Source organism: Melozone crissalis, unplaced genomic scaffold, assembly GCF_028551555.1.
Source record: "Melozone crissalis strain CALT ecotype California unplaced genomic scaffold, PUWL_Pcris_2 ptg000004l_1, whole genome shotgun sequence".
Taxonomy (NCBI): Eukaryota; Metazoa; Chordata; class Aves; order Passeriformes; family Passerellidae; genus Melozone; species Melozone crissalis.
Window position 1 is genome coordinate 29,449,184 of NW_026535782.1, and position 131,618 is coordinate 29,580,801.

A 131,618-nucleotide genomic window follows, 5' to 3' on the forward strand; every position below is an offset into this window, starting at 1 on the left:
GTAAGAGACCCTGAATAATTTTGCTGCAGCTTTTACTGTGTTCATTCCCAGCCATCTGCAGTCCCTGGAGCATCATGGATGTCCCCAGAGCTTTTAAACCTATTTTCCATCTGTTGCCTTCCCACCTATCAGCAGTACTAACATTCCCCAGAAGATTTTGCTGCTCTCACTGACAGTGAGATCAACATTTGGAGCCTTCTGTTGTGTGCTGGTGCTGCTGGGAGCTGGCAGGCAAGCATCAGGAATTAACAGCTTCAGAGCCCTGCAGATTAGGGTTAGACTCAGAATTAGACTGGCCAAAGCCATGTGCTCATCCTGGGAATTGAGAAGCTCACTTATAACCTTAGGAGTGCTACTGGAACCTGACACTGAATGCTCAAGAGCTGTTAATATTATTCCTCTCACCACAGGTAGCCAGGGGGAGGGCAGAGCCTTGATTCCATTTTGCTGTACTTGCTGGTCAGACCAGCTGAGGCAGCAAATCTAAAGCAATTTACTGCCCTGAGATCTGGGAATAAGGAGAAGGAGGAAGGGTAAAGGCAGATTTGCTGTGTCCTCTGGGCATAACTACCTGCAAGATGGCCAGTTATCCCCTCAGTTATCCCCCTCAGACCTGAAGCCACAAGCACAGCTGACCTCTCTGCACGGTGCAGAGGGAGGGGAGAGCAGAGGCAGATAGTGTCTTGTGCTTTGGGGGATGGGATAATACTGGAGATAGGAAGAAGCTCTCAGAGCTAGTAGAGGGAGTGACTTGGGAATAACCTGCAAAAATAGGAATAATATCTATTGATTTAGTGATCTTACCTCAGGCCTGGGACAGGGTCCTAGAATTTATTAATCTTTCAGCTGTGCATGCACTTTGGTAGTTCATGGTTTCCATATGGGCTCTCCTTTCCTTGGTGCTTCACCTTGTAAGTTCTATATCAGCCACATGGGAGGAAGACTGGAGAATGTCTCCATACATCCTTGTCACACCAGCCTCCCTGCCACAGCTATATTCACATATCCATGTTTCACAGAGAAATTACTGGTGATCCACAGAAAGCAGTATTGGGGTACTCATTCTTATTTTTCCCAAGGTATTATGGTGCATCAATAAACAGCCAAATAGTTATTTCCTAATGCTACTTTTATCTGTAAATGACTGCAGGAATTGGGATATTACATGGTTGTGTTGAAATGATGTCATGGCATCAGGAACCATATCTCCAAAGCAGAAAGATTCTTTATGAGCAAGTCAGAGGCTGAGTAAGCCTAATGATAGGAAGAAAAGATAGATAAATGGATAGGGAGGTACCCATCCACAGTTCCAGAAGCCAAAAAGGTGAGAAAGCAAGAATAGAGTAGAGCAGAACAAAACTCTTAAGACAGCAAAACTGAAAGTGGTTTGGTAGGGAGGTATTGTGAATCTTGTGCTGTAGCGATGCAGCACTGAATGTTGCCAACATAATTTGATCCACTGTCATGTTGGGTAATAATGTGACCCTTCAGTGTGATCTTCAGAGCCTCTTTTGGGTAATGTGAACATCCAGGCTAGGAGGAGCTATGACCAGCCCCTGAAGGTGAGGGTAACTCAGGTTCTCGTTGATAGATCCTGCTTCTCCTCAGCCAGGGGGTGCAAAGCACCCTGCAGCCTGAGCAAAGCACCCTGCAGCCTCTGCAGATGGCTGATTGCTGCGAGTCATTAACCACTAACATTCCAGTCTCTCACAGGAGGCACTTCAGTGGAAGGAACCCTTTCATTCAGATGGACTTAGCAAGAGCAGCTACCAGCACTAGCAAGGCATGCAGGCTCTTCTTCTGTCACCTTGCTGGCCACACAGAAGCTTCCCCATCCTGGCAGCTTCACTTGACTCCCTGGCATGAGTCAGTGCTTCTCCATATTAAATAACTTCTCTGCTGCCTTCCTGCTTTGGAGATGGAAGGTGATATTTGGCAGGGGAATGGCCTCATGTCAGATATATGCTATTTTCTTGTCTCCTAACAACAGACCATTTTTGAAAAGGTTATAAAGCACTCTGGTAGCTCAATTATTGTGAACTCCAGAAAGACTTGTTGCAGTTTGGTACCCATTTTCCCAAGAAATCTGATCTGCAGTAAGCACAGTTCTTGCCCAAGCAAAGACAGAGAGAGTAAGAGCCTTGCAGATGCTGCTTCTGGCTGATGAAGACTTTGTGGTCCTTGATAAAACAGCTGAGAGTAAAGAGCTGGCCTTTTTGGGATTTTCAGGTCTCCTTCTACAGCATCAATCCTGGCAGCAACAGGACAAGAACTGGAGTAGAGCAGAGACTGATGGGGAGGTAGAGCAGAGCGGTAAAAAGGGGCAAAGTGCCCAGAAAGAAAACTGGAGATGTTGGAAGAGGACAAATTCTAGAACTTGTATAAAACTGGATAAGGGATTTGACTGTTTCATGTACTTTGAAAAAGAGTCTGGGATGCAAGAAAAATTAGTTTCTCCCAAGCAAAAGAAACCACATTGTGAAAGCATGAAAGACCAACAATCTATTTCTAAATAAGATGGAAAAGAAATTCGCAATAATTAACTAGTAATGGAAATAAGGAAGTACAGGAGACAAGAGAGAGAAGAATCACTAGCAATAAAATAGACCTGCAAAATATTTCTTGAAACATTTGGGTACTGAGGGGGCAGAGGGAAGAGAAAAGGAAAGTAATTTAAAATTTATCCATCATATTTTATGGTGGATAAACAAAATACAGATGACATTGTTGTGAAGTTTTACAGAACAGCTTTAAAACCAGAAACAGCAACTTCACACATCTGCAGGACTTCACCACAAACATAGCTGATTCAACTGTTCTTTGTAGAAGAGTTTGCACTCCAGCTTCCTACATTAATTGTTATGCCTGTGATTTGTTTTATACTGTTGACAATTTAGAGGAACTGGTAATGTTTGGTCATCAACAAAATCATAAAAATTCTACCTTCACTTCTGAGTGTTCCTGGCACAATTAATAAAGGGAGGAAGTTTAATTAACAGCATACTGGTAACTTCATTATTTTCCTCTGTAGAGCTCCTGCAGAAAGACTGAACAGGATTAACTGCAGAAATGGAAGAGGAGAATAAAAGAAGAAGAACAAAGAGAAAAGTGAAAATTGACTCCTTAGCAAATAGCTGTCTAATTAGACACCGTCTTGCACTGTGAATTAGATCAAGAGAAATTTCATCCCTGCTGACCATCATTGACTCCACCAGAGACAGAGCAGTACTGAAGAAAGCCTTGGCATTCTCTAATGTATATTTGCTTTGTAGTAAACATGTACATTAATTGTGCCTATGTAGAAGAAAAGTGGAAGAAAAATGAGATTCTGTTTTTAGTTTTGCTACTGACTTGCCAAAAAGATACTGTTTATATGGTTAACTTCTGTGTAGGATTATTTTTCTGCTCTGCTTCTGGACATCAGGAATGAGACTTTGTTCCTTGTGCCAGGCCCAACTCCTTGGCCACACATATGTCCTTCAGGATTTAAGCAGCACATTGCCTGGGATTGAGAAAAACAGGGATGGACAGAGCTCTCCTTAAGAGAGTGAGGTTTCCCAGTCCTGTTGTGTACAGCACCTCCTTCTGCAGCCATTATGTTTCACTTGCTGTTGATAAAACCCTCTGTAAGAAACCACAAATGGACACACAGCTCCACCACCCCTCTCAAAGCAAGCAGAAACTCTGTGAGTCCTTTTCACCGCTGCTGCTGCTGTGTTTCATCTTTGCAAAACTCGATTCAGTGGAATACTGTATGGTCTCATTCACTAATGACTCTGAAGCTCTTTCATCTTTGAAGGAAAGGCTTTACAATGACAAATATTATATTGCAATCCTATATTAATCTCTGGATGTCTGGTACAGATGGAACTAGAATTTGTGTGTATTATCCAGTTCAATAAAGAGCAATGTAGTGTTCTCAGCAGATCCCTGAATGATCTTTCTAGACTTAAAAAAATTACATATCCAGGTTATGCTTTTGCAGCATCATTTTCTACTAATATTTTCTCCTTGACTGGAAACCAATACCAAATTACTCAAGTAAAGGAAGCTGGATGTGCTTAATAACACTAGTCATCCCTGTCTAGCCAATCACCCTGTAATGAAAATCTCATTTCAGATTGGAGAACTATGTGAAAATGCTTTTCTTTTTAGTTGTTTTTGTTATTGTTTTTGGTTTTATTTTTGTTTTAAAAAGTGCTTATTCATTTGGTTTTTATTATGACTGTATGTTTCCACTTGGCACTAAATGTCTTGCATCCATTATGGCATCTACCATGAACCAGTTTAAATCAACATAATCCACTGGATGATGTCCTTATACTGCTCTCTAAACAGAGAGGTCCCCTTGGTCTCTTTTCAAATCTGCTAATGCAAATTTCCTGATGAATCTCTGTAGGTTTCCAAGGAGTACCAAAAAGGTAATACCTTAGGAAAGTAAGTAAGAGGCATGCATCCCTGAAAAGAACAATTATTTCTAAACTAGCAATTGTCTGCAAGAAATAGTCAGTAAAGAAAGGCTATATCTTTCAGAAGAATATCTCCACAGGGCACAAGTTTGGGTGGGAAATAACCAGAGCAATAACCTAAGGTGACACTGATGGGTAGCTGCTACCCTCCTGGCAGAGATAAGGAGCAGTGTATGCTCATTTCCACTTACAGAGACACAAGTAAAACTGACATGCACAAGAAAGTGTAATGTAAGTACAGAAAATCAATGGAAAAATTAATTATGACCTACAAAAGAGTCTCTCTTGGTAAATTTTAACTCTTTCTGATTTTTTTTTTGTGTTTCCAGATAGACCAAGGATTTAGAGAGCAAAGGCCAAATTAGAAGACACTTCAAGCTGTAGTCTAACAGAAGGAGCTGTACTTTTCATTATTTTCTTTGCCTTGCGTTTGTGATTCTCAACTGGGGGGTGGGGGTGGGAGGAGTTATCACCTCCAATGCTCTCATTGTACTTCTGAGTTAATTTTTTGAGCCCTGCAGCCAGCAAATGTGTGCCTGCAGTGTGCCATAGGAAGCTGCTCTTCCCAAAGCAGACCACGAGAAGTGTTTCCCTTGGGCACACTCTCTCCTCTGTGTGATGAAAGAGGAAAGAGGCTAACTACATTTCACAGTGAAGGAAGCCAGAGAATGATTCCAGTAATGTAATGAAGATGTTTGAATTCTCCTGAAGGGGAGGGTACCTTTGGGTCAAAGCTGTTGCACAGGGATATATTAGTGGAAACTGTGGGAAGCTGTCAGGCAGCGAGACACTGACACTGGCAAGGAAAAGCAAATTAGAATAATGTAATTGGTCCAAGTAAAGTAGCACTTGCTGAAAGTATGGATAGTTAGACCAGCTACTGGAGTGAATTTTTACTAGTAATTTGACCCTTTCCACTCATTATGAAGTGAAACATAAGGCAGAGAAAAGCCAAGGTGCTGAATAAGACTCCTCATTATTCCAGTCAGTTCAAGCAGGGTAAGGAGCTGGAATGCATTTCAGAAGAGCCAAAGAAAAAGGGAGAAGGATCAGAGCAGATGTGCTAAGCCATTGCCTCCCTTATAAGTGCAATATGGATATATTATTATTATATGGATATAAAGGAGAAGAAATGTGGGGGAAATAGAACAGACCAGGAAGGCCTGAGATGACTCTGTGCTTTCAGGCAGGCAAGAGTGGCTGTCACTGGTTGCTGTACTTTAAGAGGGCCTTGATGCAGTGTTACTTTTTGCAGATGACCAAAGGGCATGAAAATGGCCTCTGATACCCCAGTAACTAAACAGTATGTCCTCTTTGATGTGCTACTTCTTACTGATTTGGATGCACAAAACTTCAGTGCTGGAGCCAGATCCTAAAATCCATACATGGGAGTTAGCAAAAACTTCTCTCTGTGTGGTGAGTCAGAAATGGGATGAAAACAAGGCTGTCTGCTGATAAGATGGGCTGAGGGAAACACAGCCATGAAGAAAGCATACTGCAGGGGATGTTCCCAAATACAGCTCTCTCCTAATGCCAGGATGAACTCCCTTTTTCTCTTAGGCACCTAGTCTGACTTTTGGGTGCCCTCCCTCCCCATTTTGCCTTTTATAGGGGCACAGCAGAGAGGGAAATTTGATATTTTTGTGGCAAGGAAGAGTTTGCTCATACCTTAGTGAGGAGAGAAAGGCAAATCAAATCAAGCTCTCTTTTCACTGGGCTACAGGTTCATGTTGCCTCTTGCTCTGTGGTTTCCCTGTCTTGGAAATCTTCTTTGCAGTATGCTGTCCCAGCTTTAACAGGCAGACTGTACTATCTTTTCTTTTTTCCTAACTTCTGTCAGTATCATGATAAATAACAGAAAAAGATGTTTGCTGTCAGGGTGGTCAGGCATTGGACTGGTTACCCAGGGAGGTGCTGGAGTCACAATCCCTGGTGGTGTTTTAGAGGCACCTGGATCTGGTACTGGTTGATGTGGTTCAGGGGTTACAGTGGCAGTGCTGGGTGGATGGTTGGACTTGATGAGATTAAAGGTGTTCTCCAACCTTGATGATTCTGTGTGGGAGCACCAAGGCTGAGACTTGAATCAAATTGCATACATCCTCCTCTGATGCCCCAGCTACTGAATTGGAGAAACCATTTCATTAGGCATGTCCTAAACATTTGAGAATCTGATTTCACTCTTGCAGAATTTCTGCTGACTCCAGTGCACCCACCTGTACAAAGATAAACCTCATATTTAAATATGTTTGCTTTGAAGAGTACATCTGTGGAACTCTAATACATAAGATTGATTTTTTTTTTTTTAAACTTCATATCTGGAATAGTTAAAATAGAAAATAATAATAAAAGAAAGTGTTAATAAAATAATTGAAATACCACCTGATTGGTGAATCCATCTGTATTATTGTACATTGTTATTTTAGTAACTAGCTTATGATATATGTTCTACCCTCTGCTTAGAAACACTCCTTTTCTGCACAATCATTTATTTATTTCAGCAGGACCTCTAGTAATAAAATCAGCTGGGCAATATTTCACGAAGAAGTAACTGCTTTTATAACCAGTTAGAAACTGAATTTCTGAAATAATGTCTTAGAAAAGTGACAGGGGAAAAATGAAGAGAGGACAGAAAGAAAGGCCTAATATATTTTTACTTTGAATCAATTCTGTCAACCTATAAGATTTCCATTGCCTAAGTTTTTAGGACACAAGACCTTGCCCTGACTGCCCACAACATCTCTCAGCATGACAAAGAGTAGCAGACTTGGGCTTTTAATAAAATGCACATTTAACCAGACGAGACCTTGGGAAAACTTCCCCAAATCCCAGCTATCCTGGGCTAGAGCAGCAGAAGCTTTTGTTAGAATTACACAGCCCTTTGGGACATGTAAGAAAAGCCTTGTGATGTGTAAAGAGCAGCCCCTGTGTTGATGAGGGATGGTAAATGAGTCCCTTTCCCGCAGTGGCCATCTGTAATAATGTCACTTTAGGAGGATGACACAATCTTCCCCTTGCCTTTAGCCAGCATCGTTTGGCCATGGAGGCCATACAGCATGCACTTGCATGCAGAGCCTGAAGAAAAGGTGTTCTTGAAGGTCCTTGGGTTTCATCTCTTTCAGATTCCCTCAGCAGGTCCGACTGATGGTTTTCTTTCAATTTCTCTGTGTAAGAAAGCACAGTGCCTTGGCTCTCTGATCCATTGTTCACACAGACATTGCCTGCCACAAGCAGTGCTCTGCTGATCTGCTGGGACACTTCATTCAGAGGGGAGGGATGTTTCTTCAGGCTTTGGCTGGGGGTGCCTTGCAGGCCTTTGGGTTAAAAGAGCAGAACAGTGAGAGAGATGAGCGACAGTGCAACTTCAGAGTGATTCAGAGAGCTCAGTCTTGCACACGAAAGAGTGAAGTTAACCCCCTGTTGAGAAAAATCCACCTGTTACATCTTTGGCAGCCACTTTTCTGAGCTCTTCCACTATACTTCCCTGATGGGAGCAGAATTTCCTGAGAGCAAGGGTATTTTTCATAAAATCAAAGCTGAAAAGTTTGTTTTCTGCAACAATAGTGTAGTCTATTTATTATGCTACAGGCTATTCTCAGTCACGTTTATACCAGGGCTGCTTTTCAGCACCCCTTTCTGACACCTGAAGGTATAAAAACCCAAGAGAAGGTCATACAAAACTGTCACAATATTGCAGGCCATTGTCCATAATTATGTGTGATTTAAAAATATTGGCCTATCCTTCACACTTTTTTTGAATGGAAAATCCTCCTTCCCTACTGGTCAAAGAAAAGCCCAATTTAATTTTGTCTTTATAGTTCATGTGATCAATTCTTGTTTCTTAATAGGTGAAAAGCAATTCTGGTCTTGTAGAAACAGTTTATCAGCATTCATATATCCAGAAAGAACTGGTGAAAGCAACACCTGTTGAAAGAGAGACAGAGAAGAGAGATTTTCAGGAAGGCTCTTTTTAACACAGAAAAACAGACAATATTTGATGTGACTGGCAGGCAAGGTTTTGTGTCACCAAGCCACCACCATTATGGAAATGAATTGGCAGCTTTTCTTCATTGGTGTTAAATTGATACAATGGTACCTAGTAACATTAATTCAAACAAAATGTTAAAAACAAATGAAAAAAATGGGGGACACTCTTTTGGAGGTGGATATAATATTGTTCTTTTATACACATCTATAATGGTAAATTGTCATAAAAGATTTTTGTGGAAACTGCATTTATTTTTTTTCAGACCAGGCATTAAGCATCTGTTGCCCTAATTGCACTAAAATATAGTTCCTCATCATAAAATGAGATTTCTCCTGCACACAGCTTGTAATTTTTACTGCCTTCTACAACTCCAGCACTTACTGAGTATTTATATTCTTGATTATTCTATTCAGAAATTAACAATCTCATCGTTAATAAACAAACCTTTTTTTTCCCCACTGGGCATCTGTTGCTAAAAGAAGAGCTAATCTTGATATGTTAGGTGAAGACACATGAATGGGACCAACATGCAGAAAGCTCAGAAATATCCAGACACGTTTAACACTGGCAGCCACTAACGAGACTGTCAAGTGCCTGTCGAATTTCAGATGTTTTCCTTGCGAGGCTTGGTGGGGCCCATGAGCACTGCCAACAGATTGTTAAAATAACCCCAGGAACACACCCTTTCTAGGTCAGAACCAACTGTGAAGCTGAGTGCACTGTAATTATAGTGCACTTAATGAGTTACAGCTTGAGCTAATCACACCCCACTGAACTAAAAAGCTGTAATTACACAGGGAGATAATGTGAGCTTGGCAGGATCTCCTATGGCAGCCTATGGCTTGGAGGGAAGGAAGCTTCACAGCCTGTTTGCTGGTCATTACAAGCTGGGGCTCAGCTGGGCAAATTTGTAATTCAAGAGGTAAAATCAAGTTTGTGGTCAACTGAGAGCAAGCCTTAGTAGTATTTACCCAGCTAATACAAAAATGCTTCCATTGAAGGTTTAATGATTTGGAATTAATAATTTTTGTCAAATCAACCAACATATTACCAGCTTTATGACAGCATTGTGCTGTTTGAAGGAAGCTATTATAATTTACTGATATAACTAAAAAAAGAACTGGGGCCTCTGTATTTTTCTAGTGTTCCATCTGTTCCTTTTATGTTCCACCTATGAAAGAGGTGTCTGGATGAGTTATTAAATGTAGGGCTTCACATTTCCTTCTTGATTTCTTGATTTTCTGAAGGTCTCAATTTTACTTTATATTTCTGGAAAGGTACAAAATACTATTTAGGCAGATTGAACTTGGTGCTACTAAATATTCATTTATTGGTTAGATCCTTATGAGTGGATGGGTTTGGTTCTGTTTGTGATGCATATGGACTGGGCTACGAGTAGAACATTTGACATAGGACAAGGACCTTCTTGGCACCATGGAAGTCCCCCAGAGAACAGTTCACAGAAATAACTATACTAATCTTCAACAAAATGCCAGAGTGTTGTATTTGAGAACCTCATGGTGACCTCCTCTTCATAGAAGAGCAAAGCTGTGATAAATATAAGTAAGAGTGGAGGTATTTAATTTATATTTACCGAATATCAGTGGTCTGATCTAGCTGAAGCTGTTCCTGTTCATTGCAGGGAGCTTTGACTAGATGAGCTTTAAAGGTCCCCCCAACGCAAACTATTCAGTGATTCCATGAAATAGGAAGAGACTGGAGAAGGAAAAGTCATTAATGAAATATTGGGTGGCTAACATAGCAGAGAAGCCATACTGCATGGAGTGAATCCAGCCTCTTGCTGGAACATTTCCAAAGACAGCCAGGGAGACAGTGGTCCCAATAGTAATGGCTTTTAGTCTTGATCCACTCTTAATTGATGAATAACTGAATTTAGACTTTGTATTCATTCACACATGCAAATTGTTCTGCTCCAACAGTATCTGCTCCAACAGTATCTGCTCCAAATCCTCCTGTCTACCACAAGCATCACTGTTGCTGCTAAACACAATCTGATAACTCAGTCAAATAAAATGCAGCTTTAAACTTAATGCCTGTAGGCACTTCTTTTCACCAGGAGATGTTGCCATGTCACATTTTACCTCTCCCCTTTGGCCACTAGATAAGTGCAAGAGAAGTTGCTCTAATTTTCAGGAAAATGTTCTGTACAGAAGAGGACCAGATGTTCACTCGTGCCAAAAAGCAGATGATAAGGGAGGAACATTATCCTGCAGGAACAGTGGGATGAAAAGGGCTCATTTGGCTTCTAAGTGGAAACCTGCATAACCTGCTCCCTGCTTGGGCCCCATGAGCTTCCAGCAGGAGGAAAGGAGGGTATCAAAGGGAGCAGCTGTGGTGGGACATCGCAGGATAAAAGCCACCTGGGCAGAGAAGTGACTGTGTGGCATACACAGTGGAGAGAGTCTGCCTGAAGCCAAGTGTGGAAGCAAGGAGAGTCTGGGAAGGTCTCTCAGGAGGGGTTTCTGCCAGGGTGGATTTCAGTGAAATGGCCTTATTCTGTGTTTGTTGTACCTTCTCCAGGTTTTTTTTCTTTTCTTTTTTTTTTTTTTTTTTTTTTTTTCTTTTTGGTGTAGTTTCTTTTGGTTTTGGTTTGGTTTGGGTTGGGTTTTTTTGTCTGCGAAGAGATGAAATAGAGATTTGCAGATGAGGTAGGAAGTCCTGCATATACCTGGCAGGTGTCACCAGGAGATGGCACCTTCCAATGCAGAAGGTAATGCTCCTTTCTGTACTATTGCAACTTGTACGTCAGGTTCTCTTGTGAAGGGGAGGGTTTGGGACTGGAGTGCTACATCATTCAGCCTCAGGAGTATGCAGGAGAGAACCATGTTCAAATCCTTGTGCTAGGTGCTGAGTTATTCTTCAGGATCAGTGAACTTTCTTGTCAGCACCCAGGCCCAAGAGGAAAAAGGGGGCTATGTGAAGCTATCCAAAGACTGGCTGTTATCAGCTGGTGAAAAGCACTTTTTGAGTTAACAGGTTTGCTGTAGGCACAAGGGAGTGAAGTCTCTTCAAGCCCTTCCAAGGCCCTCAGTCCTTGCATGATCAGCGTCTGCGTGTTTCTAGTGAAATGTATACCAGAAGAGAGAGTGCCATGGTGACTATTGAGGTTTTCATGATGCCCACAAGAAAATGAGTGCCCATGAGCTCACATCCTTAGCAGAAGCAATTGGTTAGGACTTTGGTTCATTTTATTAAAGTTTTACTTGTTTATATGTATGAAGGCAAAAGTGAAAATCTAGAGAATGAGAAGTACCATATCAATATTCAACATAATTAGATATTTCTATTTTACATATTGTATTTATAAACCCTATGTTTGTATTTTGGCATTATGGCATTGCATAAATGTAAATATTAAGCTAGTTCCAAAACTTAGACAGGTATTTTTTTATGCTATAAAGAAGGTTGCAAAGTGGAGTTTTCTTTTTTAAAATCTCCACTACAAATATCTGGCTTCATTTTTATATTCTGACTTTTGCTAGCAAAAACAATCAATGTGTGGACAATGGTGGCTCTGCCCTTCCCCAGGAGCAGTCTCTCATTAGCCTAAACTATAGCAGTTCCCTGGAGCCTCAAAGTGCTGCAGCAGCATTGCTGAGACAGGGCGTGCAGGATTAAGCCACCTCCACCCACTGCATCCCTGGAGACTTCCCTGGTTTTGTAGAGACCACTGCGTGTAAGATGACTTTCAAACCATCACTGTAACACAGAAAGGCCATGGTCACTCAAGGTTTTGAAAGGCTTGATTTTGAGGCTGGGGGTCAAGGTGGTCAGGCGCTGGAAAAGGGATCCTCAGAGATTAAAGCCTCTCCTTCCTTGGAGATGTTTAACTAACTCTTGATGGGATTCTGAACTATCTGTTCTAGCCATGCCTTCTTTGAGCAGGAAAATGGACAAGGTGACCTCCAGAGGGCCCTTCTAGCTTGAATAATTCAATGACTCTATGATCTTGGCAGCAAATCCCTCTCTACTGGGTCAAACATAGGAATTTACATTATTTGTAGATAGCTAATAAAAGATGCTTTTATTGCCTTACTTGTTGGAAATACATTTGGTTTCTTGTTACAGTAACTCGCAACAGGGTCTGTACTTGTTTGACCCCACTGAGGAGGTAATAGAGGTCTCTGAGGCATGCTATCCATATATATTGTTGAATTTAAACTCTGTGCTGCAGGATGGTGCTAGCTTTTCCAATTTTCTCCTTTACCAGGGCATGTAAATGTTTATGTCCTAAGCTTTGTAACATAATAAGGAAAATAACAAATGAGTTTCTTTAGGAAATTCTCAGCATTTTAATAACAGCATTCAGGCTGGAAATGTTTTAGTGCATACAGTGAAAGTTATTTGGAGCCCAAGGCCATTATGAGAATCAATGACACAGGTTTGAAAGCATGAAAGACTTGCATATTGTTTAGATCATTTTCAGGATTCTATTTCCAATTCCCTTTAATGCATGGAAGAGTAAGATATTTGTGGTGTATCACTTCAGTGGGGTTACATCTATCTATAGATAATGCCATCTATCTTTCACTGTCATCTGGGGGATATTTCAAGCCAAGACCCCAATTAAGTGTGCAGTATTCATGAGCTATGCCTGTGTTATTTACAGGATTGCACTTCATAATAAACACAATTCTGTATTGCATGGTTAATGACAATCAACATAGTTACTGAAACCTGGGTAGAAAATTTCTTCTGAGTTATAATGAAGCATTTTACAAAAAAAAAAAAAAAAAAAAAAAAATTCCAAGACTTGAGATAACAGCTTTAATGGAACATCACTCTTTTATTTTTTCCTCTCCCCCCACTTTTTTCTCCAAACTCCAATACTTTTAAGGCAATTCACCTTAAATGTGCAATTTAAAAGACCATAATCAGCAAAGTGGAAGACTGGAAGGCTAGAATTTATTAAGATGCTATCTTTAATGCACTCATATGTCTCTGGTTCATCTTTGGTAAAAGCATTATCTAAACATAGAGAAGTCTGTGTATGTAAGTGTGCATGTATATACACAATCACCCAGACTTATACATGCAACAGCAAGACCAAATCCCTGTGTTCTATACTTCAAGGGAGAAAAAAAGTAAACTACTCAGTCATGCTATTACTAGAGGCCCTTCTGTATCAACCCAGGGGGCATTTGATAGCTGCAGCCTGGGTTTCTGACAGGAAAGGGAAGACTAAAGGGAAATTACTGGCTATTGCATTCAATTTCATGGTGTGAACTCATCAATACAAAGAGCACTGCCTTTCCTTGGTCATGTTGTGCAGCCAAAGGATGGCAGCAGCAGCACAATCCCCTCAGCCAGCACCTCCCTCACATATGGAGATGTCACCACCTGCAGCTGGACCCTGCAGCTGCCCTGAGCTCACACAGCTTCTCTCTCTGCTTTTGTGTCTCGTGTCAGTTTTACCCATCCAATTTTTCCAGAACTATTAATGGGTTTTAACCTCTATTGCTAGGTTATTTCCCAAACTGTATACCAACATGTTTAATTTTAGCTACCAAGATCCTAAGTTTATTAAAATTTTTCAATCCTTGTTTCAATTTGCAAAACAGATGGTCTTTCCTGAAATCTATTTCTCTTCCTTTCCTCCTCCTAAAAACGTTAATATTCATGCTCCCCAATTATTCCTTGTTGCAAGGCAGCAACCCTTAATCTCTGAGACTTCCTGTACTAGTATTAAGCACTAAACCATTGTCAAAGATAAAAGTTCTAGGCACCTCTTAAAAATTATTTTATGGAAACTGGGGCTAGATTCTCCTTTTTGCTTTAGTCAGCATAGGGCTTACTTGAGAATAATTCTTTTATATGTTTTCAGGATATATTATGAATGACAAGCTAAAAATCTTTCATCTCCTGTTTGCACATAGTGCAGCTTGTCAATAAGCAATTTGGATTTTGCCTGGTTCTTGCAATGAAAGGCTGAGACTTCTTGTTTAAGCGAAAAATATTTACCCTGTACAAATAATGCATTACAAAAATTAATTACATATGGATTCTGAGCATACTCATTTTGATTACATTGATTTTCTTCCACAGCCTAAGGATTATTTTTTATCTTATCTAGATATTATACATCTCCTATGATTTCTTTTTTATTGAGTCACCGCTGAACAAAGTTACCTTTTGATTTTTTATTTGTGTGTGTTTTGTTTGGTTATTGTATTGCATTTGCATGGCAAGTGCTCTGGTAGCAGGGGAGCACAGAGGCTCAGAGAAACTGATTTTAGTTACATCCCCCTCCCCTCAGGCCACACTGTGACCTGAGGAGCTACAGGGGTGACATCAGAGGGAAGCTGCCAGAAGCTTCCCCATGTCCAACACAGCCAATGCCAGCTGGCTCCAAGATGGACCCACTGCTGTCCATGGCCAAACCAATCAGTGATGGAAGTGATGCCTCTGTGATAACGCATTTAAGTAAAGAAAAGTTATTGCAGAGAAGTAAACACAACCAGAGAAGAGAGGAGTGAGACTGTGGGAAGAAGTGTCTGCAGATACCAATGTCAGTGAGGAAGGAGAGGGAGGAGGTGCTCCAAGCACCAGGGCTGGGACTCCCCTGCAGCCTGTGGTGGAGTCAGGCTGTCCTTCTGCAGCTGATGGGGCTCCATGGGGAAGCAGAGACCCACACTGGGGCAGGTGGATGCTCAAGAGAATGTTGTGATCCTGTGGGAAACCCGTGCTGGAACAGGCTCCTGGCAGGGCCAGAGCCATAGGAAGAGGAGCCCACAGTGGAATAGGTTGGATGGAAGGATTGTGACCCTGTGCGAGACCCACACTGGAGTAGCTGCTCCTGAAGGACTGCACCATGAAAAGGAGCCGTGCTGGATCAGCTAATGAACTGTAGCCTGTGGGAAGGACTCATGTTGGAGAAGCTTGTTGAGGATTCTGGAGCTGGAGAAGGACTCCTTTCCTGGAGGAGGAAGCAGTGGCAGAAACAACATGTGATAAACTGACTGTAGCCTCCATTTCCATGTCCTTGCACCACTGAGCAGGAGGAGGTAGAGAATCAGGAATTAAATTTAGCCCAGAAAGGAGGGACAGGTGGAGAAAAGCTGTTTTTAAGATTTATTTTACTTCTCATTATCTTACTCTGATTTTGATGGGTAATAAATTCAGCTAATATCCCTAAATGGAATATATTTTCCCTGTAGTCAGTAAGTGATCTCTTGCCATCCTTCTCTCAACTCATGAGCCTCTTCTCATATTTTCTCTTCCCTGTGCAACTGAGAAGAGGAGTGATAGAGTGGCTTTGATGGATACCAGTCCTTTCAGCCAGGTCAAACCACTACCCTTATACTTTGTAAGCATTTTCATTCCACCTTTGCTTGAACATAAGCAGCGGAAGCAAAGTTAATGAACTTTCCTAATTTCCTTGTCAGATGACTCAGGATGCTCATTGTGACACATGCAAAAGAAGAAAAGCATATTCCACTTTGGGTAGGATTTAATGGTGACAGTCTATGAAGAGAGACAGAGAAAAAAACACACCACACACATAAAGAAAAAAGTAAGATTTCAGTTTGGAGAAAGAGGTGTCCAATATATATATGAACAGGTTTCAGAATAGTTAGCATAGTGACAATACTCAAAGCATGTTTTCTTACACAGTTGCTCAAAATGAATGTGCAAGCAAAAAAAGGGTATGAGTTCTAGGAAAAAAAATACACAATGCATGCTTTAGGTGTTGGAAAAAACAAGTGGCATCCCTGTGCCTTTTGCCTGGGATTGAATGTTTGTTGTTTCTCAGCAGAGCCAAGTGAGTGAGCACTTCAGGAAGGGAGCTGAGCTCTGTTTGGGAGCTGATTCCAAGTCAGCACTGCTACATCATGCTCCATTGTGCTTTATACACTCAAGGGACACATCTGAGGAAATAGCTGAGGGATTCCCTGAGGGAATCTCTGGCTGAAAGCAAGTGATAAAAAAGATTATGCTCTTCCAAGGGGGAAAATCATGAAGGAAGGTACAGTGCCTACATGAAACAAAAATCTCTGAATCCCTCTGTGGGATAAAACAAATATTACTTTTAGCAGCTCTCATGGGTGATACTTGTTAATTAGTGCCAGACACAAACATCTTAACATCACTGTATCCCAGTTCAGTGAAGAATAGGAAAAGAAATAGGCTGAAAAATGTTCACTCTGAGGGTAAAACATGCAGCTGACTCATTTGCTTAGTAGCTAGTCAATGCTAAAAAGGTTTTTGAGCAACCAAGATGAACATGGATGGTTAGGCAAGGGCCTGTCAGGAAAATGCTGGGCTGGGTGGCCAGGAGGTTGGTGACATGTAGGTTGATGACCTGAAAATTCTTTGCTAGAATCAAGTTACATTGAACCTTAAGAAAAGGGAAAAAAAAGAGAAAGCTTGTTAGGAAGTCTCAACCACCTGTACTGGGCAAACAAAAGTCACCAAAATTAGGAGCATGAAAGTCAAACTGGATGGCTCTCCCAGTTCATGAGGAAAAAGAAATTCAAGCAAGATACACCTTTTCCGGTCTAATTAAGCATCTTATTAATTAGAGAAAAATTATGGGAGTGATGACACCAGTCCTGTAGATAAAGAAGAGTACAGACTTGGACACTGCTTTATTAGCTGCTGCTTTGCAGCAGGAGGTGCTAGATTTTTAAAATCTCAGTAAGAAAGGCATTCAGATTCTGGCAAGCACTGTTGTTTATTAGCATCAGTGCTATAGAGAAAGAGAGGTAGCACAGATAATCTTATGTCCTTCCAGATGCTGCCGATGCTGTGCGGCGCAGATTCAGAGAGGCCTCCAGATCCCATCTGTGTAGAAGTTTACACCACCTTTTATATTTTGTTAATTCCTGCTCTTTCAGGATTTTCTTAAAGCAAAACTGTATCCATTGTTTGTGCTGTCAGATAGAAAGGATGTTTCCAGAAGAACTTGTTGCTGCAGTTTCAGACAAAGGCGAGGACACCCAAATGGTGTAATTTCTGGTACCAAGCTGCTTGCAGGCCCCTCCATTACCAGCAAGCACCCAGGTTTACCCTGCAGCAAAGGCACCTGTGCAGCACAGCACAGGTCAGAAAACCAAGCTGTAGCAAGGCACACCTGCTCAGATGAGATTCTATGTGGATCACTCATGCCTCAATGTATAGTGATCATCTGGTCATGAACAGTGCTTGCTACATCTGCTTTCTGTAAATCAATAGTCAGGTTTAGTGTGGAGGATTTTATTAAGAGTTGGTTAGCTGAGAAAGGCCATACTGACATAATGCCACTGGTTAAGCTGAAAGAGGGAGATCAGCAGTCTCTGATTCAGTGACTGCTGACAGGCAAGAATGCCGGATGGCCTTGCTGCAACATGAGGAAAGGGAGGTGAGATTAGTCCTGAATATCTGCAGAATGTAACAGAAGAATAAGCACAAGAATGTAAAAGTAGGTGTAGTTGCTGATATGTAACTAACCAATCCTGAGCTCAACTTTTGCAATATGTATGAAGCTTATTAAGAACTATATTTAACCCGCCGTATTCGATCAATAAATTGGACTTGGATGAACCAATTGGTGTCTGGGTCTCCTTCCTCCGACATTTAGCATTTCTGTTACCATATCTTTGTATAATGAGGCAAATTTTATGAGCAAATCATATAAGTTTTACCACAAATAAGAAGGAATGCAATTGCATATTGAATAGAAAAGATAAATGCGTTAGTCAAATCTTACAGTTCACTTGGGAGAATGATATATTTGGCACGTGTGAAGGAAGAACTTTAACTGAACCATAAAGATTAGAGAGGTTAAACCTTTCAAACATGGTTGCTGGCAGGTTTGGATGCTTTTCTCTGGAGACCTTTTGATAAAAAGCCCTGTATATTGGTCTACTTGTGCCACGACAGCCATAAATATGTCAAGTGCAATGCTAGCTAATTAGAAAGCACTTATTCGAGTTCTCCAGAGTGTATTAGGATGGAAAGTTTCGCTCTCAGTCTACAACTTACTCCTTTCTTATTCAGTCCTGTTTTCCTGTTGTATTGCTAAGATTCATTGCTTAGATGAGATGTATTCTCATCTCCATTCAGTGACAAGGCAGTATATCTAGCAGACTTCTTAATGTAAATTCCTTTCTGTGGTCCTACTGAGTACAAGTCATTGTCCGAGGAGAGTCAGTCACAAAAGCCCCTGAGGAAGCGTGGCATCAGCTCTTTTTGTCCATCCAAGAGTGATTGCCCCTTTCTCCCCCTTCCCCAAACCAAACACACACGATGGAACTGGGCTACCTCCCGCTGGGGCTATGGGATGTATTAGACTTGCAAATGGTACAAAGTTCCTGCTGGTGCTTAAAGCTGCTCCCCAATGGGATAACATGGTACTGACTCCCCTATGGCTACATTAACACTACTCAGTAAATTTACTTGGTGAATTTGGTAAAGCAAACAACCTAATGAGACCAGGTACATTTATTTAATGACAAGCAAGTTAGTTGGAGATAGGATGGTAAAATCATTCAGAACTGAACAAACAAAATTAATTATATTGTATCTTTTCATTACTGATATTTTTCAGATAAAAATGTTCTTATAATTAAACCTCCGTCTTCTACAGCATTATCCTTTTCTGTGGTTCAGTTACTTGAGTAATACTTCAACTTTGGTTCTGTCTGCAAATTAATTCTAAGATAGACTTGCTTGAGCTTTCCAAGTGAAAATATTGGCTCTATTGAAGAGGACTGGCATTTCACTGCAGGTGCAGTTGGAAAATGGATTGTTTGTGCACTGATCTTATTTCTCTTTATCTATAATTATGACAAATAACTTCATCAATCTTGGCTTTGTTTGAACATCACCAGTTAGAGAAGCAGAAAGTAGCCTAGACTGGACCAGAGTGTTTGAGTCCTAAACTTTTGTATTTTCAAATTTAGGGAAATGGAAAGGGACTCTGGCCCTTTTAATTACTGTTCAATGTTATCTTGCTAGAATTTGACTGGAGTTGGAGCTAGATCTGTTGGAGGAGGGATATTGCCAGTAGGAGAAGAGAGAAGCCTTTGAGACGGATGATCTTCAGACTGCCTTTTGGGTGACTGTGAGGATGGGCTGCTTGATGCCTATGAGTCCTCAACTGTCTGGGTATAAAAGTGAAAGTGAACACAGAGATTAAGTCTGTTATTTCAGTTTTGCACATTGAAGGCCTCACAGTGGAGAATCTGCAGAGGAGAGGGTAAGCTCCTTCTGGGCTGGGTCAGGTGTAGGGACAGCACGGTAGTCTCTGCATTGATTGTGTGACTGAGTCAGGTTTTTGGGGCTGATGCACAAATCTCCCAGTCACTTGCTAGGCTTCTGGGAGAAGCAACCCTCAGGTCTGACTTTGAGCAGGTAAGCAGAGGATGAATGAGAGAAAGTGCTATCTCATATATGCCACAAAATTTGAGCTTCTTATTCCTGATATCCTCTGTTGTAGGGGATATTTGGCAATGCTACCACCAGGTATTGGCACAGAGAAAGGTCTGTGATCCACTTTCTCTGACATGCATTAGGATTGGCCACAAGAGCTAGGTCAGGGCCACAGTCTGATAAATCTCTCAGGCTGCTGGCTGCAATATCTTGCTCACATTCCTAGGGCCAAAGTACTTGTCAGTTTTGGTGTTTATTTGAGGTTTAAATTTTTCCTTCATGTCAGATGGCAGAGCCTCAGCACCTTTTGTTTCCTATAGGGCATAGTGCTGGGTCCGTCTGCTAGAAATTCTCCAGGGATGTTTCACTAATGGCAGTGCTGTGCCTCTCTTATGTTCTCTTTAAAGTGATGCCATGGTGTAGTTTTTTAAAGCTTTTTGCCTTTTGCACTACTGGTCTTGCATGGTCTCAGAGGTTTTTTTGTGGTGTGAGGTTTAGATGAGGGAGAAGGTACACTGAGGATCTGTCTGATCCTAATGTTGATGCCATGACAGTGTGATTGCAGGGAGTTAACTCAGTGGTGCAGAGGCTCTTCCCCAGTCCCACCTGCTGCCTCACCCACAGCGAGCTCACAGATATTGTGTCCCCCTTTCTGTTTAATTTTCCTATTTATCTGCTGCTCTTCAATTCTCTCTTCTTTACACATATGCTGCTCTTGTCTGGTTAGAAGGCTACCTAGCAGTCTCAACAGAACCCTTCTGAAATAATTCAATATGGTTAATAATAGCAGCCTTGGAAATTGTACTATTGTCACAATTCTCACCCATATCTTTAAATTCCTGAATTAGCTTTGGAGCCACAAAGTGTTGGAGTTGGGGGTGAATGCTTCATATAGCTAGGAAGCTGTGACTATATGTTTTCAGAAGAAACATGGCATTGTTTCAAACATAAATCACTTGGAGGCAGCAGCCACTTAAATTGGGTCAGAACTAGTGAATCAATGCAAGCAGAGAGGATGTTAGTGAAAGTAATGTGACTTTTATCTTCAAACCCTCATGAACCACTGAGCCCAGAAAACAATATGCTATACATCTTTGGAAGGCTGGACTGGATGATTAGCCTTCTAGTGGCATACTGTATTGATTTTTGCTCTTAAAGATGTCCTGAGTCATCAATAGTCAATGAATTTTCAAAACAGGCAAATGCATAGACCTTTTTCTGGACACAACAGGATGTTTTCTGCATCTCAAGCATCTTGAACCACTTACCAGATATCATCCAGCCCTGGTGAAATAAGGACTACCCAGCAGGAGTAAATTGATCTTTAAATAAAAAGGTTTTGTTCCTATAGTGTGGGAGAGTAAGAAATGCAGACTTAGGTACACATATATCTAAGGAATTGCCTGCATGGGACTTTCTTTTCAAGGGGTTACATATGGAGTGTAAAGCTGCTCTTAAACATGCACTTCTCAGGCAATACCACACCATGAATACAGTCTTCAGTTTTAACAGCAGCTGCTTGGTTAAAAAGGATATTCTGTTGCCTGATTTTCTAATTCTGTATGCATCGTTTTTGGAAATATCCTTTATCTGCAAAGCCCTGGGGAAGAAAGTATATTCTTTTCCATTTTTGAGTGCTTGGGATTTGAGACACTAGAAACAGGTCAAAGCTTTGATGCTACCCTTGACATTTCAAAGTCAGCTAAGCTAAAAGTCAAACACTGCTTAATCACAAGGAAAAAAAAATTATGGCTAGTATTGCACTTCAGATGCATGAGACCCCATGGCCTTTTCCCTTGCTCCAGCCTGCAGGCTGTATACATTCTGTAGCAGATTTAGTACAAGTGAAAAATTACAAAGCGCTGCCTTTATAATTAACAAACACCACATGGAAAAGAAAACTTTGTTTCAAGAGAATATGGGTGAGAAGTCCCCTATTCTTTACCTAGCCACCCTTTTCCTCTTTAGTGTCCTTCTTTCTCTACCATTTGCTGCCCGTTGTAATGGTTTGTCTGCAATTCTCTCTATTTCCTCCAAAGCTCTACAGACTTATATAATTTCCTTTCTACTCAAGGGTCTTCTCCTGGTTTCTTATGTGCCCCACCCCCCCCCCCCCCCCCCATCCCTCCTTAATTCCTTAATTTGCACCTTGTCTGTTCCTCTTTTTATTTCTCCACCTATTTATTGAGATTGCTGCCAGGTTAAGGCAAGGCTACTGGCAGAGGGCAGGACCACACAGGGGAACTCTTTAAGGAACAAACAACTTAGGATGTCATTAGGCTTCAGCATCTGCACTGTGTCCTTGCAGAAAGCATTGAGGTCCATCAGTGCCTAATGCAATAAGCACAATCACAGAGTGGCACTTGTCACTGGAGCAAAAGGGAAGAGCAGACGCTGATCTCAGAGCATTGATTAATGGGAGTCTTAAATAATTCAATTTGTATTAATGTTATCATATTGTCTGTCAGTGTTTGCAAAGATACCCACTGATCCTTTCACTTAAGAGGAGACCTCTGCAAATACTGAGCCTGATTCAGAGCTATCTGCTGAAATTTTGCACCAGCAGAACTTCAGTGCTCTCATTGGAGGTTGGGCAAGTTTAGTGATGTGAGACCAGGAGCAGTAAACCTAGCCTGTACATTTTCTGAGCTTTCTCCAAAGTCTTCAGTTGCGTTTTCAGAGTCTCTGCATTTCTGTTCAAATTCAATTATTCATGTTTGACAGAACCTGCTCTGGCACTATTGTGCTTTTAAAAACTGAAAACTCCTCCAAGGTATAGTACAGAAAAAAACCCCAAACCCAAGCTATTGTCCTTGAAGGAAACCCTGCAAGACTGCTGATTCTGTTATTTCAAGCAGACTGATAGCTTTTTGTCCTATTGTGTCCGCTCATAGTTGCTGAATATATCCTAAAACATCTCAATTACTCTCTATTTTACAGACATTTTTATTAGATCTATAATCTCATGCCTCATATCCTCAGAGGGTCCTCAGTGCTCTGCCATTGCTAAACAATTATCAGGGGGATGTATTTTCTCCCTGCTGGATTATAAGCTTTTCTTTCAGAGGCTAGATATTATTGCACATTTTATGTCAGGACAGCAGAGGCTCGTTGTTTCTTCTTAATTGTTCCCACTAGAAGTCAAAAGCATAAATATAGAAAGAAGAGCTAGAGTGATAATTCAGGCAAGAAAGAGTGAGCAATTTTTGATGTCCAACATTCTCATAAAAATTCATTTCATGTTCCTGCTGACCTCTTTCTTGTTGATTCATGGCAGATAAACAGAATACATATCTCTTTTCTCCTCTGTCATAATGCATCAGAGAGGCCAGGTTCCTCTCTTAGCCAGCCTCTTTACTGCAGAATAACAGGCTACAGGGTGGCAGATAATTTTGCAAACTTTCATATTTTTGATGTTCATTCTGCCCATGCCTTTTACTTCATCCTCTTCATATCCTGGAAAACTTCACCCATCATAGGTAGTCTTAACTTCACAAAAATCACCACTGAAAAAGTATGTTAATGCTGTCCCCAGAACATGATATATCAGATGTCTGTTGTGTTTGCACTTTCCACAGCAAAACTACACAGAAATATATTCTTGTCTTTCAGCTAAGGGTGCCAAATTCATTAATCAGCTTTCTAATTAATATTAAGTCTAAACCTCCATTGTCTTTCCTCTAGCCATCACAGTAGCAATGTCATAGATAAATAAGACTTCTTAGAAGCATTGCACATAACCTGTTTCATTCATATATGGGCACTTCCAAATAGAAATTTTAAGGAATATATATCTTATTGAATTGAAAGGACAGCATGTGAAGGAATCAGGCTAGACTTCTCAGTATCTGTGTTTGGGAGATTTCCTACCAGCTGGCTGCTATGAAGTTGCCAAGACTACAGACTGCTGACATGCTTTAGGATCAAAGGAGAAGGTGGGGAACCCAGAAGTCAACAACACTTTGAGAAATGAAATGGCAAGACAATCACAGTAGACTTTCTTAACATAATTCATTCCAGTGTGTCCTTACGGAAGCAAGTAAGAGTGTAGTATTTGATTTTTCACTAAAAGGCCAATTACTACAATGATTTTACTGATTTTGCTGAAAAAAATATAAGGTTTATGTCTGCAAAAGTCTCACAATTTGAGGCTACTGCTGCCAAGTTTTTTATTTATTCTTCCTTCATTCTGAACACCTTCTTTGCCATGCATTTGACAAGCACTTGAAATACCACTACAAAACAAATTCACAGATTTAAACACAGATTCAAGCCATCATCCTTTTGCATAAATGTATTATCTTCAGAAACACCTACATTACTTTGGAGCCAAAGCAATTTTTAAAAATATCACTCAGAGGAGTGATAGGGTAAAATTATATCGCTCTCCAGTGGAGTGCCAAAGGCCATAGCCTCTGTTGGGGGGTCACTCATGAATTCTCCCATCCTAACAAAGGTAGGTTGATGTCTGAACAGTGTTATAGCTTTCACAGGCAGGATGTAGGGTCTCTCTCACCACCACAGAACTGGCTTTTATCTGCTTTGGGTGCATGAGAGAAGTTGGACCAGGTTCCTCATTAACCACCTATCTCACTAGTAAAATTCTGAGATGCTTCATTCTTGCCAAGCAGCAAATTTGAGAAGAAGATAAATACTCATGGTTAATATTAAAATATTCAATTTTTCAAATTCACCCTTGGGTTTTTTCTCACCCAATTTCTTGCAAAGTTACCTACTGCCTCCTCCCCCATTCTGGCAGCAGCCTATGTGTAGGAAAACCCATGTCTTGGTAAGAAAGGAGCTCATTACCATAGATTTGAAGTGCTCAAGCCTGACAAGATATAGCTTTCAGGTTTAGAATGACCACAACTCCAATGTTGTGGATCTTCCTATGCTGCTTCTTTAAAAGAATAATACAGGTACATGTGGCTCCTTCTGGTATGTTTTGCATTTCCAATCTGCCTTCCATTTGAATCTATCCATGTCTTAGGATAGGAACTGAACATTTGTGAAGGGCAAACTAAGAGGGCTGGCTGAGTTTCCAGCCTAACAGCACAGTGCCTTACACAACTTAGCTTGTCATGAGTTGTGCTTCTGTGGGGCAACTGCATTACAGTGTTTGAAGTCTCTTCATTTTCTTCTTTAAGTTCAAGATCGCTTTTGATTTGTTGTCTATGTCTTGTAAAACTAACGTAAAAATGTTTGGGACTTGGTTCTGATGTGCATCTTTGGCCACTTGCACAGCTGGCTCTGCATGATCCCGACCCTGACCTGGGTTCACATGAGCTGGCTCTGCTAATTCTGGAGCTGGGAGCCTCAGGGTGTTACCCAGCTGGCATCTGCAGAAATGCTGCTGCGTTACTCCTTGTGCAGCTCCATCAGCACAGGGCTCCATGCTGCAGCAGGGGGATGCTCCAGCTCAGGTGAGCCCATGCCAGGGCTCCCTGTGCCCTGCTCCATCCAGCAGAGCTCTGCCTGTCCCTCTGTGACACAGTAATACACAGAGAGGTTTTTAGGCAGTTTAGCTGAGTTTGAGTCTCTGTATTTGATTTTAATATTCTGCGAGTGGTAGAACCAACCTTGTGATGATGGACAATTGTCTGCAGAAAGTGCAGGTTTAGATTGTGTATTTATATGTTCTTATCTGCTTTAGTACACTACCTTGGGCAGAAACACTAGGAAAATATTTGCCATACAATTGTGAGGGAAAATGGGGTCAGAAGAGAGGATTTTATAGATCTACCCAGTACATGAGGACCCTAATGGTACCACCAGCCCTGACTGTCCCTGCCCACACTCCTGGGGCTCCCCCACACTGCCCACCCCATGTCAGCCCCCCAGGGCCATCAGTCCCTGCTCCAGATGCAGCGGCATGAGCCTGCAGCTTCCTACAACTCTGTCCATCCTGTCCCAGTGACTGATGCTGGTGCCCCCTGCTGTCCCTCGACCAGCCCAGTGGGAACCCAGGCAGCAGCAGCCCTGCTCCTTTGCCTGAAGATGTAGGACATGACACTGGGAAAAATTTCTGAGTTAAAAACTGGGAATGCCAGAGACGGGCTATCAAGCAAAATGAAGATATTCATAAGAAACAAGGCATATGGCTCCTAGGTCTATTACATGTCATTTCACCTTCCCAGAATTACCCCTTCTCCCTGTGAGACAGGCAGGGACTGGGTTAGTGTTACACAGGGGAGCTCACATCTACACAACTGCCAGAGCATTCTCAGCTGCAATACACTGACCTGCAACTTTGCAGATGAAATTATTTTTGTTGTCAGCCCCCTCCTGCTCTATTAAAATTCAGTTTTATGGTGTAACTTCCCCTATGGACATGTTTTATTATTTGTTTCCGAGACATGACAGAAACATTTATGTGCTTCTAGCAACTGCTGAAACCTAAGAGAAAGAGCTTATAAATTAGCAGCAGCATGCTTTAGTATAATAAACTCCTTACTTCTTTTTCTACAATATATGACCATTTGTAGCAGTTTCAAAGCCCAGATATATACTCATCTATTAAATACCATTCTATATGCCAAACCTTTTATTTCCACTGTATTAAAACATGAGTAAGCCTTTTTTCTTTTTCTTTTTCCTTTTTTTTTTTTTTTTTAAGGACCACTAAAAGCACCAGCAGTAAATGAAACCCAAGATGACCAAGGTCCTGCAAGTTCAGAAGTGTTGCCACTTCCCATTACCATCAAGATGTGCAGTTAGAGTGCTAGGAAACCTCTTAAGTGATGATTCTCTCAAGAGCAGGGGATGAGAGTCTTAAACTTTGCAGCAATTCAAGGGAAGTCTGTCTCATCAAGCTGCAAGAATCATCGATGCTATTTTGACTGTGTTACCTCAGCATCTCAAGGGAGATAATACAGTCATTGCATTGAAAATGTCTTGGCATCTAGAGACTTTTTTCCAGAGAAGAATCATGAAAGAGGGTTAAATCATCTGCCTCTTTCTGGAATTATCTACATTGCCCATGGTTTTTGATGTTTTTGACTTTCATTTGCAAGCTCAGAACGGCAGACTTGGAATCGTGCATCTGTAGATTTCCATCCTCTCCTAACCCAGATCTTTGCACAGCAGATTAGAGCTGCGTAGCACGGCTGTCAGCTTTAATGTGACAGCTCAGTTCGCCTGCATTCATTCCAAAAACAGTGCCACTGGTTCACTCCCTACAGCTTCAAGGTTTGATTATACCTCCTCTACGTTTTGATGTCTTTTATGATTCCCAAGCATACCATCTAAACACACAACTTTCTGAACACTAGGCTTGTTTTTTTATAATCACACAGCACGATGTTTAATATGGTGTATTGAATATTAGGGATGTTTAAATTCGCATTTCAGATTAGCCATTTGCATCCAAACCTTATGTTTGATGCATTTTACTTACTTTATTATTTAAAAGACTGGTTGTGGGGATTATTTCTTCATTTGGTCATACCTTCAGTATTCTGGCAGTCCTTATATGAATCTAATGAAAGAATTTTCCCCCACTGTATCAATGAGTCAGTGGAAGAGGTTGCTGCTATGTATCCTTTCTTAGTCAAGGGCAGAAAACTGTTACCACTCTTTTCCATTAAAACTCAGTCAAATTTATATTGGCCCCTATGCTTACAGTACTTGCCTCTGTGCAACTGTTATTAATTTACCTTAAATTCAGCAAAAACCTAAATAAGATGGTAATTCATGCAATATTTTCCATCACAATTTTGGAAGTTTTTCATAAGTGCTGTTGGCTTATTTTGTCTGTCCTTAATTCCAATAATATAATAAATCTAAAATATCTGCATAGCATGCTTTAAGGACTTCAATAAGCAAATTAATTGTTCTCTACAAAAAAACCTCAAAACAAAACCAACCACAGAGAATTTAAACATCTCCCATGAAAAGCAAATAGCCACCCCTGAGGTAATCAGACAGTTGGACTAGATGATTACTGTGGGGTCTCTTCCAACTGAGCACTTCTCATCTCTTGCTCTTCTCTATTATCAGAAACTTTCATCATCCTTTTATTTAATTTATCATTATCAAAAATAATTTAATTTTATTTTTCATTACTTTTGATAAAGTTTCCCTCTTTTATATTGTTCCTGTTTAGGAATACTATTCCTTTACTATATTAGTAAAGGAATAGTATTCCTATTAGGTATAGTATTAGGAATACTATACCTAATAGGAATACTATTCCTATACTAAAGGAATAGTATACCTATTAGGTATAGTATTAGGAATACTATACCTAATAGGTATACTATTCCTTTTTTCGACTCTTTCATGTGCAATGAATGAGCAGGTCTATCCCTGGCAATACACCTCCCTTGACAATGGGCTCTACACATTCGCTGCCACGACCATGATGACAACAATTCCTCAAGAGGATTGTAAAACAGTAGTATTCTAGGACCATGCTATTTATAGAAGTGTCTTATTAATTTATGTTTGGACTTCACCTTGGTCACTGAAAATTATTTTAATTCAGCTAGAAAATTCTCATTTGTAAAGGGGAAGGGTGTTAGTCTACCATGTTCCTCAGAGCTTGCTTTATATCTGAGCAGGAAAAATATTTGCTTCATTTGATATAAAGTGCCAAAAAGAATTCGTTTATTGGCTTTCAACCAAAGATTGTAAATGAAACACTTCACTGTTATTCTTCTCTTATTTTATCATTCAGCCCACTTCAACCTAAATTCCTGAGGATGCGGTACTTCCATAAAACCATTGCTGAGTATTCTCAATGGTTTTTATTGCTTCATTCTCAATGGTATCTTTTTAAAGTAGTGGAATTACTATTAATTTTATTTTATTGGTTTGTCACTGGTTTTCATTTTGGCAGTGAGTTTCTGCCTCAGCAACTGCCTGTGTTTCAAAAATTCATTCTTTGGATATATTCTGCACCTTCTCCAAAGGCAGCTAGAATAATCAGCCCAATGCAAAAGATATAAAGACAGGTCTGGGAGAGGACAAAGGATGAAGAAAATGAAAGTAGAAAAGGAAAAAAGTTCAAAAAGTGTAATCCAGTCTTCAATTTAAGTCTGTCCATTTTCCTTCACAAATATGGAGCTTAATTCAGTGTCAGCTGCATCACACTAGTCCTGGGTTTCCCCAAAACACGAGCACAGGCAGATGTGTTAGCAGAACAAACTGGTACATGTGGCATGTTACTGAGTGTGCCAAGAACAGGCTCTGGGGGGAAACCCACAGGAGACTAACAGACTCAGGTAACTGAAAAATTATTTTAGTGCACCTATTAGATCTACCTAGTCTAAGTAATGAGAACACAAAGTAATAGCCACTTTGACTGTAATGAACAAAGAGAGGAGAGATGGTCCTTTGACATAAAAGACAGCAGCAAAGTCATCCATGAGTATGATATGGTATCAAGATCAGATATTTAAAACACAGTGAGTGGGAAATAGAAGCACATCATCTTAAAGGGGGAAAAAAAAGTGAATAAAAAGTCAAGTTAGATAACCCCACTCATTTTCTGCACTTTTAAATCAATGCAGAATTTGTCAGCAGTGGAATTGCATCAGCAAAGATAATCACCTAGGGAAATAATATGATTGCTTTATGTCACTCACGGGTTATACATATTTCATGCTAATAAGATTATTTTGGCAGAAAAGAAATATACAATAAAATGCAAAACCACCAAAAATGGAGAGCAAGGGTGCTATGCTTAGCAGCAAATTATATTTAGTCCTCACCTCTCTGTGTTCAAATACTAAGTAATGATTCTACATAAAAACTTGAAAGCAACAGAAAGTGACAGAAAGAATCTCTCCAGAAAGAGATATTGGATTCACAGGCTGATGTGCTTACTGTTTTGAAAGCACAAGATTAATTTAGACATTTAGGATTCAACAAATACAACTTATTTAGGTTTTTTTTTTTTTTAGTAGATGTCTAGCATCTTGGAGATTGTCCCTGTTTTCTCTATGTGCTCATGTCATCAGCATTATATTTCAATAACTCTATGGGGAAATCTCCCTGGATATAATTTAATACAGGGATTTGAGGTCCAATTATGCAGTGGGAAACTACATGCAGAAAAGGCTCCCTTTAAATGAAATGGGTGACAATTTCCTCACTGGAAGGGCATTTCCAGCTTCCAGTAGTCAAATGGAAAGTTTGCTCCCTTAAGGAAAGTGAGGGGGAAATAGTACAAATATATTATTTTTCTGATGTTATATATCAAACATTGCCACTGGGCCTTTTTTAAGACTAGCGACCTCCTGGACTGTTTCCAAGGGAGCAAGAGGCTATGTAGCAAAAGAGAAGACTTCCTTGGCAGAGTCACCCTGTTCCATAAAAGCACCTATCATTTGCAGACCAGTAGACAATACTATAGCTTCTTATCCCACCAAAAGAAGCTTGCCCCCAATGAATACACTCAGGAGGAGTAGAGAAGAAGGTGACTTTCCCTTTTAGGACCTCTGTCCATGCTGTGTACGCTACAGACTACAGGGTGGAGCCAGACATTGGATGATAGTTCAGCTGGGATTTTTCCAACATTTCCCCGCCCCCCCCCCCCCCCCCCCCCCCCCCCGTTTCAGGAGGATTGCTTCATGGTATCTAAAACTGCCTGGCATGATGTACATTGTTATTTGGCAAACAGTAAAGCATCTGACTTTCTTCTCTCAGCACAACAATGTAAATCAAGATGACCACCACTGGAATTCAGAAACACACTGATATAAACTGGTGTAAGAGCGTTGCAGGCTCTCTTTGGTGATGCTCAGGAGCAAACTGCCAAACGCAGCCACTCTGACTGATCCTCTGCACTGGCTGTGCAGAGAAGAACCTGACCACGCTCAGCAGTGAGGGAAATCACATCCCCCACTGCAGTCTTGTACAGCAGCACTGGCTGACATGTGGCAGCACATTACACGGCCACACGGCTGCTGTCCCCAGCCATCCCGGCTGACAGATGCTGTCACTGCTGAGTAAGAACACTTGATCCCCTCATGAGTCCTCTCCTGAACTGCCATGGCTTCCTGCCCAGGATGCTGAAATCTCACATTACCCTAGAAGAGAGGCTGAAGCCTGCAGTAGTTCAGGATTGGACCTACAGCGAGATCTGATGGATCTGCCTTCCAGGACAGTCACCCCTTGTCACTGTCATATTTTCTGGAAAAATCCCTTCGCCAGGATTTCTTCTCCATTTTTCTCTGAGAAGCCTCAGAGAAAAATGAAAACAATAATTATCTGATTGCTTCTCCTGTATTTTGCTGCTTTGGAATGTGGTTGGAGATTGTTTCCCAACATGTGAAATGTTTTTACTTAATGACCAATCACAATCAGGCTGCGTCAGACTCTGAGGAGTCAGTCACGAGTTTTTCATTAGTAGCTTGTTAAGCTTTCTGTAAGTACCCTTTCTCTGTTCTTTAGTATCGTTTTAGTATAGCGTTCTTTAATGTAATATAATATCATAAAATAACAAATTAGCCTTCTGAGAACATGGAGTCAGATTCATGTTTCCTTGCTGCCCCAGGAGACCCTGAAAATACCACAACCCCTCTCAAGAGGGCGGGGCAGCCAGTCGGGACCAGTCACACAGGTTTCATTCACATCCATACTGCTGTCAGAGCCCTGAGATACTGTAACAGAAGCAGTGCCTGCAGCTACAGGAGGCACTGTATTGAAGAATTTCACTGTCTGATTTCTGTTTTCAATCATGCATATTTAATATTCTCTTAATGCACTTGCTTTGAGAGCATTTTCAGCCGGATTATATTTTTAAAGACAAATTCTGTGGAGCTGTCATGCAAACTCACAGGCTTTCAGTCACCCAAACTGGTCCAAACTGTGAGAAGTGGATGTTCTCCATGTAGGAGTGAATGCAGAGAGAAATCATAGACTTGGATAAACCCATGCAGAATGACACGTTTTATATATTCATTTTGGTATACACATTTAGATAGGTGGGTGTCATTTCCAATACATAAAGCACAAGGCTCAAACAGTAATGGGATAAGAAAATGAAGCATAGATAGAGAATAATAAAGATAATTACTCATAGCCCCTCTGCAAATATACTCAGAGAACAGGACCATGACATGGCTTCTCCAGATATTTTAGCCCTTGATAGTGAGGCTAGTTTTTTGGGTCGCAATGCAAGTGACAATTGTGCAAGAGAAAATTTCAGAGGCACCTCTGAAGGTTGGCAAATCCATCTGATGATTTATTAATTAGAATAGGATTAATCAAAACTATGTATGAAAATGAAGGACATGCACAACTGTTTTAAAGATACACATTTTTGTAGGGTTAGGTATGGTGCTTTTGACTTGCTACCTATTTTTGTACTAAGACATTCCAATATTTTTACTTTAAGTTTTGACCTGCCATGAGAATAAACATTTCGCTTTAATAGCAATATTTCCTTGCAAAGTTAAACATTGTTTACACACACTTTTAGTTGTTTTAAGTGTTGATGGCATAATACAAAGCTATTACTAAGAAATGTGTGTTAAAAGTCTTTCATTTCACTGTCACATTTCACAGTCTAGTAGAATATTGAAGCTAAAAAGGCTGCACAGTCATGACTAGCACTGAATAATGTGTACAGATGTGTGTTCCATAAATATGTTTTGTCTCTGCCAAAGGGTTTTCTTCCTAATAACTTGTTAAAGAAGATAAAATTCATGTCACAGAATAGAGACTCATAAGACTTTGTGCTATTTACTTCCCAGTTTGACTGTTGTTTGGCTTACCTGAAAATTAAAAGGTCTCAAGACCTTATGCCTCTTTTCACAGTGATTAACATAAAGCAAAACAAATGCAAGAAAATCTGTGTCTGTGGTACTGGTGAACTGTTTTCCTTTTGTGAGAATATGACCTAAAATAATTTCTAGTGTGTGTGGGGTTTAACCAATGTTACAGACTTGACCCTACTGCATGCCTAGTTAAGTAGAGCTGGATAAAACCTCTTGGGTCAATAGGGAGAGCACTTCACACATCAGCTATGGAGCATTCAATGCAATCACACGGAAGAGCATTTCCTGCCATTGATCAACAACAATTCCTGGCATTTACAAGGCATCTTTAATCAGAGAGATAAAATTGCTCTTCAATGGTAATAAATTCCCAGACTACCCCCCCGAATGAGATGACAAAGTTTTTGATTTACAAGTGAGCAAAGTAAATTATAGAGAAGTGAAATATTTTCTTAAGGTCAGATAGTAATTTTTTGGCAGAGTCCAGAAAAATATCTAACCTTACAGCCTTTTAGATTCATGGGAAATAGGAGTAAACTTTGTTACTGTAGCAGATTGTTGGGTTTGTATCTGCCATTTGCTTCCTCTGCACAGACCATAACCTCTCTGTAATGACAATGCAAAACAATGAAGAATCACATTTCCATGTAATTATGTTAGATTGTATGTAAATTAGGAAAGGACATGGAATGCTTCAAGTGTGGAAAACTTTTTAAACTCCTGAACCACTGCTAGCTTTTGAACGAGGAGCTCCAATGCAGAGGCACAGCAGCACAATATTCTAGTTCTGCTGTTACTTGGCAGTAAAAGGGACACTTGCTCTGAAGAAAAATATAATAGGCTGCACATGAACTGTACTCACAGATCAGGCCCCAGTTCAAGCAGCAAAAATTCTCTGTACGGAAATATCTGGGAACAGAATTGGTTTGCAAATGTATAGATCTGTGAAGAACAGGGTATAAATACCTAGAGAGACGTCAGAGTGTTTACAATCCAGTTCAGAGCTATGGGACAAAACATAACTTCTTCAGAGTTCGAAGGAAAAATAATCTGAATAGTAAAAATACTACAAAGATTTTTAGTTATTTTATCACCTTTGCTTTTATTATAAATAGGAGTGATGAACTGTCATGATTAATAGGATTTCTATTTCTGGAGGTTGTAGGGGGTTGAAAACCCTCTTCCTCATGCAAATCAAATTGCAAATTATATCTAAGCCCTAGTACATTTAATAATATAGACAGTTAAAAAAAGATCCTCTCCTGTATACTCAGTGTCTTGTTCTGCTCTTTTAGCACTTCAGCCCTTATGGTTTCAAATATGTGCTTTGAGACCCGTTTCACACCCCCGCTTTCTAAATCTTATGTCATTCTTCTTCACAATTTTGATTTTAAATACATTTAAAAAAAAGACATTTATGGTTTAACATTTTAATAATGCTGCAGTCAGATTTTATTAGTGCTTCTCTGTTACATTTTGCATGAGATAGGAAAGAGTAATGAAGAGAATATCATTGTAGGGTTTTAGGCTTATGAGCTTAATGTATTATGATACAACCAAATGTATTATCCAAAGGTCCCTTTCTCACAATGGCAAATGAGAGCACCATAGATATAGCAATATAGAACAGTAGTCAAACCAGCAATAACGATCTTTAATTGCAAAACCATTTTTGATTAAAATGTAATTTATTTTTTAAAAAAAGAAAAAAAAGTGCTTTAGGATTCCTGCTCTTGGCTGTATGCACACTATTCAGCCTGTGACAGTAGAAATGACCAGCTAAACAGAGCTATTTTGTCACTTGTCCCCAAATCTGCAGCCATCTGGTCGGGATGTGAGAAACCACTGGCCCAGTAGGGCACGAATGGTTGCAAGGAATTGCTTCCTCAGGGAGTCCTGCAGGGGGTTTCAAACATTCCTGCAGCTGGGAGCAAAAACCCTAACTAAAACCTTCTTGCTTTCTTCCCATGCTCTCTTTGCTACTCCAGCAGGCATGAAGGTAACCCCCAGAGAAAAATGGACAGACACTGCTTAGTATGGAACCAAATCTCCATTAAAGGCAGAAGGTGAAGGGCTCTCTTCTGGCTCGCATTCCAACTTGTAATGAACCCCACTCCCCAATAGGGGTATCTCCGCAAACCTGCGCTATACTAGGTATGGATTCCAGAACTGGGACCTCTGTGTATATATGTACACCATACCCGACACATGCTGTATGTGTATATACGTACACCATACACAACATACACTGTGTGTATATATGTACATCATACATCCATACATGACACGCGCTGTGTGTGTATATATGTACGCCACACACGACACACAGTCTGTATAATTATATATATATATATATATATATTTGTACATCCGTAGCTAACCCGCACCCTCAGGCCGCCTCACTCCGCTCCGTCCCTCCCGCCCGGGCCGCCAGAGGAAGCGGCGGCGCGCGGGGGCGCGGCGGGCACGCGCACTACCCGGCATGCAGCGGGCGCGGGGCTGGCAGGAAGATGGCGGCGCCGCTGGAGGAGTACGAGAAGGAGGCGGGCTGCGTCCCCATCCTGCACCCGGAGGTGCGAGCGGCCCGCCCGCACGGAGAGGGCCGCGGAAGCGGGGCTCGGGGCGCGGTCGGGACGGCGTCCCGCCGTGGGGCGGGGGGGAGCGGGGCTTGGCGGCGGGCGGGGTGCACGGAGGGCGGGAGGTGCGGCGCCGCCGCCCCCCGCCGCCGGCCTGGGTGTGCGCGGTGGTGGCGGTGGCGGGCCGGGCCGGGCCGGGCGAGGAGGCGGGTGCGGATGGCGGGGAGCGGTGCAGAGTCTCTCGCCGGCAGTCCCGGCCGCCCCCGAGACGGGGGAGCAGCGGCGGGGGCAGAGGCGCCCCGGGTGGTGCCGCCGCACCGGCCCCGAGCGGCTGCGCTCGGAGCCCGGCCCGGCCCGGCTGCCCGGGGGAAAGCGTCTCGCAGGAATTACTGTTCCCTTGGGTTTGATGGCACCGGTCTGCAGCTCAGCCGCAGGTCGGGGCTGGCCCCATCCAGCCCAGCGCTCCCTGTGTGGCGTGGGCTTATCTAGAGAGCGAGCAGTCTGGTTTTTTCCAGTGTGTTGACGGTGGGAGGAATGTTTACAGGTAACATGTAGAGGTCGTTTTATGCCGTTTTCTTTTATCCTTCTTTTGTGCCGCCCACCTTTGTCAGCAGCATGTGTGTATTCTTGAGGACTAGCATGATTGTTTTGAAAGGTATTTTAAATAGTTTAGGAAAGCTTTTACATTTGGACTTGTCACCTGATACGTTGAGGACTGTAAGGATTGATTTTTCAGCCTACAAAGCAGATAAGTGCATATGTCAGGCTCCAGTTTTTGCTAAACAGATGGTATCTTTATCTTAAACAGTATCTTAAAAGACTGTTAGTTTATTTGATGACTGAAGAGGCTATCTAGGCCTCTGTACATGGTACCTTACCTGCTCTACCTCTCTAAACTATGCTCATGACTTTCGAATAGACCAGCCTGTTCTGAAAGGTAATTAACTATCAATAAACCCCAAGTGAACGTCTCGAGTTTTTTGTTGTTGGTTGGGGTTTTTTTTATGGTTTTGGTTTGTTTGTTTGTTTTTTTGGGGATTTATTTTAAGGGATGTGTGTAGACTGCTGCTACACGTTTTTGCAGCCTAACTGGAGTCAGATTAAATGCAGTATCCTTGGTAGCAGTGTCTGATGATTTTCAGAAGTGACACAACTTTTCAGTAGTGATCCAGACTGCAGGATGTTGATGTTCTTTGAAAGAAAGTGTTCTTAACTTGTGGAAACTTGCAATAGGCAATCTAAGATTGGAAAGTGGAATAAAAAGCATTTACAGCTTGTCAGAAATTCATTGTATTTTAAAGATTGAAGACTAGTGTTTGTTAACTTGGAGTACTTACTGTATAGCAAACGAAAATATCTCAATTTAAATTTGTAGTCTAGCTAGTTCATCTGGTAGAATTTTATGCTGTTCCTTTGATGCATAAAGTTGAATGTCTGCACAAAAGATGGGAATGGAAGTTAATGTATATTGTGTGTTGTAATTTGAACTGGAATCTTTTAATATGCAATCAACATCACTAGTTTGGAGGGAGTTTTATTCGATCTTTCCAGAAATGCTGAGTGTCTGACTAGATCTTACTCACAAGATAGTGTCTACATGGATTTCAGTGAGTGTTTCTTTATTCCCTGAAGTCTTTGTACAGATAAACTTTAAAAGAGAAGGATGTTTTTCATGTTGGTGGTGAGACATCAGTGTGTGGCTGTTCACAGAGCCTCCAGAGATGCTCTTATGAAAACTTACGACTGGTGTGCCATAGCACAGCTGTACTGCACAGACCTGCCCACTGAGCAATGCTCTGCATCTGTGTTCACTCGTTTCTGAAGGTCAGGGGCCCTAATACATGGTGATTTCCACTTTTTAAGAAAATAGCACCATGTCCTTATGTAAGTAGTGACGTTAGAGCATATAATCAGTTTCAACATTTGTGTACATTTAAAACCGATGCTTTTTATAGGACTGTCAAAATCTTAACCTTTTTTTTTTTTTTTTGCTTTATGCTGTTGTTTATTTTTGGTATCTTTTTCAGGTATTTTTGTATACCTTTTTTTAATGAGGCTTTTGCTTCTTACTGTCTTTTTGTATTGACTAATTTGGATCACTTTCAAATTGTTTGAAGTTTTTGCAGGTTTTTTTGTTTGTTTTGAAGGGATGTGTTTGTTTTCATCTGGGCTCTAAGGCTTTGCATTTTGCCATGAAATACTATGAATACAATATTAGTGTTGTAGGAAAGAGCTTTGAAGGAATAGTGAAAATTACTTAACTACTGTCATGCTGGGAGATCTGTTTGTTTATTTATTTATTTGTGAAAGACTCAGTTTAAAGTGATTCAGTAATTTTGGTAAGAAGAGGTAGAAATGAATGGAAATGTGCATGGTTTAGGAAATTTATGGTGGGAATGCTTTTGAGGGGTTTGTGTGGTACCATGCTGAGTTCTTGGGCCTCCCTTGCTCCCTCCCTCATGAATGCAAGCTGAACCGAAGTAACAGACTCTTCTTTCCAATGATATTTATTCTGCTTTATGGCAAGTTCAGTTTAGTGTGACAGGGTAGATCCCATCTTTCTAGCTGTAAGATTGCCAGTGGGACAACAAAGCTTCTGAAGATAATTTTAGTGGTGAAGTACAACAAATAATATTGATTGCAAATGTGATACTTGTAGGAGGATCTTAGTATGTGATAAATGCTTGGATAACTGCTGGCTAACTGATCCATCTTGGTAATAGCTGTTGGGATTATTCCTGAATTTCATTGTTCCTAAAAGTCTTGAAGGAGTTAGTCTACTAGACTCGGATTTTTTTCTTTAATGATTTGGATGCCGTATCAAAATTGTCAGTAATAAATTTTGCAGACAAACAAGATGGATGGGTGCGAAGCAGGGAGGATGGAACTGTAGAAAACCATCTAGAATTCATGTGAAATTATGCTAAAATATTAGCAAGGCACACCTTAGAGCAGCTATATTCAAAGTAGTGCACTGAAGGTAAGAAGCACATGCATGGGATTGTATCCCAAAAGTTATTGACTGATAGGATACAAATATGAACAAGCAGTTCAGCAGAAGTTCTCAGTATAATGCTTTGTTTAAAAATGTATAAGAACAAGGAGATGATTTTTGGCTGAACATGTGGCAATGCTCATGATGAAGTTTTGTCTTTAAAAAATATTAAATAGTGAAGAGTACGGGAAAGAATTAAAAATTACGTTAATAATGCTTTACAGGAGGTAAAAGGCCTGCAAAAGTCCATTCACATTATCTGAAAAAGTGAGTGGTATCTTTTTTTCCCCTTTGTGAATATTTTCTTACTGAAATCCAGTGTTTTATTCAGTTCATGCTTAACAAGATCCAGTGACTGGAAAGTGAAGTTGAATGGGGTCAAATTGAAAAGCACAAGTGGTAAATGTGGAGGGTGAGTAATCATTGTAGTGAAGGAAGGAGGGCAGTAGTGGATTATCCAGCTGTTGATGCTTTCAGCTGGAGTTCAGGAATCTTTCTATAGACCAGATGCAAGTTTTTTAATTCCACAAATGGCTAACTGAGTGGTGTGTCAAATATATGAATGTAGAGGAGTGTAGACTGTGTTGGAGTGACTCTGATTCATATCCATGAATTCTTAGGATTTCTCAGCAAGGTTGGGAAGTACATGGTTGACCAAAGGGAGCCCCATGGGTGTAGGTCTCAGATGGCCATGGTGTGGTTGACATAGTTTCTGGTGACAGAATAGCAAGCTCTGCTTCCTTTTATACACTCTAGCCCTGCTATGGGAATGTTGTTCATGCTGATTATGTTTGTTGTCCTCTGATTAAATTATTTTAATAGGCCAAGAGACCTAACTTTAAATTCCTTGGATCTTCTAAATAAGAGTGAATTGCTAACTCTTCTGTGGTAGGTGATGATAGGTTTGGATGTTTTATTCTGAAATTCAAGGGGCGGGGAGGGAGAAGAATCTTAGAAAATGGATTTTGCTTGTAATGCTCCTTTGTATTTGAAAAACATTCTAGATGTGTGTCTAGTATGGCCCTAACTGCCAAAGATATTGCAGCTGTTGAGAGCTGCGTCTCTTCCTAAATGGTAAGAGCTATTACTGGGAAGGAAGATCTGGTTTGCTATGTCAGTGTAGTGTATTCACCACTATCAGGTGGTGGTGGATATATTTGAGAAAGATGGAAGTTATTGTTTATTACAGATGCTTCTTGGCATTTAAAAAAATCTTGTCCAAGAACAATCTTCCTGCAAAGTTGAAAAGCAATTTTAACAGTTATAGCCTCTGTTTGACAGGAATTTTTCCAGATGGAAGCCATCATTCTTATCTTTGTTTCTCTCCTTATGGTTCAGTTTGTAACTACCAAGGAAGTTAGAAGCATATATACTATATTCCTTCTTGGTGATTTGAAGAAAACAAGTAAACCTACTGTAAGTTTTGCTCTATTTTTTTCTGCTCAAAATTTCAGTGAAAGGCCTGACTTTACCATCCAGCTCTATTCTCTGTGGAATTCTGTCGGTATTGTTGGGGTTGTCCTGGAGTGCAGATTGTTCTTAATTGTCCTGTACAGATCCAGAACTTACTGTGTTGTTTAGTCAGCTTCACTCCAGAGACTAGTCCTGCATTTGTGAGCTCATTTAAAGATCGGGTATCACTTATTATACTGCTTAGAAAGGACAACAGATCTGTGAAGTCTCAGACAAATTAGCATGCTTTATACTGAAGGTTGAGCCTTGCTTGGTGTATCTTGGGTAGCTCCAGAGGCTGAGTATGGAGAGGACTGCAGATCTAATCCAACCTTATATCACAGGCTGAAGGTTTTTAACTAATTCTTTTTATTGCCAGAGTGCTAATTATAAAGTAAAAAAGAAAATAAAATCCTATGTTAATAGGTCATATTGCATAAATGGGAAAGTTGCCCTCAAATTTAATTAGTCTGTTGAAGACTTAAACATGTGTCTAGCCTGAATTTAATTTATTCCTGTTCATTACATCTTGCAAGATACCTATCCAAATATAGGTCTGTCTGTATCTATTTAATATGCTGATGATTATCAGATCCCTACACTGCTGTTATGGTCTGCAGTCCTCCTGACCCTTTTGAGTCTCTCGTGTTCATTTGTCCTTTCAGTGTTTTGATGGCTTTGCTGTCAGTGCAGTAGCTGTTGCAGGAACTTGGAAGCAGTGCACTATGTTTGCTCTGGCAGCAAACACCCTCTGGATGACCCATCCCTGGAAGTCTTCAAGGCCAGGCTGGGTGGGGTCTGAGCTCTTGAGGCAGGTGTCTTTGCTCACAGCAGAGGGGTTGAGCTGGATGGGCTTCAAGGTTCCTTCCAGCCAAGGCCATCCCGTGATTCCTGCTCATCATTCCCCATTGACAGACTTGTACTGGTCTTGTTGGGAACTGTGTCACACTGGAAACTTGTACTCAGATAATGACCAGCCCTTTGAGGTAGTTTTTAGGATAGGTCCTTATTTTAGATAGGACTTGGCTTTTGTTGATATTTAAAAAATCCTAATTTTGTCCTGTCCCAACATCCCCTAAGTTGTATCAGAAAGAGAGTATTACTTGTTCCCCACACACTCCCCACCCTCCTCTCCCCGTAAGAATTATCTCTAACTGTTGTTTACTTCTGGATTGCAGTGATGAAATAAGGTGGGTCAAGGTACAGTCTCTGAAGGATGCTTAGTATTTTCACATTGACACTTTTCTGGGGGTTTAAATATTGGAGCTACTGAAATAACCAGAATGAGGGTTTTTTGGAGCATATTCCTGAACAAGGAGAGTAGGTATAATGGTCACAAAAGAAATAATAAGAATAAAGCTTGCTCACCTGTAGCTTTTATACATGCAAGATAGACCACGTTAACTTTCATTGTATTCTAATTTCTTAATCAAAATGTCAGACATTACTAACCCAAACATTTTGGACATTAACTGTGTTTGACCATTGCTACTAATTTATCAGAATCAAGTGACAGGTTTAGTTTCCTGTGAAGCCATGGTACTAGTCTTTGTAGTCTGCTGTATCAGTAGTTGCTCTTCTGTCAGTTTTATATCAAAACCTAGAAAAGGCAGCAATAACTTAAAATGGTAACTGTTTATAACCCATGTCATTTTGTATCCAGACTGCAGGAGTTTCTTCTGGCATAATGAATAGCAATATTCACATCTTTTGGACTGTATGGTTGACCCAAACAACCTGTAATTTACAGAAGTTTTATAGTTATTGTTCTATAGAAAGCATTTTATTGGGGCAATTTAAATTTTCTTTTTGTTCTGCACTTACTGAACATTTTCAAATTTTGTGGGTTTGTGTTTTTATTGGATTACTTTGTAATCTTGGCAACTTTTGTTAAATTCTTTTATTGCTAGGATGGTGCTTGCCCTTCTAGGGATAGGGAGGTATTGTATCCTTTTTCTAGCATTTTGTTTTTTCATATTTTTCTAATTTGTCATCATCATTGCCAATACTTCACTTACAATTCTTAAAAGATTTTTTTTACAGTTGTCTTGTTACAGTGGCCTTTTTAAATAGTGCAGTTTTTCACCACTCTGGTCTTTTTCTCAATGGTAAAATTGTGGCTTCTTGGGCATTGGGTAAAGCACTTAAACTAGTTTTCAACTATTTAAAATTTTTGGTCTATGTATCTTCTGATTTCGGCAGTAATTGATTTTAAAGTTAAAAATTTGTTTTGAGATGGGCCCTCTTAATGCAGAAGAGAGAAATGTCTAGTTTGATCCAAATTTGTGTTTGGATTCAGTTTGCTTTTACTCATTAAGCACAGGCCTTATTTCTCTCAGATTTCACAGAAGATTAATCTTTCAACAGTGCTTGTTTCACTGTGTTTGCCTGTTTGCTTAGGGAAGTAATAAGACTTTATGAATGTGGAAGAAAATTTACAGAATTAAGGAGGAAAATGTTTGTTTGCTGGAAAACTGAACAATGTTGCCATTGGTACTGACACGTTTAGGTAGGAGCAGCCTCAGTAACTGATATTTCAGCATGCACACTGTCCTCTGTGGCTTTTCAAAGACAGCATGAGATAAAGATTTTACTTTTATGGTATCTTTGTAGTTGAGATAAACACTGGGGTATATTACAAATGAGACTGTGAAGCAAAGTAGAAAGATTTTTGTGAAGTCAAAGGGAGTCTGGCTGAATTGAAGCTTTGGGCCTGTCACATCTGGTATGTAGTGTATCATTAGACTACAGTTGTGCAATTTGGAGATCTAGTAATTTCTTCCTACACTTGCAGGATGCCCTGAGGTATGTAGAAGTGTTTCCTTGATTCTCTCTATGAGGTAGGAGGTTCCAAAAGTGGAGGGTAGTGGGAATGCCTTGGTCAGAGCTTGGAAAGCTGCTCAAGATCAGGAGAAGATGACTGAAGAAGGAGGGAGTGCAGTAGCAAGAGAGGGAGGACATCAGAGCATACTCTGAGAACACTTGCCTTGCTGGCTCTGAAGGATGTGATTTTTGTGGTTGAGTTTAAGCTGATCTCAAGCCATGGTGGAGCACATACACAGCTCCTCCCCCTTCTTGGGGTGAGCTCTTGCAACTGTGTGGCCAGTAGGTGACTTGAGGTGGCACTTGCTTAGTGAGTCTGTGGCCTGATGTGACACCTTTGCTGTGCTGTTGTGAGAATGGGTAAGAGGTAATGGAGAAGGTGCAGCCAGGGCCAGGAGTGTGATCACCTGCCTGATTGCAGATCACTTTTAGCTTGTCTTAAGCTGATTGTGATTTAGGTGCTTCCAGCTGCACTCATCTGCCAGTGATGCTTCTCTGGTCCCAGGATGAGTCAGTTCAGAGAAGTAAATCAGTGAAAAATGCATCCAGTAAAAAAACTGCTGTGAATAACACTCTGCCACTTCACTAAGCCTACTCATGGAAGGGTCAAGTGCACTAAAGCACTGACAGAAGGTAGATGGTGAGCTGTCAGTCCTGGTTTGGAAAGTGAGGAGTTGGAGAGAACAGGACCCTTCTGCATGTTAGACCATGGATTCACTGAGCTGTCTCATTTGCTGCAGAAGATTGTCTGTTAGCATGACTTGAAACACCTTTCATGCAGTTCCTAGTTGCGGTGGGTTAAGCAGCCTCTATTTATTATAAGTGAGAATGGGAGTTTGCTCCACTGGCTGTTGATGAGAGGTTCCATGGACTGCTAAAAAGTTGAGATGGGAATGGTGAATTGAAATTTTTTGTAAGGGTTGAGCACAACTTGTACTAACTTTTTTTTTCTGTATCTGCCACAGAGAAAAAGGCATCTGTGGCTAGGCTGACAGCTCGTTCTGTTGTGTGCACGTGCTGGTGATCTAATTCTAGATGGGAAAAAACATTTACCTTTGAAAAATACTTTTTAGAATATCCTTTTCTGTGAATTTGAAAAGGAGGACTTTTTTCTCCAAGTAACTGAGTATCAGTGTTGGGCTAGACACATCTTGGGTGCATTTTTGAAGTTTAGCACTTTAAAAGAGTGAAATATGTAAATGGTTTTACACTAATTTCATGACTGACTCTTAAAGCTTGCTCTTTCAGAGATTGTTTGTTTAGATCTGTAAGCTTCTGTGAGACCTAGAGCTGTGTAAATCACTTGGAAAAAGCATAGTTTCATTTTTGCCAAAGTCCTGAGATTTTTGGCTAAGAACATAATGCAACACTCCTTGAAAAGAAAGCCAAAAAGATAAATGTACATGTTAATGTAAGTTGCTGACTAAACAAAAGCTTTATAGTGAGCTTTACACCATAGCATTTTAAGTTTTGAAGCTCTTTAACCATTACAAATGCTAATAAATGTAACTCTTTTAAATAGTGCTTGCTTTGTGTGCAAATACAAAGCCTCTTGAAAAGCTTACTTGTGAAGCTATGGCTTCCTAAAGTATAACACCGTTCAATTTAGGAGAAATTCTGATTCCTCCTCTAATTCTAATATTTTCGAGGAAAATATTAGAAAACAGTTGACTGTTTATGGGTGCTTGGTTTGAAGAAACAAAACTTATCATTATAACTGTGCTTTAAATCACATGAGCTGTGACCTCTGCATAGAGTGGTTGGATTAAGGGCTCTGGTTGAGCATCTCTAACTCGTTATGTAAAAAATGAGATCTGTGTTGGAGAGTGTGCAGGATTATGGTCTCTGTGTGATGCCTGACTTGCATGTGGGTGGAAATCTGTAGCAGCAAAAGGACTGCTTTATGGTGTTTGAGGTGAGGCTTTTCTCAATCTATTTTTCCACTTTTTAAAGAAACACTGTCTTCTTAAACTGTATATTGATTAAAAAAAATTGAGTATTAGGCAAAGATGTATTTCCATTGTTTATGTATTCTATAATTAGCTTCTCTAGGGATTTTCATAAATGCATCTTTTCTTTTAGTCAAGAAACTGTGCAGTTAGACCAAAATTATAGGAAGTAAGCTGAACAGACTTCGCAAAATGCTGTAAAATGTGCAAAGTAATGGAAAAAAGTAACAGAAATACCACTGATTATTTTATCATGTCATACTCATTTTGTGTAATTCAGTGCTATAATAGGGGCAGGGAGAATCCTAATGTTACTGGTTAAGGATCAAAGTAAGGCAAGTTTGATGGTATGTATTTGCAAGCCAAACACTGAACTATTTTTTAAAATGCATAATTTGATCAGTTAATAATACAAGTGTATGGCATTTTTTTCCCATGGAGAACGTAGTCTGGTTTAGGTGGAAGTTTTCTAGTATGGATTAGCTAAATTGAAGGTGTGTATGAATCATCCTGGTCCAGACAATCTAACAGCTCATAGCTATTCTGGTTCCTCAAAGTTATGAACCAACATAGCCCTAGAGAAATCTTAACTTTCTGGGCTAGGTGTTTGTGTGAATATGAGAAGGATCAGACTGTTCTCACTGGATGGCAGTCAACAGTTAGATGAACTGTTGCATCAGTAAATGTTGGGAGAAACTGGTTTTGAGAGAAGAAAAAGCTACTCTTCTTAAGCCTGTGATTGTGTTTCATTGTGATTTCTATAATACTAACAAATTTTAGCCTCTGTTTCTGGAACTTTGAGTTGTAGAGTTAGCTAAAGGGGTAGGGGAAGGAAGAGGATCTTTAGAAGAGGATCTTTCATTAAAAATACTAAAATACCAGCAGTGTCTCTTTTTTGTTATTTGTGTTTGATCAATTTGCTTGGGGTTTTTTTGGGAGCATTTTTCTATTAATGTTAGTTCATGAGTGATTAGTCTTGGTATATATAAATGAATGTGGGTGTTTATAATATGCAAATAACTATATATAAATTTGTCTGTATAGGTTCTTGCACCTTTTTAAAAGCAGGAGGAAAACTGGGAGAGAAAACTATAAACCACTATACTGTAGTAAATGAAGTACAGGGAAATTGAACACACAAATATGGGGGAACGTACTTACCTCCAGAAGTCCCTGCGAAATGTAACACACATACATGAGGGTTATTATTCAGCTTCCCTGAAACAGTTGCAGTCACTTCCAATTTGATTATGATTCTCTGACTACAGCCAGATATGAAAATAGTGTAGTCATCAATTAAAGAAGAAATTTATTTTGTTTCTATTAAGGAACAGATGCAATAGTATGCAATATTTTATGGAAGGTAATACTTCTATTTCTAAGTTTATATTTTGAAACCTGTTAGTATTTTCTCTTTTAGTCTCAATGATCTTGGTCCCCATTCAGAATTTGAGTGTCTGATTTTGATCATGGTATCTCTTCCTTGCAGCAACATTGCATAACGTTAAAGGAGAAGCAGTGCTAGCCATCTGTTAGTGCTCCCAGAGCCATGTGTGGCAGCTGCAAGCAGCAGTTCTTTCCTCCCTCCCTTATGTCCAAGCAGGCACATTGACCTGATCATATCCGCCTGCTGTGTGTAATTGGGAATTATGAAATTGCCATCTCAGAGTAATTCAGTCTTGGTCATCTTATTCTTTCATGCATAACTTCTTATTTTTTTCTGTAAATACTACTCTCAAAATCCTTCTTAAGCTTGTTTCACTTAGGCTTTTTTATTGGAAACAATTAAGAACTTGGAGTATTGAGGGGAAATTAGTGTAACTTTACTTATGAATTTGGTTAGGAGGAGGACTGATTGGGAATGCTGAAATTAGCAGAGCTTCCAAGAATAAACACTTTCCCTCCTCCTCTCCCTTGTGCTTCATACTTTTGTCTTTGGAGTTATATTTCATATTTTGCATTATCTTCTCTTTCCCCATCTTACTGGTCTTGTTTTCCAGACGAGATTTTTTTTTCTGTTGTTTGTCTTTTTTTTGTTGTTGTTTTTAAAGCATTATTCTCTTTTGAGTTTGTTTTTTTTTTTACATTGTGTTACTTGTGCATCTGTGCAAGCAGTCTGCACATTTTGTGACTAATGAATAATGACAAAATTGTCACAGATGCACATGAGTGATTAGGGCCTTGTCAAAGGATAGCCACTGATGTGGGAAGCTCATCTAGAAGTGATCCTTGGTAGGAATGGAAGAACCAAATATCATTCTTACAGGTGAGCAAAATTTGTCTTTCTTGCAACCTTCCACACCAGACAACTCTAGCAATTTCTAAGCAGAAGAATTTTTTCAACTTGTCAGCCCAACTTTTTTGGTTATTTAAAAACTGAAGTAAGGTGTCCATGATTACTTAGTCAAATTAACAATTAGCAGGTGCAGAAATGTTCCTGCTACCTTCTGTTGGCTTGCTTTCCCTCTGTCAGTGGCTCTGTGTTTCCACAGGACAGATTCAGCTTGCTGTCCTACTAAAAGGTTGAGGCTTTTTTCTGTTTCATGTTGATCCCCCCTGCCCCTTCCCTGTCATGAGAGAAATGGGCGTGGTGTGACCACAGCTCCAAGTACCAAAGTTGGCTTGAGTTAGGCAGCAGGAGCATGGAACCAAGAGCAAAGGTGGGCAGAGGAATGACCTTTCTCTTTTAGCAAAGGTAACAATTTTGGCTGAGTCCTGCTTGAAAATGGCTCCTTGAAACAGGATGGAACAACCAGAAATCTAGTGTTTGCAATTTGCCTATTTTAAATCATTGACATCAGGTCTCTGCTCTACTGCCTTCTTACAGGTTTTCATGACTCAGCTGGGGAAGAGCCATTGTCACAAAAGATCAAAATAGCAAAAAACAAGTGCACTTGGATTTCAATCAGCTTTCTGTCTTTTAACTGGCTCTTGAGGTTTTTTTAATGGTGGATCATCACTGAAAAATTAAATTTTCCTGGAATAAATATTTTCATCAAAAAAGGGAAAATATTTTAACACTTAGGAAATGTTGTTGAAGCCATTTGTGAATGCAGTTTATACTCTAGGCTCAAAATGTTATGTTGCTACTTTATTATCAATCTGTTATATCATATGTTTAAAAAAGTCTTAGTAGTTTCAAGAATTTAAAGTGTATTCCTAAAATTTGTGTGAGGGTATATGAATTTAGGGGAGATTCATTCTTTTAAGTGGGGACTTAAAAGTCTATACTGATCATTTTTCAGTTTTTTATGCTAATTTCTGTTCCTCTAATAGTGGGAGGCAGGTAATCTAGATCATGGTAGAATTTAAAAGTTGAGCGTTCTCTTCTGTCCAGCAAGTTGGAGGAAGCAATCTCTATTTTGTGTGTTGTTATTATTTTTTAACTCTGCAAAGAGATACTGTGTAAATGTCTTAGGTGTGATTTCTTTCTAGTTTAGCTGCTGGTGCAAAATGCACCAACATTTGCTGGGCAAACTCCCCCAGTGTAGCAGCACTGCAGTTGGTCCTGCTGGGGCTGAGCAGGCTGTGTGATGCCTGGGCAGCTTTGCTCAGGCAGCCTGCCATCCAGGTAGAGAGGTGCGTGGCTGTGTTATGGCAGCATCTGCTGAAAACATTGTCTGTGGTAGCAATGCATGTAAAAAGAGATTGTGTTTAATATCGACAGGTTTTTTGAATGGCAGTCTTTGAAATTGCTGTGCTAAACGTTGTGAAATGGGGAATGTGGCCCCTTGAGCTGATAGCTGGTTTGCATTCACTCACTGTAGGTCTTCTAAAGGTCTCCTACTTCAGGCTGTCAGTTGTTCTCCTAGTTTTGGTAACTTGCCCAGTTAGTGGCATAAGCCTATGTTGCATTCTCTTAGTTTTTGGTCATCTCTTTATAAAACATTCTTTCTAGAATAATTAGGAAAAGTACTTTTCTGCATTTATATTCTGGTGTCCTAGCACTGCATGGAAATTTCAGAACCCTCAAACAATTGTTTTCAGTTCCTAACTGCTGCCTTGCTTCTACAATTTTTGCCTTGTCAGCCCAGCATAGTGTGTCACAGCATTATTTGCATTGCCTTGGTCCAAATCAGCCATCACCAGGTGAATCAAGGATTACAGTAAATTCATAAAATCCAGGTTTTCTTTTCTCCTGATTCCTGATAGCTTTTTGACTTAGGAACCCAGATGTTACTGTGCAGGTTACAGTCATAAACTAGGCACTCATAATGCCAGGTAAGAGTTACCCCCACAGAATGGCACTTGAAGTAGTCAGCATGCTACTGTGAGCCAGCATGCAACTGTCAAGTTGCATAGATAATAATGAGTAATAAATTTCAAGTCTAAGATGGGGAATCTGTGTCCAGGCTGCAGAGAATTGACTATATTGGCTGAGTGTTCAGATGTTATGTGCTTTGCTGTAATTTACTGTTAAAGATTCACTTCCAAAGTGGTCAGTGTTTGCATATTCTTCTCTAAAGTGATCCTTTTTACCACAGTTTATGCTGTAATATAGAAAACTCCAAGGTATGATTTTGGAGGAAGTGATGTTCATAAAACTTTGGGGATTTAGGAATTGTTTCAACTATTCCTAAATGTAAAATATGAACTCAGCTCTCTCGATGAATTGTCTTATCTCTGGCTTATCTAGTAGCGGGGGAAAAAAAAAGGTTTGGTTAAGCTGTTGCCTTTTTCAGATACAAAGCAAAGCTATGTTTCTGAATTGTAAGAGGATTGGTTGCAACGTAAGATTTGGATGACAGCAGATGCCCTGTTACATTTTTAGTTTGTCTCTCCTGTAGAGATGGCAACAAAGCAACCTTCCTGCTGAGCTGGCAATGCGTATTTGGTTCATCTAGGTAATTTTTCACACTAGGAAAGAAAAATCAAATGTTGCAGAATAATGTTGTGGTCAAACAAAAAGATATAATCTGCTGATCACTTAGGTACTGTGTGAAATGGAAAAATTAGTTTTTTTGAAAAAAAGTCATATCTAAGAATAAGTCTATTTTAAAAATGAAGACTTGCTGCACTAGTCATCCGTGTTAAATATGCTCTGGTTTTAAAGTTCTAAATGCTTCAAATTCTTGAAAGATTTTTTTAGTGTATAAATTTTCATAATTTTTCTAACTATAAATTAAGGTGACAAAATGTACTCAATACATTAGAAATTCTTACTTGGATTTTTTTTCCTTCTGTCTGGAATAGGCATAGTGTATGTACTGGATACAAATATGCTCAACTGAAGTGACTCAGTTTTTACATAAATATTGAGAGTTTTCATATTTGCAACTTGACTAATTTCTTGATAGTTTACTCTGAAGTTATAACTGATATCCAAAGTTTTTAGACTTCTGCCTAAGTGGTACTTCAGCATATTGAAATCTAGAAATAATTAAAATGTGGGTTTCAGACTTAATTTTTTCTAGCCTCATTAAAAGAGATAATGTATGTAATAATTTTAGAGTAGAAATAGATATTTTAAAATAGCAGCCAAGAGGAGTAACATCAGTGGGTTAGAGGGCAGTTCACTTAAAATCCCATCCATTCAGTGGAGAGTTGGGTAATGCCCCAGGAAGCAAGAAAACACTTTGGTTCACTAGCCACAACTAGGCACAGTATGAACTTGTTTCTCATTGTGCCCAACATCTCCTTTTGCAGAAATTCCTGCCCAGCTGAGAGAATATGAGAAATAGGAAGGCCTGTTCCTAGTGGCAATTGGAACTCTCCCTCGCTGTAATACATCTCTTAGTCAGTTGAGCTAACAGGGCAACATGCACCTTTAGGGAGAGGTAGTAGTGGAGATTCGTGACGTGAATCCTTGGTAAGGTTAGGTGCACTACATGTTCATTGCCTTGACTCTATTATCTTTATTTTTTAAAAAACATTTTAAATCTGTATAGTGTAATAATGAACAAGTTGATTGCTCATTTCAGTGACTAAATGGAAGTTGGAACTGTTTTAATTAAACATCTTTCATAAGGTGTTTAAAAGTTTTCTCAGATATAGATGAAGGATAAAAATTCTTCTACTGGAAGTATATGTTGGGGAAAACTGAAAGTAAACATTTTAATGAAATCAGCTGAAATGCATTTTTAGAACTTTTAGAGGACTTGCTCCTTTTTTTTTTGCTTTTTCACCTGTGTTGCAGTTTTCATGCTTTTTTATGTAGCAATCCTGATGCACAGAGGTGATTTGCTATAGCATCTGCAACACATACAAAATTGTCCAGAAGATGTATAAAATTAATTGTTCAATTTCAGCTTGCTGAGCTTTCCACGTGTCTAAAGAAAAACCATGTGTTTCTGTCCTAGTGATATATCAATAGTGTTTGAATATAGATTCTACCTAAAGGAAGCACTGAGCCTGCAAGTGTTGCCCTTCATGAACAGAATTAAGCCAGAAGGCTGTATGGTCATGGTCATGCCATTTACTTTCAAGATCCACAGCTTAAACATCCACAGCTAACCTCTGCTGTTTGAAATGCAACATTTATTTGTAGTAACAGTGTGATACTTCATCAATTTATGGCAAATAGCTTTTCTGCCAATGTTATATTGTCTTTATAAAAGCAAAGCAAAGCAAACCAAAACATAAAACCCCAAACCAAATACTACCTAAAGAAATTTGGTCATAGTTTTTGTTTGCCTTCTGTAAAAATACAAGTAGGAAAAAAGTGTAGGATTTGGCAGAACCCTGTGATTGCGAGTTAATTTTCTGTAAAGTGTTTGAAAAGTATACTGGGGGATATGGTGGCCTGCTTAACAAAATGAAGAAATGTACCACTCTTATATTTAGGTGGCTTTGTAATACATTGAATTGTGTACCGGTTTTAGTTTTGCTCATCTTGTTTTTTTTATTCTGAAACTTGCTGATTTGAGTGTTCTAAAAGCAATTTTGTCTTTTTTAGGAAATAAAACCTCAAAGCCACTACAACCATGGATACAGTGAATCTCTTGGACGGAAAAGCCACATTGATGATTACAGCACTTGGGACATTGTCAAAGCCACACAGTAAGTTTGTTTTGGAATGTTAGATTTGTCTGTGTCGGTATCAGTTAGGAACAGTAAAACAGGTTGTTTTATTTGTGTAAAGTAGAAGATAAACTTTTTTCAAACTGTATTTTTAAGTCCAGTAGTGGAAGATTTCAGAAGTAAGCTCTACAAAATTACTGTTATGACAGATTTGGGATCATTGTATAAAAAATATGGGAGGAATTGTGGTAAGTTGTAAATATAGGTGGTTGCTGGACACATTGTTGGAAAAGAGAATGGTACTGATGTTTATTTTCCATAGGTGATAAGTAAGCAGACAACATTTAAATGTAAGCATAAGGGTTTGATCGATTTATGGGTTAGAAAGAATGTGTCTCTAACTTCCATTATCTCTGATTCTACAGTCTCAGTCCTACTGTGAAACTGAGTTTAATTCTGAAGGAGGACTGTTGGAGTAAACTGAGTGCAAATTTAATTGCTCTCTTTATGCAGATGTATTATACAAATTTGTTTGTTCCACAATCCTTTAGCAGACACTAATTTACAAGACAGGAAAGTTGTTACAACACTATTTTTTAGTTTGCTACTTTTTGCCATTCAGAAACCATCACTTTTCTTAAATGAGCTGAGATAGTTCTGTAAGATTTTTATTATTGTATTGTTAAATTGAATGTTTAAGCCATTATGTATCTTGCCTTTTTCTTCTTAAAAGAAGATTTTCTTGCATTTTTTTTCTTTAAAAAAGCCCTGTCTGAGCTGAAAGCAGCTTTGCAGCTCTGCATGTGACACAGGCCCAGTTTAGGCATAGCAAGTATGTCCTTTCCTTCACTTTTTGTTTTGACCTGTAAGGAGTTTAGCTTCCTGAAACAGATGTCTGACTGCTATTGTTGCTCTAAATACTTAATAGTAGGACTGAAACCTATAATACTCACATTAGGGTATTTTTAGAAATTATAGTATTGGCACAATATCAAACTGACTGCTTCTTATAAAAGTATGAAAGTGTGTTTGAGAGCAGAAGTGGTTTCACAAGTTACCTGCTTCTATTCTTGTCTGCTCATTGCATGTTTGAAAACCTAAAATATCTTTGTCCTTCTTAACCCTCAGATTCAGACTGATCTGTGCTTTCAGCTGAGTTGTTACACTTCTTTTCTGCTCTCCTCATACAGGGACCAACAGCTCTGAGTTGACATCTCACCACAAGGACTCAGTTTCATATTGTAGCCCTAATGGTTATTATTGTAGGGAAGGGGGTCTGTCAACATGATCAAGTTGTGGTATCCAGGCAGCACTTCCTTGGCTAGAAGGAGAATTCACAGAATCACAGAATAAACTAGGTTGGAAAAGACCTTTGAAATCATCAATCCAACCTGTGACCCAACATTACCTTATCAGCTAAACCATGGCACTGAGTGCTTCATCAAGTGTTTTTTAAACACTTCCAGGTGACTCAACCACTTCCCTGTGGTGGTTCTGCACTCTTTCTGTGAAGAATTGTTTTCCAATGTGTAGCCTAAACTTCCCCTGGTGCAGCTTGAGGCTGTGTCCTCTCAGGGACACCTTTATTTAAGCATTTATTGGGTTTTTTGGGTTTTGAGGGCTATGTCATAAAGGGAAATAGCTGTGAAGTGTCAGGTAGAAAATAAACCCACCAAATATCGTAAGACTTAGAGTAAAATAAATAACGCTGTTGCTATATTAATTCAGTGTTCTTGAAAAGATACACTTTTCCTCCTAAAATTATGTAGCTATTTGCATTTTTGCATTTATAGAAGCATAACCTATCACATCCATGTAGAAAAAAGGTGTTCTTATTGTCTACCCTGTGTCCTCAGTTACTAATATTCACTGAGATTAAATTATCTGCTGACTTTCCTTACTTTTTAGTTCAGTGCTAATGTAAGAAAGATGCCACGACATTTTTTTTAAAAGGGGCCACTCATCAGTCTCCTAGAAGTCTTACCCCAAGCAGGTCAGTATGTTCAAGCAAGATGTAGCAAAATATAATAAGAATTATTTTCAGTCTCTTGGTTTGGATTGGATTTTTCCTCTCCTGGAAAAAAATAAATAAGTTATGTTATTGTTCCAACATACATGAAAATTGAGAGCATTTTTCCTTAAATCAAAGGTGATGGTGAGAAAAATGGGACAAAAACATGTAAAACTCATCTATATTTCATGTATGCTGTTTGAGTTTAGAATTCTGTTTTGACATGTTTTTATTGACACTAGATTACAGAGAAATAAAACAATGTTAGTGAAATACTGTGCTCAATTTTGTTTCTCAGCAAGGAAAAACAAGAGCTTGCAAACTCCTCACATTCTTCCATAAGTATTTGTATGTTGCTTCATATCTCACTGAACTGTTCCAGTGCTTTATTGTCTTAATCTGTAGATTGGACACAAATTAACATGCTCATACAGTACGAGCTACAAATACAATAACTTCTTATAATCACATTAAGATTTCATATAGAAAGCAGTGGTTAGGCTCATTGAAAAGAGTTTATTGGTATTTGTATTTTTTTATCCATTATGCTCCTCATAAGTTCTCACAAGGACCTGGGGCCCTAGGCATATTTTGTATCAAAAATAGTCTCTGTTTTTTATTTTGCTGAAGCTTTTGCTGGAGTAAAAATTGTAGTGCTTGGTTTTAGTACCTACTCATACAAAGAATACTTTTCACTGACTTTGTAAACGATCCAAGAGCATCTAGATAGCTTTAAAAGTTATACTGTCTAGGCCCTTCATGTTGCAGATGTTAGAATGTGTGTGTAACTTTTTGTCATCTTGTATTTGATTATAGCAAAATTGTTTAGTTCACAGAAAGTCTCCACTGTGTTTCTGAAAGCAGAAGCAGGCCACTCATCTGTATTTGAAAATCTGTTTTCAGAGGAGCAGTAAAAAAATCATCCATGCTTGTCTTTGGTTTTGTTCCACTATATTCAGAGTACTCACTGGACCTCCAGGGAAAGAATGGAATCTTTTTTAAAAAAAATACCAAAAACCAAAACTGTCACAAGTGTTTTAAAAGTGAAATTTATTGGTGATATGTTGGGTACATTTATTTCTATGGTCTAGCAGCAGTAGCCATTTGTCATCAGAGGCAGCAGTCATAACTTTTTAATACGATGTCTTGGGAAGCATCCTGTGTTAACTTGACAAAGTTGCTGCTTTGTTTTGTTTTAAATCTTTTAAGCTGAGAAACTGAGAAGTAGCTAAAGGTCTCATGTAGAGAAGCATGTGATGGGCTGTCACTAGGAGAGCAAAATCTGAGACATTAATCCTGGCATTGTGTTCTTCTGTTCCCTTGAGAGTGAATAGACACTTTCTGCTTGTAGCGAGCTTGATCAAATTCCACCTTTGTTGAAAGTAAGTTAAATGACCATTATGAACATGGGTATTAAACATTAATGGTATTAATAAGTGCTTTTGTGATATCTGGAAGACTGATTCCTTGTGCTCAAGTATTATAATTTCATTATCTCAAGATGAACTTTTCTGTTAAGTTTTATTCAATGAGATCATTCAAAATGAAGTTGTGTGCATTCTGAATTAGTGCAGTGTAAAATATAAATTATGTTGCCAAGGAAAAAAATGGTCAGATACATGCTTTTTTCGTGACTATTTCTCAGCAGTCATAGGGTAACTGATTTAAAAAAAGGTATATATGAAATAATTAAAATTGGTAAAGATTGGCCAAAGGAACAGTTACTCCTGGCTCTTTTCAGCTAGTCACAGGAGAGAGTGGACAGACTGTGACACAGGTACACATTCTTTATTCTTGGTTATTTGTGCCCATGAGGTTGATTATATTGCTGAAAGTGAAATGTACCTGACTTTCATGTGGAAGGATGGGACTTTTTAAACCACATTAGTATTATGGCCACAACTGTCTAGACAATTTAGGGCTTTGGAACAGTATTTAAGAGCTGAATTTCTTTTGTCTTTCAACACTACTGTTAATGGTCTATTAAGTAGCTCTTGAGTTAAACCTTTTCTGTTGAAAACAAAACTGTTTTACTGTTAACACAAAAACCTTGAGAATGTGTTAAAGGCTGTTTTAGTATTTACCACCATTATTCATGGGAAAGAAATTTCCAAAGAGGAAAAATATCGTTTTTCTGTTAATTGCATTTCCACTTCAAACAGCTTTGATTTGAGTTAGAATGATAGCAAGATGAGGGAGTGAGCTCCTGGTTTACCTGCTCTTTGTTGGCATGGTGATGTGCTCACTGTAGAGAGATTCCTTGCTATTATTGTGGCTAAATCTAATGTTAATCGTGCTGCAAAGCTGGTGGTGTCTATTTTCAAGAGTCTATGTATTTGTAGACAAAAGAATAGAAAATGGATTACATATTTAAAATACAAAAGGCAGTAGGGTACTGTATTTCAAGGTATTAAGGTCAGAATATCTTTAACCTGAGATGACAAATAAAATGTTACAGGTTAGTTACTGAAACGGCTTAGAGACTGTGGTAGCAAAAGGAGCTTGCACACTGGTATTTTTGTCCTGGACTAATCCCGTTTCTTTCAGAACAAGCCAAACTCAATAATATGCTTTAATTATGCTCCGTATTGATGTTTACAACATGACTCTCTAGAATTCGCTCAGATGCTGAATATTTGTTAGATTAATGTATCGGTCTCCTGTGAGGATTTCAATCTTACTCTCCATTACCCTTGAAGGGCTTAGAGCCCTTTATAACAGCATTGCGAGTGTGATTATGCTGAGTGTCTGAAATAGGTGACTTTGTCATTTTCTAACCTAACAGTGCATCATGAACCTTTGGAGAAGGCAAGGTGAAGTCAGCTGCAGCAAATTGATGGGACAAGACTGTAGGTTGTATGTGAGAGAAGAACGCTGCACTTCTGGGATGGATATGGAGAAACTGTAACTGCAGCAGATTCAGTGTTTTATTTAATTGTAGAGAGCCTGCTGTTTCCAGGAAGAGGAGCAAATGGATGTAAATGCCTAACTTTTTTCCCAGGCAGATATTGTCTGTCAAGATCCTTAAGTCCTCTTCTGACAATAAATCGAAGTGTCAAAAATTATACCTTGTGTGCTGCATCTTTACTAAACAGTTATGATTGTGTTCAAGATACTAAATGTAAATTGCTAGAAACAGACAAACTGAAGTGACTTAAATTAAAAAATTTCTGTATACTTCATTCTCAGTGTCACTTTTAGAAAGAGCTTTATTTTCCTGTAAAGGCTATTTTGGTATATTTTAGAATTTCACGTTCTGTTTTGTGCTGAAGTAGTACCATGCTCTGTGACTTGTAGATTGCCTTCTAGTGGGAAGAATGGGAAGTCTACGATGCTAACTCCAAAAGAATGAATCCATTCCTACTATTCCTTCTTGTATCTGAGGCCATGTCAGCAGTCTTTGCCTAGGGCCTCACCCCAGTGTATGGGTGAATTCTAGAAGGAGGTACTTGTAAACATCACTGGAGCATTCTATGTGAACTGGCAACAGCATTCTGCATCTACAGGCTGCAGGGTCACTTGTGACTGCTTTCCTTGGTTTTCATACATCTTAAGCCAAGTCCTTCAGAAAGTAGCATCACATTTTCTGTAAGACTGGAGTTTTGCTTTTAATTAAATAACCTGACAACCCCTCCAACCTCCTTCCCACAAAAACTGCCAAAGAATAATCACCCTTCTTCCCCCTCCCCCTAAGACTGTCAGGGGGCTTCTTGGTTATTCCTATCTTGACAATATGACCTAACAAAAACTTGAGTAGCAAAGGTTACTTTCAAGGAGGTTCATGTTTGTGTTGTGTAGTCAACTTGATAGGACACTCATCTTAAAGCCTATGTGCAGTTTGCCATAGCTGGCCAATAGTGATGTAGTGTTTAGCTGCTGTGCAGCTGAGCCCTGCTCGGCCACTTTCTTGCTTGCCTCTGCTGGGATGGAGAAATTGGCCAAAAGGGTAAAGATAAACAAAGTTTAATACATAAAGTAAAAGCTGCACATACAAGCAAAGCAAAAACGAATTAATTTGCTACTTCCCACGGGCAGGTGAGTGTTCAGCCATACCCATGTAATGGTTACTTTGGTGGGTGAGCACCTTCACTCCAGATGTCCCTCTTTTGTCCCTCAGCTTTTATTGCTGAGGACACTGCCATGCAATGCTGGATATCTCTTTGGTCAGTTGGCATTAGCTGTCCCTGCTGTGTCCTCATCCAGCTTCTTGTGCACCCGCAGCCTGCTCACTGGTGGGGCAGCATGAGCAACAGCAAAGGCCTTCACCCTGTGTAAGCAATGCTCAGCAATAGTTTAAATGTTCTTGTGTCAATCAACACTGTTTTGCTCACAAATCCAAAACACAGCACAGTACGAACCACTCTGAAGAAGAGTAACTTAATCCCACTTAAAACAGATACATGTTGGGAAAATCCTAATCCATTTGCATAAAAGCTTTATGTGATTGCCTCTTGCATTTTATAGGAAGTTAAAGTTATTGTATCCTTGTGTTCTTTGTATCTTTCCAATAAGTTAGAATATTTTATTTAAAAAATTCCTACTTGTTGTTTTGTACTGCTTATTAAAGCAGGATGAGAGTCAGCTAAACTCAGCCTTATTTTTTTAAGCTGGTGACTGTTAAAACTGATAGCAGAGCTTATGTGAATTATTTCTTACAAAATGGTTTCAATTTGTAGTTTAAGTGAAGGCAGCAGGCATTCCAGCAGGAAAGAGTGTCATAAGAGACTGACTGGAGTAGAACTGCTTTCAACAAATGGTTGCATTGCCATTCTGTATGAATCACTTTCCAGGCTGCCTTCACTGTAATATGGCAGTGTGATACTGTACTGTGGGAAGATCAGAATTTTGTCCGGTTTTGGAAGTCCTTCTTTCCCCTATCTCTTATCTTTTCTCGTGATTCCTTGTTCTTGCCTGACCTGCCTTTTGTAGTCCTAACCTATTTCAGTGGCCCTTCCAGCTGACATGGGACGTCAGGAATGGTATGTATGTGTTACAGGCACTCATTAGGCCACGCTACTGATCTAAACTAGGATTTGGTAGATGGTGTGCTTCAAGGCTGGATTGACTTAGAACCTTACCATTTTCCTAGCAGTTATGTTTGTCTGAGTACGTGTATCTTGTCTAGCTAAGTCATCGTAACCCAAACGTCTTCTTTCCACCTGCCTCAGTGCATTAAAAAAAAAGCTTTCATGTTAAAATTGTTCATGGCTGCTGCTTTTTTACTTAGTCTGGAGGACCACATTTTATCAACGTGTTGTCAGTTGGTATATACTGCATGCAGTAGTCTTTGTGCTGATCTCTTGTAATGTTTGAAAAGATAATGACAACAATTTCCGACATTTTTCATAGTTTCTCATGCAGGCTTCCTAAGAAATTGAAAACAATACAATCTAAGTGAACTGTTATGTCTAGTGCTTTTTAAATATTTTCCAACTTGTTTCTCGTCTTCAAATCTGTGATAGCTTAGAAAACATTGCTGAGTTTTGTTGGCTTAAGTAATTTGATCATTCGTTATGGGAGTACCATCCAGATTGAGGTTCCATTCAAGTACATGAAAGAAAAAGTAAGAATGGTAACTACCTTAGGAAGGTCTCTGCATCAGTTATGCAGGCTGATCAAGTGGAACAGAAGAGCCTTTTCTAAGGCTGTTTGTTCTGCAGAAAGTAGAACGTAGAAGCAGCATATGAGAAACTTAAGTCCCAACTTTTAGAGGCTGTTAAAATTCTGTTTTAGCAGAAGTGAGATATCACAAGACATTGACCTTGATTTCAAGATATTCCCACATTCTCCTCATTGAGACTTGAGCAATTCCTATGGGATGTACAGATTTTTGAAATGTAATCTTTACTTGCTTTTCTGCATTACATTTTTAACCCTGAAAATAGGTGGTAAAAGAGTGTATACATCAAGGCAAAAATTATTTAATGTTGGAGTTACTCCTCCATTGAATGCTTAAGTGATGTTTATGCTTCCTGATTTGTTTCAAATTTCAGATATGTGCAGAATTTTTTTCAAAAGGCAGTACATCACATTTAATAGTTCTCTTTAATAGAAGAATAAATTTCACATTAATGTACAGAATTTCAAGGTGCCCTAAAAAGAAAATTATACTAACTTGTATCAGAAAGATGGGTATTTGTTGTCTTGAGAGGAAAAATGAGGAGAACTTGAGCTGCTTATATTTGTGATTGGCTTGATGATCTTATCTTCTGAATTTTAGGAAGATGCTGGCAAATCAGCTGACTAGGTTTCATTTGCTCTTCAAGAGCTGGAAAGGAAGAAGAACTGAAGTGGGAGAAGCAAATGTAGTGGAGTCCCTGGGAAGTGAACAGTTACTTAAATTTAGTATACTACTGGTAGATATTTTGCCTTGCTCTGCAGTACAGTTTTCTGTAGACAAAAGTTTTGTGTAATACCTTGTTTTGATTAAAGTTATTTTTGCCAGTGGAAGCTTCTTGTTGCAAGATATTTGTAACCATTTAGAAAAGAAAGTAAAGTTTCTTCTTAATTTCTCTTCTGTTGAGGATTTTGTATTGTGACTGAAAGTATGGTGTTTGCGGAATGCATTTTAATCTAAGGTAAGCATTTTGACAAATGTTATTTTATTTTCAAGGTATGGAATTTATGAACGATGCAGAGAGTTGGTGGAAGCTGGTTATGATGTTCGACAGCCAGATAAAGAAAACGTAACGCTTCTCCACTGGGCTGCAATCAACAACAGAATAGATCTGGTGAAGTATGTATTAGACTTTAAGTTTAAAATTAATTATGTCCTTACAAATGTTGATTTGAATGTCTTTAATGTGTTTGATATGTCCTTTATTCCTTGACAATATGTCAAAGGTCTTGTCCATTAATGCACCTCTACCACTGTGACATACAGCATTGCGTTTTCTTCCCACTGTTTACTAGCGTGCATGTAACTACTGCTGTGTCTAACTGTATCTAAAATTCCCTTCTCTTGATGCAGTTCTTGCACTTCAGATTCCTCGGTCTTTAGAGGATCTTGATTTTTTTTTTTGGTATCACTCACCTTATTTTATGCTCTCCCACTCTTTTTTTGCAAGGCACTAGTTTATTTTATTTCCTCAGAATTAAACTGTTTAGTGGTTTTTCTATTTCTTCAAGCCTATCACATCTTTCCCCAAGTGTTCTCAATTTCCCCATTATGTGCAGTGGATAATTTCATTAAATATGTTGGCTATTAAGCTTGGTACTGCAGAGATAAAGTTGTTTACTCTTGTGATACTAGATCTCAGTGTCTTGTTTAGTGAGTGTTGACTGTGTAAATTCTTTCCAGTGAAGTACCTTAGCAGCTTGTCTGTCAGGAGTGAAGCTTGGAATTAGACTTCTCTTATTTTTAGTATTTCTTCATCCCATCTATTTTGAGACTTGAGATTCAGTGTACATAACAGTGAAACTCATTGATAAGAAAAGCTACAGAACCTTTTCCTATTTCTGTAGAATCAGGGGTGAGTGTCTAGAACACCATTCTGTTTTCATAATTACACTGATCTATTGATGTCTCTTCAACTCAGCTTTGTAAAAATGCAGAAAATGGCATTGTGTCTCTACAGTTACTTACTTCCTACAGTAGTTCCCCATCCCCTGGGGAACTTTCTCCAGACAAGGATTTCTTTTCTACTTTTCCTTCTTCTAATAACAGTGACTGCATGCACTTTGATTCCTCAATCACTGAATGCAAGCTGTGGTAGTTTTCAAATGCCTGCCAAAGACTTAGTGATCCTAATGTGGAGATCAGTGGAAGTATTTTCTTCTTAAGGCGACCTCTTATGAGATCTGCTTGCTTTGAGTGTAAGTAGTTTGCTTAAATAGAACTTGCATGCCTGGCATCTTCTATTGGAAGCTTAGATGACTCACTGAGAGTGGGATTGCCCAGTTCTTTCTTTCTTCAGGGACCTTCTCACCTAGCACACATTTCCTTCTGCAAGATCTGCTTAGACAAATAGACTCAGTTCTCAGTCTGGTTTTGCAGAAAAATCTTACCATTTTTGTATACTGAAACTGAAATGCAGTGATAAATTTCAACCGAGTCTCAAAACACCCTTAAAGAAACATAAAATGTTATTTCAATGCACCATCTGGCAGGAGATTGTCGCCTTGTCTTTTCCCAGTTGTCAAACTGCAAGTTCTTCCTTCTAAATAAAACCTACTAACCAGTAAGGAGTTCTGCTGGCAGTAGAACCTGAACGTATTCTGCATTTCTGCAAGGCCCAGTGTTTGAATGAAGACAATCTGTTTAGTGTTCACCTCCCCATGAGTGGCTGTCACATCAGGGAGATGAATCCAAGCTTTGACTGTGAATTTCTCTGTGCTGTCTTTTTATCTAGACAAGATTTCCTTTGGAGCTCCTTCCCAAGGGGGAATAAATAGCTCTTCAGTTAGTAGCTGATACTTCACTGTAACAAAATTTCTTTGTTTCTTTACCATATAATCTGCTTTGTGTTTTCACCTAGGTGGGACAAAGACTTTCACAAAATCTCTGGTTTGTCTCATGGAGAAATAAAAAAAACTTGCACAGAAAGATGTCAAAGTTTTGTTCTTTTAGTGTTGGAGACCAGTGGAGTGGACTGTCCTCCATCAATCAGAGCAGATCTTGTTTGTCTTTCACAATGTTGTTTTTTTTTTTTAATTTGGCAAATCTGTTAAAGTACTTAATTGTGTCTGATGACTCTAAAGTAACAGTATAAAAACTTTAGATATGTTTAGTCTGACGTGCATTTGTCAGTTTCTGTTCCTAAAGGTTCCTAAAAGGGCTGGTTTTGAAATTTCATTCTCTGAATCAATAAGCACTCTAGAAAATGAAGGTAGTTACTTAAGACTAATGTTTTTCAAGATTTTGTCTTTGTTGCCCTTCTTCTTGCCATGTCTTGAAACACTTAGCAGAGTTTGAGATGGCAGAAATTCAATGCCGAGGATTTGAAGGACAGCTCGTGTGGGTGGGAGAGCAGTGCTCATATATACCTGACAGGTATTTTCAAAGTGAAAAGTCTGTAGGCACATGCACTGGAAATGTGCAAACACAAATCTATAGCTAGGTATAGACAAAGGTTAGACAGTGGTGAATGAAAAAGTGGAAGCCTTCCAGGAAGGCCTGGATTTGGAAACAGTAATTTCTCTATAAAGCATGCATTTCCTTCTACAAAGGAAAAGTATTGTTGCTAGTTTAGTGTTCCAGATAAAACAGCAATGACAGCAGTTCACAGAAATATTGCAAATCACTGTGAATATGAATTGTTGCAGTTAAAAATAGGTAACTTCTTTTGTTATTACAGACAGCTCATCTTTTTATAAATGTTTTTGAGGGGAAAATAATGTCTATCCCATAATTTAGAAATACTTTTTAAATACTCAGATGATTTTTGTCCTTTGATTAATTATAATTGAAAAGTAAGTAAAAATCTCAGTCCTTCACTAAATGTGTAACTGAAGTGTATTCTCTGGGATCTATGACTTCAGCAGGGTTATTCCAGTGATGATATAAGCTGCAAGTCTAACGGCATATAATGTAACTATTTAGCCAAAATTCTCTAAAATTATAGTCTTCTAGCACTATAAACTTTTATCAGTAATTCAGAATTCTATTTAATGTAACAGCCCCATAATATTTAAGAATAGTTTATGAAATACTTCTCTGGTAGCACAGTTTGTACTACTGCACATACTGTACACTGTATATAGCAATTGTTCTGTTTCACCTTAGAATAAAATTAGGAAATAGCATAATGTTTAAAAAACTGTAGGAGGCATCTCTAGTTTCCCAACCCATGTCAGAAATGCAAGAAAATTGAAAGTATATGCATGACATCTAAAAAGGAAGGTTATATGAAGGCAAGAAAAGGCTCTGGTCCTCTGATCTTGAGCTGCCTATTTTGCCTAACATTACACATGCTCACCTGTGTCCTTTTAATTTAACCAAAACAATCAGTAATGTTTACTGTTTCTGTTATTCCAGGTATTATATATCAAAAGGTGCAATTGTTGATCAGCTTGGAGGAGATTTAAATTCTACCCCACTTCACTGGGCAACAAGGTATGAAAAAATCTTCGAAATTTTCTTCTCTCTTTTTTTGCTTAACATGGAGTACTGATGGTTTTATGGAACTGTTGTGTTTTATGGAAGTACTTTGTACTAGAATTAATTCAGTCTTTGATAACTGAGCTCACTGTGAATGTGATATGTTTGAATTAGAAGTGCTTTCAGCATATGTTTTTTTTCTGATACAGAGGAAGATGATTGCTACAGTAGGAGAAAAGTGAAGTATAGGCAATTTACTCTTACTTCTGAGCTCTTATTTTTGTCAAGTCATCTGAAATTCAGTGGCACTTTTGCAGATGGGTTGTAGGATGGTTTGGTGTGACATTGTCCTTGAAATGTTCTATTACATATGTGGATTTTAAAAAGTTATGTACTTAAAATCAGGGTTCTTATGTAGAAGATGGTTATGATAAAAGGCTGGAAAAATTAAAGCCAGCCTTCAAGCAGTACCTGCTCCTTTAGATAACCACCTAGAAATAGGTGGGAAAGAAACAGTGTCCATATTAATTAACAGTGTCCATTTTAAACTGTAGATGGCAAAGGAGACTTGGAAAATTAGCTTTTAGAAGATTGAATGTATCAAAATAATCTGTTTGCTAAAGGTGTGAGGACTTGCTTGTTAGCCTCTATTAAAGATTTTAGCTCCTATGTTTCTTTTTGTTACAGAACACAGTCTGTGATTCTGTGTTAATAGCACAAAATCTTGACTAAATTTCCTGGTGTTCATTCATACCTGTAATCAGTTCTGTGAAGCATTGTCTGAAGTGGCTTCTTTAAAACTGAAAAGGTCTTTTGCTCATGTCAGAAATGGTGTACTGACACTTAGGCACTGTGTCTAAAAGAAGGATATGCCTATGCTCATTAAGCTAAAAAGATGCATAAGCTTTTAAGATAGTATGGAGGAAGTGTAGACCTTCAGTTTTCCTTTTTTCCCCTACTTTTGTTTTACTACAGTTTTTAATCCCCACAAAAAGGGAGAGTATCTAGCCAGTTTGACATCTCTTAAAATAGCAGGTTTCATATGTGGTTTGTAACAAGTCATAGTAGATTAGATTTCTCAATCATAACTTGATTTTTTGGTTGACTGTCTTTTTTTGCTGTGCAGTACAGTTAAGCAAATGGCATGTGATGAGTGCACTATATGCATAGAATTTCTCATATGAATGAGTTTGCTTACTCACTTGGAGAATCAGATCATGGCAGTTGCTGTTTTTAAAGTATGAGTTAAAGTGTGGGAATTCTGATAGTGTAATTAACTGCTAAACATACTTGTTGTTTTTCATTATTCAAATTTTAATAGTTTTCCTGCATATAGTTATTCAGTTGTGTTTTTTTTGTGTTTTGTTACATTTAGACAGGGTCACTTATCCATGGTTGTACAGCTGATGAAGTATGGGGCAGATCCGTCGCTAATTGATGGAGAAGGATGTAGCTGTATTCATTTGGCTGCCCAGTTTGGACATACTTCGATTGTTGCTTACCTGATAGCAAAGGGACAGGTAAATTTTAAGTAATACCATATTTAAATAGATTCTACTAAATTTTAGAGTAGGAACACAGTTTAAACTTGTACCTGTCATTAAGGAGATGCAAAATACTTGCCTGAATAAATATAAGAATAATTCCATGTCCTTTTTGTAGACTACAGTGTTGATGTGCCACTTATTAACTAATTTCCTGCAACAGTCATCTGAGTACTTTGGCTTTAATTCACACCTGCCTAATGTAGTGTATGGAAATTCTCATTCTTTATTTCTAATGAATTTAATCTTTAAATGTAGCTATGACAATGGTAGCAAGTGTTGTAGAATTCTTCAGCGAGAATGAAACACCCCCAAACCTTCTTGCTAGCCCCTTATATTACTGCTAGATCTGTAAAGTGTGTATATAATTTGTATTCATTACTGTTCCTGTTACGTCTCATCTGTCATTCTGTCTGCTCAAAAACTTGATGGTGTTTTTGCTATGCACCCTGCACTGTAATTTGTAGATTTACTTACCCATAGGCATGTGCCTGAAGCACAGATTTGATTTACTGTGTAAACCATATAGGAAAGTCAAAGCCCTCCTCTTGTATGACAGTCCTACTAATGCTGTTCACACTTCTCTATTCTGCTTATTCTTTCAAATACCAAGTGAGATATGATCCAGTGAGTCATGTAGAATATGAAATCAGTGAGTTTGGTGTGTGTAAAACAAATACTGAATTTGCTGCAGAAAATTACTTAGACCTGTACGTGTGAAAAACCCCAAGCTACTGCTCCAGGCAGTATTCAGTTTGTATCTGTTTGGTAAAACAGTACTTAGTGTATGATGAAGAGTAAGCTAGGCAAAAGAAGAGTCTGATCCTATTCTGTACAACTGCTGTTTTGTAAGAAATAATTATTGGAGAGGAGGGTGTTTATAGAGGAGCAAGTTTTATAATTTCTTCTCAAATTATGTATAATTGCATGTTGGCTTTATGTTACTAGAAAAATCTTGCTGGTACTATACAAGTGTGAATTTGTTTAGAGCATAGCATTAATAAAGCACTAGTAGCCTTTAAAGTATTCTACTATGGTTATGAAGTCTCCCTGTGCTTGTCTTTATGTTTGTATACAGATTTGTCCTGTTTATTTCAACATAAAATGCTTCAATTGAAAAGAAGCTCTATGTCTTTACATGAGTACATACATAAAGACACAAAAAGTGCCTTAAAATTTAAAACTGTTAGTTTGAAAATAGCTCTTCTTATAAATAGTTTTTAAAACAATGATTTTTATTAAATCTCTCAAATATTTTCAGGTATGATTTTGGTATTCTTTCCATGATGTAAATTTAAATTAATTTTAACAGTAACTTTTCACAGTGCTTCAAAAAGTTCCACTTGAAAAATTATGTATTGATTTGTATGTTTAAAATCTAGTAATATCAATAGCATTATAATAACAATCCCTAAAATGATTGTTCTCTAGCTACATTAAATACAACTACAGAACCTTTAGTTCATCTGGAAGCCATGGGAGATACATGATTCTATTTTTAAATTTTTCTTCAATTAGTACTGAGGTCATTAATTTTTTCTCTTTATTTCTTTCCCCACCTTCCTGGTGGTGCTGAGATTCAGATTTGGAAACTTGAACTGCTTTTCCTTTTGTGGGCTTACCCTTTATACTGCTACTTATTTTCCTTTTGTCTTTACAGAGACCAGGTTCCCTTATATCCAAAGAGTAGGCTAGCCCTTGTTCTGAACCTAATTCTAGCAGCTGTGTGGCAAGTGACAGCTAAATAAATGTCAAAAGGAAGGTCAGTGTAGGCTGTTGTGCTGTGTTAGTTCAGATCCTCATGCCTTTGTGGATGAATGTGGTCAAAGAAAAGCCAATTTTCACAATGGAATAGAGGACTGACGGGTGGATTGAGAAATTGTTCCTAATTGCTACCTTGTCAATTTTTGAGACAGATCTGAAACCCAACTTCAGTGTTGCTGTTTCACTTTCTTCTGGGCTGTAGCAGCCAATGGTAAAATTTGCAATCTGAGGCTTGAGTGAAGGGGAAGAACTCTTGATCAGATGCACTCTGGCTTTGATTGGAAGTGAACCCATTTTCATGCCAGCAAGTACTACTCAGCCAAGAGGCAGCAGTGGCTGATAGATGTTGCATTTTCTGTAGTCATGCCTCTTAGTGAATTGTGAAAGACTGATACCTGGCTGTATCGGAATTTGAACATGTTGTTTGTGTCACTAGGTTGCCTGGGTCAAAATCAAGCGTGGTACAGGTACATGATGTAAACATAATGAGAAATCAAGTAACAGAATCTGTAGCACAGTTCAAGTTTAGGTAAGACCTTTATTTAAAAAAATGTGAGAAAGAAAAACTGAAAAAGCGGTTGAAGGCACTTAATGTGCAGTGTACAATTTGACGGCTTGATCTTGTGCTTAGAGGCATATCAGGAGCTTACATACACAAACATTGACCTGGAATAAGTTAGGATACAGATGTGGTATATGAATGGTTAAATAATGTGTTCTCATCCTGTGCATGTGTGAGGTAACTTAATCACAGATAATGAATGACTGTAAGGTTGCTTGTAGGGTAAAATTATGTAAAAAATATTCTACTTCTAAAATCACAGTTTAACTATTTCATACTCATAGTTCAACTATCACTTTCATAGTTTAACTAGCACTTACTCATCAAGTACATTCTTTTACTTTCAGAGTTACACTTTTGTATGTTAACTAATGTCTTGAGCTATATAGGGTCACCTGAGCTGTGGCTTAGAAGTGAGTGGCATGTAGGTTGAGAGATGCCAGTATGGTACCAGCAGCTGTGGTTACTTTGGTGCTGTGATCCATGAGCAGTGCTCCTAAGCATTGTCACCTCAGTTGCCACTGAGGCTCCTTCTCTCCACCAAGCTCAGGCCAACATTAAGACACTGAAGCAAGTATTTTATTTCCTAGACCAACTCAAAGCACATTAGGTAGAGAATTATAAGCCCAGTTGTGTTCTTCCTTATGATTCAAGCCTGACTGTGTTTGATGGACTAGGGTATTCAGAACAGAGCTTTTGTTTGAAGGAATGGAGTAGGTTTAGTTCTGTGTGTTGTCTTCTTTGTTGGTCTGTGCTCTGTTCTATGAGACTCTTACAAAATCTCTGCTTTAATGGGAATCTTACAAAATCTCTGCTTCTAGTCTGTAACTAGCACATCTTTTCTAAGTTAAGAAATAGTGTCAGACTTACATCAGCCTTACTGATAAATCTTCTTTTCTATATGCTTTTAAAGCCTTTTTTCCTTTCCCTGGGCAACAGTTTATGTGAAAGAGATCTTTTCCTTATTGAGAATAGGATTCTGAGCAAGGATGTGATGGGTCTTTTCTATGAAGGTCTGTGTTTTGTGAAATAAGCAGTAATGGTTCTAAAGAGGATCAGACTCCTGGTTCCTTTCTGTGTGATTTAAAGTAATTCTAAGTGGGATCTCTTGATGCTTTCTGTGCATATTTAATCACAATACTGGTTTGACCATTGCTTGTTAAATCTCCTGGTAAGCCTAATGCTGCTCTGATCTCTTCAGAATCCTTCCTTGTCAAGTCTTGCTTTCAGAAGGTAGTATTAAGCAGCAGAAGAGTTGCTGCAACTCCTTTTCATGCAGAAAGCTCTTTCTCCCCAGTATTTCTGCCTCACTAAAAGCTTTTTGTGCAATGTTGTATTAGTGTCCTAGGATTAAGTCTGGTTATCTTTGCATGTGAAAAGTTTTTTCTCCTTCAGAACCAGAGTTGTACTTTAGAAACATGGGGAAATTTTGCTCGTTGTGGTCCACAGAATTCACACTTGAACCACGTGCAAAGGGCAGCAGTATGTGCAACTTTTGATCATTGCATCACAGTTGTTTGAATCTTTGGTTCTTGCAGTGCTTGCACCATGTCCTAACAGCACAGGCACACCCTTCCCTGAGCCCTGATCTGTCACTGAGAGTTAAACAAGAAAGTAATGTTAAAGTGCCTGCTGGATGCTGCAGAATGGAAGAAGAGTCTCTTAATATGAACCAGCTGCTGAAGATTTAATTCTTTGCCTCAGCCCTCTCCTTGTCAAAAAGCAGGAGCAGGGCTTCCTTTTTAAAATGTCTCCCTCAATCTGTGCTTATAGTAGTGATCTGGAGAAATAACAAGGAATTTTTGATGAGAGATTTGTTGGAGCACATGTCTGCTATCTACAGCTATGTCATCTTTGTTACATCTGTACAGCAGTGTGCAAGTGAATCTTTGCTTTGCCTCTTGTTAAAGTTCCTTTGAACAGGGATCTGCTTCAGCCAACATAGTAGCTTAATATGAGTAGTAGCTGTAGCCTGCCTAGATAACTTACAGGTAGGGAATGCTCTGGAGCTGATGGGTTTGGGTTCTTTTAGCTGACTGTCATCTAGTGTGCAAAATGTAGTTTGGATTTGTCAAGTGGAATCATTGAAGGAATTGTACTGCTTACATCTAAACACATTCCTACTGTCACAAAGAGATGCTTTTCTGTACAAAATCTAAAGATGGAGTGCTTGTTCCTGTTGCAGTAATTTGTACAATCCTCCAAGTATCTTGTTCACACAGTGTGAGCTGTGAATCCCAGTGTGAGTTGTGCTTCTCAAGGATGAGTGAACTTGAGATTGGGCTGTGTTTCTAACTTTCTTCATGATTTCAACCACAGGGGGTTAATGGCAATGCCAGCAGTTGCATAGTCCTGGTAGGATCAAAAGGATCTAACCTATACAAGTACTGTGGGCAAACAGAGTTGGATCCTGATCTCAAACCATGTAACTCCTCTGAGCAAACAGTACGAGCAAGTAAATCAAGTAGCTGTTCTTCTCCTCCATCAACTGTGGTTTTAAAATAACCTTTATTTTAAACTAAGCAACAGAGTAACAACTCTGAAATACAAAGTAATCTGCAGGCTAGAGGTGTTTTCAAAGCAATTACTTGGAGGCGCAAAGTTGGATTTTCTAGAAAACAGCTGCCTGGGTCAGGCTAGCAGCAGTGTGAGTAGGGATACCAGGGTGCTGGGCATTTTGTAGACTCTGGAGCAGGGGAGGTTCTGGGGGTGACAGAAAACAATATCAGTCACTTTCTGGGGTTTTGTCAGAAATTTCTGTAGCAGAAGACTTCATTGAAATGCTTTCCAATCTATTTTTCCTAGTAAGAACTGAGAGAAGTGGTATAGGAAATGTTGTCATAGCTCTGTTGCCTCTAAGGAAAACTCTTCATGTCCTGTGTTACCTTAACTTGCAGTCATTTTGTTAGTGCTGGTGTGGGAAATCTGCCCAAATGTGCTTGAGAGTCTAATCTGCCTCCAAATATTTAGGAATTACCAATTGCTCTAGGCAGAAGGGGAAAGAGATTATAGATCAGTTTTATTTCTGAGGAGGTTGTTTTTATTAATGGCTGTTTATTCTTAAAATTCTCTCGCATTGTTTAACTGGATATCCACATACATAAACACCATTGGAACTCAGTGAACTATGGGAAATTGCTTTGCAAGTGGAAAAATAGGTGCAGCTAGCATTTAGTAGGATGTAGAATTCAGACAGTGGTATTTATAGTAATTTATCAAGTATCTTTTCAAATATTGGTACATTATTTTAATTTTTTTCTGCTTTTTAATGCAATAATACACCACCTGTATATATCTTCAATATTGAAGATAAATAGTAAGTTAGAAATTACTGATCTTACACAGTATGACTGTTTCATAGTTTCCAAAATAGATTGGAACAGTTATTTTTTGGCAATGGTGGCATCAATGTTTGTTTTCATTTTTTAAATACTTTTTGAGTGCTAAAAGCTTGCCAGTTTTTCTTCCAATTCAGATGATTAGTCTTAGAACACTGCTTCTCATTGAAAACATTGCATCTGCTGGACCTTAAATATGCTTACTTATCTCACCAACTTTTTTTTCTTTTATTTTTTTTTTTTAGGATGTAGATATGATGGATCAAAATGGAATGACGCCTTTAATGTGGGCAGCTTACAGAACACATAGGTAATACAATCAGTTTTGACTTAGTGTTAATCAAGTGGCATATAGTAGTGACTGGTTTAGGGAGTTTTTTGGAAGTTTTTTCCTTTTCTTTCCACAGTTGCCATTTTATATTCCTTCATTTATGGTTATTGTGAATTTATTCCACTTGGTAGTTCAGCCCCACACAGCCAGTTCTTCACTCCTGCCAGGTGGGATGAGAAGGAGAATCAGGAGGGTAAAAATGAGAAAATTCATGTGTTGCAATAAAGACAGTTCAACAGATAAAGCAAAATAAGGAATTCATTTGTTGCTTCCCTTCAGTATGCAGAAGTTCAGCCATTTCCAGGTCACCAGGGCTCTGTCACCTGTAACAGTTACTTGGCAAGGCAGATGCTGTAACTCTGAAATGTCTTCTGCTTCCTACTTCTCTTCCCCAGCTTTTATTGCTGAGCACACTGCCGTGCAATACTGGATATCTCTTTGGTCAGTTGTCCCTGCTGTGTCCTCATCCAGCATTTGTGCACCCCCAGCCTGCTCACTGGTAGGGCAGCATGAGGAACAGCAAGGGCCTTGACCCTGTGTCAGCACTGCTCAGCAATAGCTAAAACATTCCTGTGTCATCAATACTGCTTTGGTCACAAATCCAAAACACAGCACAGTAGGAGCTACTGTGGAGAAGATTAACTTGATTTTAGCCAAACCCAGTACAATGACTTTTTCAGGAGAGAGGGTACTATGAAGAAGTGCTCACTAATCCTTCCTGTGGTGATGACTGGAAAAATGGATTAAAAATAACTCTTCTCCAAAGAACAAATGTTTGAATTTCCTGTTTGGAAGGGCCTATCTCTATCTATTATTGGGAGGAACACAAACTAGTTCTTAGCAATACTTGCTATTGCCAACATTCACACCCTATTTTAGTTTCATCTTCTGGATTGTGAAGTGGAAATATAGCATCTTTTGAACTTTCATTGTTTAAGTATATAATCGTGTGCATATTTTTACAGATCTGTTAGTAGTGTTAGATTCTGGTAAACACAAAACTAGAGCTGTAGAACAAATGTTTCTTGATATCCCAGAATGAGCTGTCTTAGGGAGATCCTTTAAAGTCAACAGAATAGCGATTGTTTTTGGTGGGAAGAGATTTTGAGTCATTCATAATTGGCAGCAAAAAATGTCACTTTGCTATTATAGTGTGCCTGATCAATGATCTTCATAGAAATTGAATGCATCAACAATAAGTTGTGATGTATTTGAGTTCATCTGTAGCTCTAACAAGGATTTTCTTTTCTAGTGTGGATCCAACACGATTACTACTTACATTTAACGTCTCGGTTAATCTGGGAGACAAGTACCACAAAAACACAGCATTGCACTGGGCTGTGCTAGCAGGAAATACTACAGTCATTAGTCTTCTGTTAGAAGCTGGAGCTAATGTTGATGCTCAAAATATTAAGGTAAACATTTGGTCTGGTTTAATTGTAAGTGGTTTGAGGCAGAAATAAGAGAGACTATGATAAATCTCAAGAATAGGTGGGTATTGTTGGTATTGTTGGGATTATTGTGGGTATAGTGGGATCATGAAGATGGAGGAAAAGCAATGCCACTAATTTGTCATTTGGCAAATTTTTTCCTAAGAGTGATGCATAGCCACTCAATTTGCACCATGAAAGATGCTCAAGGAAATTATTTAACAATGATTATGTGTAAATATAGGGGAATGGGATGTGCAATTAGACTGCCTGTGAAGACTGGTGTATTTGGATGCAAAATTGGAAACCTGACCAAATATCTTCTAGTGAAATTTTGGGGTGACTGTTTGTTGGAATGAGGTGTGAGACATCTCAATCCTGTCCAGGGAGCTGACAAATGCTCTAGTCAGTCTCCCAGAGCCAGTAAGCAAATTGGAGGCCTGAAAATGCTGATAAGAGTCAAATAAGCAAATAGGCTCTTTTTATGCATGTGAACTTAGCTTGCCTGATTACCAGAATTTCTTAACTATGAATCTAGATTTTGTACTAGCAGAGCCCATCTCCAGCATATGTTAGACCAGCAAAACAGCTCTTAGAATTTCTGCCACAGACTTGGAGCTTCTCCAACCTTGGAAGGTGTGCCTTTGGAATGTGGTTTTGTCCATTACTTCCAGATACTCTGTATATCCAATTAGATGCATTTTGCTATTCAAGCTTTTTCATCTGTGGTGTCAAAGAAGAAATCACTTGTAGAAAAAGAATTCTCTACTTAGTTTCTCTTCAAATATTTGTATTTTCCACTCAAAGAGTGTTATGCTTGAAAACACATCTGTAACTTAATTTAATTTATTTGTCCTTTCGCCATTTTTCCTACTGATGGTTGGGGCCTCTTTTGCTTGGCCGCAAGTGATAGAAATATATATATATATAAAAAAAAAGTACACATCAATTATCTTGGAGAGCATGGAATAGCCTTTCTAAGGGAGCAGCCAAATTTTGCTGGCAGCTTTTTAGGTACTACATCCACTTCAGAATATCAGAAATGCTCATAATCATGAATGAAAACTCATTACAAGGAATTACTTGTATACATGTTTAAAACAAATAATCTAGCCTCTTGCATGGACTGAGGTGAAGCTACATTAATTATTCCTGGTCTGTAAGGTCAGTTGTGTGAATGATTCTAGTCTCACTTCTGGTGTTGAAAAGCTATTTTCCTATGCCACCTATGGTAAAAAATTAAGGTATTTTTATGGGAAAAAAAATCAGTATGTCATACCTTACTTGTCTTGGCAGACTGATAAGTGTGACCAGAGTTCTAAAGTCGTCACTGTACCTACATTTCTGGACTTTTATGAAATCTGTAACAAAAATTTCTGTGTTTGGCTATATGAAAAAGTATATGCTATCCTGAAGTAGTTCATGGTCTTGCCTTCTTTATTGACAGACAGCAGCAGTCAGTAGAAAAATAGGTTTTTGAACCTGCTGGATCATGATATTTTTCTAGTCATGCCAGAAGATATGTGTCTGGTTTCACTGACCACTGCCTATCTTCTGCAGTGAAATCTAGGTTTCTTGCATGCCTTCCCAGGTTTTTGGGATCTTCAGAGGATCAAAATCATTTGAGCAATGGCAGTTTTGCCATCCAGCCAGTGAGTATAATGGATGCTGATTTAGGTGGTAGTAAATATATAGGAAATAGAAACATTTGGTTGATTCTTAAAGGCCAATAGAAACTCAGTTTGGTGCCCCTCCTTTGACTGTTCAGCAAAAGTGTTCTTTGAGACAAAAACTAATTAAGTGTTTGGCTCATGTTGCCTCAGAAATAAAAGAAATTGTGAAAGGCTTCTTTCTGATGCAGTCAGTTCCAGATTCCTGCAGCACTCTTTAGTGAATTCCTTTTCTCAGATTGCCCATGGAATTGACCAAGAATGGTGATGAGACAGCTGATATTACAGAAATGCATTGGCTGAAAGCTGTTCATCTTCTTCAAATGATGACATGACTGAAATATTAGATGTGAGCTTTGACTTTATTGTTATCAGCTCTAGTCAGTCTGTGTTAGAAAGGCACGTGCTGCTGACTGCCTAAGCTTGGAACAAATTGGGACCAGTCATCTCTGCAAGGTGTTCTTTACTTTGCATGACAGTTTGTGAAGTATTTGAACAACAGCACTCCTATCCTAGAGCAAAACTTGATACAAGCAGTGAGTTAGTCCTGTTTTGTTATTTACTCTCTTTTTATTATGCTGTACAAGAAATTAATATTTTCTGTTTGGTAGTAAGATACGTATTTTGTTTTTGAGAACTAATGTTAGAGTTGGAAGCTCTATTTCAGTAATCAAAATAGAGTGGATTTTTTGTTTGGTTGATTTTTTTCTTAAGGAAATTTTCTTGCCAGACCAGTAGGCAGGTTGGGCAGATGCGAATAGGATTTCCCAGGGAGCCAGGTTATCACTGGGGACTTGGGGAAAACTTGGAAATTTTATTTAAGTATGAGCAGAAACTCCTTTTTTTAGTAGAGACATATAGACCTAAAAGAGCTCTTATGGTCTAAGAAAGATTTCCTTTTTTTTTAATCTATAAGTGAATAATTTATTGAACTTTAAATGTAGTTTCTTGATTATGCAGTGTATCTTAGGCTTGTCCATGGAAGTATGCATGTACAGTTCCCTATTGTAATGACTCTTCAGATTATTTTTTCTATGTAAATACTTTAAATATGTATTACTGAAGCCTTATTGCTTGCTGTCAATTTTAAGTATGTTACTAGATTAAGTTCCCCAATACTTTTTTTTAAAAATTTTTAAGGAAGTCAGCCATCAACTACTCCTATAAAGACAAGAGAATATCAAAATGGCCAGATGATGAGAGGCATAGTCAAAGACTTCTTTAAAGCTCCCTCAATTTTTTTATCTAGGCAGTTCCTAGGTGTCTCATGGCCCTCTAGTGGAAGGGATGCTCAGCTGGACCCCAAGACAACTTCAGGATTTACTTGGGAGATCAACTCCCAGAGGGGATTGCTTGTCCACAGGTAATTTTTATAGTCTGGATATATAAGGTGATACTAAAACAACAGCATCTCTGGAGTTTCCTAGATATTAGCAATTCAAGGTGCTATTAAACCTGTGATAAAACAGGCACCAATAGTTTGATTTCAGGCATTTCTGTTGAGACTGGAGTTCATTTAATCTGTTTTTTTAAACATCTGGCTAAATAACTTTGAAGCCAAGTCAGAAGGTTATTCTTTTTTAACTGATTTTTCTAGTTAAACTTCTCACACAAAAGGTGTGAAAGGTGTTAAGTAGCAAAAAGCTTCACCTCATAATTTATATTCTATGCTATTTACTCTCTTAAAGATTTGGAGCAAGATTTCAAAGGCAGAGATGACATTTAAGTACTCAGTTCCCGTTGTCTTTCTGTGGGACATAGGTAGCTAACTGCAGTTTTTAATCTTTGAAATCACTTCTGTCTATAGTAATTATTGCCCTTTCTGGGTAGTTTCAGTTTCTAGTACCTGTCTCACTTTTTTTTTAGGAGGGGGCCGAGCGATGGAGGATTCAGCCATTTTTCAAGCCTCCATGAATGATTTGTTTAGGAGGGGAGTTAACTCCAGTAGAAGAGAGGAAGAGTCAAATGCAAAACTGAAGCTGGAGGTACCTGCAATTGGTTGTCTCTTGCCTCCTCTATAATTTTAGACCAAGTCAATAACTTTTTCATTTATCTCTCTTCCTAAGTGTTTAAAAAATCAAGTCAGTTTAGTAGGCACCTTTGGTCCCTGTATCTTTCACTCTGTGTTTCTCTTTTGCTGCATCTGTTAGTCCTTTCTGAAATTACAGAAATAAAAACATGAGCCATTGCTGGCTTAGCACCCAAAATACATGAAACACAAGCTCAGAGTAAAAGCTCAGAATTTTGAAATAAGTTGGATGTGAACACTCAGTTTATTCTTTCACGTTTTCTTCCTAGGACTTTCATAACTGAAATAAACTTAAGAACATTAGGCTGGTGGAAAAAAAATATCCCAGAAGCATTCCATAATACTAGTAACTTCAGTCTGCCAAAAGGCAGAAGAAGTCAGGCTTTAGACTTGGGAGAGTTTCCATGATCCAGTGGGTCACAAGTTCTTATTCTTTGCTTGATTTCTGCTGCCTGTCAATAGCTGAGGGGGAAGCACAGTCCTTGCTTTACAGACTAGTAGACTGTGTGTAGAATAGTGGAACATAGATTTGTTCTATGCCAAAGGCAACAATTATTACTGTCAGGACATACATCTCATCAGAATCATACATTCAATATGCTACTTGTGCACACTTGTATAGTTATGAGAGAGTGAAAAACCAAAAGGAATGAATGATGGTTGGTGTCAAGTAAGCTGCAGAGCAAAAAGTATGCCAGAATGTAGCTAAATGGCTTTGAAATGTGCTAGTTTTAACAGCCAATCTTCTTGTTTCAAAAGTGCTCCAAATGCATTTTATTTTAAATTGGATGTTTCCCACATTTTTACTTCTGACAGGGTGAATCACCACTTGATCTTGCAAAACAAAGGAAGAACGTTTGGATGATCAATCATCTACAAGAAGCAAGGCAGGCAAAGGGATATGATAGTCCATCCTTTCTGAGAAAACTAAAAGCAGATAAGGTAAGTAGTAGCATAACACTTGTGTAAATCAATCTTGTGGCTGCTCTTGGTTTGGGGACCTGTGTGTTTGTTTAAAAGAAGTTCAGGACTGTGGTTTCCCCACATTTCAGCTTTAAGGAATGTCTTCTTATTATGACTAAAGTGATTGCAAAAGGGAAAAAAGTGCTTTATTTAGGGCAGGAGGAAATAAAACCCTAAGCTTCTATACACTTACTTTTAGTTTTTGTGGTAGCTAAAAGAAAGTGTTAGGAAAGTATTGTGTGGTCATGTTAGCCAAAACTGATTCTCAGGTAGCTGAGGAAAGAAGCATTTTGAGTATCCTGAACTCTGATCTCCTTTCTAGGTATGTATTGTTTATTGTGTTGAATGAAAGAAGCAGTCAGTCTCAGCAGTATAAACTAATACATGAATCACTAATGTGGAGGCCTTTTGCTTCTCAGAGCATTGTTTAATACTGCAGATAGGAAGAGGCCATAAATGAAGGTGTAAGGGTTAGCATACTGCTCTAGCATGAAGGACTCTCTTCCTACATATTGTTTGATAATTTAAAGAGAATTAATGTTTTCTTCTTAGTATCCATCAGCATTTAGGCAGAGTGTTGGACTGGATATTAAGTGTTGCTACCACTGATATAATTTTTTAAAATAAAGATACATTGCACCAAGATCCTGAAAGTACTGCTACAGTCTGGGCTTTAACCCTGTGGTACTGTAACACTGCTGTGATTATTGACCTGAAGTTGTTTGTATATTTCATTGTCACTGTACTTTAATTATTTGGAAAGAGTTCAGTGGTTTCATCAGGAGTTGTATCCACACAGTGTAAGACAAAAAAGGTCATATCTTTATTAATAGATGCTTCAGTATGGCTTAAAAACTGCAGTTACACGAGTAATAAAAATTTACTGACATTGTCATGTGCTGTGTGGCAGTCCATACACATACGGATTTGTTAAAAAGAGCTAATGTTGCTTGATTCTGGATTGGTAGCAAAGTCTCTAGAAGACAGTTCTAAAACAAAGTTATCAATTTGTAATATGACTTTAGGAACATTTATTTTCTTTGCAAATTCATTGGAGATGTGTAAAGACAAGAAATGAGGAAAATTTGTGAAGATTTATCCCCCTGAATTTTCTTGAAAATTTAAGTTTTTATGACTGTTGTGTTTATTATACAATCTGTTCCTGAAAACAGAGTTACTCACTGGTGTTTGTTTCCATATAGGAATTCCGTCAGAAGGTGATGCTGGGAACTCCTTTCCTAGTTATTTGGCTGGTTGGGTTTATAGCAGACCTAGACATTGATTCTTGGCTCATTAAAGGGCTGATGTATGGTGGCGTTTGGGCTATGGTACAGTTTCTTTCAAAGTAAGTGTTTTACTGGGACACTGTCTATTTAGTGTGCATGTAAGAAGTATTTTGCTGACATCTTTATTGGATAGATAACCTTCAATTTCCATTTGTTGGAATTGGTCTTTATTTCTGCAAAAGATCTTGTGCAACTATAGCTCCTGTAATGCTCTGTTGTCTTGTGAAACCTGGAATTATCTTGGGTGAATACTGCTGAGCTAACAGAAGCTAACAGCAGAACAGAAATTCAGTCATTATCCAGAGGAGGGTGCTGATTGTCTGTCTACAGAGAGTTATCAGCATGAATGTTGCAGAAAGGAAGCAATGGAAAAGTTACTATAAAGTAATAAAGTCAATGTGCAAGTGTACTGTTAAAACTGTTTTCTGTCAATAATTGAAATGCACAAAAGCATCTAAAGATATTTATAGAGAGAAATTAAGTTAGAATCAGATTTTGAAGGTTTTGTTGTTGTGGAAATAAGTGACTAAAGAAAGAGGCTGCTTTCTAATAGTATTTTTTGTACATCTTGTTACCTGATCATAAATACTTTTAGTTGTACTTATGATTACTTAAATGTCTGTAAACGTACCTACAAATAGACACACACACACGTGTAGTATACTCCAGTGGATTTTCAAGAGCTGTAGACTACATCATCTCTCCTTTGCTTTTCATTATCATGTGCTGCCATAGTGAACTTAGTAGACTGGGAGGGAAGTGGAAGGTTATCCAGCATTTGCAGGATCTTGGAGATGATCTGTTTGGTCTTTTTGTCACCTCTGAGGCTTTGCAATTTGCTGGCCTCCTCCCACAAAAAAAACATATTTCTCATTTGTCGAATTCTCAGGTGTGCCTCCTACAGAAAGGAAGGACAAGATTTCTTCCAATCTCTCAAGATCTGTGTTTTGTCAAGTTTTATATTTTTGGCCTAACTGACATGAGTTCAAGATTAACATTTTTATTTTCTCTTATCTGGTGCTTAATATTTAGTATAAATAATTTTTAAAATGTTTTACACAAAGCCCAGGTTTGAATTAAACTTGGGCTGTTTTTGTAATAATGTTTTCTTTCCCCGTAGAATTTTAGGTAATCTGCTTAGCTGTGTTTTCCTCCCTACTTTCACACACACAAAAATGCACAGAAGTCACTGAAAGAAAGATTAGTGCAGAGTAACTACTGTGTGTCCAAATATATATTTACTTATTCATCAAATGAGCTCATGCTCCTTACAGGGTTTTCTCCAAAGACCTAGGGAACTTCCACTAGAGAAAAGAGAGGTACTGTAAGGGAGTAAAGAAGTGAAATGGAAACTACTCCCTGCACACATTTGTCTGTGGCAGCCCTGAGGGAATCACCAGCACAAAAAGCAAAATGGATCAATAGCAGGATGTTTTGGCAGATAATGCAGAAATTTTATTTCAGGGAGGTTAGTTGTTTAGAGTGTTGTTTTCCATAGGTTTTGTAGCAATTTCTTCTTGAATATGGAGTAGCCTAGTTATTCACCTAATTTGTCTCACTGTATGCAACTTTATTCAGACGAGTCTTTAAAATGCAAAAGTGTAAGAAAGTGAAAATCATTCTGATGGCTTAATTTTTTTTTAATTAATGTAGCAGCATTTTATCTTAGAACTTGGCAAATATAGTGATATATGGGAAATTAATTAGTCTGGATTTTTTTTTCAACTTTTTATTGGCCGCTGTAGCAGAAGCAAAATATTGAATTATCTGAAATATTTCAAGTATATAGGCTGATAACACCAGTCTCTTAAGCTTTTTTTCTTTAGGACGTGATTTTAATGTGCAGTTTTCATTGTATAGGTTTCCAAAGTGTCTTTACACTGGAATCTCAATGCATTTTGCAACACTGTCCATGTTGCTAATCTCACAGGTTCCTGACTGCTTGCACAGTGTAGTTTTAGCATCAGTATTTACTCATTCTGCCTGTCTTGGCAGGTTGAAAAAAGGAATTTCTCGTGAACTTTGAACAGAAAAGTGAGGAAAATGTATGCATATTGTGCAAAATCCCATATAATACATATTTTAATAGGAAGTGTTTCCCTGAAGCAGTAGTTCAGGATTTATGTTTTATGAATCAAAACTTACCATGTGACATTGTTCCTACATTACAGGTCATTCTTTGATCACTCCATGCACAGTGCACTGCCTCTTGGAATATATTTGGCAACAAAATTCTGGATGTATGTGACGTGGTTCTTCTGGTTTTGGAATGATATCCTTTCTTGTGTACAGTAGTATTTTTTTCATGTTCATAGTATGAGGAATTGCACAGCTATATCCTATATATAACACTAAGTAAACTAATAATAATTATAAAAAGGGAATCACCACAAAACATTGCTTTCTATATTAATGTTAATTATTTTATTGCTTTAGAAATGTGCATGCTCTTGCTGTTCTTTGGTAAGTAAAAGATTTTCCTCAAAACTTGTTTACAGTACTCGGCAGAATTTCCTTTACCAATTTTCTATGTGGAGGAAACTTTGTAAAATATTCTCTGACTGTGAGGGGACACAATGTAATTGACTGCATTTTTTAGACACTATTCTGAAAACAGCCGGCTGGTTCTATCAAGTCTAGTGGAATTGGTTTCACAGTAACAGCTTCTGAAAGATTTTGGAAATTCCATTTTGTGCAAACTTTAGATGCCTTTGATAACTACATTTATAGTTATTTTGAAATATGTTTATTAACAATACTAGATTATAGAGATTCAGCATATTACCGTATTTTTGTGGTTTTGATTGTCTGTCTAGATACGAATTTCCCTTACTCATGGAGGTAGAAATTGAGTCAGAGTTCAGTGGGGAATGTTAGTTTTCCACGGCAATTAAATAGATTCAAACTTTTAAACAACTTTCTTGGGTTCTGTAATTTCAGTAGCCAAGAAAACAAAGTAGAGATTTGATGTTTAATATAGTTCTTAAAGTTGTAATTGTGGGATTTTTATCCTGAAGCTCATATTTCATTCATATATCTATCAACTTGCTTAGATTTTTATTTCTGTAATTCGTTCTGATTAAATAGCTTGAAGTTTGTCATATTTTCTTTTTGCAGAGAATAATTATAATTGTTCACTAGAACTGTAAGCAATTACCCTAATAAAACCTGACTTCAGAATGTCAATAAAATACTGTCCTACTTCTGTCCCAAGCTGGTGTCTCACAACCTTTGCAACAGTGTAGAGAAGTTGTGGTCTAAGACCTTCAGTTACTAATTACTTTCATTAGAGCTGACACAATTCTCTGACAAGCAGTTTTAGAGACCAAGTGCTTGAGGCCATCTTTCTTTAATTGGTGATTTTTAATTGGAAGTCTTTGTAATAAGATTCCAAATTCATTCTTCTTCTGGAAAATAGCCCTGTAACTTTATTGCAAAAAAGAAATTGCGTGCTTCCTCTATTTTTATAACATGAGACATAGCATTGTGGTTGGATAAAGAATTCCTGTATTTTTACAGCTTTATATGATTGCTTACAGCAGACTAGAGTACTACTTTACACTTTGTTCTGTTCAAGTGATAAAGCCTGTCCTAGTAGTTTTCACAAATTCTGACTGTCTTTTGCTTGGGGAAGAGAATTTATAACTTAAAACAACTATCAGGACTTGCCTTACTGGAACTTTACATTATAAATAATATAAAGATCTTAATTGCTGCAAGTGAAACTTTAATATTTAAGTATTTAAAGATCATCAACTCTTGTGTGTTTAATCCTAATAGGACAGAAAAGGTCAGGTGATGCAATGTATCATAAGGAAAAACAAGGATTTGCAGGGCATTTTCTTGAATTTCAGTATGGTCACATGAAAAATAGATCTCTAAATTCTAAGGTTTAATCATGTGTCTTTCAAAAAGCCTGTATTGAAAATGTTCTGAACGTTTTGTAAATGTTTCAGTTCTATTGGATTTTTCTCAGTAGCTTCTGAGTCTGGTGTATTTGATAAAGTAAAAATCCTATTCTTGCAGGGAATGAGGAATATGATCTGTGTATTTTTGAGTCTATATATGAGTTTATCATCTTATGCCTCCTTGCCACGGTTTTGCTGCATCCTTGTAACTATATTTTGTTTGTAACAAAGGATACTTATGTCTTGCCCCATTAGTGTATTCTAGTTTTCTAGTGTTTGCAGAGTAGGAGCAAAAATGCCCTCAAAAATCCTACACACTAAGTTGCTATGTTTTAATTTAGTTTTATTTGTAAAAGAAAAAAACTTATTGAAAATTACACTTTTAATAATGTGAGACTAGAATTTCACTTTTTTTTTTCTTTTTCATTAGTATTTATAGGTATAACATTCTCTTGTGTCCTGTAAATGCCCTGCCAAGATTATACCTCAGTTGTTCATGCAATCTTTCCAGTTGCAGCTGAACAAATACTGCTTGTTATGTCAAAAGGTTCTTACACTGCTCTGTTTTTCTAAAATGTCAGAGTTTACTATAACCCAAACTATTCACAGTATTTTTTTCTCTTCTGTTTGTATTTGGTGCAAATGGGAGTGTGCAGTTTTAAGTAAGCGAGCTTTTATGGCTGTTGCATCCTTTCTGCAATGCTGAGATTTTGAGATTATATAGGGCAATTTGTGTTTTTCAAAATAATTTATCATTGACTAACACTGTATTGATTATCTTATTTCCCATATACTTCACCAATTGCTGGGGTCTAGGTTAAAGGAAACAAACATTGCACACATTTTCAATTAGTGATTATTTTAAAAATGGGTGTTAGAGAATTCTTTATGATTTTCATTCTTTCACAAAGCTGATACAATTGTATAGGATTTAAAAAAACTGTAACAAGCTAATTGGTACAGTTAAGCATTTAAAAAAAATTTATTACCAAAATTAGTTTCAGGAAAAGAGCAAAAAGTCTTCATGCAGAAAAAAAGAAGTCAGCAGCTGTTTTTCTACAGGAACTAAAGACCCCAAAAATCCAAACTCTGGGCCCAGCTGTCCAGAGCTTCTGTTCCCATGCCTAAATACTTTTTCTAAAGTTAAAGAAAAAAGTTAAAAAAAAATCCAGTGCTGGAGGAGATAGGCTAACTGAAATAATTTGTAAGCTAAGGTATTCTTTTATGTCAGATAGAAATGGAGTTAAAAGGCTTTTGCATGATAAACAAAATCATTACAGACTGATTTTGTCTAATAAATGTCTAGTGAAATGAGGCTTCTCATGTAGCTAGCTGCTGTTACCTGCCTGGACTCTTAGATCCAGATGTACAGCTGTTATGAATTGGGGATTTGGAGCATCTTTCTAATGAGGAAAAGCTGAGGGTGTTGGGCCTGTTGAGACTCAAAAAGACATGTCTGAGAGACATTAGTCATCAATGTCTATAAGAATCTAAAGAGAGAGTGTCAGAGGAGGTTTCCAGGCTCTTCCTAATTGTGCTAAGCAGTAGGACAAGAGGCAATGGGCAGAAACTGATGCACAGGAAGTTTCACCTGAATATGAAAAGGAACTTCTTTACCATGAAGGTGAGTGTGCACTGGAACAGATTGCCCAGAGAGGTTCTGGAGTCTCTCCTCAGTGTTCCAGAACAGTCTGGACACAATCCTGTGCTGTGTGCTCTGGTGTGACCTTGCTTGAGCAGGAAGCTTGGACCAGATGACCCTCTGTGGTCTCTTCCAGCCTGGAAGAGACCCATTCTGACCCATTCTGTGATGCTGTGATTCTGTGAATTGGCGGGTTTATTAGCATATATTTGATCTCTGACACCTTACACTGGCTGCAGATTTTTCTGTGCAGGAGAAAAGGATTTTTGGTTAGTGAAAGGGCATATCTGGGTCTATAATGTGCATTTTGGCTTGATTTCAGACTTGTATGATAGCTGATAGCAGGAAGCTGCATGTATTTGGGGCCTTTTAAATAGACTACAGTTCACAATGGAAAATTACCTTAACCCATGTTTACCTGACTTAGGGGTTGTGTGGTGCTGGTTTGGTTTTAATTTTCTTTTTAATGAGATGATCCTTTTCATTCCAATTCCTGCAATGATTTTCAGCATCTTGTAGTTGTTCTAATAATTAAAGAATATTGATCAGGACTAAAAGTAGGAAGTGTTTTGCAGGTGTTTCTGCTTTGTCTCTCAATGAAAACTGGGGAAACTGCATAAAAGAGGAGCAAATTGGTGGTAAGGCAGGAGTTGTGAATGCCTGGTATATTATGCATTTTGCAGCCTTTAATAACACTGTAATGTACTTTTTCCTTATGTAGCTGTAAATTAGGATGTTAACACAAAATGGGACACTCTCCCTAGAGAACCAGTTCCCTACTCTACTCTGAAGCTATTGCAAACCTACAAGAATTTTTTACACATGAAGAGTCTTGAGAGATGTCTGTGATGCGAGTTGCTAAGATCTCTTTCAAAGTAGACTTCAGAAGGAAGTTCAGTATGATTTTAGATACCTCTAGTGTGGGCATCTGTACTGAAGTTTAAACACTCTTCATAGCCAGTGACAAAAAATAGCCACTTGTAAGGCTCTGCTTCTCTTATATAATTTAAATATCTTGATACTGAAGATAGATTGGACATGGCTTTTTTCCTTCCTGATGTCTGTGAAGGCATAGTGAATGATTTAAAGTGGGTAAGATGAATCCTACACCCAAAGTTGTTTACCTACATCACATGCTGGAAGTACCCTGAAGAAAACTTCTAAATTCTCATGTAGTTTCCCAGCTGCAGCAGAGAAATCCCTGATCTGCCACAGTTTGCATTGTCAGCATTGCTCTCATCTGACACCACCTGATAAAAACACAGGGAAAACAGGTTCTGGGGGGTGTCTCTTATGTTCTGTCTGTATTTGAGGGAGTAAAATGGGGGAGAAGTCCGTTGAGACAATGGACTCTTCAGCTTTGTTACAGGTTATCCAAATTTAAGTTAGCGGAAAAACAATTGCAAAGCATTAAGGTTATAAAAACCCTCTTAGTCTTTTCTCACATCTTCTTTAAAAGTCTAGACATGACGTATGGTATTTAGAAATGGGTCATAAAATTGGTTCCAGTTGTACCTTCATTGTTTGTAATGGTTGTCTGATTAAGGTACATTTAATGGAAAATCAGTTTTCACTGTTATAAAAAACCCAGCAATTACTTTAGTATTCTAAAAAAATGTAACCTCTCTCTAGCTAAGCAGTTCAGTTGCACCAGCTTATTCTTGGCAGCAGGTAGCTTTAGAAAAAAATAGGAAGTTGGATTGTGTAAATTTTGACGTCAGAGCTTTTAATCTCTAATGTATAAAATAGAACTGTGAATGTTTAGGTTATAGTATAGCTGATGTTTTTCTCCCGTTATAAACTTGCAGGAAACATCTTGTTACTGGAAGATTAATTGCCTTTAGTAAGCTGATGCTAACATTCTACTATATAAGATACTACATTAAAATTTTAATTTAGCTTGCCAATATTTTTTATTAGAAATTCACAGCCAATTCCTTGCCCCAGCAGGAGGAAGACAAAAATTATTTGTGATACGCTTCACATGAACAATGAGACTTCCTTAGCATTACGGAAGTCAAAGAGGCCTACTTGTATTTGTTTGCGTTTCTGGGTTCTTTTTCATCGCAAGCTGTTTAGATCTGAATGTATCTAAGTTCCTCAAAATGCAGTGTAATTTGGGTGTGTAGTGTTTTCTGCCTGAGTACTAGGTGTCCTTGTTGTTTGGATAATGCTGTAGAGGCTTCTGCACCACAGATTTGTCAAGTAGGGCATCTTTTGGCAGTTGTAAGTGGCAGTGACAGCAGGTGTCTTCATTCAGTTTTGTCAGGTCTTTTGTAGGTTTATGAGAATAAATAATTTTCCTTTTGTGGAAGAGAAACATCTGAAGTATTTGCTTTTTCAACATCACTGCTAAAAATGTTTTAATTCTCTGAAGAAATGTCAAGTGCTGTAAGACTAGCATGTTACATGACAAGACATTGAATGCAGGAAATGTATTTTAAAACAAATGGCTATTTTCTGTCTTTATGGTAACTGATTTTATAAACACTTCTAGAGAATAATAAATCCTGTGGTTTTTAAAGTATTAGACATATTAGTATGTTAAAAATAACTTTCAGTGATGCAAAATATGTGTATTACCTTATTACAGGACCGGGTTTCAGACACTACCTTTCTTGGAGATAAGGGGTGTTGGGACATGATTGCCGTGCAACAGTGGCCATTGCAGCAAAATTCCTTCTATGGCCAGAAACAGCATGTCCTGTGATATCATAGGAATGTCAAGCCAGTGAAGACATAGGCAGTCAAATGTCTGTTTTATAAATAGAGCTCCAAAATGTTTATTCTGAAAACAGGAAATAGTTATTGAGAAGATAAATTTCATGGGATTTAATTTAATTAAAAGGGAAAACAGTTACAAAAACTGAACTATCGTTGTTCATCCTTTAGAATGATAAATGCTTTAGAAATACCTTATGAAACAGACCATTCTGAAAAGTAAGTTTTGAAGGTCAAGCAATGGCAAATGCTGAGTACCAAGCTAGTTCTTACAGCAGTGCTGAATTTTGTTAATTCTAAAGAGAGTGACTCAAGGGCATTAGTAAAATTTAAATTTAGTTAAATTTTGTTTCAGAATTATCAGTGAGAATGTTGAAGAGGAAATTCGGTTTTACACTTGAGATTCCTTGACTGTAAACACATCTCAATTTTTTCTTTATACATCTTCCATTCCTTGCTAATAGCGTTGCACTTTTCTACAATTTTGGAAAATCCTGGAAATCTGATCCAGGAATCATCAAAGCCACGGAAGAACAAAAGAAAAAGGTAAAGCCAAGAGATATGAACTTGTTCTTCAACAGCCTTTCACCAGCTGATCAGAGTATTTAGTTTACTGTTCAGTACATTGCATTTCAGTAAGTTGTATAAAAAAAGTTTGAAATGTTGAAAAGTCTTCCAGATTTATTTTTTAACATGTGGAATGCATTTTAAGTCTTAACTGGTGCAAGATTGCATATTAGTCATTTTGAGTAGCAAAATAAAATTGTAACTTGAATTTTCAATATTAAAAGTTTGAAAAGCAGTTAAGTGAAAAATGAAATGTGAAGTTTCAGACTTTTGCCATAGTGAAACAAATAGCCCATTGTGGGAAAAGTGTTAGTTAATTTTATGACAACTTTCCAGACTTCTAAGCATCTCTAGTTTTCTTTGCCTTTGTATCTAAAAGTATTAGACTGACAAACATTTTGAAGCTAAAACACCAAAACCCCAGGCAGTTTGGGGTGGGCTTTTATTTTGGCATAAACGTCAGAGAAAATACGGGTAATCTAATCATATCTAAGACATTGTATCATTATTAGCGTCTCATATTGTTATTTTAAATTAAGTGCATTGTTCTCAGCAGCCAAAATGAGCATTGAATATGCCAAAATTATACAAGCAGCAAAACTGTTTTGTTTTGTTTAAGTTTCCTAGAAGCCAACATTCCACCTAAAATGAACTTTAGCTTCTCCTTCATGGTTATTTGTGAAAAGACCCGTGCGAATCAAGATCAGACCACTTGGAGTTATGTTCTTATGTAGGAATGAAAATATAATAGCCATTAAAAAGATGGTGTCAATGAAATAGTTTTTGTGTTCTGCAATAGGCTATAGCTGAGTTCTTAGTCAAGATGCAGATTTGGATTTACTCTGAAAATTCCATTTCTGTTATTGCTAGTTGCCAAAGTAAATTCCCAGCTAAATTCTCCTCCTTCAACTGGACTAGATTAAGTAGAGTAGTCAACTATGACATTTTGGATTGGATTCAGCGAATTGCACAAATATGCAGTTTATTTAATCTACTTGCTTAAGTAGGCGAGTGTGGTTCCAAAAGCCTCATTGAACTGGGTAGGAATTGCAAAATGTAACTTTTTGAGGCAGATGCATATGGCTGTGAATGTTTTGGATTTCTTACATTGCAGCTAACTACATGGTAGAATGTTCTGTTACCAGGGGTATGAACCACTGTAGAACATGTGTGTTACCTTCATGCAGTGTAGCACTTTATAACATTTTCATAATTTGTCTTCAAGTATTTAATGCTGAGTTAGCCTTTAGCTTTGAAATAACCAAGTAAGAAAATTCTTTTCATTTCAGATGAACATGTTAATTATATTTAGAAATGTGTAGTAAGCAACAATTTCAGATGTTTGTTGTTTTAATATGTCATGTCCTTCATTCTGTGTTACAAAATAACCCAAATCACACTTAAAGCAAGGGAAGGAGTAAATAAGATATTCCTGTAGTTTGAAAGCATAGAAGGCACACAAAGGTTTACAAAGCACAGTGATGTGGATCTGAAGGAAGTGATCCTGAGTTTGCACAAGTCTTGTATTTAAAAGCTCTTCATCTGCTCTTGTTCAGTTCTGTTCTCCTCAGGTTTGAGATTTTGCTTGTGGACAAGCAAATACTGAACTCCAGTTTTGAGTTGAATGTGCATGAGACTATGCACATTTGTTTTTGCATCCTTTTGTTAGTCTGTAGTGTAGTGTTATACTCCCACTGAAGTCAGAGGGACTCATAATGAATTTGTCCAGGGTACCAAAACTGACACCAGCAGCACTGAAATCACAGTAGGTGACTAGGAATAAGTATAAACTAGAGTTAATTTAGAAGTAAATATGCATATTGGTCTAATAAAGTAGATTCAAAATCAGTTTGATCTGAAATGAATTTGCTCCTGTGTGTAGAAAGTACCTGAAATAAAGGGTTCACAGCCACAGGTCTGAAAATGCTTGTCACCATTTGTTTATATGCTAAATTCTAATTTTATTTTTCCTGCAGACAATAGTAGAACTTGCAGAGACAGGAAGTCTGGACCTCAGTATATTCTGCAGTACCTGCTTGGTAGTATATTTTTCTATCAATTTCTCTGTTTATTTTTTTTTCTTTAATGCTAAGCCAAAATTAGTGTTCCTGTAATGAACATATATTTGACCTTATTGCAGTTTCGAAGGGAGAATTTATTTGTACTCTTTAATCTAAGCAGTGTATTCAGTACATAATATGTACACAAAAAAAAGGCAACAGTGAGAGGAAAATATTATGATTTTGGAAATAACTTGCCATTGTCAAAATTCAAGTATCCAGTATATCTACCAGGTTGGTTGGTTATACACTTAGCAAGTTATAAAAATCACATGTGACATTCCACTACCTCCATAACTCACAGTAAAGTTATGTTGTGCTTCTAGTAAAATATTTTTTTCAAAAATCAAGTGTGTTTCCCTATCTGACAATAGTCAGGAGTAGGGGAAAGAAGTCTTAATTTTTGTAAAACAAATATAACATATTTTTTCTTTGGAAGTTAACTAGCAGATACAAAATGCTCACGCATATCAGTGTTAACACTGCAGAGCTCTGATGTATGTGGAACATGAATGCTGTTTGTATCTCCAAATTTGAAGCTGGAAAATTATATACAGATGTGGCACCTTAAAAATGATGTGTGTGTGTATATACATATATATTTCAGAACACTTCTTTCAAGACATAACCTTTCAAGAAAAAAATTCTGGGAGTAATTTAGCATTTTAAGTTCCATTGAGTTCTGCTTGTTGAATCATATTTCTGTCTTTCGAAAATAACCTGGAACGTTTATTTTGGAGCTTGGTTATGAATGATACACAATCATGGAACTCAAGCTCATTCTTTATTTTCATTGTTAAAAGCTGAAATGAAGCTGGTTGCTATACAAAGCTTAATAGCTGGAGGTGATAGAAGAACTTTGTATGAGGAAAATAGTTCTTTGTATAAGAAAAAAAAAGTGAAAATCATTTCAGTGCAGTTTTAAGGATATTTGTGTTAAAAAGTGAGTAGATTAAGCTAAATACCTAGGATTGCCTTTAGAATTACCTTCAAGTTTGAAGTTCTCTGAGGAATTAACAATAGCACAATCAATTTACATTTAAATGGAGGGTTTGTGTTTTCTCCTATTTAAAATACATCAGGGTAACTTGCTTTTCTAAACAGATGTTTGTTATCTGTTGCAGATACGGAAGCCAGTGAGGTCCAAACACTGCGGTGTTTGCAATCGATGTATAGCGAAGTTTGATCACCACTGCCCGTGGGTGGGGAACTGCGTAGGTGAGCAATTTGCTAAAATGCTCTGCAAGGTCTGCCTGTTCTCATTTCACAGTGGAAGTGACTTGGCTTCTTAAGAAAAGCTTTTCAGTATTGAGCTCAATTCTTTTTCTACATGTGATTCTCTGCATTATTCTCATTTGTATTGTCTATTATATACCCGTCCTCAAAATTGTTCTGTGTCTAATTCAGTTTGCTACATATGTATTTTAATTGACATGAAGTTTAGTAATGAAAAGATTCAAAGCTTTATGGCTGAAAAGGTATGTCCCAGTTCCACAACTGATTAATATCCATTACATAAGATGAAATTTTTCATTTTCACCAATATTCAGTAGCTTATTGGTAGAGTATGTGTATTTAAAATTGGTATGATTATACAAGTTAGATCCAGAATGACTTCCTGTTGAGGTATTCTCCTCTTTTCGACCATCCAGGTTGTCTTTTGTTCTCCCCAATGATTATTAAATGAATGGATGTAAAACAGAAATAAAGTCTCTAAATGCTGCTATTTCCAGTCATATTTTTTTGAGAAACTTATTTGAAAACCATTATTATGCAGGGAGCACTGAAGACCTCTCAGCTAGGAAATGAGTGCAGCTTGCTTCACGTGTTTAATTTTTTAGGACACAAGCAGAGGTAACTTTAATCTTGGGGAGGAGTTAAGACCTGGGTTCACTGACAGTTGACAGTTTCATAAATGCTTCATTGTAGTCCTTTCGAATAGATATAATAGTGAATAATCAGAGTAGTTTGGTCTGAAAATCAAGAGTAAAATCTTGGCATTTAAATTGTAATAGAACATCTCTAAAGTCTCATTGATCAATTTATATCACCCCCTTCTGTTTTATGTTTCCTACAGATGTTACTATCTGAGATATTTTTGTTTTATATTTTAGATGTTTTACAATGAAAAACTAAGAAATTTTTAATTCAGACAGGCAGGGGAACATGGGCTCAGGTTTTACAAGATACCAAGGAGTATGTGTCAATGGGACAGAAAGATCCAGTATTTTAATCTGTAACCAGAAAAAACCAAAAAACAAATAGGGAAGGAAAGCCCTTAGTTTTAGTGTATGAGTGATGGGATTAGGGTAGGTGGAGGAAATGGTTTTTAAGTCACAGTGATGATGGAAAAGTAGAATCTGTCTTTTACTGGTAGTGTACAGAGAGGGGTAACTGGAGGTAAACTTAGGGCCCTTGAAAGTATGCTGGGAAAAAGCATTTGAAATCACAGTATGGGAGCTGGAGCTGAACTGGAGGGATGGTGGTCTGAACAACCTTATATGGCTTCTCTGTCTCACATTGGTACGTGGTCACTCTAAGCATGGGATTGCAAAACAGAATCCATTCTTAAAACAGCATTTGTGGTATGTTTGCCAAAAAGGGAAGCATGAATCATGCCTTTCTGGAAAGGTGGAATTTGGATGTGTGTGGAATGTGTTAAAAAGATAAGAATGTTGCTAAAGATAGGACTGAGAAATCTTGTAAGAGTGTTTACAGACACTTTAAAATAAATCCTTTGGGGATAAAACTTGGCATATAAAGACACCTAGAATATTTTTACCATTTTTAAGAGGTTGACAAAAACTGGAGACTATTTGAAAAATAAAGGAATTGGCAACTAGGGCAAATTGTTTTCCTCAAAATTTTAGTTAAAATACAGCAACCAAATCTCTGGAAGTGATTATATTTGTATTCTAAATGGAGTATCAACATAGCATTGTTTTTCTACAGTTTTTAAAATTTTATTTTAACTGCAGAGGAGGACTCTATTCCTGCCAGTCCAGGAGGCAGCTGTAGAGCACAGTACTGTGTTTTGCCTAATCTTAGTTCAAAGTACAGGTTCTCCAGTTTATTTTTTCACTTTTTTTTTTCTTTTTAAACTGCGATCAAGATTGTACTATTTCATTTATAGTTTTAAATGCTACATGCTTTTACCTCACACATATGGATTTCCTGTTAGGCAGAATTTTGTTTAGTATTACTAAAGATGTTGCTGAAAGAAGCATCCCATCAGATGTTTCTCAAATGGGCTTCTAGGCCACTGTTTAACTTCTGTGTTCTTTATAGAATGTCTTTTATGAAACTTAACAGTTCTGAAATTTAGAATGCAAATGAAAGTGATACCTTAGGGACATTCCCACTGCTTTCTCATATGCCCTTAGGTAATTGAAGGCAATATTACAACATGATTTTGTGTTTTCAGGAACTTGTTTGATTTTCAAGGAAGTGTCTTATGTTTAGTCTAGATTGTGTTATATGTATGTTTTTCCTCATCTCTTATTTATACAGTCTTTCAGCTCACTTGCTAAAAGCACTTGATTATTTTCTGCCTCCAGAGGATGCTCTTGTTTTAGCAGGGAAAACATTTGACATAATAAAGAAGTAAATGCTGTGCTGGTAAATGATGACAGCCAAAGCTTTTGTAGCCCATTATCATCTCTGTGGGTTTAGTTTACAGCCTGGAGCTCTTGGAAGGTTGCAACACTGGACATATTTTACCAACAGAAGGAAGGCTGAGTACTTCAGAATTATGATGTACTCTCATAAAAGGCATATTTTTAGCTCTGCTACTGTTAAAAATAGATCAGTCTTTTAGTAACTGAGTTTTCTTGCATTAGAATTCTGTCTAAAGCAGAGTTGTTTTTATCCCATTCATTGTTATAGCTAGGTTTCCTAGACCTTGTTTGTTCAGTTACAGGTATTTGTTTTACAAGTTTTACTAGATATTTTATTTTTAGCTAGCTTCATCAGGCATCCAAACATAAGATTTGAGTTAGTTTATTATCAAAGAAGGTTGTATATTTGTTCATATTTCTGTTACTTTTAACAAAGTGAACTCCATAGTTTGATGATTTTTCAGTGGCTTTTAACAAATACTTACCAATTTTCAATTCCTGGCTGTTAAGGGCTCTGCAACAGCTGTCAGCAACTTTGCTCTAAATATTGTCTATCAGTAATTTTATTAGTTCATGAAAGAGGTTACGAATGAATTACTGAATTGCAGTTGTAACATGACAGAAAATTAAAGTTGCTTTGTTGTCTGAGAAATAAAAGAAAAATCATAAGTAAACCAGCTAATTTCACTGTCTTGAAGTTATAGAGGCTTAATATTGTAGCATAATGTTTCTGTATACAATAATAAGCAGTACTTCTAAGCAAGCAATTAAACTTTCTGGTGTAATGTTGTCTTTCTGCTGCTGAAAGTGTAGTAATTTGGTCCCTGTTGTGCAACTTTAGGAGCAGGCAACCATCGTTATTTTATGGGATACCTGTTCTTCCTGCTTTTTATGATCTGCTGGATGATCTATGGATGTATCTCTTGTGAGTAAATGTGATTTTTGACTTTTTAAAAAATTGCTTCTAAATATTGCTTCTAAATACTTTATCTCCTCATATGGAGTTTTACAGGTCTTTGCCTTATCAGGGTTTTGGGTATTTTTATTCTGGAATTGAACTGCACATTAATATTTGATTATATTGAGTATTTTAATTTAGAAGATATTTTTCTTGTTCTAGATCTTTTTTTTTTTTCATCACAGACAAGTATGTGCATGTGTCATGTATTCAAGGAGCTGGGAAAGGAAGAGAGCAAGTAAAGCTCAGAATTCTGGCACTTGTCATTTTCGTATTTAATTTAACACATTCTAATGTGGGCATTATATGTTGCTGTAAAACAAACATACCTTAAATCTTTGTATATTTTTTGACTTTTTTTTTCCCTCTAGACTGGGGTTTCCACTGTGAGACAAGTTACACAAAGGATGGATTTTGGACCTATGTTACACAGATCGCTACCTGTTCTCCGTGGATGTTTTGGATGTTTCTAAACAGTGTGTTTCACTTCATGTGGGTGGCTGTGTTACTCATGTGTCAGATGTACCAGGTATGGAAGGGCACTTCACTCATAATGCCATGTCTTGGATTGTGACATTACTGTGACATAAGAATATCAAATAGTTCTGTCGTTTAAATTTGCATGTTCATTGTGCTAGACCAAGTGTTTAATCTCTCAGCCCTGCTGGAGGAGGCAGGCATCTACTGTCTCTCAGTATTAGGCATCATTTAGCTCTAATTCACATGGCCTTTTTTTTTTTTGCAAGAGGTTAAAATACCTACCTCTTGCTTTCCATTCTCAGAATGACAAAAAGGTAAAACAGACCAGAAAAAGGCAACAAAGACTAATAGAGGATAAGAGCCATGGGGCAAATTTATAATAATGCTGTATGTTATTAACTGAAAGGGAGTGGTAACATGAAAGAGGATGCAATAATTTCTTACACTGCTTCAGTGTGAGGTGAGGCTATATTATTATACTCTAGTCTGACCAAACCCAAGTTGTTTTTCTTTTTATCCTTTCTATGGAAAGAAAAGTCATACTGAAAGCCTTGAAGTATGACTTGCCATTAATGAACCATGAGACTTAATTTCTTTTTCCAGGAAATCTTCTGGAAAGATTATCCTCTAAAGCTTAGATGAAACTTACAGGAAGTTTAAATTTTGTCGTCCATTTTTACAATATTTGTCACTTACAACATGTATCAATTTCAAAGTCTTATGGTTTATGTTTGCTCCTGATAATTTCCCCAGTCAAAAACTCGTTTGTTTACAAATAAATTTTAAAATAAATTTAATCCAGTAAATTTGGTCCTTTCTCAGTCTGTCTTGTGCAGTACTTGGTTGCATGTTTTTATGTGAGCTAAAATACTTATTCTTCCTGTCTTAAGATATCTTGCTTGGGTATCACAACAAATGAAAGGATGAATGCAAGAAGATATAAGCACTTTAAAGTTACAACCACATCTATTGAAAGCCCATTCAAGTAAGTTTTGAAGCATATACAGTTTTCTTATTTGTGTAGCCTTGCATACATTTGAATCACGTTGCTTGCTTGTTGAAGCAGAACACATCTAAACACTTCCAGACTGTTTTCTCTACTTGGAGTGCTGAATCTTGTCAGCTATTTTCAGTTACACGTTCTGTCCAGTTAAAGGAAGTGATTAATGTTTTGTAGCGTAGGAGGGACAAACACAGGAAAGAATGCTTTCCAGCAGTGGTTGTATTTCACTGTAGAGTTGATGGTGAAATAAGTATCATCTTTATAAAGCAGATGCTCAGACCAGAGGTAGTTGCTTACTGCAGCATGTCTGTGTTGACCTGGACATTAATTTCCACACTGGGCACTTTCTCCTGAGTAATACTTACTGTGCTGGTGAAGTTGCTGTGGGCAGTAGCTTCCCTTTTTCTCTACTGTGAGAAAAGAGACTTCCCTTTCTTCCTATTCATCAGGAAGAGCATGGCCAAAGCTGTTTGTGGGGAGGGAGCAGGATGTCCCAGGAACTTAAGTGGGTGTTGCATGGGTGAGAGCAAGCTGATGCATACAGTTTTTGGGCATCAGTATGTAAAAGAGTAGGTTGGGATTCTGGTTTCTGTAGTGATGGGGGTGCAAGATGAAAGATGGGGGCTTGGGGATGAAATAGCACTGAGATGGAATACAGGGTCATGGAGCAGCTTGTGGAGCCAAAGCAGGACATCAATGAAGGCATGAAGCTGGTATATTGGTGGGTTGAGAGCATGTTACAAAAGGAGCTGGAAAAAGAAAAAAGCACATCTCATCCTGCTGCACACGCTGTGCCTCCTGTGGGAGCTGCTGCTCTTTCTGGTGCCACACAGGGTAAAGGAGATAGGAATTGTGATCAGGAGCAGTCAGCATGGATTCACACAATCCTGTGCAATGAGCTCTAGGATGACCCTGGTTGAGCCAAGGACCCACTGTGGTCTCTTTCAACCTGCCCATGCCGTGATTCTGTTCTGTAGCAGATGGATTTCTGTGTTAGGAGTTTGTGTGGTCTTTTTTTAATATCTCTTCGTAGAAAACTTGTGAGAAGCAGACAAGCATTTCTTGTAGTTGCAGTGTTCCTACAGATTAGAGCTGTAACAAAACCAAATAATTTGCCTGGAAAACACAGGGTGGTGCGTAGGATAAGAAAAAAGTGCTGGTTTGATCCCAAACTGCTGTCACATTCACAAACCATTTTAACTGAAATAGCTGCTATTATAAAAATTACACCTGAAAATAACACCAGATGTCTGAAATAACTGACTTGGCATCACCTGTCATATGAAGCATTGACATCATATAGTTTCATCTCCTTTTTGCTTAGACCTGCTCTCTCATATATCATTACATGAGCTTCTCTTCCAGAAAACTATGATCTATTCAGCCCATGTCTAATTAAGTTAAAAATTCCCAGTATGTTGGGAGTTTTTATGTAGCTTTCTTAAATATTTGACAGTTAATTGATTCAACCACAGATAGTGTTTGAATTGTTCATTTAATTCAGATCATGTTTTCTTAATTTTGTGTTGTCAAGGGACCTGGTTGATTCTAGACCTGCAGCTGGTGAACCAGTATGTATGCAGAAACAGATACCAATAAATATGGAATTTATTCTAGGAAGACATTCATTTCATGCCATTTTGTTTTGCATCCATCTGTACAATGCAACTGTCCTCTTAAAACAGGATCTGTTTTAAGGTTGTGCTACATGGTGATGGACTGCTAAAAACATGTTTTGGTGGACAGTGGAAGAAAGTTGGTGTCTTGATTATGCCCAAGGATCAAACATTTACCAGTCTGGTGACCACTTCTTATTTCAGAACTTACTCATCAACTTGCTGATCAAGTATGAGAAAAATTCTGAACAGAGCTCGTTTTCTAAAGTTAGAAACTTTAAGGGTGGAGAATCAAATTTGTAGGTAGGCAAAAGATTGTGTACTTTGTTAGATGAGCAATGACATTGCTTGCTAATGTGTGTTTTTCTTTTGTTTTTAGCCATGGATGCATAAGGAACATTATAGACTTCTTTGAATTCAGATGCTGTGGTCTTTTTCGGCCTGTTATTGTGGACTGGACAAGGCAGTATACAATAGAATATGACCAAACTTCAGGATCAGGCTACCAGCTAGTGTAGCACCACCTTCATCCTGTGAGCATATCATCCTGAGTGGTGCCTGGAAAATTTTCCCTCTCTCTCTCTCGACTCCGCATCCCTTGAAGAGTAGCATGCTATGTGTAGGGCTGATGATGAATCATAAAGGTACCTTCTCTTCATCAGAATTTTATTAACAAAAGTAAAAATGGACAGAATAAACTGCCAAACCTGATAAGGAAGAGGAGGAGGATCAAAAAGGGATTTTAACAGTTCTTAACATGAGAATTATTCATGACAACATATTCACAGTATTTGTTATCGGGTTTTTTATTTAATGTCTTTCACAATGGAGCATGAGATTATTGAAGTATTGACATAAATAGTTATATTGTGCTGAGCAGAAAAATTTGTATCCCAATATCAATTATTCCACTGAAACAAGAATCTAGAACATAAAACTAAATTTCATGATACAGAGTTCACTGATCGCTATGTTGTAGTTCCTGTAATGTGATTTTTTTAATACAGATTTTCTGTAGTAAGATGTACATTGAAAAATGTGCTTTTCAGTACTGTTATAAACATGCTGTGGTGGGGATCCCCTGTAACATGTTAAGTTATAGCAGTCGGGCACGTCAGGTAATGTTGAGTAAAAATATGTTGCCCACGTTTTTTGGTGATTGTTTTTGCCACCAGTTAGTGGTACAACTAAATACTTGTAACAACCCTGTTCTGAAATAATGTAGTCTGAAATAAACAGCTGCGCCAATAAGGAAAGCTTTTCTGTCAAAGTTAAAGCCCTGCCTAAATGCATGATACACCTGTAAAATTAGTTTACAGTATATAATGTTCAGGGAAAAAAAGTGGGGAAAAAATAATTATCTTTGAAGTAATTGTATAAGCAACTTACAAACTAGCAATGTTTTAGTATTAGGTTTGGTCCTCATACAGTACAGTGTAGTGTATTTGGAGACACATTGGAAGAGAAATTACATGGGGGATACCACAGATGTAAAAGCAAAAGTCTCAGTTATTAAAAGACAAGATAGTTTAAAATTGAATGCAATTGGAGAAGAAGAACCCAAAGTTGCCTGAAATGCTTATTTCATTTGGATGTGAAATAATGGAACCCAAACTTTAACAAAAACAAAATGTTAAGAATCCCCATAATGGCACGTGCGCACAGAAAACACAGAGCAGTGTTCTGAGGAAGATGGTGCATTGGCACGTGGAAATCACCCTTAATTTCTGTTTTTAAGTTCTCATGCTACAGATGTGTTTGGAAGGTAAGGAATGATCTGAAATTGCATTCCAAAGGGGCTTTTCTTGAATGTGATGCACTGATTTTTGTTATGGTGTTTTCATATACTCATAGTGAATTGTTCACTGCTTCCTTAACTATTGTTTACAGAGAGACTGAGAATCAGTTTAGTTCTCTTCTAAGTGCTGTAGCAACCCAGTGGTTCAAGGAACCTGTGAGGGGAGTTTGGGGAGGGTCCTGAAAGCAGATGTCTGAGACCAGTGTAAAGAATGTGTATCTGTATATAAATAATTTATCAAATAGTTTTCTCTCTGTGAGTGTGTGTTTAGTGTGTTTAAAGCTGCTCATTTTCATTTTATTCAACCAAAAAAGTATAGGAAGATATCTAATGAGCTTTTAGTGATGTTAAATATTGCTGTTAATAGGCATTATGCCCTGCAAATTCACTGCATGTTTGATGCTTGGCAAAATTAGCGTTTTCTGTAATATGCAGATTACAGATAATAAAGCAATCTAGTGGTATTCCCGGCCCTTGCCTTAGTAGGAGGAGCAGTGAAACTGTAAATAGTTGATGTTCAGTATTTGCAAGTAAACATTTTTTCTGTAGTTGTTCATTGATCTCAAGACACACACTTAGTTTGCAAGTACCAGATATCAGGATTTACAGAAGTGCAGCATCAGAGTCCTTGAATGTTTAATACTGGAAAAATCAATGTTGTCTTGGACACTTTTAGCAGGAGAGGTTTGGGTATAGGGGTGAAGAAGCTTTGGCTACTGTTGTCAGACAAAATTTGTAATCCTAACAAAAACATGCTCTATTTCTGTGAAAACAGTTGACTTCAGTTATTCATTTTTTTTTTTCTAATCAGAAAAAAGCATGAAAGCTTTACACTATGGTTTGTTTTGATCACCAATGATGTTCTGCATATTTTTTCATTAATTTCTTTTTTCACATTTTAGTTGGGGGTTGGTTGGCTTGAGGAGCTTCAACACACTTTATAAAATATCACCCAGTTCAGTGCATGATGCAAGTTTTGGTCACATTTGCCCAGTAGCATTAAATACCATGAATTGTATCATGCACTCCATGTCAAAAATGTTTGCAAAAGAAGAGGTGATCCTTGGTAGCACGTAGGAAGTTCTGCACTATTTCCATGTCAGTAGCTCTCTGGTGACAGATTTGTTGAGACCTGCAGAATCTGAGCGATAATAGGTAGTTGTGAAAATTAACATGCATATATGGATTTGGGATGTATGAAGTTTCCAGTGCAAAATGTAACTTGTCTTGAGTAACACTGAATTGTTGATGTGAAATCATAAAGCAAGCAGGGGGGAGCCAACTATGCAGCATTTTTTCTGTCAAGTTATCAAACTTAAAATTCACTTGTTGAACCAAAACTGCATTGCTTCTGAAACTTAAGCTGATCTAGACCAACAGCAGATCAGACCAACTTAATCTGACATAGGTAGAATAAATAGGAATTTTGTCTTGGCCCTAAACATGTGCTGTTTCTTTGCAGGTTTTTGTATTCTTTGATGTCCACCAGATTTTTTTTCAATTAATGTGTAAAACAGCATCACTACATTTTAAGCTGTGGATTTTTTTGTATATTATTTATAACTGTGCCAAGTATTATTTTAATACTGTCAAGATCTTGATGTGTATTACATTGTGAACAAAAAAAATCTGTAAAATGTTTAATAAACTAGCTCTCCTTACGTAAATTAAATCTGTTAAATTTTGTAAGTTATTAATCAAATAAATATTGACTCTTAGATGCAGTGTTTGTATTGACTTGGGGTGTGATTTCATGCAGTGTAGTTTGTGTCCAGTTTCAGAAGCCTTTCTGGAAAGAGGCACAGGTGTCTTACAGATGGCATGCACCCAAATCTGAACAGATGTGAAATCCTGTGAGTTACTACACTGTGGTAAATTACACCTTTGCACTACCAATTAAAGTTAGCATTCACTAAATTAAGTATTCCTGTCTTTTGAGTGAAGCATGCTGGCAAGCATGCTTTCTTAAGGGAGAACTCCATCTAGGTAATGCTTCATGTGGCCTAATGTCCTTTCATATATGACATTATAATAATGTCATTTGAGGTATTCTGAGGGTCAGCCAGGCATCTACATAGGGCTAGGATGTGTCACCAAGATGTGTGCTTCTGAGTGGCACTTGCAGGACACAGACTACCTTGGCTATTCTGATCCACACTAAAGGTTAGAGTTTGAGCAGAAACAAGGTAACAATCCATGTTCAAATCTAATCAGGATATTTATAACCAGCAAGGTGTATTAAAGTGTAAGGCTAGGACTTAGGAGCACATCTAATGGGAAGAAAAAAGTGTTTTTCCGCTGAGTCTTGTTTTGCTATTGGCATTGAGAATTGGTGGTGGTGTTCACCCCTTCCCCAAGCAGTGTTCCTGGTGAGGCTGTGTCTGGGCTGACCATCCATTAGCTTGTCAGGAAAAGACCAGGGAAGACTTTCAACCTGTGCTGAAGATCTCCATCCAAGATTTGCAGTTCTCCACCAGAGGAATTGCTGTGTTTGGGAGTCTTGATGATTTGAAAGCTGGCTCCTGGGTTTGGGGTTTTTTGGAAAGAAGCCAGCCCTCTGCACCCTCATTATGCTTCTACTAGAGCTCAGTGCCTTGCACCTCCCATTAGCTGCCTTTTAGTAAAATCAGACTTCCTTGCTATGAAAGCAATGTCCATGGTATGAGTAGCAGGACTGAGAGTTTTTCCTAGGTTTCCTAGGCTGTGCTGTTGTTTACTGTCTCACTCCCACCTGAAATGTGCTGCTTCAGAGTTATTGTTGTCTTTTTCAGCTCTAATCTTTCCTGCTCTGTGAACTGGACAAGTTATTGGGTCACTGAGCTGGCTTGTTTTTCCTCCTATCTGCATGGTTCCTTTATAACCTGTACAAAATACTCTTTGTGTATTATTTTGAGTAGTACATATTTTTCTAATTAGGCTTTTGGCTTGAACTGCTTCACTGCCTCAGACCATAGTCATAGATGTTGCTTGAAACTGCTTTAGACCACGCTGACACAATTGCTTAGTGTTTCATTGCAGCAGTCCCAGTTATATGTGTTTCCATAAATTCAGTGTTGTGAAGGTTCTTTTATCCCAAAGAAGTATCAGCTTGTTTCTCGAACTAGACAAGAGTTTCAAAGTTCTTTTCCTATCTTTACCTAACTTCTTAATCTGCGGCTGTCTTGGTGGAGTATTCCTGCACAGTAAGTTCTGTGCATAACAGTACCTCAATACCAAAGCACGCTCAGTCCCCCAGAATATTACGGTTTGGTTTTCATTTACTAGAGACTCTGTGCTAGAGACAGGCAGCCATTTAGGCACACAGGTACCCCTTATCTATCACTTTCAGAGCTGTGTCACCCTAGAGAGCAGTAGATTAAGATTTACTACTTTTGTGCAGCAAGCAGCTCTTTGCCTTGCACACACGTATATTATGGTGTGATGCTGGAGGAGAGTTATTCAGCTCTGAAGGCCATAACTGCATATGTCCAGCTTTCAGCAGAGCTGTGCATCAAGTCTGTAAAGCATCATTCTTCCACCCCTGAAGTACCCAGTAACACTCCCCTCACTTTTATTGCTGACAAAGTAGGCAACGCTTAGAGTTAGGGTATATCAACAAGCAAAGCTTTATTGAATTGGTACTCAGTATTAAAAGTGTTACAGTGTGATACACAAGGCAAGAAAAAAAGCAGCGTGTGTGTTTGTTTTTAAAATCATTGGCTGAAGGTACACTACAGTAACTAGAATCTGTTTCACAGTAGTTAGTAACATTTGGAAAACTCTTGCTCCTTCTGGCAGGATCTCAGCAGAACTGGAAGGCGTTTTTAGCCCCCTCACTGGGCATGAACAAGGGCACCTGCTCCCTGGCCATACCCAAATCCCTTGGGGCCAAAGTTCTTCGCGTAACAACCTGTGAGAAAGATGAACACACAGTAGCTGAGTCTTCTGGCACATTAATTAAGAACAGCACTGTCTGGGCTAAGCCTCTCAGTGGCTTCTCCTTAATCACTAGAATATCCCCCTGGGAAGCAACACTTAGAAACATTTTGTTAAGCTGCATAACTAACAGGACTGAACTCAGTAATCAGGACTGTTCCATCTGTGTAGCTCCTAGCCCACTCTGTGAGAGCAATTGACAGGTCCAGTCTGTGGCTTGGTATCTGTTAAGTCATTTGTTGTCATCAAACCACTGTGTGGATCAAGTTTACATCCACAACCACTCAAGAAGGCAGAGCACAATGCTTGCTGGCTTGTTTCCTTACTCTGATCAGGCGCAGGGCAAGGCTGCTGCTGCATTTCTCACTATGTGATGTTTTACTTGATGCAGATGTCAATTACATCAGCAGCTTCAGTAATATCCATTCCATTTTTTACTCTATTCCTATGACTTACAGAGCACTTCCATGTAACTGTAAGCTGAATGTTTCTTATATCAGCAAGACATTGACTATTTGTCCTTGTAAGGCATCTTGAACCATAAACAAATGCTCTTTGCTTCTTTTCTCACCTTTACAATAGATTTCTCCCTCTTTTTCAGTTAGGGTTGTAGATTCTAGGCTTTTTCCACACTTGGCACATCGGAAGCAGTTCTTGTGCCATGGCTAGAGAAAAAATAAAGACAGTAGTATTAATACACAGAATGCCCAAGTTGGTAAAAAAAACACATTAACTGAAGATATCTGCATCACTATTGGTTAGAGACTGGTGCAATGAAAAGCAGCTGAAGTGCACCAGCAGCAGACAAGAGCATCTGCATTTCTGTGAGCAGCACAAAGCCCCAGATTCCACCCAACATTCTGCTCAGAGCAGCACTCTGAAAGTTTGGGCTTGCTGTGATCAATTCAGAGCAATCTTGGCTCTCTGTAGCAAGTAAGCCAGACACCAGGCAGACTGATATGCAGTTTAACATGGTATTTTCAGAGACCATCCCCCTTCAGATGAAACATTCTTTAGATGAAACATTCGGCCTCCCTCACAAGCTGCACGCCTAAAGATTGTTTCCTCTTCTGGGTGAGGGGCTTCTGTAGTTTTCTTCAAGTCTTAAACATGAGACAATATTAAATCTTCACCTCTGAGGTGGTCACTCATCACCCTGCATTTCAAATGCTTTTTTTTCAATTAAGTTGATTAATTTGATTATTTCCAGTGCAAAGAAATGCAGTTTTAAGGTAACTGCCCTGCAGTTGGTTCCCTGCTGGGACTGACGTCACACACCTTGCCCAATTTAAAGTCCACATAGCAGGTACAAAACGACACATGCAGTTCCTTACCTTTCCAGCTCCTATTACTTTCTCTGCTGCATAAACAGAATCACCACACCTGGAGCATTTCTCTGTCCCTCCAAACTTCTGAGCGAACTTGGAAGGGTTTGGATTTGTGGTGGGCCGGTGAGGAGAAGGAGTGCTGAAAGAAACAGGACATTTGTTTTCTCTACTCTTACTCAAATGGTCTCTTGCTCTGCTTAGCAACATGAACAGACCAGCACCCAGCACAAGGTACAGAATACAGTACTGCTGCAAAACTGGAGAATTAAGTTACCAGAAAGGCTATCCAATTACACTTGGTAGGGAAAAAACCAAAGCCACAACAACAAGAGAAAGGCCGTGCTTTAAAGGATAAAAAGAAGGTACTGTAAAGGCTAATTTCTTCAGAGCCTTCCTTTTTTCACTTAACTAGAAGAACTGAACTCCATCAGAACATGGATTTTTCAGACAGTAAGATACAAATAATTCTATTAAGTTCCTGTCCACTGATTATAATCAGGAACCTGAATAGATCACTGAACCTGGCTGCAGAGCATACATCATATAAATATTAAGCAGTCATTTGGGAACTTGCATGAAGCACGTTGTGAGACATACCTCAGCTTCTTTCCACAGAAAAGCTGTGCTTTTCTGGCATTCCTAATGCTCTACTTTACAGCAAGAACTTAATCAGATTAGGAATGTTTACTATTTAATGTGACTTTTGGTTTTGGTTATAATTAAGCACAAATGGTTCTTCATTTGCCAGTTCAAAATTCATTCTGCTTGTAGCCCAGATTCTCAGTTGTCCAAATCCATCCCTGCAAGAATCTGTAGAACGGTAGAGCAATGTGAGACCCACATTCACCTCTGCGAGCTCGTGCAATGCCATCAGCAGCTCCATAATCCAATCCCCTATGGCTCATTCATAAAATGAGTGTGTCCTTGCTTGCACTAACTCCTGCTTCTACTGTTCTGACTCACACAGTCACCAGTGAGAGCTTCATGCAATGCAGGTTCAATGCCCTGCATTCAACTAGACTGGGGTATTTTGTAGCGTTTCTATTCCCAACATGAAGATAAACAAAATCCAGCCTGAAAGACTTCTCTGAAAGTAGTACTGAAGGCCATGCACCCCCAACTCAGTTCACTCACCTCTCAGGCTTGATGCCTAGTCTCTCTCCCCTGTCCATGTTCAGCGTGCCTGCCCCTTGGCCATATCCATAACCTTTTGGGCCATACTTTTTCCCATAGCAAGATTTGCAGTAAACCTCAGCATCATGAATTGCTACAGTTGTGCTGTCCAAGTTTTTCCGGCAGACCACTGGAGGTAAAAAAACAAAATAATTAAACTGCCTTAAGGGACTATTTCCATCAGCACACATGGTAAGCCAAAAATCAAGTGAGAAGTGATGTTATGGTTTTCCCTGTCCAAAATTCTTCCCATTAGGCAGTGGGACCACCAGAGATTAGAGGGAGCAAGTTGCTGTTTGAATTTGTGAATTATGCTTAGCCCCATAAAGGGCTCTATTCCCTCCCACCTCTTCATGACCGTGACATTTAAAGCCTGGAAACTTGCCGTGGTTTGATGAACGAGGCTGCTCAGAAACCCAGAGAGGGCAGTCTGCAGTTTCCCTTGACAGATGCCATACAGCATGAAGCCAAAGCCTATCAGTACAGAAGAGCCCCTGCTCTGCCCTTTTGGCCAGGGTGGGGCTGGGAAAAAACCCGAATCTTCAAGGTTTCCCACCTCCCTCACCCTCCCAATACTGCTTCAGGGCAGAGCTGGGGCTGGTTCTCAGCTGACACTGGAGGGGCTGTGCTTTTCTGGCATTCCTACATTGTCCTCCAGCACAATGCAAGCCCTCTACTCAAGGTTACAGTAGAAAGGAGAACTATTTCCTTCCTAAACCTCCTTTTGTATGCCAACTGCCGTGCCCTTTCCATCTGCAACAGCATTATGCCCATGAAAAAGAATTTGGGGGAGAAAAAAAGAAACACTCTCAATGAATATTTTGTTTAAAGATTTTAATGTCTGCAAAACACTGGGTGACTTTTGTGTATGGCAATCATTAGCTCCAAGGTTCTTTTTATATAATATCCAATAAGTAAATCAATTAATGCATGTTTGTTAAGCCTTTGGACTTTAACCCCAACAGAAGTATGCACTAAGGAAAACCATGTATTCAGACACACTAGAGCCATTGTTTGACTGCAAGTTCCAGGTTTCTTTTAATAGTAACTCCCATAAAAGGCTGAAAATGAGGCAGCCGAGGCATCTAATCTTTGTTTTTTGTGACCACTGTAGAGCTCAAGGAAAGGAGTGTAGGTGTGCCGAGGCTCTCAACGCCAGCACAGCACACCAAGGCTAGGCAGCAGACTTAACAGCAAACTTGTTTGAGAGGCCCAGGGTAACTGCAGCCAAAATAAGAAGGCTAAACCCTAGTTCTGCCCATATGTATTAATCACCAACAAGTGGGGAAAAGCAGTACCTCATGTTTGCAATAAGGTAAAATTCTCTCATTCAGACAGAGAGGCTGTCTGCTCGCAAAGTAGGAGCCTCCAATTCACAGAGACCCTTTGTTCCCCTCATCTAAGCAGAGGCATTTTCAGCATAGAAAGCAATTTTCAATGCCTCACTAGGCTTGTTGGTTGGACTGGAAAATAATGCTTTGGACTCCTTTCATCTGAAATAAACCACAGGCCTCTGTGCCAAGAAAGTTTAGGCTTTTGGCTGTGCTAAAGCATCAACAACTCTGCTGTGCTAGTGTGCACTGCTGTCCTGGTCTGCACAGGACTCCAGGGCAGCAGTTTGATAACAGTTCCTGCAGCCTCTGCCAGCCCCAGGACCACGGGGAGAAGCCCAGCTGAGCTCAGATCAGTGCAAACAAAGCTCTGCCACTGACCTTCCTCCTCTGCATGAGCCATGCTTAAGCCAGGTTTCCAGCCTCAGGATCCCTCAGACTCCTGAGGAAATTTGTACTCCTGGCAAGAGTGCAAATGGATGTGCTCTGCTCTGAGACATGACAAAACCTCTCACTGAGAGGTGAGCTCTCCCCTCGGGACTGCCAAGCCCAGGAAGCACATGGGGATGCAGGAATCATGATGGACAAAGTCACCTCTGGCCATTGCCCTTCCCAGTGTCAGGGACACCTCCTGTGGACCAGCCCCCTGCTGCTGTGACCCCCACATTTACAGCAGGAGAGGTTTTGGAGGAGAATACTTACTGCAGAGGAAGCAGCAGCGGTGGAAGCTCCTCCCGTCGCACTGCACCTCCTCAGCATGGTAGACGGTGCGGCCACAGGCTCCGCATTTGTTGCCACCTCCCCAGTTCGGCATGGTGGTTCTGTGTGCCCAGCCAGGCAGGAGGGGAGGAGGGGATCGTTAAATGCGCATTAACAATTAAGAGACATTGTTAAATGCAGTGTCCTCCATCACCCTGGCCCCAGGACAGCTGGGCTTACAGGCTCCTTTAAACCAGATCTGTGAAGTTTGGGTGGCATCAGAGCACAACTCTGTAATTTCATCAACTGTTTAAAAACATGACCCTCCACTGCGTGAGAAGATTTTGGGACCAGTTCAATTTCCCAACTCTTCAGATGCCAGACCAGACTTAAAGGCTTAGGCAGGCTCTCTACGGCTATTTGTAAAAGCAGACGAACTGGCAAGGGGAACAGAGACCACTGCTGCTGAACAGCAAGAAAAACAGAGACACAGTCTTCACGAGCCATGTCCTCTGTCCCTGCCCGGGGATTTTGAAAGTTATATAAATTGGATATGCACAAATTACAGTTTCATGCAAAAGAGCTTTACTGTACCTGGAACGAATGGCCCCCCAGATGGATATAATTTCAGTTTCTATGCTTCACTAATGCTGGGCCTCTTGTCTGATAGAAGCAAACCAGTTATGCCAACAATGGCATTTTGTTTTACTGCAGGGCCTGTCATTTGGGATGTGGAACAAGCCAAAGTTCACTTCACCGGAAAACCACTTATTAGGGTTGTAGGAACATTCTGAACTCCTTTGAGATCACACCTGCACTTCAAAGAAGTTTAAGGGGGATTATTTTCCAGGGACTCCATCCCTGTTACATGAACTGCACCTTTACCAGGCCGGTATATCAACCAAACCCAACTGCTCAAGTAGCCACAGCTGATTTAAAAGGAAGTGAAACCCCCTCTCATGCATTACTTGCAATGGACCCTCAGAAAACTCTGGGGACAGGCATCTCACCTACTGTGTCAGCCTGTAGCCTTGGGAACAGTCTCTTACATTAAGCCAGAAGCAGTAGCTGTCCCATCTCAAGCTGACCTGCTCCCTCCCAAACTCCCCTGCACTCTCTGGCACCACCATCAGCGGTTCCCCCCCAGCTCCTCCCGTTCACTGTCTGGGGTTAAAGCTCCAAAGCAGATCCCTGCCCATCACCCTCGAGATCTCTGGGGCTTTCCTACTGCCACCACTGCCGCTACCGTGAGCTAACACAGCTGTGTTTGCTGAAGGCTCAGCTCAGCACCACCACCTCCCACCAGCATAGAGGCCAGCAGCAGCCGGACAGGGCTACTGCCTCCAGGAGCTTAACCCAGCAGAGCTGCTCAGCACTCACCACCCCAGTGCTCCTTACTGATCCTCATTTCACACAGGGCTTTTGGACAAGGACCATGGTTTGCCCACTGGAAGGTGCCCAAAGGCACCTCCTGCCATCCTCCTCCCCCACCAGCAAGAGCATTCCCTCCCTGCAGAGTTCCCACAGCAGCACACGTCAGCCATCAGGGAGGGAGGCTGGGAAGGAATTTCTTGGGAGCTTCTGACTTTTCTCTGCAAAACTCACCTTTAGTTGCCCTGAGAAGCTCTCCTAGGCCTGACAAGGAGAAGATACACACAACATCATCCCCACACAAAGCCCAGAGCCTGCTGCCTTCAGTTAACTCTGCGCTCATCCCTCTGAGCCAGGAGCAGAGGACTACCAATCTCCAGTTGCCTCTCTTGTCAACAGAGAGGAGCTGGAAGTGCCACCCCAGGGAGCCAGAGAGGAGCACTTTGCTTGAAGAGCTCTTTTCTCCCAAAGGGTGGGACAGGCCTCAGCGCAGAGCGAGCTGCCTTGTACCCCAGGCAAGGTCTACCTCATCAGACTCCCAAATCACAACTGAGAGCAGCAGTTTTGGCTAAATCTGAATTATGTGACCCATCTTGCCTGGTGAAACAAGCCTCCCACCCCAGCAGCATGGGCAGCAGCAGTTCAGCAGTGCAAGGTAGGACGTGTGGTTCCCAAGTGAGACATGCTGCCAGGTAGCTGCTACAAGACCTTTGTCCAAGACAGGCAGACAGCCATTCATGGCATGTGGGAAAATGAGATTAGTTTATTAACCTAAATTGGGGCACCTCGGGTACATTCCTAAGCAACAGCTTAGGAACCTTGCTCGGAGTGGCTGAGCAGTGCCATTTGCACACTGACACCAATTACTGAGAAAGCCCTTTGTTTAATACTTCCATGGGATTAGCAGCATTACTGCTCCATGGTTTAGCACTAATACCCTGACCTAGCTCATAAAATTAGTTTTATGACATTTCCCACTTTGCTTTTGTCATTCTTGGCACAACTGTACAGTCTGAAAATCAAGATTCCATTTCTTTTATCCAAGTGCTTGGCTGTGCTACCGCACAGCAGCTGACATCAATCAGAGCAAAGAGCGTCCTTAGCTAAAGAGAATATAGGCCGCACAACGCTCTGGAAAAGGAATGCACGGACAGGGGGGAAAAAAGAAAAGGAGAAAAGATTCCTTTCCACTTTGTTTGCTTTCCAAAATGTAAATGGTATTTGGTACAAGAACTACTTCTGTCTTTTCCTCTCATCACCACCATCCTCATGTTCTATTGTACATTTTCATGAGCCTGCATTACCTTAATCGTTTTGTTAGCAAACAATAATTTAGTTTCCATGCACACTACAGCTGAGGACCTGAATCAGGTTTCCCCAGCTTTGCCCCAGATTTCACATGAAATGTTGGGCAAGACAGGGTGCAGCTCCACCCTTTCTTCCCCGAGAGAGACAGAATACTAGACGACCCGACAACCATTAGCTAACTCAAAACTTCTGATAAGGGCTTTGGGAATTCATTAAATGAAAAATAAAAAGGAACTGAAGTTGGTAGGTCAAGGTAACCGTATTTTCTTCCAGGGAAAGTATTTCCATTTATCCTCCCCATGATGTTCCTATGACGCTTGCGTGGGAAGAACGGCAATATTTCCTCAGTTACTCAACGGCAGGAGCTGCCTCCTGGCAGCGGTGCTCAGGAGGCGCCTCGGGGGCGAGGGCTGGTGCCCGGCAGCAGCTGTGTCCCGGGACAGCGCACCGCTCCTCGCAGCCGCGCCCCGGGACAGCGCACCGGCCCGGCCCTCTCCTCACAGCTGTGCCCGGAGCCTGCTGCTGCCCAGGGCTCCCTCCCGAGCGCCGTGGGGAGCGGGCTCAGACCGCCAGCCCCGCCTCAAGCCTGCCCTGCTCCCTCGGGACTCTCCGGCTGGTTCCCGCAGGCCTCCGGGGAGCTCAAAAGCAGCAATTAAACATCCAGGTGATCTCACTGCCAACACCAATAATTCTGGCTGTCTGCTGCGGCTTGATGGCAGCTGCTCGTACCCAGCACGCATCCACGGGACAAGCCCCGGCAGCCGCCAAGTCCTTTCCGACCCGTTTGCCAACAGCGGCTCAGATTCAAGAGACCTAAGCCAGCCGCAAGACAGACTCACAGGAATTCCAGGCTATCCGGTTATCCTAGACGGCTTTGTCGGGGAAGCCCGGTGCGTGGCAGCTCCATCATTAGAGCAGCGGAGCGGGTGAGCATCGCCCCCGCCACCTCTCCGGCCCCGGCTGGCCGTGTGCCTCTCACCACCCCCGAGCCCTACCGGGGTCCGCTCCGGCCCCCCTGCCCCGGCACTCACCTCCGCTCGGCTCGGCTCGGCGCGTCTCAGCCCGGCGCGGCCCCGCGGCGCCTTAAAGCGCCGGGGCGGAGCCAGAGGGGCCGGGCCCCGCTACCCGCGCTGGGCCGGCCGGGGCGAGGGACGCGGGGCGCTGCCGGGGCCGCCCCGGGGGCAGCAGGACAAGGCCCAGCTGCAGCCTCCGACCGCCGCACCCCAGCTTGTGGTTTCACCCAGTTTTGGGGTTTTGCTTGACGTACCTGCCGGCTCCGTGATCGTGTTTCCCCAGAGCACAGGGAAAGGATGCAGGGGTCGGGAAAGAGGTTTCGCAGGACGTGAGGAGCGGGCGCAGGCAGGAGCCTGTGCCCGCCTCGTGGGAGCCTCGGGGAGTCGGCACCGCGGCTCCCGCTGAACCACTGCTCCAGCGGGGACTGATGAGGAGGGGCCACAATATTTTCACAAGAGGCCGGCAATTAGCGCTGTCTACAGCATGCTGGAGAAAACTGCCCGAGGCTTCAGCTGCTTTCTGTAAGCGTCCCAGTTTCCCAGGGCTGTTGCACTCTGGCTCTGTCGGTTTCAGGATGATGCGCAGGGCTCCCTGTGCCTAGCGGGAGATGTGGGCTTATCCCCGGCTCGTTATTAACCCAATACCAAGTCACCTACTCGCTGCCCACAGGAATGCCAGGCAGCACGGGAGCGACCTTTTCACACGCACCAGGGATGGAGCCCCAGGAATGAGGCCCAGCGAGCTCGGCGGAGGCAGCTCCCAGGAGCCCTGCTGCACAGGCGCTGTGCAGTGAGCACGGTGGGCTGTGTCCTCGCTGGGGTGACAGAGATCCCGCCGAGCTGCTGGCACAGACACTGGGTGACATGCCGCTGGGCCCAAACTGCCTGTACTGTGAGGTGACTGAAAATGACCTCCACCCCAGGTCAGAGAATACAAGGGTTACTCTTCCCCCCCTTGAAATGTACTTTCCATGTACTGCAGCCTGCATGCTGGCAGCTGCAACTTGCTGAGATGTTTTGCTTTTCATTTTTTAATTTTCTTTTTTTTTTATTTGTAAAGAATCTTGAGTGACCAGACTGTGCATGATTTATGTGCATCTCAGAGTCCTGCTCCATAAGCAAAGCCAGTATCTGTTCCTGTGGAACAAGTTGGTGTTCATTGTGAGCAAGACCAAGAGTCTGACCTCAAGCATCACAGCAAAAACTTTATGCGAGGCTTTGAGGGAAGTGAGCACTAGGAGAAGCAGAAGTTAGCAACTGTTGTTTCTTGAATTGGAGGTTGCATGAAGGGAGAGGATCTCTCAGAGTCGATGAGAGGCTGTGAGTCAGAGCAGGCTGACTCCATTTGCTGCAAGAAATGCCTGTGCTCTCTTGTCCAACTTGTCCTGCTCCCAGCCCTGCTGGAACTGCGTGTGATGATGCTGAGTTATTTACCATGTCTCCTCGGGTAGCCTCCAGAGCTAATAGATTTTGTCTTTTGATAACATTTCCTACAGACTACAAAAAATAAACAGCAGAGATCCCAATGGAGAGAGAGAAACTTTGCAGACCTAGCAAGGTCTGACCATGCTCAAAGAAAGGAAATTCTCACTGTGACTAAGGGGCCATGCTGGTAGGAAATAAAACACTCTTCAGTGTTGAGGCACTGCTGAGTGAGCTAGAAGACAGTCTGGCATCCAGTATTTCATTTTCTCATGTTTAGTATTTAGTCAATTTGTCAGAAACAGAGTAACCATGAGGGTCAGACATAAGAATATCAAGTAAGTCCATTACTATAGGAACAATATTAAGCATACATTACTGCAACACTTGGGAATAATACCTTGGAATGAAGAAAAACAAATGAAAGAATGAAAAATGTTACCAAATACTTAATTTTTTGTTGATATGGACTATTTTTATCAATAAATTTAAGTATGCATAGGTATATTTGTTATCTATAAGTACATAGTTATTTTATTTATGAGCATGCTTATTCTATCTCCTCTGCAGGTCTCTTTTTCTCTGTTTCTTTCCTGAGAGCGTAGTTCAGAATTTATTTAAGATAAAGCCTGGATCCAGCCCTGCTGCATTCCTCCTTGCTGTCCTGCACTCCTTCAACCTGTCATCCCGAACATGCCTGCCATTGCCCAAGCAGCCCCACTGCCCCCTCCACCTTCCTCAGCATCCTCCTGACCCGATCCTAGCCTTCCCTGTGCTCCTGCCTAACTAACACCTGCTGTAAGCTACTCTTTCTGACTCACCCAAAATTTCAGATGATGCCTCTACTCACTGACTTGGGGAGAAATTTCCACCTAGCCACCGTGGCAGCCTGGCTCCTGCAGTCTGCCAGCTTTTTGTCTGGCTTTTGCCATTTTGAGCTCAGCAGATTGTAATTAGGGCACTTTATTTCTGAAAAGCAGTGTTCAAGTGTATTAAGAGCTCCTGTTCCTTTCCCCTGCAGATTGGGCAGCTCAGGGGGCTGGGGACATTGGGTGTGTGTGTTTCCTCTCTCTTCTTCTGCTTCCTTAGCCATGGGGAAGCCCACAGGCTCCACACAAAACTAGTTCTCCCTTTGTGGAGGGATAGAATGTAAGAGAATAGTGTAGAAGGTAGTCTCACACCTGAGGAGTTGCAGCTGTGCTAATCACCAAAGATTAGGAACAGGCCTGAACTTAATAGGCCACAGCTGTGTCCAATAAGGAGCGTGTACAAAAGAGTGGGTTAGCTGGGGGAGGTGTGAGTTGGAGTTTGTTTGTTGTGAAGAAGGAGTCAGTGCTGTGAGGAGATGCCTATGAGAAATCACCAAGAAGGTATGGGACTTTCACAATAAGATGACAACATCCTTTCACATGTAAAATTCACCTGAAGCATGTCTGTCACCTCAGAACCAATTTCTCAAGGTTTTAGCCATGCCATGGTTTTATGTGAGGGCTGTTTTCCATGTTTTGAAAAGCTGAGTAAATCATCAGCTTGTTTGACCTAGTTACTTCTCAAAAGACTTGGCACACATCAGTGTACTCAGGGCTTTTGCACTTGCTAAGTACCTTCCACTCACCTGGGATTATCTTATCCTCATTTGATCTGGCAAGCATGGCCCCACCGCTGCTTATGGCAGAGTCAATCTGCTCTGCTGGTAACCTTTGCTATTGTTTTCTGAAAGTTTATTCTTGTTAGTCTAGATTTTACTTTGCAGAGGGTATATCCATATTCTGACACTGTTTTTTTGTCAGAACTAGTTTTATCCAAATACTGTTACTAGTGACTGAAAATCTTAAGTTTATTCTTGTAAGAGCCTGATTTTAGCTATTTTGCCCATTAGGAAAGCTGTTTTGAAGCTAGCATAGAGTTTCTTGTTTACCAGCCTGGGAGGTCAGACACTGTCAGTGCTTCCCATGGTTCCTTGGTTAATTTCTCACTGGCCATCCCCCAAGCTTGCCCCTAGTAAAAGGGACTTTCAAGTGCAATATCAGCAAGTGAAAAATTAATTTGTGCCCAGCATTACCCAGATTTGTCCTATCACAAAGGGAACTGTGTGTTTAGCTAATTTCCTTGTCTAAGCATCCATGCATTTCAGCAGTGTTATACGTTTATTCTACTATAAATATGATAATGATAGATTTGTCAAGTTTGCACAAATTTATGAAAATACAACAGGTGATTCTAGTGTTTACTGGAGTTGTGAAGACCATCCTTTCTAAGGTTATTGATTTCTTTATTATTGGTTATATTTTTATTTTATTTTGCTTTAGAGGGTCCAGGTAGAAATGGAGGCAGTTTCAGAGCTGCCCACTGTTACAAGTGAGTGCTGGTGGGATTTTAAGGAGATTGAGCAGCAGGTTTGACTCAGAGGTTCTCAGATTCCTCTCCAGTTCAGTGAAGTTTTTGGGACCCAGTGTGTTCCTGGTTCCCCAGGGAGATGGATCATTCATTCTGATGGTCTTGCCTGCAACAATTCAGCCCGATGTGGGACTTATCTAAATGGAACACATGGTTTGCATCTAATCCTAAATACATTTAGTGAGGTAAAGCACGGTGTAGGCTGCCAGTGATGAAATTATCAGATCACAGCACTGTAAAAACCCAGCAAAACATTGAAGTTCTAAGGGTTTGAACAGAGGTTTCTGAAAAGTCTGGGGAAACATGAGCTCTATTTTAGATGCCAGCTCAGCAGAATATGAATACCTGGACTAGTAATGATGTCACCTCCCTGGCAGGAGGCATAATCTAGGCTGAAAGTATTGATTTCTTTAATAAAGCTCATTTTTTTTTTCACCGTATGCTCACAAGGCCAGATTATCCCCTGTGTTATGCTATGGAAAAACCTGCAGGCAAGAGCTTCAGTAATCTCAACCATGTACAAGTTCTGTTGCTGACTGACAGGATATCATTAGCAGAGGACAGAATGTGAGGACCCACACAGCTTGTTCCAATAATACTGTTACTGCTTTTGAGGAGGGCAGGGAAGTGTATTTAATATTAGATATTAAGCAAAGAGGGGATAGCCAGGTGAAACTCTCTGACTCTGCTGTTTTCAGAAAGCTTCCCAGCTCCATCAGGCTGCTGAGGGAGCTACCTGGATAGCAGATAGCAGTTTCTCCAAATACATAATGTCAAAAAGTGCTAGTTGGGTTCAAAAAAAGAGCCCATATGATCTTTTTTTCCCCCTGAATTGTCCCCTTTCCCAGTAACTCTTGGGAGTCTAAACCATTCTGCACCATACCAGCACCTCTGCATGCAGCTTCTTGTCCTGATAAGAGCAGGAAGCTCAAAGCCTGTTGTGCCAGGGAGTTTCATCACCTGTGAGCAACCTTCCTCAGAGCCTCTGGCAGTCTTGTGCCAGAGCCCTGCTGAGCGTTGTGAGAAAGAAGAGGGCGGACAGTTTCCAGCTTGCATTGTGTTGCCATTACGTGAAGTTTCCAGTGTCCTTACATCAAAGGAAAAGCATTTCATTCTCCACAGAAACAGCTAGGGGGTGGTCAGCAGTAAACCCAGCAACGTGCTGATGCTTGCTGCAAACCATTGCTGCTAAAGCTGTCCCTGCCCCTGGCAGCACAACACACTAAGATGCAATGATGCTTTACCTTTCCTGGGCTGGGAACATCAGAAGTAGAGAAAGGAAGGGAAAAATTTGGCAGAAAAGCTGTCCCGTTGCAGGAGAATAAGCTATTGAGCGTGGTGAGGCTGGTAGTTTCTAGCATGTCTCCGTGCAGCCAGGAGTACTTTAATTGCTCTGACTCTTTGCAGAGGGGCTTGGTGGGCTTTTGTTCTAATCTGAACAAAACATGAGCATCAGACTCCTTTTTTACTGACTATAATGCCAGTGACAAGCACATGTCATTTGGGAGTGTATGAGCATGCTGTGAAGCCTGTTTTTCTCCAGCAGTAGAAAAGTAAAGGGTAGGTAAACCTTGTCTCACATGGAACCTCCTGGAGGAGAAAGACAGGATTCCCCATAAATATGATTGTGCTTCACTAACAGCCACTGAAGGGGAATAGGTCTCTAAGAGTGCCTCAGTGGCACTGCTCACCACCTTAGTGGTGCTTCTAAGACTGGGTAGCAGCAGCAGCAAGAGCCAGCCATAAGATACAGCCCCCCTCTGATCCCTTTGCCTGAAAACGGAGCACCTGAAGCAGGCTCTGTCTAAAAAAGCAAGGGTATTCTGGTGCAGGCAGCTTGCCAAGGGAGACCTGTGCCTGAGAGCTATTCCCAACCTGCACAGCTCCTGGTTTGGTGCCTAGCAGCTGTGAGTCTGAACCTCTGTGGTGAACCAGCAGCAGCGCTGCATTTGTGTGATGGCTTTCTCCAGTGGATACCAGCTACAGGTATCCACTGCATTAGCTCCTGCCATGAAAGTGAGCTTCCATTAAGCTCTTGATGGACACATTTCTGTCTCTGACATATCCCTGGTGTGCAGGATCCATGGCAGTGTGGCCATCTTGGTTTAAAATATCTGCCAAAGAAGATGGAAAACTTCCTGGAATGGAAAGACACCGCCTCCCTCCCAATTATTGTGACTGCATGACACAACAGTAGAGAGAGAACTCACATCTGCATTTTGGAGCTGAACCGCTCACTTCAGTGCCATCTGAGGAGGAAGGAATACTTTATCAGTTCAATCAATCAGCTAATCTGGTTATTAATTAATTTAGTTATCATCACTGGCTGGAAAATTTTAATTACTCTATCACTAAATAATATTTGAACCAGTAAAAACAGGCAATAATAGCACCATAGCAATGCTGATTGTTTGCAAAGGTTTGAGCAGGGAGAGGATGTCAGGGCTAAGTGCTTGGAGATGTGTTTGTGACTGTATTCATGTAAAAGCCATTGCAGTGCACAGTGAGCACCCGATGCGAGCTGCCCTGCAGAAACTGCTCATTTGGGATGCTGCTTTCCCCCACCAGCAGTTATATCCATCACCCAGCACTGACACTGGAACTCCCTGTGTCCCTTGGCCCCAATGCTCATTCCTACTCCCATTCCTGCCTGTTATTTACCCCTCTTATTGGCCACAGCATGAATCAGGGTGCTCAGCAATCCCCAGCTAAAACCGACTGTGCAAAAATCCCACCTAGTGGCAATGCTGCATCGTCAGGAACAAATCACTGCGAGGCACTCTGCTCCTCTGTGGTTCCTTGGGAGAGCAATTTACAGCCCCTTCCACACACAGCGAGTGAAAACAACTGTGCTTGGGAAGAGCACTTTGGCCAGCTCTTGCACATCACACAGCCTTGGCAGAGATCCCTGTTTTCTTGGCGCAAACACAGAAGCTCTCGGAGGCTGGGGGTGTCAGAACCTCGTCTGCACGGCGCCGATGGTCAGCTTTCAGTGCTTGGCTCACTCATTGTTGTTAATGCTGCGTTCAAATTATGACAACCACTGTCACATAACGCGTGGTCTGCGACAGCCACACATCCTCCTGCTATGGTAGACCAGTGCCTGTAAAGTACAGATCTCTTTTGCTGAGAAATGTGGCCATAAAAAAGCAGTGAAAGAGCTGAAAGGATTCCTATTGAAATTTTATCACTTGGAAAGAAGATCCAGCATCAACAACAGTGAAATTCCATGGTCAGGAAAAAGCCCAAACAATTTCCAATATTTTCCTTAATTGGATTACAAATGCCACCTTTGGAATACATTTTGAAATCAATTATTCTTTTTTCTTTGTTGTGCTGTCAGTTTGTTTTTTACACTTCATTAGGCAAGGGAATGAAATGAGGCTGTTGTGTTTCTTATTGATTCTGCTTTGTCTTTGAAGTCAGTTCATCTTCCTAGATGGTAGGCCACAGTAAACAATTTTCTTTTCTAGCACAGATGAGATAGCTATCTGCACAAACTTTAAAAATAAGGGAATTGCCATTGTCTACCACAGAGTAATTTCTGGTCTTCCTTGAAGTCTATGTTCTTCCATACACTTAATTAAAAGACATATTATATCATAAAAGAGATTGTAGGGATGGTGGGAAGACAGCCTACTTAACCCAACCCCAAGAGGAGATGTACTAACAAAGACTGAAGGGGAGGTTGTTGAGATTTATTATCTAAAGGGCAAGGATTTAAAAAGATTTTTAAAAATGAATGTTCTGGGGGTTGTTTTGTAGGCATAAGTGTGGACACTGGCAGGCAGAAGAGAGTGTCAAGCCCAGAGTGAGCATAGGAAGCAAAGAGAGTAAACAGGGTAAATGCGTAAATAGGAGAAACAAGATGAGTGGTAATAAGGGAAACTGGAACAGAGATAAGTAGGAAGATAATATGCAAGATCCTAGTGGGAAGCATTCTGCAAGAGGACAAATAACCAGCATTTAATGCTGTTTGAGAGTGGAGACTGACCTAGGGAAACAGTCATCAGCATGAGAGAGGTTTTAGTAATAGGTTAAAAAATACTTTAAAATGCAGAAGTTGATTAACTCCAAACTGCTTATGAGATGCAGGAATACGTGTATTTTCTGTATTCCTTGCAAGTTATATTACTGCTTGTGCAGTTAGATTTATCTTTGATTTTATTTTTTTGTCCTAAGATTTTTTTCCTGCAGCAGTCCAGATGTTCAAAAGCTTTAATAAACAACACATTAATTGGAATTTAAGGATTTAAGGGTGCTCTTTTCCTACTACTGAAAGGCCTGTTCTCTTAACTGAAAATAATTTGCATATTTCATCAGAGACTGAATTTTAAGTCAAAAATGTATATAGCCTTATCTGTCTATCTATCTGGATACAGATGTGGACCTGTTGGAATGGGTCCGGAGAAAGCCAGAACAATGATCAGGGGTCTGGAACACCTCTTGTATGAAGGCAGGCTGAGGCAGTTGTGGCTTTTCAGCCCAGAGAAGACCCCAGGGGCACCTTAGAGCACTTTCCAGTGCCTGAAGGGGGCTGACAAGAGAGCTGGAGAGGGACTTTTTACAAGACCATGTAGTGAGAGGGCAAGGGGAATGGCTTCAAACTGAAAGAGGGAAGGTTTAGTTTAGGTATTAGGAAGAGATTCTTTCCTGTGAGGCTGGTGAGGCACTGCAACAGCTTGCAAGAGAAATTGTGGGTGCCCTGTTCCTGGAAGTGTTCAAGGTCATGTTGGCTGGGGCTTTTTTTGAGCAACCTGGTCTCGTAAAAGATATCACTACTCATTGCAGGGGGTACTGGACTAGATGGCCTTTAAAGGTCCATTCCAACTGAAGCTAATCTATGATTCTATGATACCGATGCCTGTAGTTTTTCGATCATAGGCTATACACATTATTATTTATTCTCTGCCATTTTCTCAGCACAAGTACACACCCACCAGTCCAATGTAAATCACCCAAACATTTCTGCTCTCAATTGAAAACCCGTAAGTTACATGCTGTACCCTGCAGTTTAATACTATGCTTTGTGTGCACATAACGGCCTCAGTGACATGGTTCAGAGTGGGAGGAACAGCAGAAGGTTTTTGGCATTTCTCTCTCCCAGGGGCTGGTGTAGGTCATGCCAGAGCAGCTCTGGCTGCTGGCTGTTGCTGGGCTGCAAAACCCTCCTAAGAGTAGGTGATCCCCTCATCTAGCCAAGGCTGAGGGCAAATCAAGAGCCTACTAATCATAGAATCATATAATGGTTTGGATTGGATTGGTTTGGATTGGGAAGGAACTTAAAAGTTTGCCTAGTTCCAGCCCTCCCCACCATCCCCCCACCATGGCAGCTAAAAGAAGCCCATGGATTTCAGTAAGTTTGGGGCGTTTTTTTGCTCCTTTTCCTTGGCCATCTTACCCCTGTTGAGTGAGGATAGCAGCTAACTGTGATAACTGAGCAGGGGCAGTAAGGTTTAGAGAGCCATATCCCTCTCACAGCTGGTTGCAACTGTAATTAAAGGTCACTAATTAAAGGTCAGCAGTCTAGTCTGAAGATTTAATGTTAGGCAATATATGGCTCTGGTCATTGAGCAAGCAGCCTGCTGTCTGTCTCTCCTCCACCAGACGTGGTCTCAGTCTTGTTTCTGCAGTGAGCCACAAACTCTCTTTGTCCAACAGCAAATCCTCAGCACAACTCAGGCCAAACCCTGCAGAAACAGCAGTGGAGCAAAATGCCGCTAACACTGAACAATTTCAGCAGGTATTGCAGCATTAAAAGCTTATGAATTTTTCAATCCAAAACCAAACTGTTGTGTTTGCTTTACAAAAGAAATAAAATACTTTTGTTTCCAGCCCATGGTAATTTGGTGTGAATCAGGCCTTGTAAAGGCCCCTTGGCATTGTATGCATTCTTCCAAACCTGGATTTTAATGTTCTAAGTGTAATTACGTGGGCCTGAAATTCACAGCTAAAATTTGTTTTGATTTGTTTACATGTAACTGTTGTCAGGCAACCAGATCCTGTTTTCAATTAGGCATTATGTTCCCAGCAAGAGGGTTAACAGAAATCAAAAGTAATTAGCTCTCCTAAAAAGCAGCCATTTTATGCCAAACAGAAGAGGATTTTTATTTTTGCAGAAGATGTAAGGTAAAATAGAACTGCTTTGTAGGTTAGCAGAATTATTACTGTTTGGTGATACTTTCAATGGTCTTAAGAGAAGGAAATGGGGCAATTCCATTGCCTGTGGTGAATCTGGAGTCTGGTGGCAAAACCAGTATGGAAATCAGCTGAGAGATGAGCATTCAACCATTTCATGAGACTCTCACCAATAACTTGGGGTAATCAATGCTGGTAGTTTCCATCAGCTGTTTTGCTTGAGCAGAGGGCTTCCCAAATTTAGGGCACACAGCAGAAGGCCCCTCATGTGCATGTTGCCTCCCCTCTCAGCCCACCTGGCTTGCTCTTACCAGTTTGCTATTTCAGGAAAATGTTCCCTAGGAGCTAGTGTGCTTCAGGAATACTGCTATTGTTTGGAGAGATGGCAGGCAAGCTGGTTAGTTACTAAATCATTTTCTGATCATGCAGATTTACTGTAGAGCACCTGGACACCTTGGAGGTGTTGGAGATTTCTATCAGTTTGTTTCCTTGCTTCCAGCCCACTGTTTCACAGCCCAGCTGGCATGGCGCTCAGCCAGGCATTTTTTGGCCTGTTTGCCCATGTTTTGTTCATTGTACATCTGACTGTATGCGCTCAAGACTGTGCCAGCTCAGTGAGGCTTTCACCATTGAGGATGGAGACCCTGCACTTGCCTGTGGATGTTTGTGGGGGTCAGCACATCACTGGAGCCTTGTTTGAAATGAGTTTGTATAAATGAGGAAACAATGGGTTGCCTGGTCCTGCCATTGACAGCTTGCCTGCCATCAGGACACTGCTCTTGCTGCTTTGGACTTGTACAACAAGACAAAGTCCCTCTTAAATGAGGAAAGCTGGTGATTCTTGGAGTTGTTTATTTAGCTACTGTAACTCCACAAGATATTCAAATCTGTGTGAATGTAATCATTGCGTTTTTTATGCTGTTCACCTTAGTAATGTGTATGGAAGTAGTTTCCAGGGGCTGTTCTGTAACTTACACAAGCATTTCCTGATACTCATTTTGCTTGCATTGCCTTTTTGCTTCTCCTGCTCTCACTGTATGGAAAATGCAGGACATAACATGTTGCTTAATCCTTTATTTTCCTCTATGCCTGGCAGTCTTTTTTGCCACCTTCACTCCAAAGCCTTAATCTGACCTATTTTACTCCTCCTTGCCTTAGAGCAGCCCTCAAGTTGGTATGGAATGCACACACATGCACAGACTCATGTGCACATGTATATCTATATCAAACATTATTTTCACGTGCACTGGGAGGACAACATGGTTTACATCATCTCACATCTATTGCCCTGACCTTTTCAAATAACTTATGTGAAGTTTCAGTGCTATTTAGTTTGTCTTAATAGAAAGTTTGCAGTTGAATTTATATAGTATTTTATAGTTAGTCTTTTTTCCATAGTTCAACTGTACTTCAGGGAAGAAATGTTGGAAAAAATAAATATATATTAAATAAAATTATTGTGCAATATACCACTAAAATACGAATATATCATGCAATATACTCTAATGTTAGAATTTCACTGTGCTATAAATAATTTCATGTATAGATGAGGAACAGACTTTTGATTTACTACTGGCTGTCTGAATTAGTCATATATGGTAAATTTCTCTAAAGGGGTCACATTTGACCGAAGGTGTCTGTTATTGTTGGCATTAAGTAATGTGCTTTCTAGAACTGCTAGACTACTCGTGGCACTAGACCAATTTGTTATTTTGGGAGTAGATAAAGTCTTTGTTTAGCCTTCTGGCACTCAGTGCAGCTCTTAAAAATGGTTTTCTTTGTTTTGCTAAGGTTTTCTGTTCCTCTTAAATCTACTCCGGTCTATGGAGTTTTGTCAAAGGAGACAAGAGGCCTGAGTATTAGGTGTTCTCCTTTCTTGGATGTCTTCCCAGAAGGCTCAATTTCAGGTGGGTGGGGGGGGACACGAGCAGATAATGTACAATACTGTGCTTGTACATTGCAGTGTCAGCACTCCAGCATTCGTCTAAAACCAGCAGCTGTCACTGTTGCTGACATTCACTAGATGTCAGATATGATTTTCATACTATACAATAGTACCTGGAGAAGCTGAATCATATTTTTTTTCCACTTAAAACTGTTACCTCACTGTGTACAACTCGGAGTCAAATCTGGTAGAGGACTTGGGCAGTTAAAGTGTGGGGATTTTTACTTGATAGCAAAACTTCCTCAGCTCCTGATTTTAAGATGGCTCGACCTGCATGTTTACAGAAACCCAGAGCTGCCCAGCTCTGGCACAGATGTTACTTCGGGGTGTGGAGGATGCCAGAGACCAGCTGAGATCCCAAGTAAAATGTGTCTGCCCCACAGCCATTGCTGTGCTTAGTACACAGGCAGGATTGTTCTTGCAGAAATACCATTGCCAGCTTCCCTGAAGGCAGCTTGTGGTGCGGCTGTGTGCGACAACCTTACAATTAGAGCAGTTAACAAGAGTCTGGGAAACCTGGACTTAGGTCCCTTTCCAGGCAGAAGGAATGCCAGCTGTCCCCTTGCCGGGCTCCAAGCTGACCTGTGGGAGTGGAATGTCACTTGTGGGTCCAGAAGGGGTCCATGCTGTTGGAATAAAGGCTTATTCACCCTGCTCTTCCTCATGCCTAGGCCTGCTTTAGTGCATCACTCAGAGACTGCGTCCTGTAAGAGCATCCACAGGAGTCTGAGCATCTGCGCTGCTCCCAGCTCTGGGGGCTTGATCCTAGCTGAGGCTTTCACTGTGTTACACAATGAAGACAGACTTTTGTGAAGCTCAGGAGGTCGGTGGGCTCCACTGATTTACAATCGAGAGCAATTTTCTAGATTCGGGCTCTGTACTTATGCTATTTCTATTGCACGAGTTGCCAACAACGCCTTTTGTTTGGCCAGGGCATTGTTTGGTCAATAAGTATGCTCCCTGATAAAATTCCCACTTCAGGACATCCTTAAGTCCCTATCAGCTTCAATCTTAAGTAGGCTCCCTGTAGTTGCTTTGCAGAGCAGAGCTGTGACCCACAGGACCCGATTTCATGTCCCTGCTCAGGCATTGTAGTCGGTGGGGGCTGGTGTTGCCATGCTACAGCCCAGGTCTTGGAGCTGAGTGAGGCTTTCAGGCTTTGATTCTGAGTCAAGACATGACCACCCCTTTGGATGTATAGCACAGAAATGGCGCTGTGCTCTTTCTGTACTCTCCTGCCACGGCATGTTTTCTGGAGTTCAACAGAGGTGGTAGACTTGAAACATTTTTTTCATTTGAGGCTCGTAAAATATCTTTCACTCCTCAGCCTGTGAACTGAAGTACTTCCATATTTTCTCAGGGCACATATTAAAATGTCAATCAAGGAAAATATCTCCAGGAATCCAGTTTTCCTGGAGACAGCTCCTCATTCATCATGAGTCCCAACTTACACTGCAAAAGGCTCAATTCAGCAAATGTAAACCCAAAAGTTTACCTCAAGTACCAAGGGAGCCCTGCTTGGTACAACTCTGTCTTGCATTATCATGTGTTTGAAGAGCCTGAACACAGAGACCTGATATTGGAAATATTTATTTGACAGCATTTACTTGGAAATGTCACTCCAGCAGTATGTGGATCTCATTCCAGCCCTCACGAAAGCAGCAGGTGGGTGTCGCTGATGCCCTGTGCTGCAGGTGCTCTGATAACAAAAGTTTAAATGATTTTTAGAGGGATGAAAATATGTTTCAACACTTGGTTAATTTTTATCCAACATGCACACAGTCTGTACAATTTAGATGGCTAAATGTCAACTTGTAGTGTTGCTTAAAACATAGCACTGTACTTTGTAGTCTTTTAGTGGTTACTTGAGGCTTAGGCATCTGGATGTTCTGAAACACAGCCGAAGAAGCTGATGTGGACAGTTCTGTGTCACAGGTGTATGCAGTACCCCAACATCCCTGTTTTCCTGAGACCTGGGCTTCTGGCTCTACCCACAGCTTTTGGGGGGCCTGAGAGGAAGGACATGCCCCAACATTCTTGTCTATAATCCCCTAATTCTGGAATCAAGGCTTTGAAATCTCAGAGCTGTCCTTTGGTTTGTTTGTAGTTCATGTGAAGTGACAGGACGGGGAGTGCTGGATGCAAAGAAGGGAAGCCACCCAAAGAAAGACAGCGGCACTCACTGATGGGGGCAGACTGGTGAGCAACACTGACCAGGGCTAGAGAGGTACCACTGTGCTGTTGCTGGCCACACCCTGAAGCCCTCATGCTGCTATTTGCTCAAACAGGCTGTTAACATCAGATGGTTTGTCTGTATGAGGTGAGGTATATACAGAGCAAGAGCATCAGTATTTGATGTCTTACAGTGAGGGAGGGAGCTGTAAAATTACAAGTAAAGAATGTGATTTAAACAACAATTTGAAGGGCAAAAAGGAGGGTGAGGGGTTTTACAGGAAGGCAGGTCTCTAGGCTTATAGCTAGAATGGATTTTAACACAGAAGAGCATTGTGGGTACAAGAAGATTCAGCTACTTTTTGATTCAGTGTTTTGGCCAACTCATCACTTTGCTTGTTTTTGGCTGAGTGGCTGCAATGGCTTGTTTCCATGGTCATCGTTGGCTCATCGGATTTGCTCAATTCTTTGGCACTTTCAAAGGGACCAATTAAGGCCATTTCCTTGAACTTCATCATTAGAGACAGAGCTCAGTTTGTGCATTCTGGTTACTTGCCAGATCTGGTGCAGCTGTCCCATGTTTTGTGGAACTGGGATTTCTCCTGTCAGCAGAAGAAAAGTTTTCTACCTGACTTGAATTTCCCCAGGCCTAGAATGATACCCAAGAGGAAACTGGAACCCATGCTTCTTTTATTTTAAATAGATCTGCGCAAACATCTGCCATAAAGGGAACTTTGAATTACTGGGAGCAAGGGCAAACGGGAGAACCCCATAGGGTAGGGGACCATTTTGTAATGCATAGGATTTGGGTTTTGAGTTCAGCCAAATGAAAGATGTCAAAATATTGATCTTTCTAAATTCTCTGCAGCATGCATTGAATTTGCCACTGAGATTTTTACTTCAGTTTGCATCAGGATCGTTGATGCAAGTCACTAATACAAACATTACTAAAAGGCTCATTTTTCTCCTTTAGTATGGCTTCTGGAGTTTTCAGTTTCATAATTTTTTTCCTGACCATTACTTACTAAAAGTACACATTTAAGGGGTTACCTTTTTGGCTGGATAGATATTTTATGGTGTGGTCAGTGATGTTTATTGAACAAAGCTACAGCCTGGGTCAAAAGTGATGCAAAATTGCAACAGTGCATTCCTAATAACTTTTAACAGGAAAGTAATGTTGAAGAAATATAGTCACCATCCTACAGTACCTGGCAGTGGATGCGTTCTCCTACTTGAAGAGTTCTTGGCATCACATCTCATGAGAGGAAATGAAACATATTAGATTCTTGTGATGAGAAGACAGGTATATGGACATTTTAATCACAGTTACCCCAGCCAGGAGCCCAACCCACACAGCTGCTTATTCATTCCCCCACCAGTGGAATCAGGGGGAGAACTGGAAGAATAAAAGCCAGAAAACCCATGGGTTGAGGTAAAGACACTTTAATAGGGAAAACAGGCGCTGTGCACACAAGCAAAGCACAACAAGGAATGAACTCATCACTTCCCATGGGCAGGGAGGTGTTCAGCCATCTCCAGGACAGCCCCATCAGGACCTGGGATGACAAACACCCTCACTCCACACATCACTCCCTTGCTCCTGCTTTCCCCCACTTGATACACTGAGCATGATGTCAGACGGTCTGGAATGCCCCTTTGGTCAGTTTGGGTGACTGTTCTGGCTGTGTCTCCTCCCAACCTCCGAGGCATCCCCAGCTCCCTCACCAGTGTCGCAGCATGAAAAGCAGCAAAGGCCTTGGCCCGGTGTAAGCCCTGCCCAGCAATAATAAAAGTGTAGTACCAACCCTGTGTTCAGCACAAATCCAAAACACAGGCCCACACCAGACATACCAGAGACTGTGAAGAAAATTAGCTCTACCCCAGACAAAAGCACGAAAAGAGGAAATGAGATGCAGAGCAAAGGACTAAAACATGTGAAAAGTAACCTCAAAGCTGTTGCAAAGGGAGGGGAAAAAGTCAAGAAGGAAGACACAACTTGCAGGGGAAGATATGAGGGACATGGCATGGATATTTAAAACAGAAAAGAAGAAAAAAGAAAAAAAAAAGAGAAAATCTTCACCAAAGTGAAAGCCATCAAAAGGCATGGCATGAAAAAAGGGCAGGGAAACGCACAAAAGCTTACCCAAACTGAACAACACTAAAAACCAGCAAAGACAAAAGAAGAATTTACAAACACTCTGGAAAGGACATCATAGAAAATGAAATTCAAGAGGAAAAAAAATTTTAGGAAATTTAGTGACTAGAAGAAAATGGACCGGGATTACAAGAAGTGAAGTGCAAAACACCAAAATGTGCCTACATTACCCTCACAGATGTTGCAAAAGCAGCAGAAAAAGCCAAGGAGAAAGACACAACTTGGAGGGGAAGACATGAGGCACATGGCATGGATGCTCAAAAAGAAAGAAAAGAAAAAGAAAAAATCTTTCCCAAAGTCAAATGCATCAAAATGCAGGCAAGCCAAACGCCATCAAGTGCTGGCACATGCAGCAAAACTTGCCAAAATTGATGCTCACTGAAGGCCAAAACAGAAAAGAAGGACTTACAAACACGCTGGAATGGAGATACCATCAAAGGAATTGCAATTGGAGGAGAAAAAAAGAAAATTTAGGAAATTTTGTGATTACAAGAAAAATGCCACGGGATTATATCAGGTGCAGTGCAAAGGACACAAAGATGCCAAAACTAAGCTCAGAGATGTTTCAAAAGCAGGGGAAAAAGTCAAGGAGGAAGAGAAAACTTGGAGGGGAGATATGAGGGACATGGCATGGATACTTAAGAAAATTAAAATATCCTCTCTAAAGTGAATACCATCAAAAGGCATGGCAGGCCTGTAAGTGCAGTTTCATGGACTTAACCTTGCCCAAATGATCCCCATTGAAACAGCAAGATTTTTTTCCCTTCCCGAGAGGAAATTTCCTTTCTGGAAGATAAACACCATCTTGTGAAACAGAAAAGAATGACTCTGGAAAGGAAATAGGATCAAATAAAATACAATTGAAAAAAATTCCAAAAAAGCCAGAAAATATGGAGATTTTTTGACTACAAGGAAATGGACTGGGATTATATCAGGTGCAGTGCAAAGTACTAAAACATGTGAAATGTAAGCTCAAAGCTGTTGCAAAAGGAGGGGGAAAAGTCAAGGAGGAAGACACAACTTGGAGGGGAAGATATGAGGGACATGGCATCGATACTAAAAAAGAAAAAATCTTCACCAAAGTGAAAGCCATCAAAAGGCATGGCATGCCATCAAGGGCAGGGACATGCTGCAAATCTTGCCAAAATTGATCCCCATTAAAATCCTGCAAACAGTAAAAAGGACGTACAAATGCTCTGGAAAGGAGATTCCATCAAAGGAAATGCAGTTTGAGGAAAAAGAATTTGTTCTGGAACTTATGATCAAAGAGCAGCAGTAATGCTTCATGTTTGCTTTTTTTACTAATGAATTAAACAAGTTATTTGTTCCTGTCCTGTGCTCTGGCAGCCTGAAATGCATGGAGGTGGTGTTGGCTGTTTTGCAGTAACAGATACCGCCTTTTCCTTTTCCCAGCTCACATATTTGTTTTAAACATATCCATCAATTTCTCCAAGACTTTGTAACAGTGTTTAATTTGAAAATCCAGAAGTTATCTGTTTCCATATAGTAGTATAGTTAGGAAAGAAAATTCAGATTGGCCCAGCTTATGCTGTACAAGCAGTAAATGTACTTCTGCTACAGAAAATCACTCCATTTGTACTCTTTTGAATGAATGAGCAATCAAAGTGATAAATTTCATGGGGTTTTTTTTTCACCCCTCAGAAAGAGCTATTAAAAAATGATTCATACATTTCTTTTCAATACAGTACTCACCTGGATTCTGTTCTGAGATTTGCATAAGCTGCATCCTACTTGTGGTTCTGGTACCCATTTCAGCATGAGTTGGCTCAGCTGAAGACACTGGGGTTTGCACCACATGAATAAGCTGATTTCTGCCCTGGACCACACATATATTCCCCATGTGCTGTGTACAAACACCCTGTGGTGAGTAAACACTGGTCCAAGGGGTCCCATCAAAGGCTATCATTGACAGATCTGGTTTTGGATGAGGCAATGTACTTGGGCCTCCCTTTGCATCCATGAAACAATCTTCTGCTTTAGGAAAACTGACTCAGAAGCTTATTTGCCAGTAGATTTCCGTGCTGAACAAATGAATGCAGGGAGTAAGGAGAACTAAGCACAACAGCAGATGTAGGTAAGGAGTTAATAGCCCAGAAGGAGCAATGAAAGTTTTAGGATGTGGAGGTTTTTCCCCATTGCAGTGTTACAACTCTCCTATATTGTGAAAGGGAAGATGATTAACCATAACTGTGTTGCTGTAATGTTATAAAATGGATGGGACTGTATCTTTCAAGGAGACTATCTAATGATCCAGTAGCATGGATAACTAACTGCAGATTTCTCTGCATGACAAGACTAAGTTGTAATAACAGCTTGGGAATAATTCCGGTACATTTTTCCATTAGCAAAAGTTTAATCTCTGGAACTCTGTCAGGTTTTTAAAGTAACATAGCCATTTCTTACCACTGAAACCCACATCTTTATTACAAAGCCAAACTGTTCTCTCTGAAACCGCATTATGCATGTTGTAACAGTACTCTCCCACAGATGATGAATACTTAGGACATATTTTTCCATGTGAATCATCTATTCACTTAAAAATAATTTCTCTTATTAAACAAAGTACAACCATGTGACACATTTTGTAGGTTTGTCTCTCCTTTTCATTAGCTTACCAATGGGTTTTTACTGCCTCAAATAATTTTCTGATGATTTCATTATTTTTTGTCTTCACCCCTCCCTCCTCTTCTTTTCAGTTTAATAGAAAGCAGTTTCCAGCCTCACTTTGCTGCAAGCACAGCTCAGTAAAGCCAGTGACCAAGAACTGATCCTGCAGTGAGATGAGTGCAAATACAACTGTAGTGTTCCTTGAAACCAATGGTCACACAGCCGTATATAAAGTTGCCTGACTGCATTTCTCTGCTGGATAAAGCCCTTAAAGAGAGAGCCATCATTGCAATTCCCAACCCTGATTCTTGAAGAAAACAGTCTCCACAATTTTTTTTACTTTCCTTCAGAACTAGAAGGTTACAGGGGGGCATGAAAAGCGCGTGTTGTTGTAATGCTGGCACTCTGGGTGAGCATCCATCACCAGATGCTGAGCCTTGCCACAGGTGATATGGTTTTCATGGTTATTATCTGACTGCTTCATAGCCCCAGATAAAAGATGAACAACATCCTAAGTTCCAGGACTGATTAGTTTTGATAATTGTTCTGCTGCTTGCTTTGTGCAATTTACTTCTATAAATACACACTAGGGGAATCATTTGTCTAGTGTACCATGGCACAGTAATTTCCTATATAATTTTATCCTACTGCTGCAGGAACTCATTTGAGCAATTGTTAATTAATCATTAACAGTCATTAACTTTGGGTAGCAATGATTGCTAATCAAGATTTTCATGCTGCATTTTTTATTTCTAAAGGTTCCTAATTAATCAAATTAGTAACATTTTTTGTTATTTGAAAAGAAAGAGTATGTTTCTAGCAGAACTGTTAGTTGCATCTTTGACTTTAAAATCTTTGCATGCCTTCACTCTGGCTGCTTTTTTGCCACATAAATTGCTGGAAAATATTTTGCAGTTTAAATTAACAATGCTCTCCCATTGTTCATACTGTTGGCAATTATGCTGCTAGGAATAACCATGAAAGTCATGACACCACTCCAGCTATTTCCCTTATGGTTAATTTTCTTTGCCTCATACCTCATGTCTTTGAAAAAAAAGAAAAAACCCCTAGATATTTATAGTACTTTTAATATCAGCTTTTTCTCAGTGGTGTAGCTAATAATAATCTATTTTTCTATTAGTGTACCCTTGTGGCTCATCACTGCCATGCTTGTAGATGAGGTAGATGTTGCTACCTCAAGATTTTGTGCAGATCCTCAATGGAGGAACATATAATTCTGATTTTCTCTTGCACTGAAGTGACTTTGCAGAGTCCCCTTAGAAAGAATGGAGTGGCACAACCCATGGATGACACAGGGATGAAAACTTTCCCTTAGGGAAAAAAGCTTGGCCAGGTGTCTCTGCTTTCCTTCCTGCACCCCTTTGCCTGCTACCCTGGGTAGCAATGGTGGTGGGAAGGAAGGAGTAAAGGTTGAGCAGAGCTGCAGCTGGGCTGTGCCACATCTCCAGCAAGGACCTTCCCCCTCCGCAGCTTGGCCAGGCTGCATCAGACCCACACAGAACTTAGGATAACCATGTGGGACAAATGGAACCAAGAGAGTGAAATATTTCCCCTTTCTGAGGTGGTGGAGAAGCAGCCCAGAAGCTGTCAGGTTAGCAGTGGAACCTTTGCAAGCACTGGGAGTACAAGGACAATGGGCTTCCTAAATGGGCGACAGGATCAGCTCCAGCACCCTGGCTTTAGGCAAGAAACTCCCATCTATGTGCCTTCATTCTGGCCAGAAATGTTAATAATTAACTCACAGGGCTGTGAAGTACTCGAATAAGAAAAGAGCAGCATATTTGAACAGCACCTAAATCCAGCTGAGCCTACCTCCGTGACACCAGAGCGAGCTGCTGTGACCCACCAGCCTTGGGATGGAGAGACTAGCCACTCCTGTCACTGTGGTTGCTGGGATAACCTGATCACACACATTCCTCACTGGGAGCTGCAAAGATTAAGGTTGGCAAGTCCCTTGA

General features: G+C 39.8%; 2 protein-coding genes across 2 annotated transcripts; one reads left to right on the forward strand and one right to left on the reverse strand.

The window, feature by feature from the left end:
* Nucleotides 1-35,043: 35,043 nt before the first annotated feature.
* On the forward strand, nucleotides 35,044-100,316 carry ZDHHC17 (zinc finger DHHC-type palmitoyltransferase 17). Its single transcript, XM_054272312.1, has 17 exons — nucleotides 35,044-35,125; nucleotides 51,243-51,346; nucleotides 59,932-60,054; nucleotides 63,295-63,372; nucleotides 64,733-64,877; nucleotides 70,811-70,875; nucleotides 72,149-72,311; nucleotides 76,842-76,967; nucleotides 78,191-78,333; nucleotides 80,446-80,546; nucleotides 86,967-87,091; nucleotides 89,089-89,151; nucleotides 90,297-90,390; nucleotides 93,631-93,714; nucleotides 94,119-94,276; nucleotides 95,118-95,212; nucleotides 97,226-100,316. The coding sequence occupies exons 1-17, from the start codon at nucleotides 35,063-35,065 to the stop codon at nucleotides 97,362-97,364; spliced, it is 1,869 nt and encodes a 622-aa protein (XP_054128287.1). The 5' UTR covers nucleotides 35,044-35,062; the 3' UTR covers nucleotides 97,365-100,316.
* A 1,909-nt stretch (nucleotides 100,317-102,225) lies between these two features.
* On the reverse strand, nucleotides 102,226-110,828 carry CSRP2 (cysteine and glycine rich protein 2). Its single transcript, XM_054272322.1, has 6 exons — nucleotides 110,801-110,828; nucleotides 107,094-107,212; nucleotides 105,022-105,190; nucleotides 103,894-104,026; nucleotides 103,131-103,224; nucleotides 102,226-102,533 (listed from the first exon to the last, which is right to left on the reverse strand). Exons 2-6 carry the CDS (start codon nucleotides 107,203-107,205, stop codon nucleotides 102,457-102,459), a joined length of 585 nt encoding a protein of 194 aa, XP_054128297.1. The 5' UTR covers nucleotides 107,206-107,212; nucleotides 110,801-110,828; the 3' UTR covers nucleotides 102,226-102,456.
* Between the last annotated feature and the right edge of the window lie 20,790 nt (nucleotides 110,829-131,618).

Bases quoted from the DNA above. Each gene is read 5' to 3' on its own strand.
- ZDHHC17 (XM_054272312.1), top strand. From the start codon at position 35,063: ATGGCGGCGCCGCTGGAGGAGTACGAGAAGGAGGCGGGCTGCGTCCCC. The intron at 60,055-63,294 runs GTATGTATTAGA...CTGTTATTCCAG, and splicing joins AACAGAATAGATCTGGTGAA to GTATTATATATCAAAAGGTG. The intron at 95,213-97,225 runs GTAAGTTTTGAA...TTTTGTTTTTAG, and splicing joins TCTATTGAAAGCCCATTCAA to CCATGGATGCATAAGGAACA.
- CSRP2 (XM_054272322.1), bottom strand. From the start codon at position 107,205: ATGCCGAACTGGGGAGGTGGCAACAAATGCGGAGCCTGTGGCCGCACC. The intron at 105,191-107,093 runs GTAAGTATTCTC...TTTTACCTCCAG, and splicing joins CCGCTGCTGCTTCCTCTGCA to TGGTCTGCCGGAAAAACTTG. The intron at 103,225-103,893 runs GTAAGGAACTGC...TTTTTTCTCTAG, and splicing joins AAGTAATAGGAGCTGGAAAG to CCATGGCACAAGAACTGCTT.